Below are 144101 nucleotides of genomic sequence, written 5' to 3' on the forward strand. Positions count from 1 at the left end.
AGCAGGGGATAAATAAGATGGGATTTTCATTTTAGGAAGCAACTGTCGGCCGTAGTGTGGAGAACTGGTGAAAGTCTGGAAGGTTCTAAAGGGAGCTGTCATAATACAGGCCGTATATGGCAAACTCTGGGGTGGTGGAATAGGAGAGTTTGACAGAATCCAGATAGATTAGAAAGGAGAATCAACAAAATCTAGCTGTCAAATAACGTAGGGGATGGAGGCGAGAGGAAGTGTGGGAGGATGACAGGATGAACCCTTGATTTCTAATCTGGTGAACTAAGTAGATGATAATGCCAAAAACTACCTTGAGAAATACAGGAAGAGAAGTAGAGGCAAGTTACTTTCTAAATGAAAAACTATATGACTCAAATCAGACCTCCCAGACAGAAGGACAGATTTAGGACGCTACAGCATTTTTTTTCCACTTCAGTTTAGTAAATAACAGTGAGTGCATACTATACTTGTCGGGGAGGGGGGGATTGCTCATATAGAATCGTCTGGATTCCAGAGATCTATAAATAAGAATCAGGGATTATTTTTGTTAGCAGTAAGTGTTTAACCTGAAGAAATTAAATTCTAAATTCTATTCCTAGTCCATTTTAAAACATATTTCAAATTCTTCTCTATCATTATTTTTTGCCCTATTACTTACAGAGATGCACCTACTATTTTAGAAATTGCTTAGTAGAAGATGTAGTGTTTTCAGAAGTAAAAATGCTATGCAAGTCTGTAAGCGAAAATCTCTGTGTTGTATCAGTTTGCTAGGACTGCCATATGAAGCACGACAAACTGGGTGGCTTAAAACAACAGAAAGTTATTGCTCACAATTCTAGGGGCTAGGAGTCCAAAATAAAAGTAGATTTGTTTGCATTATTTGTTTGCATATAAAAGTGGATAGATGCATTGTTCCAATCCTCTGCCTTTACATGGCCTTCTTCTTATAAGTTGAACAGTCACATTGGATTAGGGGCACACTCTACTCAAGTATGACCTTATCTTAACTGATTATATCTGCAATGACCTCGTTTCCAAATAAGGTCACTCTCTGAGGTACTGGGTGTTAGGACTTCAACATATCATTGTGGGAGTGGGGTGTAGGGTGGGCAGAATTCATCCTGAAACAGTGGTCTAAAGACTCATGATGAACTATGGAAGGGAAAGTTTTCATTTGAAAATTATCTCCTTTAGCATCCTTTCAAAAGCCTTACATTGCTCTTTGGAGAAACTAAAACTTATTTTCTTTTTTTCAAAATGATATTCACAGAATCTTGCTGTCTCCACCAAGGTGAAATAAAGAATAAGAAAGCAACATGACATGCAGATATATTTAATAAGGATGCTTTAAGTACTTATTTGACTATATCTTATGGTACATTTTCCCCAAGCATTTTCCTGAATTTTTTGAAGGAATTAATTATAGTGAAAAACATTCATTCTTTATCACAATAAAACACTTTTGCTAACAAATACCTATTGTTAGAAAGAAACAAGATAATGTATGCAAACCATTTAACAGTTTTTAAGTACTCAATAGCTGTTAGCTACTATTAATATGTATTTAGTATTTTTAGGATTGCAATGATGATTAAAGAGGTTAATATAGGACTTCCCTGGCGGTCCAGTGGTTAAAACTCCGTGCTTCCAATGCAGGGGGCACGGGTTCAATCCCTGGTCTGGGAACTAAGATACCACGTGCCACACGGCACGGCCAAAAAAAAAAAATTAATATACATTAAACACTTATAATAGTGCCTGACACATAGTATGTATGAAATAAATGTCTATCTATTATTGTCAACATCACCATCATTAGATAAGATGGTAAAGTGTCCAAAACTGCCAATGCAACTTCTGATTGGTTTATTAATTGGCTTACACATACACTCAACATTTGCATATAGTTTCATTCGGTGGGGTTTCTTTAAATTTTGTGTAATCTATAGAATTCATTCCTTATTTAGTAGGCAATTGTAAGTTATTTAAATTTGATTTTTTAAAATAAAGGAATTCCTTAATATTTATACCTCCCCAAAGTATTTATTTTATTTACTAGTCACCAGGAACATGACTTGAAAACAAGCTACTGAAATCATACGTGAAGTGTTGTTTGCTGAAAATGTACTTCATTTACAAAGATGGCATTATTATCCACAACCCGTTCTTCCAGCACCAGACCTGATTTGACACTGCCCCATTCACATAATTTTTCACACATCTTTGTGATTAAAGCTTCAGATTTCCCAAACATAGAGATCTGAGGTTCATTCGGTGGTCAAGGAATCAAGTTCCATTTGATGCCATAGCTTTCCCCAAAGTTACTTCCCCAGTTGAGGTCTGGTCATAGACTGAACTTAAATGCAAGTCACTACAAAAGTTAGCATATTTTTTAAAGAATCTTTTCTAGCTGCAGACGCAAATCTACATTCAAAAGCACAAATATAAACTTTAAAAATAAGAAACGTAACCACAATAACAGCCATGTTCTAAAGCAACAGTTCCATAAAGTTTGGGTTTTTGTTTTTTGTTTTTTGGGTTTTTTCCATAGTGGTGAGTAGGAACTGGTGGTTCCTGAGTTTTTGTTTCAAAATGGTTTGTGGACTGAAAAAAAATTTGAGAACCACTGCTCTAACCAACCAGACTAAATTGATAGTTATAAAATGGGAATGTTTATCCTCTGAAGGAGTACTTTATACTGCGATTTTTGGTTAATGTTAAAAGCAGTCGTTTTTAATATCAGTTTGAAAATGAAATTTTAATGTATTATCTCCCTCTTATGAATTAGTGTTTATAAACAAGAACATTTAGTGGGTCTTTTCTGTTCTAGTAGAATGAAAGCTGAAGGAAAACAGTAGCTTATTAAAGCTCCAAGAATGGCTTCTTAGTTCCTTGTCAAGTCTCAAAGCCCCATAATTCTTTCCCTTCTAACAACTCTGAAACAAACTGACACCTCTAAGGATTAAACATTTTGGAAACCAATAAAAGAAAACATTAAAGCATGTCTGACACAGACCTTTCCTCCATACTTCCCTGTTCCTCCAGTCCTCCCTACATAAGTATGAGTCAGGTAATGTTCACTTTGAATCATACATTAGTTAAGTTTCCTTTGAGCATTACGTAAACAAAGTTTTGATCATAGCCTATGAGGCAACTGACCTGTAATCATTTGCATTTCAACATATGCGGCTTGAAAAACAGAACAGGACGTTACCCTACATGCTCTTTTATTTGAATTCCACAGGAAGTTACTCACAGTGTCATTTTTGTGTGTGTGTGATACAAGAGTGCCCTAAAGAAATAGATTATACCATAATGAAATGCTCACACAACAAATGGGAAGAAGTAACTTTTAGGAGTGAAGTGTTTGAACTGCATTATGTATGCAGGAATACTTCCTTTCTGAAGCTCATACCAATAGCTCCATTTATTGAGTGCTCTTTCTATGTGGCAGGCACTGTGCTTTATGCTTCCCAGACATTATTTCCATTTAATCTTCCTCAAAATTCTACAAGGTGGGTGTTATTATCATATTTTCTTTTTTAAATTTATTTTTAAATTTTATTTATTATTTTTGGCTGCATTGGGTCTTCGTTGCTGTGTGTGGGCTTTCCCTAGTTACGGCAAATGGGGCCTACTCTTCGTTGGGGTGCGCGGGCTTCTCGTTGCGATGGCTTCTCTTGTTGCGGAGCACGGGCTCTAGGTGTGCTGGCTTCAGTAGTTGTGGCACACGGGCTCAGTGGTTGTGGCTCGTGGGCTCTAGAGCGCAGGCTCAGTAGTTGTGGCGCACGGGCTTAGTTGCTCCGAGGCATGTGGGATCTTCCCGGACCAGAGCTCGAACCCGTGTTCCCTGCATTGGAAGGCGGATTCTTAACCACTGCACCACCAGGGAAGTCCCTATCCTATTTTCAGATGAGGAAAACAAAGCTTATTTTGCCAGTATCTACTGAGCAACTATTATGTACCAGACCCTGTTTTAGGCCTTTAAGTTGAAGCTTAGAGACATAAAGGAAACTGGAGTTTGGACATAGGCCTAGCTCTGCTCTTATCATGATCCCATACCACCTTACCCGGAAGAATGTTAAACGTTTCAAGTATTTGTATCATAGATTGTCTTCCCCTTAGTTCCTTACAGATTTTATTAGCATCTTTCATCACATGCAACTCCAGAATCATTGAACTTTGTATTTGCAGGAGAATCTAGAGAAGATCTTACATTTTCCAAAATTTGAATTCTCGCAAAAAACATGTTCGAATAGGTGTAGAAGTATTTGTTGTCTCTTAAGATGTGTGTCATTCAGGAAGATATTCTTAATTATTTTTACTTGGGAAATTTCAAAGAAAATATGAAATTCATACACACGAAAAAATATGTCACCACATATTTTGTTTAATTATTGTCTTATGCAAGATAAAATTTGAGCCTAAGTTTTATCTTTCTTTCTCACTGGAAAGAAATAGTTAAATAGTCTCTAGTGATTACTTTTTATTTTTTGTATGAAAAGTAAAAATGCTCAGATAATGTAGAGGGAAAACACTTGTTTCAGAGGGGCACTGATGATTACACTTCGTTTTCTATAGGGACAAACCTATAGCTGTGAGTATTGGATGTATATGAGGTAGAGATTGTGCCATGAGCCATAGTTTAGTCATCTTGTAACTTTTCCAGACTGATGTAACTCCATTTTTTGAACAGATGTTATTTTGTTAAGTAAATGCCCATTTAAACTTGTATACAAAGGTTATAATTATAGCAGGAAATTGTTGGGGACAGAGGAGGTTAAATCTGGCTGTCCTGTCATACAGCAGGAATCATTTCTTGGAAATCTAGTCCAGATTTTCGACTGAGGTTTGCTCTTTCCCTTTGCTGTAGTTTCAAGTAATAACTTTCCAATATTTTGGTTCTGACTGAGAGATTTATGTGTGTGTGTGTTGGGGGAGGGGTATAGAATCAGTAGGTAACTGAATCCACCCTTTCTGCTGATTTTGCACAGAGGAGCCCAAAAAGACAGTGGAATGTGAGGATATCACTTAACATTACAGGACTTGTAGGGATATATAAAAGGCTCAATGTTAAAGGAAAGTTCTAACGCAGCACTGTCCTGTAGAACTATAATGCCAATCTTGACAAGTAAGCCACGTACGGAAGCATACATTTTATAGTAGCCACATTAAAAAAAAAGTGAAAAGAAACAGGAAATTAATTTTAACAAAATATTTTATTTAACTCAATATATTAAAGATACCATTTCAACTCATAGTCATTATAAAATTATTAATGAGATACTTTACATTCTTTTTTTGGTACTAAGTCTTTGAAATCTGGTGTGAACTTTACACTTATAGCACATCTTGGTAGCGACCAGCCAACCTATTTTAAGTGCTCAAGAGCCACGATGTGGCTAGTGGCTCCCATATTACCCTGCACAGGTGCTCTCTAGAGGCAGCTATTCTTTGAATACCTAAGAGTTTTCCTTTCTTAAACACGGAGGGGGGGGGGGCGGAAAGGTAATCCTGCTCAGGGCAATATCACCTTCTATGTTCAAATAAATCTTTTTGTTGCCACCTGCAAGAAAAATCCCCCAGCCTCATTTGATTTTCCCAAATTCTCCCAGCCAGAGTGAGTGGTTGCACCACTCGTGGATTTAATAAATGAAAAAATGAAAAAAAGTTTATTGTTAACCAAAAGGAAAAAAATTGCTTTCTTTTCTTTTTGGGCAAAAGGAAAGAGAATAGTGTTTTCCCAAATCAATTCACATACTTAACAAGTTGATCCTATGTGCGAGACAGCTGTGCTAGTGGTACTTTAGCCCATCATTAAGTTCATTTAATGCTTAACTCCTGCAGTGTGACCGCTGTTCACACTACTTTTACAGATCAATTCGCTGTTTTAAAAGTTATTCCTCTAGTTCTCAAGGTAAAAGGAAATGAATAAAAATTGATACCGAAATCAACTTTTCAGTATACAGTTTGATTTATTTTAAAAAGGTTAGTTCACCCTTTGAGCGGCGTATTTAGCGCTGGACAGTGTTAGACACAGTAACTTTTCAACTATGTATGTTTTTACTAAAGAAAGAATGTTAATTGGAATAATTGATCACCGTTGGGGGGCTAATTTACCTTAAAGTAACCAAATTGACCAACTTCTTTTCGCTGTAAGGAATGGTAACGTGGCTTTGCAATATAAATGAAAGATAAATTAGGCACTTTGTACATAAATGAAAAACAATACACGACTCCTTATCTCCAAACTTCTGCAAGCTGGTTTTACCGTCAGGAGTTACAGAGACGGTGGCTGCCAAAGTAGCTGAGTTTTGGGTCCAGATTGGATTTGCAGCACTTGAATCAGCATGTTGGGGGAGGTGACAAAATCACGAGCTCAGTCCTCCCCACCCCCACCCAACAGACCACGCTGAGCCTGCCCAGATGTTGCTCAACCCTGAGCTGTCCCCCTGAGTCCAAGGCTGCGGGAGAGGGCGCGCAGCGAGTATTTCCGGCCGCCTCCTCAGGCTCCCTGAACAGATGGAGCCTCTTCAGGTGGCCGCGAGGCTCCGGGGCCTCGAGCCTGTGCCCAGGGGCGCGCAGGCGAAGGCAGCAGAAAGAGCCTAACACCTGCCTCTCTCGGCCCAGAGAGAAACCTTGCACCGCCCGCGCAGACCTGGCCGGCTAGGTGTGGGGCTCTAATCTCATCCTCACACCTGCGTTAGGGAGGGAGACCAGGGCTCTCCAGGTGTGCGGGTCCCCGAGGATGAAAGGAAGCTGTTAAAAGGCGTGCACCGGGAGCGCAGCGGGGGTCGCACTGTGGTCGCCCGGCGTGGGAGGGCCGGGACGCCTGGGCCGAGGCCTGAGGGGATAGAGGCGCTGGCCGGCCTAGAGATTTCCCTTTACTTTTTTCCTTCTCCTTGTAGGGTGGTTAGCCGATCGCTGCGGTAGCTTTCCACTCAGCCTGGGGACTTTTACACAATTCTGCCCGGACGCACTGAGCTCGCCGCGGCACCTGGCGCGGGGAACAGGGGGTCGAACCCTCCGCCCCCTCCCCCCAACCCACTCCAGACGCCCAGGCTTCTCTCCTCAAGTTCTCCCCGTCCTCGGCCCTCCGTTGCCTTCTGGGGGTTGGGTTTCCTTAACCTAGGGCTTCCCTATCTCGGGCGGGAGGAGTTAGAAGCCCTCCCTCTCCCCACTCCTCCACCCACCGCCAGCCTGATTTTTAATCTAATCTTTTATTTAAAGTCAACAGAAGAGCAGGAACCCCGGGCTCCTGCCAACAAGATATTTATAAATAATTCCCCAACCTCTGCCGAGAGGGGCAGCCTTAAAGAACCTCCTTGTTTTCTCCTTCGTGAGGGATTTAGGCAGCGGAGAGCCGGGGAGGGGGCGCGCTTGGAGGGTCGGGCCTGAAGCCCCAGGGCTCTGCGGACTTGGGGCGGGGGATCGACTCATGCATGACAAACTAATTCCAAATATTAAAATATAACACAAGAGCGTCAATTTGGAGAGCCTTGACTCAAACCGAGAGCCGAACCCCCAGGCGGCTCCGGGACACATACCCTTCCGTGTCCCCGTCGTGCGGGGTGGAGGGGCAGGTGAATGCCCATCGTGTGACCCTGGGAGAGGGCGGGTCCTGGGCCACTACGGGATGTGCCCATAGACTCGGCGCGCCCACGTGCACCCATGGAAGAATCGCGCCGAAAAGACACCCGACGCCCCCTCCCCGGGTCCTCGGCACTGTACTGCGACCCCGGCGCCTCGCCCATCTCTCTCCCGCGCTGGGCGGGGACCACTCCTCTGCATCCCCGAGGAGCCTTCAACCTGCTCGGACTCGCGGCACTTAGAAACTCCCAGCCTTTCGCACCTCCTCCCTTTTCCCTCTTTCCCCCACCTCCCGCCGACGCCCCCAGATCTCTCCAGCTCGCCCTTCCAGAAAGAAGGCGAGGCCCAGAAGCAGAGGCTGGGGCGAGGAAGGAGGGACTAGCGGAGCGCCGCGGCCAGGGGCGTGTCTTCCCAGGCCCCGCCCCCGGGTGCGCGCGGCGGTGGCGGCGGCGGCCGAGCCTCGCTCTGAGAGACAGGTATCGCTTAGGCGCCATGTTGTGAGCGGAAGTAGCGGAGCGCGCGGGGGCTGCTGTTCTGCTGGGAGCGGGCGCGGGAACCGGCGGGGGGGCGGAGCTGTAGTCCCGGCGGCGGAAGGAGGAGAGGAAGAAAGGGGCGAGACCCGGTGCCCGGCAGCGGCGCGAGGCTCTCGCTCGGCGCGCGGGCGTCTCCAGCCGGGCGCGCGGCGTTCGAGGGTCGGTGTCGGCGCCGAGCCCTCTCCCGGGCAGCCGCCGCTACTGCTGCAGCTGCTGCCGCCACTGCTGCCGTGTGGCTCGGGCGGCGACGGAGCGGGGCCGGCCGCGGGGCGGGCGGGGAGGGAGGAGGCGGTGAAGGCGGCGGGCCGGGGGGAAAGATGCCGCTGGCGCAGCTGGCGGACCCGTGGCAGAAGATGGCTGTGGAGAGCCCGTCCGACAGCGCTGAGGTGAGTGCAGCCGGGCGGCCGGGGCCGGCGCGCCCCCTCCCCGCGCCCCCGCCAGTTCACTCCCCACCCGGGAGCCGACCACTCGGCCCCTTCCTCTGCCGCTCGCGTCTCCCCTCGGTTCGGGATTCCGGTTTGGATAGTTGGGGTTGATCTGTTTGCCCTTCTGTTCCTCCCACCCGCACTCTCCCCTCCCTTCCCTCGCTCGGGGGGCTGTGGTGTGGTGGCGCGTGGGGTTTGGAGTGGGCGCCGGGGCGCTGCAAGAAGCCGATTTTCATCAACTTTGCGTGGGGGGAGCGGGAGGCGGAGCGGGGGCTGGCAAGGAGTTGGGAAGTTTGGCCCTGCCTGGTCGGGGGCTTCCCTGGACGCTGGTGACTTTGGGGGATGCGGGAGGGGTGTGGATTGGGTTCACTGGGGAGAGGGGACTCTCGAGTCCGGCCGGGGGAGAGGGTTGTCCCGGGGAGCCGGGCGCGCGGGGGCAGGAACGGCCCAGGGCAGGGGTGGCGACCTGTGAGGGTTTCGGGTAAGGGGTGCGGGACAGCCAAGGGTTTTTGCCCCCCCCATCTGCCGCAGCGGTTTCTGCTGCTGTAAGGGAGAGAGTGGAAGCCTGAGGTCCTCCATCCCCCCCCCCGCCCCGTTTCTGAGGTCCCTGAGCTCGAGGACCCCGTCCCTGCGAGTTTAACTTGAGTTTCCTGTCCATGGAGGTGAGAGGGTGGTATTCTAGGAGATCATCGGCCGCAGTAAAGGGGTTTCTGGTTTTCCTTGTCCGCGATCTGGTGACCGTCCCTGAGATACCCACCCGAGTGACCCAAACACTATACCTAAACAGGGCAAAACAAAATTCGCCCGACTCTTCGCAGCCGCCCCTGTCCCAGAACCAACTCGGGGTCTGCGAAAATAATCCAGACAAGACCCATTCCAGGGCATCAGCGCTCCTCTCCGGAGCGGAAAATCAATTCCTGATGGTGGCGCGTCTGTGATTCTTCCTTCTTGACTTTTTGCTGTCTTCTATTCCCCACAGCGGACTTTGGGGGATTACAGGATGATAGGCTGCGTGTGTGTAATAGTTACTGAGCGAGTGACCCCATTTCTGGAAAGCATGACTGAAGCGCGGGGGTGGAATGGGGCAGGCTCCGATGAGTGGTGTACTTGGCGGCAGCCGCTGCCCTGCCGGCCTCCGCAGTGTGAGATGTGGATAGGGTTACTGGTTACGTCAGTAAGACCGAGGCTCAGTTTGATCTGAGATGCGGGACACTTGCATTCTCGGGTAGAATGGAGGGGGAGGCGGACGGGGATCAGTTCAAATCACTTTGCACTTTTTCCCTAGTCACCTCCGCTGCTGTATAAAATGTTTACTTGCTCTCTCTTTATCGCAAGCAGAATTGTAATAGTGCTTACGGTTGGTGCTTAGTATTTTGCGACTTGGATCATATTTTTAAAACCTAAACGAAACGCTGCTCTTCAATAGAAAACACATTAATAGATGTTTTCTGAAAAAAAAAATTTTTAAGGAAATCTACGAGAATTTCATTTAAAATTGTTAGCCAGTCTAATACTGTGAATTTTTTGTAAGAAAATCAAATTTAGAATGTTTAATCATCTTTGGAATTGGATAGTATGAAACGTAGTGCTCCCGGGGCTCTTTTCATTCAATTTTTTCCTTCAGAAAAATTTTTGCATTAAGTAATATAGGTAAAAGGTTATATTAAGTAATATAGCTAAAATGTGTTCTCAGAGTGCCGACCTTGTGGAAAGAAATTGAATTTGCTTTGAGCTCGATTTTTAGATGCAAACGTTAACATTTGCAACTCGTAATCAGTCCACAGTTCTGCTTGGCACGCATCAGTGTGTAAAAAAAAAGTCATTTAAAATTCCACCTGATCCTTTTTCTATATAGCATACAATTGGATAAAGAAAGCACAAAGCTATTGTTTATTTAGCACTTACTATATGCCAGATACTGTGCTTACTGTGCTCATGCTATTTCATTTTATCCTTCCTATGACCCAACAGAGTAGGATTATGGTCCCCATTGTTACAGATTAAGAAACTGATCTCAAAAGTTAAGGGCACAAAGATTATAAATAGTAAATGGCAGAGCCATAATTCAGAGCCAGATGCATATAATTCATGTGCTTTGCTTTATGCTAGGGTAGCTGTTTCAAATCTTTTGTGGAAAAAAAATCAGAGTATAAATAAGTAAACCGGTAGTTAGAGGTCAAGTATTTTCAAAAACAATTATGGTATTATAAGATGTCTCATTTGTTAAAGTCTGGTTATTTCAGTTACTGTCATGGCTTCCAGAACCTGGCAGATAGGTTCCCACAATTTGCCATTTTCAAGTAATTTTCTTGATATTCTGGCATAAGGTATGTCAGTCAGAGCCAGTGTTGCCTAGATTTATTAAAATTAGATTTTAACAAATTGCCTTTAGATATTTATTGCCTTTGGTTGTTCAGCTGTTTCAAGTAAATTACTTCTGATGCAAATTTGGAAATACTGAAACCAGTAAGGAAAAGGTTGAAAATTTTCATTTGGAAGTCTGATATTGGACTTAATATTATGCTTAGCATTATGCTATCTCCTCCCCAGTAAGTTCTTATCAGTGAATAGTTGTATTTTACTATTTTTAAAAAATAGTCATTTGAGTAAAAACACCAGATTGTTTCTCTTCAGGCTAAAAGATTTCAGGGTTGATCTCTATAGAAATTTACATTTATGGTCTCTTCCCTAGGAGACAGTGAATTCTTCAAAGCTGAGACTTCTTTTTGTTCTCTGTATCCTCAGCTCTTGACACAGTGCCTGGCGCATACATAGTATAGGCCCCCTAGATGACCGATGAATTAATTATGAAGGTCAGGAATAGGGTAATTTTCAGTTTATCTCTGTTCTTATCATTTTAATCTTACATTGAAATATGAGCAATCTTAAAAGAACTGAGTACCTCACTAAAAGTACAGGCAGTTTCTTCATTCCTTTACATGTCTTCTTGACCTCACATGGGTCTCATGGTGCTCAAAACAAAAAAACCCTTGTGGTTGAACTGAAACATGGGTCAGAACATGATAGGCTAGAACTATGCCAAATGTTTAAAGAAGCAAATTTAGAATAATAAAGGAAGTACTGTGTAAGCAAAGTCAAGGTTGGTACAAGATTAAAAACAAAATAGCTTCCTAAATAGTCCAGGTGAATTCAGAACTCTTTAATGAGTTAAAGATGCTAATGTGTTTTTTATTATTTGACTGTTTAGGAGATGGATATAAAGGGATTGTGGCTATTCTTTTCTACAACTCTTGCCACTGCTGTTAGGGACATTTACTGGATCATAAACCTGACCTAAAGTGACACCTTTTTCTCATTTTTAGTAAAGATAAATTATAGTAAACGTAAATATGAACAATTTTCAAAAATAATAAAATTAAGGAGGTTCTTTCTGCTTTATAGAAATGTGTTATGTAAAAATAGCTATCTCGAATTCCTTTAAATGACAAGTTCCATAGTGCATTGAAAAATATTAACTATATAAATATTTTATTTATAAAAAATGAGACCCTTGTTTTGGAAACCATCTTCAGTGGGTGTGCAACCATTTTTAACCTCAAAGATTTTATTGGATTCTGTAATATTTCCACTGTATTTAGGTTTCTTATGTTTCATCTGTAGGGAAAAACATTCTGTTAAAGTGTGATCTTTGATTTTGAAAAAATAATGTATTATTAAGTTTCTTTTCCTTTTCCTGTTTCATTTTTACCACCTTTCAGGTTTTTTTCTTTCCCCCAAGTGAAGATCTGAGGAGAGGACAGGTATTGTTACATGTCAACTGTCGAGTAACTGTGACACATTATTGAACACTTTGTTGTTTTCAGTGATTATAATATCAGTTTTTGTTAAACTAGAATTTAGGAAGGTTTGCATTATTTTGGCAGCTTGATCCTGTACTGATGGGGTTAATCCAAAATGAGAAACTTCTTTGATACATTTAAATTTTAAGATAAAGAGAGAAACTTATCCAATTAAAGAAACAAGTATAGGCAGACTTTGCCTTTTCATTAGTATGTTTCTGGAAATCACAATGAGTATATCTTATTTTTATATAAGAAGAGTGGCATAATTGGGATGTGCACTCTTGACCAAGGACATGACATTCAGTAAATTATAGAATGATCAAAAATATAGCAGATCATTTATCAGAAGTCTGAATTGCAGAAGAGTTATTCTAAAGATTTTTTTAAAATTTATCATCCACTAAAAAATTTATACCATTGTGATCATTGACAAGATTTGCTCTAGAGTTCCATGTTCAGGGACATGTGATCTTCCAGGCTGTGAATGATGGATGACGTCAAGTGGCCCAGTTTGTCCAGTGCAGACTGGATGCTTTAGACCTAGTGGTTCAGATTACAGTGTACAACAGTGACATCTTGGTGGTCTCTTGGTAATGCATGAGTGTGATAGTGCTCACTTGTTTATGTGTTTTGGTGGATGACAAGTTTTAAAGCATTGGAATGCAATCGAGCAAATGTATATTTTACACATCCCCGTTCCCCATTTCACGTAATAGAAAGGAAAAACAAGCAGTTGCATTTTAATACTTGGCATTAGATTTATCGCACCCCCCCCCCCATCTTTAGGAGTTGATACAGTTTCCTGTGTCTTTCGTTAATCTGGAACAGTTATCAAATCTCAGATACTCTGGTTTTTCAATTTAATACCAAATAGCATAGAAGCAAAGATAAAACAACTGTAAATTTTAATTGTTAAGTAAAATGTGTCAAGTTAACAAAACAAACACAAATATACTATATTCGTTGTATAAAACAGGATAAAATGTATCTGTATAGAACATAACTATCATTTAATACATTTGGCTATTTTAAGCAAATACATTAGTTACTAGCAATTAAATATTTCAGTTTTACTTATTCTACTTTGTGGGATAATTTGGATGTATGGCAAAGTGTTAAAGAACATTAACTTTGGAGCCATGAAGACCTGGGTTTGAGCCCTGTCTCTGCCACTTAATATCTTTGTAATCTTATGCAACTTATTTAATGTCTCTATGCTTCAGCGTCCTAATCTGTAAAACAGGCATGAAAATAATATCTACCTCATGGGGTTGTGGTGAGAATTGAATGATAATATACGTAAAGCACTTGGTTCAGTACATGGTTTGTGTTTAATAAATAATAGTTATAATGAATCATCTCTCAAACAGCACTGTCTTAGGAAGTTCTGTGTTTTTCCTCTAGGGTAATTTTTCCAGAATCAAACAGAACAATTAAAAATGGTTTGTTTGGGGCTTCCCTGGTGGCGCAGTGGTTGAGAGTCCGCCTGCCGATGCAGGGGACACGGGATCGTGCCCCGGTCCGGGAGGATCCCATGTGCCGCGGAGCAGCTGGGCCCGTGAGCCATGGCTGCTGGGCCTGCACGTCCGGAGCCTGTGCTCCGCAACGGGAGAGGCCACAGCAGTGAGAGGCCTGCGTACCGCAAAAAACAAACAAACAAACAAGATGGTTTGATTGATCTGTTTAAAGAGAATCTTTATAATATCTGAATATAACTGTAAGGGTAAGGTGAACAGAAATCTCTTGAATCTTATCCTTTTTTATATTGTTCCCCTCTACAGTATTGTCTTTAGAGGGGGGAAACACATAAAAAACATTTTGAAGAATATGTGTGGAAGAAGGAAGAAAAGAAAGTATGTTCATATTTCAACGTTGCTCAAATTGGAAGCCCTCTCACAGTCCACGGCATGTCGTTGTTTAATCAGCAGTGGCTTTTTTCCCTTAGTGATATATAAGATACTAGTATATCTCACACACGATGGTGTCTTATAATTGTTGAAATATGATATACCCTATATGTCAACCTCTTGAAGGAAGTGTGTCTCTGAAGAAATAAAGTCAATATATAGCATCAATAGGTAGAATTTTAACTTACTTTCTAAAAAGTATCAAAACAAAATGTGCACACCTTTTTGTATTTTAGGATCAGTTCTGTTAATTTCATTTTTTAGGGACAGAAATTAATATGGCACACTTCCCTCCCCATTACTATAAACACATTTATTTTGGTTATTTGAATATGCCATGAGTGACTGGCTTTTCCTGTCTAGAAATTCAATCCTTTGGATTTTGTTCTGTTATGTGATACTGGTACTTAAGGAACTTTCAATAGTACACATGGTATTTTCAACTGAGAAGTCTCTGAAAATTTTCAAAGTGTGTCTGTGCCCCAACAACCGTCTTCTCCCTCCAAAAAAACCAAAGGAGCCTGACATAATCAAATAAATTTGGGGATTGTGGAATTAAATGAGATCTGACCAGTGTCTTTACTGCATAACATCTTAGAACTTTTAAGATGATGATGTACATGCTGAATCTGCAAAAAGGAAATAGCTCACAGCATTTGAGACTTGATGTCAGCACCCCTTTTTCATGAACCATCTATTGAAGTCTCAAAGGACACAAGTGCTTTGCAGAACACAGTTTTGGAAAGTCTGATAACTACAGTAACATGATCCAGTATTGCCTGGAAACAAGCTGTTAATGTTTAATTGACTGTATCAAATCTTTTTTTCTGTAACTGTCAAACAAGAGTTTTTGTTTCATTTTGAATTGGAGTCTTTCTAAATTAATTTGTGTAACAATTTTCCATCTTAATAGTGGACTAAAAATTTAAATGCAGTAGTTTAAATAAAAGTTTTAAATAATTTAAACTTTTAAAATTCAGTGTTTTGAAAGGTAATGGTCATATTCTACCTTAATATCAAGCTAATTGCCCCTACTAAATGGCTCCCTCATGGACTTACTCTGTAATTTATTTTTAATATTCATAGTTTTAAAAAACTCTTATCATTTGCTATTTTATGCTGCTGTCAATCTGTCTACTTCTCCCATTCTTTTTTAATTAATTGCTTCAAACTTGAAGTTACTAGAAAACAGCTAGGGTTAATGACATTTTGATGCAGCTGTTTTTAACTTGGGAACATTGTTACTTCATCTTTAAAAAAAAATTTACACTTACAGCTTACCAATAATGTAAAATGACTTCCTCACCCTTTTTCTGATCTCTGCCCATCATATACACATACCTCTGGAGTCAGGGGTATTCGAGGGGCGTATTACCTACTAACAAACAGTGATTTTATGCTTCAGCATACCATAACGGAATAGCTCAATTACTGGCATTACCTACTCTGAATATTTACCTTCTTGTCTTGAAGGTGTCAGCTAGAAAGGAATGTGAATGAACTAAAGATCAGGAAGCTAGCCTACTGCCCCACCTGGAGTCAGCTCTCCACATTGTCTTTTGGAGGGTATTTTTGTGTTTTGTTTTGTTTTTTCATGAAATAATGCTAGTTTCCTGAATATTAGATAACCCTACATTTATGTGTAAATCCAAAAGCGCTTTTATACTTCCTATCAGTCTTCCCCTCTATTAGTATAAATAGAATTACAGCAGTAGCATAACTTAAATCAGATTTGCCCATCTTAACTAATACTCTATCCATGGTTTCTTACATACCTTAAAAATTAATTGTTTTATCCACCATGTTAATTGATTTTTATAATGTTACATATGATGATGATCTCATCTTCATGTCTGACCTGGTCATCTAGATTTCTGTGAGCTTGCCTCTAATCCTTTGGCCCACAAAACTTGTTATAGGAAACTTGGTTCAGTCATTTGATATGTGTTAGAAGCAGATGGCAAATGATAGCCTGAAACAAAAGTTCATTTTGACATTAATAGATTGAAGTGCACCTCAAGTGCAATGTTTTGGGAGAAATCTTCACTCCAGAAATCTTGTAGAATCTCTACTAAAAACCTCAGTTACCCAGGATGTTATTTCACTTCTTCACATTTAGGAGCAGAGGAGTCTACCTGAAAAGAATATAAAATAATAGGAAAGATTCACTTAAAAAACCCAGCTTCTAGACGGGTACCATTCAGTAGCCACTAGCCAGCCACATGTGTGGCTACTGAGCACTTGAAATGTAGCCAGTATGGCTGAGAAACTGAATTTTTAAATTAACTTTAATTAATTTAAATTTTAATAGTCATCTGTGGCTATTGGCTACCACATTGAACAGCACAGTTCTAGATTATAGAATTAGCACAAACTGAACCCTTTTTTTCTACACCAGTGTTTTTCAACTCTACCTTTTCTTACTTGTAGTTTGAAATTAATAGGCTAAAGCTTTTTCTAAATTAAAAACATATTTAATATGCTTTTTCAAATTATGTTTAATCAGCTTCGTCTTGTCTCTCTTCTACCCTGAAGATTTTGATAAGTCCTCCTAAGTGGTACATGCCCCTCAAATAACCATTCTGCACTTTCTACAACTTTACTAACTTCACAGTGACATTTCTCATTCAAGTGATAACATCGAAGCATTGGGTAAATTTAGCTATCAGAATTGGTGCATTTTGTTCACTATACTGTGCTAATTAATACTGGGAAAGTAGATTGGTTCATCTTGGAGATTAACATATACTGAATGCCCTCTCTAACTAGACTCTTTGTGTATATGAAATTGAATGAGGTAGATGTAATTAACCTCAACTTACAGGTGGGGAAACTGAAGCCTAGAGAGGTTAAGTAACTTGTTCATGGTGGCACAGCTATTAAGTGGAGGAGGCAGGATTCAAACACCAAGTCTCGCGGATTGCAATCCCACTGATTTTCCACTAGACTGCCCTGCTTTGGTTGAAAACAGCATAGAGGTGAGTGACTCGGTCTAGATGACATCTCCTCCTAAGGGCTAAAGGGTCCAGGTGGTTAGTATGGAGCAGATGTTTTCATGGGAACGTATAGGGAGACTTAGAAAAGCAAAATTGATATTACTCTCCAAATACAGCATGGGTAAAATAAGCTTTTGTGAGCTGGCCTGAGAAACAGCATCATATGTGACATCGTATGGGAAATTTTTTTGAGATTTCTAAACAACTATCTTACAAGTGAGAATTTGAAACAAAACTACTGTACTTGAAAAAGGAGGTTTGCCCAGATGTAACTTAACACCTCTCCATACAGAAACCTCTAGGTGTGTGCTTGAGTAACTGTGCTCTGTTTTTTAATTGCAGCTTATTAAATCATTACCTCTTTATATTTGCATCTTCTTTTCAGAAAAATCTATTTGACCTTCCCTCAGAGTGCCAGAAAACAGGATCTGGCACAACCTGAAAAAGTTGCCAATTATCTTGCTACAGTAAAAGAAAAGGAAATTTAAAGAAACGTTGATCATTGGTGACTATTTTCCCCCCTTGGGTTTTTTAATTCTTAGGTTAAATAGCCCTAGTTAATCTTTTTAAAAATTGAGATATGATTTATATACCACAAAATTGTACCCTTGTAAAGTCTGCAATTCAGTGGTCTTTTGTATATTCACAAAGTTGTGCAACCATCACCACTATCTAATGCCAGAACATTTTCATGACTCCCCAAATCCCATACTCATTAGCAGTCACTCCCTATTCCCTCCTTCCCCCAGCCCCTGGCAACTAATAATCTAATTTCTGTCTCTGTAGATTAGCCTATTCTGGACATTTCATGTTAATGGAATCATATGATATGTGGCCTTTGTGTCGACATCATTCACTTAACATAATGTTTTCAGGGTTCATCAATGTTGTAGCATGTGTCAGTGCTTCATTTTTATGGCTGAGTAATGTGTGGTTATAGCAGTTTTGTTTATCGATTTATCTGTTGGTGGACATTTGGATTGTTTCCATTTTGGGGGTATTATAAATAATGCTGCTGTGAACATTTGTATACAAGTTTTTATGTGAACATGTTTTCAGTTCCCTTGGGTGTTTGCCTAGGAGTGGAATTGCTGCGTCATATGGTAAGTCTATATTTAATATTTTGAAGAACTGCCAAATTGTTTTCCAACTTGTTTGTATCATTTTACATTCGCACCAGCAATGCATGAGGGTTTCAGTTTCTCCACATCCTCACCAACACTTGTTATTGTTTTTTTCATTATAACCACCCTAGTGTGTTTGAAAGTGGTATCTCATTGTGGTTTTGATTTACATTTCTCTAATGACTGGGAATGTGAAGGATGTTTTCATGTGCTTATTGTCTACTCGTATCCATAGTTCTTGTGCTTATTTTGCTGCTGATTTAGGGACTTAAACGGAGTTTTGCTCTAATGCTGATATATAAGATCCTTATCGGTGTCGTATTATATACATAGTTCTCAGAAAACTTAGTTTCAGTTTGTACTTTTAAAAGATTTCCTTTATTTTTAGATGTGATAAGTAAAAAGCTTTTTCTAGAACAATGGCTTTCCAGTTGGGTGAATAGAGCCCTATTTCACCTGGGCCACACCTTCTCCCAGCCAGAGCAGAGTTTCTAGACGAACACAGCAAAGAGTTAAAAGATTAATTATTAAAAAAATTATACAAAGAAAGCAAAAATTGAGGCAGTGATATTTTTCCTTACAGTCTCCTCAGTCTTGTTATACTATTCTATAGTTTCTTATTTAAAGCAAGAGTACAGGAATTAATTGAAGGTCAGTCAAAACAAAAAGTCTAGAGTCTCTGAAATTAAATATAAGTCAACAAATAAATGAATTTTCAAGGATCCATCTCTTAAAGTGAGATATACAGATGTTTCATTTAAAGTAGTGAAAATGCAAAGCAAAACCCCTGTTGGCCTTCTTTCCTTCAAGTTCCTGCTGGCTCTTGGTGTAATTCAAGAAGAATAACTATCACAATGGATGTTGATAGCAGTAAGGGGGGTTACTTAAAGAGAGAAATGTCACAGACAAGTTAAAAGTAAGATTTGCCTTGGATTATTAAAAAGAGGAGCTCAAAATGAGTTTTAAAGTGATCTTTTCTCCCTGGCTGTTCTGAATTTATGTGGTATAGTACTAGGTGATAATGAATGAGATAGAATTCTTTCCTTTGGAATATTATAGTGTGAAAGTACTGAGGTGGACAGGCAGTTGAATAACATGAAGCAAGCTAAATTAGCCAGGAATTATATAAACATAATCAGAACTTTAGGGGAAAGTTCTGATCTATGATGTTATAGCAGTTTCCCATAGTGCATTTTTAACCATAATGTGGAAACCTAGAAAATAAATGTCATTACCCCAAACACCCAATAAAGTTTCTTTTAACACACACACACACACACACACAGACACACACAAAATGTTATTTTCAACATAAAAATTAATCACTTGGCAGAGACTTCTGGTTCTGCCAAGATGGAGGAGTCCTTTTCCTCCTAGGTCTTCCTTTACAACTAAAACACCTAAGACATCACAACAAACAAGTACAGGAACACACTGAAAGGTGGAAATTAGAAAGCAGACTGCCTACAGACTTAGGGATTAAAGGAATGACACAAATGTGAGTTCCCTGGGTGTTCTTATTGCCTCCCATATATCCTGGACAGGGTGTTGTAAAAGCCTCCAACCTGGAACCACCAACAGGCGCAGACAAAAAAGGGTTCCAGGGCTTCCCTGGTGGTGCAGTGGTTGAGAGTCCGCCTGCCGATGCAGGGGACACGGGTTCGTGCCCTGGTCCGGGAAGATCCCATATGCCGCGGAGCAGCTAGGCCCGTGAGCCATGGCCGCTGAGCCATGGCTGCTGAGCCTGCGCATCTGGAGCCTGCGCTCTGCAGCGGAGAGGCCACAACAGTGAGAGGCTCATGTACCGCAAAAAAAAAAAAAAAAAAAAAAAAGGTTCCAAGAAAAGCCTGTTCTCTTTAGCCAGATGACTAAAGAAAGGGTGGGCTAACAACAGTAAACCTTTTTGTCAATACCCACCCTACTGTAGCCAAACACCAACAGAAAAACCCCACCCTACTTCTAAGAAGCAAGTGGCAGTGCTTGGATTCCTCTACCCAGTGGTGTTGGCTGGGCAGATCAGGGACCTAATCGCCCCTTCTCCCCTTCACTGCCTAGCAAAAACAAATAGCACTTTGATTCCCCCTGCTCAGTGGCTTTGGCATGTTGTGCAGGGACCTGATATTCCCTCACCACCACCCCTGTCCCACTCCCTACAGAAGGAGGTGGTGTTCTCACTAGGGTAGTGTCAGTGGGGTCCAGCAGCCAATTGAGCCTCCACTCCAACCTGGAAGCAATGAGACATAACAAGGTGGTATGAGGCAGGACTAGTCCCCACTAAGCCTCCCCCTGCCCTGTGTCAGTGAGGTCCACCCTCACCCAGCATCAACAAGGCAGAACAAGATGGTTGGAGGTGGCCTGGTCAACGCTGCTTCCCCCCTCTGCTGATGCAGTAGGGCCCAGATGCCACCCCCATCTGGCATCTACAAGGTGGAACAGAGTGGTGGATGGCAGGGCTGATTGGCACCCCACTTCTCCCTCTTCCCTCTCCTATTGTCAGCTGGGCCTTTCAGGGAGCTGAAGTCTACCTTGAACTCCGCTGAACTCTGCTGAACTCCACGCTACCCTGCAGCAATGAAGCAGTGTGAGTCAGCCCTCCACTTCCCCTCTCCCTATTGTCAGTGGGGTCTGTCAGGGAGCTGAGCTTGCACCCCTACTCAGAGGCAATGAGGTGGTATGGGTTGGTGCCCCACTTTCACTGGGAGCAAGAGTGAAGCTGAACTTCCATCCCACCCATCTGCAAAAAAGCAGTGTGAGTCATTGCTCCACTTTTGCCAGGGTGGTGTTGGCGGAGCCCAGCAGGAAGCTGAACATACACACTCACCCTGCCCTCACACTGCACCTCAACTGGTAGACTGCCTGCTAAAAAAGATTAAATAGGATCCAGAGTCTTAAAATCTCCAAAATGTCCATTATACAGCTGAAGTTCACTTACACTAAGAACCAAGAAAATTGCATCATGAATGAGAAAAAAGGCACCAGATACCAGCACGGAGATGCTTCAGGTATTAGAATTGTCTGACAAGGATTTTAAAACAGCCATCATAAAAATACTTTAGTGAGCAACCACAAACACATTTGAAACAAATGAAAAATTAGTCTCAGAAAAGAAATAAAGCAGAAAATGAACACTTTAGAACCGAAAAATGCAATAACTGAAATAAACTTACTACATGGGCTCAATAGAAGAATGGAGGGACTTCCCTGGTAGTCCAGTGGTTAAGACTGTGTGCTTCCACTGCAGGGGGTTCAGGTTCGATCCCTGGTCAGGGAACTAAGATCCCACATGCGGTGCAGCCAAAAAAAAAAAAAAAAAGGAGGTGACTGGAAAGAATCAATAAAATTGAAGATAGAGTAATAGAAATTACTCAGTCTGAATAGCAGAGTAAAAATAAATGAAGAGTGTCTCAGGGGCCTGGGAACATTAACAGAAGATTTAATATTCATGTCACCACAGTTTCAGAAGCAGAGAAAAAAGGTGGACTTGAAGAAATAATGCCTGAAATTTCCCCAGTTTGGCAAAAGATGTAAACCTACAGATTCAAGAAGCTGATTGAACTCCAAATAAGGTAAACTAAAGTAATCCACACCTAGGCACATAAAAATCAAACCTTCGGAAATGTGAAATTGTTTAATGGGTATAGAATTTTAATTTTGCAAGATGAAAAATTCTGGAGATTGGTCGCACAACAATGTGAATATACTTAACATACTGAACTGTATACTAAAAAATAGTTAAGACAGTAAATTTCGTGTTAGGTGTATTTTACCACAGTTAAAATTTGTTTCTAAATCAAACTAAAAGACAATCTTAAAAGCAGTTAGAACTGAACTATTACCTATAGGGGAATAATAATTCAAATGACAGTAGATCCCACATTAAAAACCATGGAAGCCAGAAGGAAATGGCACACTGTTTTTTAAGTTCTGAAAGAAAAGATCTGGCAACCCAGCATTCTGTACCCAGTGAAAATATCCTTCTAGCATGAAGGTGCAATCAAAGCAGTCTCTGGTGAAGGGAAGCTAAGAGAATGTGTCTGTAACAGACTGTGAAGGAATGACTACAGGTAGTTCTTCAAGCAGAAAAGAAATGATAAAAGAAGGATCTGGAACATCAAGAATAGCATGAATTCTACACATTCTCTTCCAGAAAATAGAAGAGGAAGCATATCACTACTCATTTTTTGAGGCCAGTATCACCCTGATACCAAAACCTAAAGACAGTACAGAAAAGAAGACTCCACATCAGTATCCCTTAAGAATATAGACACAGAATCCTCAACAAAATAGTAGCAAAACAAATCCAGCAACATATAAAAAGAAGTATGCAGCATGACCAAGTGGGTTGTATTCCAGGGGTGTAAGACTGGTTCAGTATTCAAAAAATCAATTGATGTAGTCCACCATATTAAAGTTGAAGAAAAATATTAATAATGTGCAAAACACATGATTAAAGACATACAGATTGGAAAGGAAGAAATAAAAATGTCTCTATTTGCAAGTGGCATGAGCTCTCCAATGAAAATCCCAAGGGATCTACGTAAATCTAGAACTGATGAGTTCAGCAAAGTTGTAAGATACAAGATCAGCGCACAAAAGTAGTGTTTCTATATACTAGCAATGACTGTGTGGAAACCAAAATGAAAAACATAGTTCCATTTGTAATTGCTTAAAAAAATTCTTAGGTATAAATCTAACAAAACATGTATATGGCTTGTGTGCTGAAAACTCAAAAATGTTGTTAAATGAAATCAAAGTTCTAAATAAATGGAGAGGTCTACCATGTTCATACATTAGAAGACACAACATAGTAAAGATGTCAGTTCTCCCCAAATTCTTCTATAGGTTTAACACAACCGTATTCTAAAAGTTATATGCAAAGGTAAAGGAACGAAAATATCCAAAACAGGATAGAAATAAAGTGGGAGGAATCACTTTACCCAACTTTTAGACTTACTAAGTAGTTTCAGTAATCAAAATTCTGTGGTATTGGTGAAGGGATAAATACATAGATCAGGGGAACAGAATGGAGAACCCAGAAATAGACCCAAACAAGTACGGCCAACTGATTTTTTTCAAAGGTGCAAATGCAATTCAATGAAGGAAAAATAGATAGCCTTTTCAACAATGGTGCTTGGAGCAATTACACACCCATAGGTAAAACAGTGAACCTCAACCTAAACCTCACACCTTATACAAAAATTAATCCAAAATGGATTGTGGAAACTCTAAAACATTTAGAACTTAGATATAAGAGAAAATCTTCAGGACTGGGGGCTAAGTGAAGGGTTCATAGACCAGACACCAAAAGCACAATCCATAAAAGAAAAAAATAATAAATTGGACTTGATCAAAATTCAAAATATTCACTCTATGAAAAAGATCCTGTTAAGGGGATGAAAAGACAAGCCACAGATTGGGTGAAAGTATTTGCACACCTATATCTGAGACAGGACTTGTATCTAGAATATATATAAAGAACTCTCAAAACTTAACAGTAACAAAGGCAAATAGTCCAGTTAGAAACTGGACAAAAGAGACAAACAGACATTTCATCAAAGGGGATATATGGATAGCAAATAAGCGTATGAGAAGACGTCAACATGGTTAGCTATCAGAGAAATGAAAATTAAAACCACAATGAGATATCTCTACATGCCTTTTAGGATACCCAAAATGAAAAATAGTGAGAGTACCTAGTATTGGTGAGGATGTGGACAAACTGGATCTTTCATACATTGCTGATGGGAAAGTGAAATGATACAGCCTTTCTGGAAAATAGTTTGGTCATCTCTTTAAAAACTAAACATACACTTATTATATAACCCAGCAGTTGCACTCCTGGGCATTTATCCCAGAGAAATGAAAATGTATGTCCACATAGAAGTCTGTTCACAAATGTTCATAGCAGCTTTATTTGTAATATCCAAAAGTTAGACACCAAATGTCCTTCAACGGGTGAAGAGTTAAACCAGCTGTGGTATGTTCACACCATGGAATACTGGAATACTACTAAACTAAAAGGAATGAATTATTGATACACACAACAACTTGGACGAATCTTCAGGGAATTCGTGCTGAGTGGAAAAAAGTTACATACCATATGATTCCATTTATATAACATTCTTGAAATGACAAAATTGGAGACTAGATTAGTGGTTGCCAGGGGTAGGAAGAAGGGTGGGAGAGAGGTGGATGTAAAGGGGCAACACGCAGGATCCTGATGGCGAAGAACTGGTATCTTTACTCTGGTGGTAGATACAGGAGCCTATACATGTGATAAAATGTGTAACAATGAGCACGCACACGCACACACGCGAGAACCTGTAAAACCAGTGATATCTGAGTAAGGTCTGGGCATTGTACCAGTATAAATTTCCTGGTCTTGGCAGGAAGTTGTGTAAGATGTAACCACTGGGTTAAAGGTATATGGGACCTCTCTATTATTTTTGCAACTTCCTGTGAATATATAATCATTTCTAATTTAAAAGTTAGGAAAAAAGTTGAGAAAGCATTAGATAAAATTCAGTGTCTATTCTCAATTAAAAACAGTAAAATAGGAATAAAAGGGTGTGTCCTTAACATTATTAAAAAATAGTGTCAGACCAGTAGCCACCATCATGCTTGATGGAGACATATTATGGGCAATCATTAAAATTGTGCCTGCTGTTTTCACCTCTATTTTACATTCTAGAAGAGTTTGCTAATGAAGTTAGACAAGAAAATCAAAAAGTATTCAAAAGAAGGATAAAAGAAAACTATTCATAGATGATATAATCATCTATTTAGGTAATCTAAGGAAACCACTAAAAAGGTTTGTGAAAACTAACGATGGTCTAATAAGGTGGTATTAAACAATATATATTTAAAAATTAATACATAGTTTTCCTTGTTAGAAATGATAATGGGAAAAAGATCTCTTTCAAAATAGCAGTAAAAATATTAAATGTCTGGAAATAAACATAAGCAAAGGGCAGGAACTAAATGAAAGAAAATAGTTGTATTAAAGAATAAATAAGTTGAGAGAAAAGCTATGGTTCTTTAAATTACTTTCAGTAGGATTTGAGGTTTGTTATTATCTTGTTTATTTTTTTAAAATTGAGGGTAACTTTTCCTCTGTCTTGAATGGATGTTCCCAGATTTTTAGTTTTTTTCTAATTTCTTTAGGTTTCTTTTATTTTGTAGCTTATCTGGACGGTTAATACTAACAATTTTTAGTAGAGTGCTCTTATTAATAGTGTTTATGCTTAATACATATACAGCTAGAATTCATTATGGAGCTGTAATTATAAACTATATTTCTCATTTTTCCAAAAATAAACCTTGCTGCCTGGTTGTGTTTATGCCTATGGTACTTTTAAATATATATATATGTATATATATTTAATGAGTGAGTAGTTTGGATTGTTTTTTCCTAAGTAAGTTCAGTTCCAAACTTGTCTAGTACACTTTGTGTTAAGGTACAGTTGATATTGCTTGGCTGTTAAGCTCTTTTTTATTGTGTATTTGAGCAAGTCCTATTCTGTCTCATTTCACTTACTGGCAAGCTATTATTGCTGTCGTTTTGTTCTTAAGAATGTTTGTAAGACTGTGTGTATGTTTAATTAAAGTGACTTTTAGTTAACAGTTATGTTATCAGTAACACATGTTGGGTTCAGTTCATCAAACATTTAAGCACCACTTGTTTTGCCGATGAGGAAACAGGTTCAGGTAATTTTGCCACAGTCACATAGCAAATAAAGCTTGGGCTTTGAAGCTCAGCATCATGGTGTATCTGTTTTAGATAGAAGGACTTCACTAAGCCTCTGGAAACCAGAAGAAATTATTAGACTTTTTCCTAAGACTTAAATTAGCCAAACCAAGTAATGTATTAATGAATTATCTAGTACTCAGATTTTTAGCCCTAGAAATGGAAGTGGACCCATTAGGGTAAGGGACTCATCAGAATACTCTCAAGTATTTGCATTTGTCAATTCCTCTGGCAAGATGAGCAGGAGGAAAGAGAAGCTAACACTTACTGGGCACCCAGCATGGCTAAGCGTACTAAACTTTATTACAACCTCCAGCATAACTGGTATTCAAATCTTGTAGATTAGAAAACTGAGACTCATGTTAAGTAGCTTGCCCAAAGTCACACCTATAATAAAGGGCAAAGCCAGGTTCTGAAACTTGGTATGTCAGGCTCCAAAGCCCATGATCTTTTCTCTACACTGTGATTTCCCAGACTTACCTAATCAGAGGAGTCATCTAAGGTGCCTGTTTAAAAAATGAAATACCGAGCCACGGGGCTTCTGGAACTTCTGATTCAGTTTCAGTTTGAGGTAAGGCCAGGTAGTGTATTATTAACAGGAATCTTAGGTGATTCTGATCATCACACAGGTTTGGGAAACACTGCCAACTCCATGTGGTACTAAGAGGTGGGGTTTGAAGGTGTTAGGAAGGCAGAAATAGCATTGGGAGTACACAGAGGAGCTTAAAAAATAAGTTGACACTTTACTAGTAAAATAAGACTAGTAAGATTGGATTGTGGAAATTATAAAATTGCTTTAGGTTCCTTAATCTACACAGAAAAACAATGTTTCATTTATTTTCTCTTTGTTAGTACTTCTCTTTCAGGTGACAGCATTTGTTACAATCCATTCTTTGGTATTATCCTTGTTTACACTTGGATTCAAAGGTACCACTTTTGTATCCAAGTGCAGAAAAGAAAGAAGGAATTTGAGTTAGAAATAACGTACAAAACAGCTTTAAATACAGAATTAGTAATTTCCTCAGGTGTAAAAACCCCACAAAATTTTAAATACTTTTAATCCTTAAAGTTACAGGATTATAACATTTTCAAGCTGGAAGAGCCCTTAGATATCCACATATTTTATGCATGAAGAAACCACAAATCAGAGAGGCTTTAAGGGCTTGCCCACAGTTAGTGGTGGATTCAAATCCGTGCTGGCTAAGATTCCATTGAACTCTTACGGATTGAAGATAAGTACCAGAAAATAGTGACTTTTTAGAAATAAATTTAGTGGCGATCATGTTTACCTTATATTCCCTACTTTATCTGATTTTGTGGTTTCTTCCTTTTTAATTGCCCTCTCGAGAATATGAATATGTTCAAAGGAGTCTCTTTTAGGAGATTATGCAATTTGCAACATTATGTCGGATCAATGATACGTTAGAAAAATGAACCATTACCTTCTTAGTGTAGTGTATTTAACAAACGGACATTTTCAGAACATGTGTTAAGGAAGAGTTGTAGTTTTCTCCACTTTTTATTACAAAATTTTATTTTATAAATAGAGAAAAATGAGCACAGCTAGATGCCTATACTTGAATTCTAACAGTAATACGACATCATTTCTGTGTCGTAGTGTGAGCTTTGGATTCAGACTTGGGTTCAGTTGTCTTATCCGCAAACTTAATACCTCTGTGATCTTGGACAAGTTACTAATTCTCAACCTAAGTTTTTTCTTCTCTATATAATAACATCCCTCATGGTTTATTAATGATTAATTGGGATTAAATGAGAGAATATATGCAACATAGCCAACACTGACTGTACTTTGAACAAAATAAGCATTGCATAAATGATAGCTGTTATTATTTATTTCCTTGAGCCAGTAGTTATTTAGAATAATATTGATTTCTGAATGAGTGCTTTATTTCCTTATTCAGTTTTTTATCATAATCAGAAAATATCTGTACAGTTCCTGCTTTTAAGAATTTTGGATTTACTTCATGGCCTAGAGCATGGTCAGTCTTTTATAACTTTTCATAGATAACTTGAACCCATATTCTTTTTACATTATAAAATTCAGTATCTACCTATTCTAATGTAAGTCACATCAAATGCTTTGTCCTGTTTTATTCATTATGCTAGTTGATGTTAGTGTGCTAAAATTTCCCCTTCCACTTGTGTCCCTTTATTTCATGTTACAGTCCCCAGAAATCTCCTTTTGTGTTTTGTGGTTAGGTTAGTCAGTGATTAAGTGTTCAGTACTATTTTGCATTTATTATTTTTAATGACTTATTTGAAAAAAGTTACTCAGGCTGATTGTAGAAAATCTGACAAACAGAAACATACACAAAAGGAAATAAACATCTTCCCTCTTACTATGAAATATTATGAAAAGATTTAAATGTGATTAAGAGTAGGGGTTTTAGAATCAGAGTTAGGTTTGAATTTAAGCTCTACTTATTTGCTTTAGGCAGGATATTAGACTTTTTCATTTATTCAACAAATATTTATTGAGCACTTACTGTATGCCAGCCAGGCATTTTGCTAGGGGCTGAGGATACAGTGCTTTAAAAGATTGACATACCCATCTTGGCTTAATGTCCTCATTTGTAAATTAGTGATAATGCCTCACAGAGTTCTTAGAAGCATCAAAGATGTACTTGCCTGGTGTGCAGTAATTGCTCAGTAAATGATAGCAATTATTATTACTGTATGTATTAAGTGCTAATTATATTTTTAGTCCAAATCGAATCACCTTTTTATTTAATCAGCTTAAGGTTTTTTGCTTCACATTTTATTTTTGTCCTTAATAATACATACACTTGCTTTCTTCTTTTTCTTTATGCTTTTCTATGCTTACCTGTTTTTGCTTGGCTTTCTCTTTAAAGCAGTAAATACTGGTGTGGATTTTTTAAGCTTCTTAAAAATATAACCTAAGACTATTAAAATTTTTATTATCAAGCATTTCAAACACATACCAGAGTAGAGAGAATAGTATAATGAACCACCATATTTCCATAGACCAGCCTCAAAGATTATCAACTCATGGCCAGTCTTGTTTCATCTGTATTCCCCATCACACACACTACTTTCTCTCTTCCCCTCCCTGGCTCCAGTGGATTATTTTGAAGCTACTCCTAGATACATCAATCCAGACATAAATATTTATGTTTATATTACTTAAAAGATAAAGACTTTTATAAACATCGAACATACCATCATCACTCATAAAAACATCAATAATTCTGTAATAGCATCCGATATCCAGTAAGACACTTTGTTTTAATTAGATACTTTACATTTCTTACATTATTACTTTTGGAATTATTTGTCATCCTATTTTTAAGTTTTTTATTCTTTTCCTTATGGTTTTTTTTCTTCTGCCTTATGGATTTGTTTGTTTGAAGAGGTTATGAAATATTGAAGAAAGAATTATGGAGCTGGAAAGACTTGGCTTTGAATCTTGCCTCTGCCATTCACAAATTAACTTTGCTGAGCCTTGGTTTCCTCATCTGTAAAATAGGGGTAATTATACCTACCTCCGTGCTTAGGGTTGAATGTGATGCCTGCATAAAGTACTATTCACAGTCTGCCAGTTATTATATTCTCCACTGATTTGGACTGCAATAAATAAGTATAATTCTCGGTTGTTGTATGCTTTTTCAAAGCATTCCAAAATTTATATTTATTAGGTAGTTACTAAAAGTAGTGGTTTTAAGATATCTTTTTAGGAAAGACAGAGAATTTAGAATCTTAGTTTCTCCCTTCTTCCACTGCCTCTTTTAATTTGAGTCCACATTAATTTATCCTGAGGTTACAAATCTTACCTTTAACTTTCTAAAGGTTTATATTGTTTATATACTTATATCAGTTATTTATTCTTCATTATTGACCCTTTCTCCTTTATTGGGGTTATTTTATTCAGTTATTTCTAGATATTAAGTTGGTATCAATATACTTCACCAATTCTTTCCTACCTCAGTATTCTTGAGTTCTTATTTTGATTCTCTTTCAATGGTCTAAGACATACCTTTGAACAGTTTATGAAAAAAGGTACTACCAGGATGGTGAAATTTTATAAGACTTTGCAGAGCTAAGAAGAATTTCCTGTGATCTTTGTACATGAAAAAGTAGGACAAGGTATAAAATCCTTAGATCATAACTTTTCCCTTTTAACTCTCTGTAAGTCATTACTTCATTGTCTTCTGGCATTTTATTGTTGCAGAGGAGAAATCTGAGGTCAATCTGATTTTAGTTTCTTTGAAAATAACCTATTTTTTTCTGCTTGTATGCTTGTAGGATTATATCTTTATCCTTGAAATTTAAAAACATTTGCCAGGACATGTCTTGGTGTTGATGATCTCTGTTGAACCTTCTCAGTCTCCAGTCTCAGGTATTTTTTTCCGGAACTGGAAAGTTTTCTTATACTTTTGATTGATTAAACTGCTGGGGTTTTTTCTTTAGGAGCATCTGTTATTCATAGATTATTTCTATGTCTGTCCTCCATCGTTTTTTAATCTTTTCTTTCATTTTTTTTTTCATTTACTCAAGTTTGTCCTCCTTGGCATGGATTCTGTTTTCTGCAGTGTCAGTTCCAATACTTGCTATTCACAATGCAGATTTAATTTTGGCTACCGTGTTTTCGTTTCTTTATTCTTATCTCAACATACTCTTGTTTCATAAGCAGAATTCCCCTTAGGGGTACACTCCAAAAAAATGAGATGGACTCAGGCCTAAAAACGTATCTATTTTCTGAGGCCACAACCACAGGAAACCATCAGAGAGGAAAAAAAAAAAAAGCTTCTGAAAGTTTCCTCTAAAACTTAATAATGTAAATATAACCAGTGGTCATTCCTACCCTAGTCTAGAAAATAGAATAGTCCTGAGTACTAGCAGACCTTTAGTTGCTAGAGGAATAGCAAAGCACATGTAAGGGCACCTTAACTAGAAATAAATGGATTTTTCTAGTTACATTGATTGTTTTTCTCTTTATAAAATAATATATAATAAATGCATATAATTTTGAAAATACAGTACAAAGAAGAAAATCCTATGACCCAGGTAACTACTGATAAGATTTTATATATGTTTTGCCAGTTACATGCACACATGTTGGGAGGGGGGTATGCAAAATTGGGATCATACTATTTAGTTTTGTATCCTTTTTAACTTAATATATTGCAATCATATTTTTGCATCATTGATTTTTCTTTGAGGCCCTGATTTTAATCATTGCATAGTATTCCTACATATGAATAGATGTATTTTGATTTATTTAACCAGTCCCCTGTTGGTCATTTAGATTGTTTTCTATTTTTCAGTATAATGAGTATGATGAATATCACTGTACATAAGTCTTTATGCACATCTCTGATATTTCCTTAGGATAAATGAGGAGCTGATTCTTAATCCTGTCACATTGGTAAGGATTATATACATTCCTTATTAAGAATATAAAATGCTTGTTTCTTATTGTTTCAATGTGATTGCATAGAAGATTCTTTGGATTCTGAACAATTTGATGGTATCTTAACTGAAGTCTTAGAGAGGTTTCTCAAGCCTCATCCTCAGCATCTTCACGGAAGTCCTATGGCATACGCTTTAGACAGGAAAACTAATGATATCAGGGAGTTCGGAAGGCAGATACACTTGTGGAAACTTGAGGACAGTAAAGAAAAAAAGAAAAAGGCATGATTCTTGCTCATATCTACAACCTGGGTCTCCAAATTAGTACACTAGGGCTCTGGCCCCATTCTTTTCCTCCTCCCTTCCTGTTACTTTAAGCTGTTCTCTGTGAGGAATTCTTTTCTCCCAGTGTTTATATATACATTTCATTTCCAGGTAGTAGGATGTCAGTAGATGATATGTCCTACTAAGTTCAAGGTAGCATTTTTGAATCACAGATGATTTTTTTAGTCCTAGTGTACTTATACAAGATGATCTCCTGCTGGACTCAGTGCATTTTTTCAGAGGTATCAAACAGCCAAACAGCCTGGAAATGTGTGTGGTTGTAACATGCCATTATGACAAAACAATCTGTTTAATAGGGTTGCTTAAAATAAAAATTTTTTTAATTAGAAAAATACTCTTATTTTTAACATTTCAAAAATTTCCTTAAAATACTTTGGGATATTCTAGAAGTCCTGAAACCTTCGTTCAGAACTACTGACTTGAATTGTTTATCGCCTTAAGAGCAGGAAAATTATCTTAAGTGATAATTTTACACCACAACATTAGAAGTTAATGTTGAAAACAATACCTGCTGAAACTCAAGCTAACAGTCTCCTTTTTCTGATTTGTTCTGAGGCCCATATTGTACGTTATTCTAATTTTTGACTTTTACACATTTCAGACTACCAGAGTAAAGCTTGATTAGCATTTCCTAACCTTTTCTAGTATTTCACATAATATTTGCATATGTACAGTCTGCCAAGATCTGCGATTTTTTGGCTGGAAGGCATTATGGTGGGATGAGAGAGGATAAATACATTTGCCTCACGTTTAAACTATTCTTTTGCATTTGTACTCACTCTATAGCCACATTGTATAAAAATATATCACACATATGAATGATCTCTTCTACCCTGCTTGGCAGGAAATTGGCTGTAGTAAGTGGTGAAACAGGTATCTCAACACTCTCTTGTACTTCTTTATTGCATTACACTTTGGAAGCTAACTGTAGAAATGTAAATATTACACAGTCAATTGAGGCCAAAGAGGGGACAGGATGTAGCATTTACTGAGCATCTACTGTCCCTTGGTGGGTCCTTTTAATTACAGCATCCCTGTGAAGTAGATATTATATGCATCTTACAAATGAAGAAACTGAGCCTCAAAATGTTAAGTAACTTACCCAAGGTCAGGTAACTACAGTAGTAAGTGATAGAACTGGGGTTTAAACCTGGTACTAGCCAGATTCAGACCACATGTTTTTTTTCTATTTGTTTCTTAAAATTAGAGAAATAAATTTTCTTGTTTAATTGGTATTATTCCTTGAACTTTTGGAACTATAAGTATTACAATATTGAGTCAGACTGCTGGTCCATGTAACCTAATCTCTAGTGAAGTCGAGAGTCCTTTTTCAAAAGTGAAAATTCTTAGCTGCATAGGTAACTTTATACTCATTTCTATTAGATAGCATTTGAATCCCTGTTTTGGCAAAGTGATACAAAAGGTTTGTTGAAATAAAGGTGCTTTTTTGGGTCGGTTTTGGTAAAGCTTCACTGGTATGTAGGATAACATTAGCTTTTATATTTTCCTGCTTTAAAAATTAAATTGTTCAAAATTTTAAATCTTTGGTAAACTCAGAAAGGAAGTAGATGTTTTTGCAAAAAGAGCATAAAATACCTTTAGATCATGTTTCACTTAATTTTTTTTCTTAGATTGTTTTGTTAGTATATCACTATTGATTAGCTGGGTGAAAAGTTCAAAAAAGAAAATACATTGTACAATTTATGGATTACATGGAGCTGAAAATAGTGAAGTAGCTGATTGGCAGATTTGGAATCTAATCTATAGAGGTTGTAGCAATGAATCAGAACTGGAAAAAGATGAATCAAAAATTTAAAGTAAGGTTTTATTCATGAGACTAAGTACAGAATAGAGGACAGAGGGCTTAGTTGCAGTGTAAGTGAAGAAAACAAGGATGTAACAGACAGAAAACAGGAAAAAAAAAAGTAGTATGACCGAGCAATGTGTTGTGGACATTCCAAAAATAATGCGTATGTGAACTGCATTAATATAAGTTTATTATGTAGGACAAGGGAGGTGATATGCCCTTTACTTTACTCTGCATTGGTCATATCAAGGTTGCAATGTTAATTGCACACAATTCTCTTTACTACCCTTTCAGATGAATTGGATGTGTGCTCAGAAAAGAAAGTGGTCTCATCTTCTAAAAGGAGTGTTTGAAGGACCTCGAGTTATCTAGAAAAGAACAGACTTGGGGTAGTTTATAGTCATAGCTGTAGATTTACTTCTGTAACTTTGTAGATAGAGTACAGGCAAGTTAGTCATCATGTATTAGTAATCCTCCTAAAGGGAATTTACATTTGAGGAAAGTTACTGTATGAAGAAGAGCATTATTGAGCAGCCAGTGCTTTTTCTGAGATAGTATAGTAAGCTGCCTGGTGAGATACTTCTTTCTTGTCCTGATAGTGTTCAAATATAGGTGAGAATGGGATAGAAAGAACTTAAGCATATGATATGAGTATATTTGTATATTTGGAACAGAAAACTTTCAAGATCCCTTACCAATTCTAAACTTTTTTTGATTCTAAGATCAAAAGGTCTTTATGCAGTATTATTTTATCCTCATGAAGCTACCTTACCTTAATAATAGTAATTTGCATTGGCACAGCTTCTTACAGTTTATAATGTATTTTCTTATGAGTTATCTCAGTTTTGAGCTTAACAACAACCCTTTGAGTAGACAGGGCAAGTATCCCCATTTTGAACAGATCAAGTAATAGGGTAGGAGAAAGTCTGAATTGCCCCAAATCATAAAGCTTTTAAGTGGCAGACCTAGGACTCTACCCCTGGTCTACCAATTCTGATTTTAGTGCTGTTTCTACCACACCAAAAAGTACGTTATAAGCTGTGATTCTTACTTTGCATTGAAAATTACAAGGAGCAGATGATTCTCAAATTATATTCCCATGGAAAATGTAAATGTAGCTCAAGTTAAACCAAGGGTTCTAAAAGCCAAATAATGGGGAGCCATTGAGTAGATCTGTGTCGATCGGAAGAGAACACTGTGTATAATTAATGAGAAAATCTACTTTGGGCTACTAGATTAATGATGATACCATTTACTAAGAGCAAATGCAGGAGAAGTAGCAGATTGGTGGGCCACAGAGGGAGTGATTGAATTTTGGCTATAATTAAAATAGCTAACTTTGATCGTTTACTATGTGACAGGTCTTATGTCATTATCTCATTTAGTCTTCACAACTCTCTGAAGATAAGACTTTTCAATATCCACTTTCCATATGAAGAAAGTAGAGCTTAGATAGTTTAAATAACTTGTTTAAGGCTTCATAATTAGTGTAAGAGCAGAAATTTGAATCTAGGTGTCTGACTCCAAAACCAATGTTCTTAAGAGCTAGTTTAATGTTTGCCTGGAATGTTTGGATGAAAATGATCAGTGTTCAGTTGAATAAATGGTTGTGGCTTTTAAGAGGATGTATCCTGGAGTTATTTGAGTCCTTACTAAAGAAGTGGGCAATACATAGCCTCTGAAAGTGTCTTTGGAAAATAAAGATTTTATACCTGCCTCCCCCTTTTCTGCATTTTGGCACCATTTCTGTGCTTTGTAATATTGTGTGGGCATTCCCTAACCTAGGAACATACTCTGAGTGTTTGAAAATGAAAGTTGCCCTTTTTAAGAGTCAGTAGACCTGTGAGATCCTGTAAGATGGATCTTTAGGATAGGGGCATGTTTCATTAACCTTTCATCTCCAGCTTGGTGCCTAGAACATAGCATGAATGAAATGAAATGGATGGATGAATGGTTGGGTGAATAAATAGAGATAGGGAGAGTAGAGAGAGGAGTTCAAATTCAGAGCAGCTGTCTCATGTGCAATGTGGGGTAATGGGTGGGCTACCTTTTATTTCCCAGTTGATAATTCTCCAAAGACGGTTAGCTTAGAGCCTTGTACATTTGTTGAATTAACAAGTGGTCAGGGGCATTTACTCCTTTTCCCAGTGAGGGAACTAGAGAAGACATTACGTATAGCTGACTTTTGGTTTTGTTTTGTTTTTAATTACACAAATAATACATATTCATCATAGACATTGTAGACACATTAGAAAATCCAAATAAGCAAAACAAACAATTTAAATTGTCTAAAATTCTACCACTCAGAGATAGCCACTGTTAACATTTTGGTGTATATCCTTCCAGAGTTTTTCCCATACAAATATATACATTAAAACATGTATATATTTATTTAAAATGGGATCATTACAATTCATATTGTTTTGTAAACTGCTTTTTTCACTTATTACATGTGACTGTCTTTCCATGTCAATAAATTTACATCTTTATCATCATTTTTAGTGACTGCATAGTATTCCATTATATGGATGTACCATGATATATTTAACTAGTTCTCTATTGTTAGGAATTTAGGTTTACAATTTGGAGTTCTTTTTGGAAAAAGTTATGGTGAGCATTCTTATATGTACATCTTTGCACACTTGTCCTTGTTTTTTTTTAAAGTTGAAATGATGGGACATTTCAAAGTTTTATGTGTCTCTTTTTGTTTTTTAAATACAGACTTAGATTGCCTTCTTGAAGGGTTGTGCTGATTTACACTTTCTCCAGCAGTATATCCAGAGTGCTCTTTTCCCCGTATCCGTATTAGCACTGGGTGTTATTTTTTTCTGTAAATTGTTAGCAATTTGAAAGGCAAAGCTATCTTTTGGTTAAATGCATTTTTTTGATTAGCATTAAGGCTGAACTCTTTTTTTCCCTTATTGCTCATTTCTGTTGAGGTTCATTGTTTTTTCTTACAGGTTTGTAAAATGAAGTTCTTTATGTATTGAGGATACCAACCCTTTGTCATATGTTGCTTTTATTTTTTTGTAATCAATTTGTCTTTATCTTTTTAATGTCCGGCAGAAGACGTTTTAAACTTTTATGGATTCAAATGTCATTTTTTTTCCTTTATGATTTCTGCCTCCTTAGCTCATAAGTAGTACTCACCTGTATTTTTTTCTAATACTTGTATAATTTTACTTTTTGACATTTAAATGTTTAATCCATCTGGAATCTCTTTGATGCAGAGACCTAGCTTAATTTTCCCCCAAATAATTAATCATTTGCCCTGATTTTCAATGGAGTTGGAATTTAGAATGTGTTTTGACACAGAATGTATTGTAAACAATGTTTGGTGAGGTTTAAATAAGACCACTGTAGTGCATTTAACTATTAAACTCAAGGGCTTACCTGGAAAGGTAACCATCATTTATTATATCATTTCCATGGAAAAAATATTTTTATGGTTCTAAATGATCAATTTACACATTAACTTTTGAAGCACAACCTGTTGCAAATTGGCAACTGCATACTTAAATGGTGGTGTACTTCATTAGAACCCTTTAGGGGTGAAAATATTCCTATACGGTTTTGTTTTATCTGTCTTCATTTGACTTAAACTGATGTGAGATCTGTTTTGGTAACTTTCTACTTGCTATACTTTTCACAGAATGGACAGCAAATTATGGATGAACCTATGGGAGAGGAGGAGATTAATCCACAAACTGTAAGTAAAATATTGTATCATAAGGGATATAGATAAATCAGATACCATAAAATTTAAGTATTCTTATTTTTAAACTGAACAAAGTAATGATTTTACAGTGTTAGAAACTTGTTGATGCTTTCACATTAATTTTACCAAAATATATTCTTGAATATGCCAGTGACATTTTTTTTTTTTTTTTTTTTTTTTGCTGTACGCGGGCCTCTCACTGCTGTGGCCTCTCCCGTTGCGGAGCACAGGCTCCGGACACACAGGCTCCGCGGCCATGGCTCGCGGGCCCAGCCGCTCCGCGGCATGTGGGATCTTCCGGGATCGGGGCACGAACCCGTGTCCCCTGCATCGGCAGGCGGACCCTCAACCACTGCGCCACCAGGGAAGCCCGCCAGTGACATTTTTAAAAACTGTTTGATGAGACTGATTTTAAGAGAAGGACAAGACAAACTACTTTACATTGTTGAAGGTTTTTCATTAAAAAAAAAACTTTAAAAAAAAGCAAACTAACCATAGATTTATTAGTGAAATAAATAGGAAGGTCATTATTTTTTGGAGATATTTAACGTTGAAAATGATTGTTCACCATTTCCTCATCTTGTGTTTTTGGTTCAGTCCTGAATCCCCAGCACTTAGACCAGTGCCTGGCACGTAATAGGCACTCATTAAATATTAAATAAATGAATTAATAAATTGTTTCCTCTTACAAGAAAACCATTGTTAGCAGCTCAGTTATTATCATCATTTTGTTCTGTGTATTAGACAATTATTATTGATATTTACAAAATATATATACTCTGCCACTTGCTTTTTTCACTTAATATGTCTTGAACATCTTTTTATGACAATACATGTAGATCTGCCTCATTTTAAATGGTTGCATAGTATTCTGTTTTGTGCATGTCCTGTACTTAATATAATTTTCCCCCATTTATTTTTGTGAACTTGTGTTTCAGTAGGACATAGTCTTAGAAAAGGATGTGCTGGAACAAAGGATATGAACATTTAAATCTCAATAAGCATTGCCAGATTGCCCTCCAAACCAAAAAGTTGTAAAAACTTCACTATATGTGAGTGTTTGTTTGACCATACCCTATTCAACACTAGATATTATCAGAAATTATTTTTAATTTGAGCCACACTAAATAAATCATACTTTCTCTTTTCAGTTTGCATCTCATTTGATTATTAGTGAAGTGTCCATGCATTATTGGCCTTTGTATTTTTGTATTTGCCCAATTTTCTTTTGGGTTACTTACTGTCTCATTATGGTCCGTATGATCTCTGTATATATTCTGGATGTTAACTCCATGTCTATAATATATCTTGCAAATATTTTCCCCCTACGTTTTTTAACAGTGATTATGTTGTCTTTCATTGTATGTGTACAGAAGTTTTCATTTTTAAATGGTCAGCTCTGGCTTCTGGGTTTCATGTTTTAGTTAGAAAATCCTTCCCTGAATCAAGTTTATAAAAATATCCTCTCACATTTTCATCTACCACTTTTACGGTTTTGTTTTTTGCATTTAGATTTGTGGTCTACTTGGAATTTTAGTACCTGTTATGATGCAGAAATATAACTTTTCTTTCCAAATGGATAGCCTGTTGTCCTAATCTCTACTTATTGAATAAATAAAACCCATTCATTCCCACTCATTTGAGATCCCTCTTTTACCAGATGTAAAATAGCCATATACTCCTAGTATTAGTTTCCTAGAACTGCCCTAACGAAGTACCACAACTGGGTGGCTTAAATAACAGAAATTTATTCTCTCAGTTTGTAAGACTAGAAGTTTGAAATCAAGGTGTCGACAGATCCATGTTCTCTCTGAAAGTTCTGGGGGAGGATCCTTCCTTGCCTGTTCCAGCTTCTGTTGTCTGCTGGCAGTCCTTGGCATTCCTTGGCTTGTAGACACATCACTCCAATCTCTACCTCCATTGTCACATGGCATTCTCCCTGTGGGTCTGTGTCCAAATTTCCCTCTTCTTATAAGGACACCAGTCATTGGATTAGGGCCCACCTTATTCCAGTATGGCTTCATCTTAACCTTATCATACCTGCAAAGACCCTATTTTCAAATAAGCTCACATTCACGGGTACCAGGGATTAGAACTTGAACATACCTTTTTGGAGGACACAATTCAACCCACAACATCCCTGAATGTTTTGACTTTACATACCTTTTCAATTACTGTACTTTTATTATATGTTTTTTATATGTGGCAAGGCAAGCCTTCCTATCTTTTTTACCTTTCAAAATTGTAGTCTTATACATCTACTAGATGAACTTTAGAATCAGTTTATCAAACACTCCTGAAAATTTTATTGAGACTTTTATGCAAATAGCATTAAATTTATAAATTAACATGAGGAAAATTATTTTAATAAATATTGGGTCTTCACTTCCAAGAACATTCATTTATTCTGATATTCTTTTATATCCTTTATCAAAATTTTATGATTTCTTAATATGGTTTTGTACATTTCTTATTAAGATAATTCATAGACATTTTATAGTTTTTGTTCTATTGTAAGTGGGAATTCTTTTCTGCTGTGTCTTCCATCTAGTTATTGCTAGTATGTAAAAAAAATTAGTTGTTTCTATGTGCTTTTTTTTTTTTTTTTTGCGGTATGCGGGCCTCTCACTGTTGTGGCCTCTCCCGCTGTGGAGCACAGGCTCCAGACGCGCAGGCTCAGCAGCCATGGCTCACGGGCCCAGCCGCTCCGCAGCATGTGGGATCTTCCCCGACTGGGGCACGAACCCATGTCCCCTGCATCGACAGGCGGACTCCCAACAACTGCGCCACCAGGGAAGCCCTATACTTCCTTTAAATAAAGTCCAAACTCTGCAGTGTGACAAACCCTGCATAATAAAACCTTTGCACACTTCTACCCTCTACTGAAAGTCCAATCACACGTATGTTTCAGGTTCTCTTTTACTCCTGAGCCTTCATAGGTGATAGTCCCTCTCCCAGAATTCTCTTCCATTACCACTCCCCTCCAATGAAGTCCTGATCATCCTTTAGGTCCAAGTTTTGCTATCACTTCAAATGAGGTGTCTTCCTGACACAGCTACCACTTTCATTTCCACCTTGAATTGAGTATTTTTCCTTTGTGCTGCCCTAGCAACCTATGTGTACGCTACATGACAACACCACACTAGATTCCATTGCTTATTTACTTGTCTGTATTTCCTACTAAACTGTGAGCTACATGAGGCGGTGACCATGTCTGACTTACTCCTTGTTTTACATCCATGTATCTGGCTCCCAGTACCCAGTAGGTATTCCATCAGTGCTTGTTAATTAAAGGAACATGTGAATTAAGTCTTGGCTAGCATGGGGCCTAGTGCCCGAGGCTGCCTTCAGATTTGGTCTAGATTTCTGCATCTCCCAAACCATTTGGGTCATTTTACTTCATTGGTCTATAGTATATATTTATTAGCATTTAAGCAAATGTAAAAACAATCAGTAAGTATTAATATTGATTTTTTTGCCATCAGCCACCTTTTTTCTTTATGCAACAATTCCTTTGGAAGGAAAACCTCTAAATTTTTTATTCTCTGAAGTCTAAAATCAAATAATTTTCCATTGTGGTGTTCTACATACATGGCTCATACTTTCCCTCTGAGTACTCACAGCATTAGCAACATTTACATCTGGAAGTTAACTGCATTCTAGAGGTAGGTTGAAAAGGTGCAGGACTAAGATACTACCAGCAATGTGGGTAAAGTTGTTGAGATCATTCCACATTATAGGAATTGAGTATAAGATAAAAACCTAATATTTAATATTTCTTTAATGGTATTAAATCCAAAAGATTGTCAAATATGTATTAGCCTTATACTTTTAAATTGTATTTGCCTCTAATGTACAGTTAAAAGTTTTTGTCAACTACTGATCATTTAAATAGTGAAAGTTGAGATGTCACAGTAGTTATTTTATGCATAACAAATTACCCCAAGCTTAGTAGCTTAAAACAACATACATTTATTATCTCACAGGTTCTGTGGGCCAGGAATCTGGGCACGGCTTTCTTTGGTTCAGAGTCTCTCACAGACTACAGTCAAGGAGTTTGCCAGGGCTAGAGTCTCATCTGAACCTTGACTGGAGAAGGATCTGCTTCCAAGCTCACATGTTTGTTGGCCCAGATTCCTGGCCCATAGGAATTGTGAGATGCTAACTGTATGTATGGAGGTCGTCGACTGGTAGGCTTTCTTGTAGGTTGATTGACCCCTTTTCTATGGGCTAGAATGCAGAGTGTGATGATTAGCCATTTTTGGCCTCAACAAGACTATAGGGCAGATAGAGAATAACAAGAGAAGAAACCTGGATCCTTAGTGACCTAAGGATCTGGCAACACCTCTTCACTCTAACCTAGCCTTGTGCCTATGGACTGCTCCCAGAGAGAAAAATAGGCATTTACCTCGCTCGAGACTTTGCATTTTGGGGTCTTTTTGTTAGAGCAGCTTAGTCTGTACTCTGACTACATCTAATCATTCATTAACAAAGTAGTTAATGAATGTCTATTTGGTGCCAAGAACTCTGCTAACTTGTTAGAGACACAGAAACACATAAGGGAAACTTGCAGTTTTAAAATGGCAGAATAAAGCTGTTTTTGTCCTCTTCTCCTCTGGGAACTTTTCACCCAAAACAACAAGGACAATAAGAAACGGAAACACGGTCTTTGAAGTTTGAAGACTTCTGTTATTTGAACCACAATATATAAATATGAAAAGCAGATAAAAGAGTCATAACAAGATGAAGTTATAGGACCTAAGTGCTGGTGAGGAGTATATCATCAAGCAAGCCTTATTCAGGGCCCCAAAGCCCCAGAAGAGCTCAAGAATGAGGTCACTAAGTATTGTGGAAAGTGGAGGTATGGCACAGCCTGAAAATAGAGATTGGTTGAATGTCGATATAAAAAGCCTTTACTCTAACCCCTCTCCTACCCCTGGAAGAGACAGAAAGTATTTTATAGAGAAAAATGAACCAGAGAGGCTCCATACATGGGGAACCCCAGGCGTAGTAGGAAGTGGGGTGAGACACTGAGCTGGAAACAGGGAGATCAAGTGAAAGCCTACTCCTCAGTGGTGTTATGATCCCCTTCCCCTCCCCATTTCACCAACCAGGACCATATCCTCCAGACAGGAGAGTGGAGTCGTCTTTCCTGAAGAAACTGAATGATCCCTGATAAAAGACCTTCAGATACTGACATTTGGGAGATCTTCAATGTAAAGGCTGGCTACTTGGCCATTTAACCTACAAGAAAGCCTACCAGTTGACAAGCTCCAGAACATCTGGTCCACTTCGTAGTGCCTCACTTTTAAAAATGAGTTAAAAACCAAATATCACCAGACACTTGAGAAAGGATTCCAACATGAAAGAATAAGATCTTGGGGAAAACGGACAATGCAGGAAAAAGGCAAAAGAAAAAATAAATTAATATCCTTTGAGTGCTAAGAGGTGAAATTGATTTCCTAAAACGAGTAGAATGCTATTTTTTAAATCTACTTTTATTTATTTATTTATTTTTGGCTGCATTGGGTCTTCATTGATGCACGCGGGCTTTCTCTAGTTGCGGCAAGCAGGGGCTACTCCTTGTTGCAGTGCACGGGCTTCTCATTGCGGTGGCTTCTCTTGTTGCAGAGCAGAGGCCTTAGGCTGCAGGCTTCAGTAGTTGTGGCACGTGGGCTCAGTAGTTGTGGCTCTTGGGTTCTAGAGTGCAGGCTCAGTAGTTGTGGTGCATGGGCTTAGTTGCTCCGCGGCATATGGGATCTTCCCGGAACAGGGCCCGAACCCGTATCCCCTGAATTGGAGGCGGATTCTTAACCTCTGTGCCACTGGGGAAGCCCAGAATGCTATTTTTTTAAAAACAGAAAAAGAAGAAACTCTTAGAAATTAAAAATGTGATAGTAATATTTTATATTTTAGTAGAATATTTAGAAGCTAAAATTGAGGAAACTTCCCCCAAAATAGAACAAGACAAATAGAAAGTAGGAGAGAAAAAGAAAGAGAAGCAATTTAACATTTACGTAATAGGAATTCCAGAAAGAGACAGTGGGGAAATGGAGGGGAAGAAATTAGGAAAGAAATAGCATAAGATACATGTTTCCACCGCCACATCTTAATATCTCTGAAATCAAAATGTTTGTTATAATCGAAGGTGTGACACATTTTAATTGGCAGCACTTTCTTTCTTAATGGTACAGTGCTAATTGTGCTCTTAGATTAGGTAGAATACTAAAATACCAAAAAAAAAATTTTTCCCCCAACATGAGGACCCCAAGTCTCCGGATTTTGCCTACTGAAAGCCTGTTAATAATAACCAAAAAAATAAAATAAAAAGAAGAAGAACCACCCTACTCAAGAAGGATTGTTATTATGAAATATCAAAACACCAGGGATAAAGAGAAGATCCTAAAAGTTTTGCTGTGGGCTGGATGTGTTCCCTCAAAATTTGTATGTTGAAGCCCAACCCCCAACGTGATGAAGTTTAAAAGTAGGGCCTTTGGGAGGTGGTTAGGTCAGAAGGTCAGAGCCCTCATAAATGGAATTAGTGCCGTTATAAAATGGACCCCAGAGAGCTCCCTCACCCCTTCTGCCCTGTGAAGACACAGCAAGAAGATGGCTACCTATGAACAAGGAAACAGATCCTCGCCAGACACCGAATCTGCTGGCAACTTGGACTTGCACTTCCCAGGCTATAGAATTGTGAGAAATAAATTTCTGTTTGTTGTAAGCAACTCAGTCTATGGTATTCTGTTATAGCAGCCGAAACAGACTAAGACAAGCTTTTAGAAATTTTTTTATACCATATATAAAGGCCTGGGGGACTTCCCTGGTGGCACAGTGGTTAAGAATACGCCTGCAAATGCAGGACACACAGGTTCGATCCCTGGTCTGGGAAGATACCACATGTCACGGAGCAACTAAGCCCGTGCGCCCCAACTACCGAGCCTGCGCTCTAGAGCCCGCATGCTGCAACTACTGAGCCCTTGTGCAACAACTACTGAAGCCTGCGTGCCTAGAGCCCATGCTCCGCAACAAGAGAAGCCACCGCAATGAGAAGCCCGCGCACCGCAACAAAGAGTAGCCCCCGCTCACTGCAACTAGGGAGTCCAAGCACAGCAACGAAAACCCAACGCAGCCAAAAATTAAAAATAAAGAAATGTATAAAATAAAGGCCTGGGTATAAGAATAATATACGACATTTCAACATTGAAAGTTAAAAGTCAAGGAGCAGTGCCTTTGAAATGCTTGGTGAAAATGATTTTCAACGAAGGTATTTTCAGACATGTACCTATTCTTTGGAAGAAGAATACCTTCTTCTGCCAACAGTAGAAGGTTATTAACTAAAGGAAAGACATGAGATTCAGGCAACAAAAGACCCAACGTGTACAAGCACAATGAAGAAAGTTCCTTCCCGTTATGATGAATAAAGGATGCTTCAGAAGACTAGTTCATTTAGTAGGCTTAGAGAGTACTCAGTCCAGATTGAAGCAGACATGATTCCAGGAGGGCTGTCTTCAGGGGAAAAAAAGAAGTTATGAATTGTCCAGTAGGTTTGAGTATTGAAAATCCACTTGAGAGGCAAAGTGAGAACAATTTGAGATAGGTGCAAAGAAAAGAAAGCAAGTTTTAAAACAAAGCAACTATAAATTTAACAAAAATAGAAACATAGACAAGAAATGTAACTAGAGTATATTACTTCAAGCAGTGAACAGTGGTTACATAGTCATAATATTTGTAAAGACTCAATATTGATTTAACCAAAATGTGTAATATGAGTGTCAAGTCAGCTATAGTAGGATGTCTAAAGGTAATATCTGAAATTGTTGAGTCAGGAGAAAATTGTATAAGGTTATTAGCTATCATATAAATACCAGAGGGAACAATGAATAGAGCTGAAAGGGTATCGAGAACACTGGGTACTGCTACCTTTTTGTTATATAAGCCTTGCGTCATTACTTGACCCTTTAATCTTCAGTCAGACCTTCTTGACATATGTAGCTGCCCCTGTGATTTCTCTTGAACATGTCTCCTGGTTTCTATTTGTGGTAGAGCCATTTCATTCTGTCTGGATTTTTCTCCCTTCTTCACACCTCATGTCTTCCTCTCTTCCCTTTGTTCTTTGCCCTCCGATCTGCCTCCTTCCTATATCGTAGATCTACTTTTCTTTCATCTTCTAGAATTTAATGCTGTTTTCCTTTCTTCTGGCTTTCTGAAGGCTCAATCCTTTCTTGTCTTTATGCACGTGAAGTAAAATTTTTATTTCTTCCACTCATGAAGTATACAAAATGTATCTGATTAAATTGATCCATACCAGAATATAACAGGTAGTCATCACCTTCCACCATCTCCCTCCCCAGGAATGGTTGCGTGTTAATTCATATTTATGTATAATTAGTTGAATTTCTCACCAGTTAACTTGCTCCAGCCAGTGTATTTTGTTTTCTCCCTTCCCTGCTGGAAAGACTTGATTATTTTTATCCGTTATTCCGGTAGGGCTGGGAGAGAGACTGCCTTCATAGCAGAAGGTAGGGTGCTGTATAGCCCCTCAAGCCAAGATACCTTCCTGGACTCCAGAATTTTCTATCCTTTCTCAGCTGGCCAGAGGACTCCGTGCTCTGATGATCCATGAAGAGGAAATAGGGAGTCTGGGCTGTTTAGGTCTCCATAATCATCCAAGAATCATTAAAGCAGTTTCTTGCTTAGTGGGGAAATAATTCTCTTAATGGTTCTTACAGTAGCAGGCAAAGGTTCTTCTGAGGCTTGAGAATTAAAGGAGATAAATAAGTACCTAGCACCAAGGAAGAGCCCAGTAAGTGTTAATTGTCCTGTCCTCTTCCTCCCTTGCTGATCTTGCTCTCTCAGACTATTCACCTAGTTCCTCTTAGGAACTAGGGTGGTATCCAGTAATTTTCTGGCTGACAGTAGGCCTGGCCTCAGACAAAACTGTGAACTGACTTTCTCTTAATTTGGTCCTTTGACCCTTCTGTTCCCCCTATTGTTTATTTCTAATGACCATGCATACATTAATCACTCATAACATTAACTTTGTGAATATTATATTACTACAGTCCTAAATACTATATTTATCAACGCAGTCTTTGTAGCTCTTGTATCAGAGTCACATGCATGATTGTCAAGAATTGGAGAAAACTTGGGCTTCCCTGATGGCACAGTGGTTAAGAATCCGCCTGCAAATGCAGGGGACACGGGTTCAAGCCCTGGTCCGGGAAGATCCCACATGCTTTGGAGCAACTAAGCCCGTGCACCACAGCTACTGAGCCTGTGCCCTAGAGCCCGTGAGCCACAACTACTGAAGCCCACATGCCTAGAGCCTGAGCTCCGCAACAAGAGAAGCCACCACAATGAGAAGCGCGCACACTGCAATGAAGAGTAGCCCCTGCTCGCTGCAACTAGAGAGGGCCGCACGCAGCAACAAAGACCCAGTGTGGCCCAAAAATAAACAATAAATTAATTAATTAAAAAAAAAGAATTGGAGAAAGCTTGTTAAAAGTAGTAGCGGTAAAAATGGTTTAAAAAGATAAAATGGAGATAGCTCGTAGATGACTTTGGATGCCAAGTTAAACAGCAGCACCCCCCTGGGCTTCCCTGGTGGCGCAGTGGTTGAGAGTCCGCCTGCCGATGCAGGGGACACGGGTTCGTGCCCCGGTCTGGGAAGATCCCACATGCCGCGGAGCGACTGGGCCCGTGAGCCATGGCTGCCGAGCCTGCACGTCCGGAGCCTGTGCTCTGCAACGTGAGAGGCCACAACAGTGAGAGGCCCGCGTACCACTAAACAAAACAAAACAAAAAAACAAAGAGCAGCACCCCTATAAAGGTCACAGGCAGGAGTACACCAGCAGTGCCCCATTCTTTTCAGATCTCCTCATGGGCCTTTAGGAGTAGTTTCTTCCAACTTCTACGCATGCCGTAGCTGCTATTCATATAGTAACCCTAAGGCAGCAGTGATTTGTATGACGGCCTTCACAATATCCAGGGAATTTCACCAGTTCCTTGTTCTCTGCTGGTTTCCTCCATTTCTTTGAAGGTTCCCTCAAGCTCCCTTAGAACTTGCATTTGAACATCCAAAATGGCACTCATAGCTGTGAGTCCAGCACACACTTGCATAACTCTTGCAGTCATCATGGGTTAAACACAAAATAAACTACAGAAAGAGAAGCCCTGGACTTCCCTGGTAGCGCACTGGTTAAGAATCCGCCTGCCAATGCAGGGGACACGGGTTTGATCCCTGGTCTTGGAAGATCCCACATGCTGTGGAGCAACTAAGCCCGTGCGCCACAACTACTCAGCCTGCGCTCTAGAGCCCACGTGCTGCAACTACTGAGCCCACATGCTGCAACTCCTGAAGCCCACATGTTCTAGGGCCTGTGTGCCGCAACTACTGAGCCTGTGTGCTCTAACTACTGAAGCCCGCGCACCTAGAGCCTGTGCTCCACAACAAGAGAAGCCACCGCAACGAGAAGCCCGCTCACTGCAACGAAGAGTAGCCCCCGCTCACCACAACTAGAGAAAGCCCGTGTGCAGCAGCAAAGACCCAAGACAGCCAAAAATAAATAAAATTAATAAATAAATTAAAAAAAAGAGAAACCCTAGAGGAGTAGACAATAGACAGCGAAGAACCCACTCAAAACAGGAAAGTACAGTAGGGTGCTTGCTCATTGGCAGGGAACATTTGTGGAGTGTTACATTAATGACACTTACTGACTAATTGTGTAGAGTATTGTCTGTTTTTCTAACTCTCATTAGCTGAGAGTATATTTTAGCACTTAGAGCATGGGGAAGATATGCTCTAGTAGATTTAAGTATATACCACTTAGGACAATATTTCCGAGAATAAATAGCATTATAATTAGCACTGCATGGTCGCATTAAATAGAGTATGTGTATAATAGGCAAAATTTCCAAGCATGTAAGTTTTCCTTTACTACATTTTTGGCCCTCTTTCAGGGCTGTTTTTTATTTCTAGCGTCCCTTTACTCCACCCCTAAGAGCTTTTTAAAAAAATACCCCCTTTTTAAAAAAAATCATGGCTTGCCTAACTCATATGATCCCTCGGATCCAAATTTGCTTCTCATCTGCTCTAGTCTACTTGTCACAATACCCATTTTTTCAATTTGACTGATCTAAACCATAATTGGAAAGAAAGAAAATTCATCTAAGTTCTCTTGAAGTATGAATGGTTTATTGAGTCAACCTGAAATACTGGTGTATTGAAAGTTGTAACTCCTGTACTTAAATGAGTCTCTTAAGTTAACCATTTGAGACAAAAATGACTAAGTAAAAAGAACTCCAGGGCTTCCCTGGTGGCGCAGTGGTTAAGAATCCACCTGCCAGTGCAGGGGACACGGGTTCGAGCCCTGGGCCGGGAAGATCACACATGCTGTGGAGCAACTAAGCCCACGTGCCACAGCTACTGAGCCTGCACTCTAGAGCCCATGAGCCACAACTACTGAAGCCCACGTGCCACAACTACTGAAGCCTGCGTGCCTAGAGCCCGTGGTCCGCAACGAGATGCCACTGCAATGAGAAGCCCGCACACTGCAACGAAGAGTAGCCCCTGCTCGCTGCAACTAGAGAAAGCCTGCATGCAGCAACGAAGACCCAACACAGCCAAAAATAAATAAATAAATATAGAGAAAAAAATTTATTAAAAAAGAAGTCCAGCCTAAGCAGGAAAAAAAAAAATGCGTGAATAGGGTGACAAGCAATACCACCTAGGGTGTATTGCTGCTTACTGCAAGATTCCAGCTGGGACATCGGTGGTGCTGCCCCCTCGCCCTCTCATCATGCTCAGGGGAGATATTGTGAGTGGAATATAGCATGCTTTCCATTGACACAGGGCCTTAGAAGCAACCCCTCTCAGCGCTCTAGGAAGCTACTACCATTTGGTTCAGGTTGATGATCATAAAACTTATTTCCCATCTCTGATTTAAAACCTTAGAACCATAGCACTTTATAACATTATCTACTGATGGATGTGTGCTACAGAATAATTCTCCTATACTTAAATGGAAATTCTTAGATACTAAACCCTTTAGTGTCTGAAAAATTGATTCATACAACAAAACTGTATCTGAAGGAATTGGTTAAGAACATGTTAATTTTAAGTTTTTATTATAGCAGTTTATTTTTCTCCAGCAGGGTTCAGCCATCATGGAGTCATGAAGATGGTTGATAATTGGGTTTGACCAAGGTTTGGGTTTCGCCAGACAAATATAACGTATGATGTAGAAAAAGTGTTCAGAAACTCTGCTATGGACCCTCTATCGAGCTGTCTTCCTTCAGGGTCTTATCAAAAGGTTTAGCACCTCCTGGCTTCTGACCTAACTCAGCCACTGGCCATACATGTACATGCTCCTTCCCCAGATAGAATTGCCTGTCTATGCTCCCACCAACATCACAGCCATTTCCACTTCCAAACTGTGGGAACTTGGGCAGCAGGTTCCTTAACTTCTCTCTAAGCCTTAGTTTCTTCATCTGTAGTGTGGATAATAGTATTTACTTATCTCATTGTGGTGAGAATTAGCTGAAGTAATTTTATGTAAAGCATGGTTCTTAGCATATAGTAGTACCTTATATGATATTGTCAGAATTATACTTGAAAGAAAAAATTATTAATAAGTGAGAATTCAAATAAAGGAACTAAGGATTCAGTGAAAGAAGCTAGAAAAAGAGCTATAAAGTAAATCCATAAAAAGCAAGAGAAAGAATTTAAATTTAAATTCCAAAATCAGTGAATTAGAAAACAAGAAAAATAACAAAAGCAAATGCACAACATTAGGAAAGCAAAACAGTATATAACCACAGATAGGAAGGAGATTAAAACATCATAATAACTGAAATATTTACAGATGAAATGATATAATGTCTAGGATTTGCTTCAAAATAATTATGAGAGTGGGGGGAAGTGAGTATATGAAGCAAGATTGGCCATGAGTTGATAATTGTTATAGTTCATGAGGGTTTGTTATACTATTCAGTCTACTTTTAGATATGCTTGAAATTTTCCTTAAATTTGATTTAAAAAACATAATAGTATACTAAATATATCTCTATACTGATACGGAAGTCTTGCTGAAATATGTGGTTTTCTAAGAAAATCTAAACGATATTTAGGAAGGAATAGAAAAACTATGACTTTACCAATAGCAAGGGAGAAATTTAAGTTATTAAAGAACACGTACCGCCACACACATCCCACCGCTACAGTGCCAGGCCCCAGGCTCCAGTAGGAGAAATCTTGGAAACTTTCAAGAAATAGATTGTTCTAAAGCGTAGGAAAAAATTGTATCGCCTTCTAGTCCGTTTTATAAAGTTAGCATAGCCCTGAAAATGAAAGTTAACACAGAAAAGGAAACTGTGCCACTTAATGAATACAGATAGAAAAATCCTTTTAAACATTTACAAATCAAATACAGACTTATATTAAAACAATGAAATTTTCCTAGGAATACAAGCATATTAGGACATCTGTTGATATAAGTTATCAAATCAGTAGGTCAGAGGAGAGAAACTAAGTTTATATTAATAGATAATAAAAAGACATTTTAAAAATTGAATATTCATTCTTCTTTTAGTAAAGAGGAAACAGTCTGATATTAACATGATTAAAATATGTCTAAAACCAAATATTGATATCATATTTGAATGATTTACTGAATATATTCCCAAGTCAGAATCAAGGTAGCATTTATTAGTGTTTGCTTTGTGTTCCATAGACTATGAGAAATTTGAGTTTTATTCTGGGATGGGAAGCCATTGAAGAATGTGAGGTAGGGGTATGACCAAGCCTGATTTCTGTTTTAAAATTATTCTGGCTGCTGTGAAGAGAAAGGATTGCACAGGAAAAATTTGGAAGGAGGAAAACCAGTTAGATGGCACTAGATGATAATGGTTGGTACTGACAGTGTCAGAGAAAATAGAAATAGACAGATTTGAGATTTATTTCAGAGATAAAATCAGTAGAATTTATTGATGGATTAAATATGAAGGGAAGGAAGTTAGATTAGAAAGGAAAAAGCCCGAAAGGATTTACAGGTTTGGGAGATTGGTATTGATGCCGCTGCCTAAAATGAGTAAGGTTAGCTTCCCATTACACTTGAAATCAAATGCAAATCCAAACTTCTTGGTAGTCTGTAAGGCCCTGCTTAATGTGGCCCGAACCTACTTCCCCATTTCCTTCTCTTTCCTTGGTGTTCACCACATTCTAGCCACCAAGGTCTTTCCTTTGTGCTTTGAATTCATTAAGCCGATTCCTAATCTCAGGGCTTTTGCATTTGCTGCTCATTCTGTTGGAGGACTCAAGACCATGAGTCAGCAAACTTTGTTTATAAAGGGCTGGGTAGTAAATATTTTAGGCTCTGTGGCAACTACTCAAGTCAGCTGTAGCCATTATGTAGGGAAAAAAACAGCAGGAGCTCTTATGTAAATAGACATGGGCATGACCAGATTTAGCCCTTGACTGGCCCTGCCTGGCTGTAGTTTACCCCTGCCTGGTTGTAGTTTACCCCTGCCTGAGGTCTTGGTGTGGTTCTCTCATTATTTTTTAGGTTCTTCCCAGAGGACAACTTGGCAAATACATTAGGATCAAGAAACTTTAAAATGCTGCATACTCTACCTCTAGAAATACAGTGCCACTTCCAGAAATTATTTCTAATAAATTGTGAATGTGCACAAAAGATGGGGACATCCCAGTGATATAGAAGATCAAATACCCAACAATAGGGGATTTATATAGTAGAATGCTCTGCAGTCATTAATAATGCATTGAGGATGATTTAATAATAGAAAATAGGGGTCAGCAAACTATACCTGAGACCTGCCCCCTATTTTTGTAAATGAAGTTTTATTGGAACACAACCTCACCCATTCCTCTTCACGCTGCAGTGGCAGTGTTGACAGAGACCAATATGGCCTGCAAAGTCAAAAACATTTACTTTCTGGCCCTCTACAGAAAAAAAAGTGATAATATGTGTACTATGGTCCATGTGTATATGTGCGTATATACAGAAAAAGACTAGAAAGCACCAACATAGTGGATTTTTTCCCTCTTTTGTTTTCTCCTTTTTATTATTTAAGTTTTCTATACTGGACATGCATAGTTTTTATAATAAAATTACTTTTCAAATAGTAAGGCAAATGATAAAACCAATAAGACACAAAAATGAAAAACTAGCTGAAAATTTAATAAGAGAAATTTAAAGATAGTTAAAAGTTAGAGGCAGGAAAAAGGTTAGAGGCAGGAAAATATCAACAATAATATCTGGTTTCATGTGCACAACCACACAAGTAGTGTCCATTTCAGATTTCAGTATATGATACTTAATTGGGCAGCCATTATTTGAGTTCCTCCTATGTGCTGTTTGCCTGTTCTGAAGCTTAATCTGATAGGGACAATGGGTTGTGCTTAAATACTAATAAATGCCATAAGCAGTGTCCCTTCTGTACTCATACAAAATTGACAAAATATCCAAACATTTCTCATAGACACGGGTTTACTGCCAAAATATTTCTAAGCCTGACAAGACTCCTGGGATACCTCTGATACTTAGACATGGTATGGATATTTGAGCACACACAAAAGGAACACTGAGGCATTTTTCAGTGTTTCAACTGCTTATAATGAGATATGGGTTCGTTCTGGTTCGGAGATAGCTAATACCCAAGTAAAGCAGTTGCTCAGTGATATCTTGTATATAAGGGATTCTAATCGTGTGAGCTAGTCTTTTAACTTTATGGTGCTTTTTGACGTAGAGGAGTTTCTGAATTTTATAATCAAATCTGTATCAATGTTTTCCTTTAAGGCTTGCATTTTCTAAACAGGTAGCCAAATATCCTAACATCTCCCTCAGATGTAAAGTGGCACATTCTTTTCTGTCACTCTGCTTTTATACAGCAGTACCATGCTGTTTTAATTAAGGTATCATTTCAACTGAGGGAGACTTAGTTCAGATTTTGATATCTGAAACATTGCTTCATTTTTTAGGGGTAGTATTAAAAAGCATAACTCACAGTAAAATGTGAATTGTTAACCTGAGCATCACTAGTCATTAAAGCCAATTTAGGCTAATCCTTCAAATTCAGAAAAGGTTATTTGGTTGCTTCTGTTCTTAAGTATTACTTGAGTAAAATTGATGACTTCTCTGTACAGAGACACACCTGTTTTATTTTGTACCCCTTAATTGGTTCTATAGTAACCATGATGTTTGCCTCTTCTTGACAGTCTTTTTTTAAATTATTTGTTTGTTTGTTTATTTATTTATTTATTGGCTGCATTGGGTCTTCGTAGCTGTGTGCAGGCTTTCACTAGTTGCGGCCAGCCGGGGCTACTCTTCCTTGCGGTGTGTGGGCTTCTCATTACGGTGGCTTCTCTTGTTGCGGAGCACGGGCTGTAGGCGCACGGGCTTCCGTAGTTGTGGCACGTCGGCTCAGCATTTGTGGCTCACGGGCTCTAGAGTGCAGGCTCAGTAGTTGTGGTGCACGGGCTTAGTTGCTCCACGGCATGTGGGATCTTCCCGGCCCAGGGCTCGAACCCGTGTCCCCTGCATTGGCAGGCGGATTCTTAACCACTGCACCACCAGGGAAGTCCCAAGCAGGTTTTTTTTTTATTCTTCAACTTGCATTAGGTCATTTATAGAACATTGCCATAAAAATTTGATCTAGCAGGAAGAGCCCTGGCCTTTCAAATGGTACCTGTAGCACCTAATGGACCCTCTAATGTTTGCTCAATACAGGACAGCAGCACTGAGCTCCCATGATAGATAGCTCTGTCATCAAATATGTGCCTGCCTTGATCATAGTTCCTTCAAGCTTGGAGCAAGCTTGGTGATTTTTAGAGGCTCTTCAGGTTTTGAAAATTCAGTGATTTTATTAAATTCGTATAGGTTATGTAGCTTAACATTTGAGGTTTTTGTTGGTTCCACATAGATCGTGTACATTAAATAAAGTATTTTCCCACAGCTCTCGATGCTTCAGTCCTTTGGTTTTGTTTAAATGCCGCTATCTCAGTGATCATGTTCTGAATACTGGCATACTTTCAAAAACATTTCCCAAAGCAAAAATACCTTAGAATAACTTCTGGAAGCTATTAGAGGACGAAATGGAGTAAGGGATTGTCTGGTAGCTTGATCCCTCCTTCTTTTCCAGGTTGACTTCTTCAGTAAATGTTCCTTTTGCTCACTAATAGCCCAGGGAGTGGACTTTTTTTTTAATTTAGATTTTATCAGCTAGGAATGTGAGTTTTAACTGTGGGCCTTGACGTCTTTAACCTGGTTGATAATTGATGTTTATAACCAATGTGAATTTAAATGTAATTCACTTTCATTGAAGACAGGAAGAGTTTGTCCTTACATCACAATCAAAAAGCTTCTTGCATGTGGTCATTTTCTTCCCATAGTTCGGAAACTCTTCCTCATTGACAGGGAACACCCATGACATGTCTATATATAACCTTAAAATAGTCTTGAAACTGTCCTTTGGAGTGTGTGTCTAAACATTGCGAAGGGTAAAATTTCACATGAGAATTGATGACTTGTTATTTTAATTGTGCTGACTAGTTTCAGTTGCTTTTAAAGTCATATAGTTAAGAAATACCAGCATATCTCAGGATTCTGAAATAAAATAATGTTCGTTTCATGGGTTGTGAAAATTGTCTGGATTTCTGGGAACCAGGAGTACGAACATTTCAGCAGGATTTTGCTATCAGCAAATCTGTTTTGGTTTCCTGTTCTGGCCTCTCTACCTATCAGCTACATTAGTGCCCTCGCCATTACGTTTCTCCTTTCTTTTACCACAGGAAAATTGTCAGGCCTCTTTCTCTAGCATTTCAGGACCCGCCTGACAGGAAATTTTCTAATTGCCGGAACAGCTGGTAGGGGAAAACTTTGCAGGGGCTTGGCCTTCCCTTTCTAACTTAAGTTTTACCGTTAGAAATTCTTTATCACCATCATGGTTTCATAGCCATGTTTAAATTTCTGTCTTTTCGTGTTCGCTCTATACAGGTAAGCTTTGTTCAACTTCTTTAAAGACTAAAATGTTTTGGTTAGAGCTAAGTATAATTATACTAATTAAACAATTATTTCACTTTGTATGTTCTTTTAAGAAGCTTTTCAAAATTCAAAACCAGTTCTTATAGAACATTTAAAGAATAATATTTCTATTTACTAAAAGTAAGCCAGCTATTTATATTATATATTTCAACTCTGTGAATTTTGTAAACTTATTTTACATTGCCTTTTTAGTGCTAAAGTAATTTTTAATCTTGTTAGTGTTTGTAATTTTATATAATAAAACAGATGACTGTAACTCTCAGTATTGAACTAGGCGTGAACAAAATTGTGAACCTACTAATATTTAGGAGATTACTATGTAATAATAATGTAAGCAACATTTTGATGAGTAGGGGAATGTGTTATTTTAAACAGTCGAGAACTTAAAAACAGATTTTTGTTGAAATTGGTTCTTTTAAAAATTTGAAGTTTTTAATCAATTATATTTAGCTTTAAGCAAGTAATTTTATCTTACAGTAGGCACAGTTTTCAAAGCATAACTTTGTTAAAATGTGTTTAGTGAATGATAATTTGCATTGTATTTAATCTAAAATCCTGCCGAAATCAACTTGATATTTTGCCATGAGAATTGTGCTATCCTGCTGCTCTTTAAAGAGAATTAAATTTGTTGATCGGGATTCCCAATTGGGAGAAAACTCAGTGCTCTTTCCAGCAGTTATTGAAAATATTAGTCTGGAGAACCAGCAATGCTGTTTTCTCAAACATAGATTCAAGAAGCTGGCCTAGAATACTCTCTTAAAGAATTTGGCTAAATGAAAAATTCTGAACATGTTATTCATTAGCAAATCAAGTAAATTAGATTTGGTCAAATTGTAATCTAGAATAAATTAAAATGTGGTTTCTCACCGCAGCTTGAATAACAAGACTAATTATGTGTCACAGCCAAATAATTTTTATGTATCTTGATCATCAAAAAAAATTAACATATCTTTTTCAAATAAAAAAAAGTATATTATTGAACTATGATTATCTATATAGAAAGCGCTGCTTTATTTACTTTACTTTTGGATTATATTTAAGAGGTAAATAAAATCTTATAATTTCATTTGTCAGGTCTTTTTTTTATGATAGGCCAAAAAATGGTTACATATCCATGAGTAGAAAATACTTATTTATTGGCTTTTACTAAGGAATATTTAAATATTTTATTTCGAGCTTCAACAATATTTTCTGACATTAAAAACAATTTAAAAAATACAAATGCCTTAAGAACACACTTCCTGACTCAAGGGAGGGGAGGAAAAAGGAAATTATGTATACAAGGCAGGGCATAATGCCAAATGTTGAATCATTCTTTAAAATCAATTAATGTCACCCAGTTTGTTTTCTTGATATTTGCATGTTATAGTATTAGGTTTTATATAACTCAGGTAAGCAGTATCTGTTTCAGTTCTTTTTCTTTAATCCTTTTTACAAACATTTTAAGAACAATTTTTTTTTTCCCTTTCAACTTGAAAAGGAAACATTGAGTTAATTTTTTCCCAGTAAGGGGTGAACCTCAAAGACCAGTTAAGATGGAACCTATCGACCTTTTGTTGGTCCTGGGAAACAAATGAGGTGGCTTTCTCTGTGACTGGAGGAACAACGAAAGATCCACCTGTCCATGAATTTTCTTCTGCCATTTTTCTGTGATGTCTAAAATGATACTCTTTACAAATTCCTTAAATTATAGTTGTTTTTTTGTTTCTTAATTTTTGGCTATGTTGGGTCTTCGCTGCTGCACGCGGGCTTTCTGTAGTTGCGACGAGCAGGGGCTACTCTTCGTTGCGGTGCACGGGCTTCTCATTGCGGTGGCTTCTTTTGTTGCGGAGCATGGGCTCTAGGTGCGCGGGCTTCAGTAGTTGTGGCACATGGGCTCAGTAGTTGTGGCTCGCGGGCTCTAGAGCGCAGGCTCAGTAGTTGTGGTGCATGGGCTTAGTTGCTCCGCGGCATGTGGGATCTTCCCGGAGCAGGGATCGAACCCGTGTCCCCTGCATTGGCAGGCGGATTCTTAATCACTGCACCACCAGGGAAGTCCCATAGATATTTTTTTAACTGAACTGACTTTGTTTTATCTATCAGGGTCATATCTCAACAAGTATTTGCCCAATAGTACATCTTTGAAGCCCTAGGTAAATTCCTAGAGAGCAGATACTCTTCTGTATCGTAGTTTTGCTAATACCTAGTGCAGTACCTGGCCCAGAATCTGAATTGCCTTCTAACAAAAAGGGAAGAGCCTAAGAGAATGTCATAGATCAGAAGCACTTCCATCAGGACCAGGTAGTCAGGAAGAAGCAAAAGTACAAGAGCCTTATTATTATTATTATTATTATTATTATTATTATTATTATTATTAGGTCTCTCCCCAAAACAGCAAAGATTTTGGTTTGTTTCATTTATTGTATATCTCAGACAGCTAGAAGAGTGCCTGGCATGTATTAGGTGTTCAATAAATAAATGTTTAAATAGATGAACGAATGAATTCCCATTCATAGCTTGAGAGTATTGAACACCTCTGAGTTTGGCAACTGTGAGTACCAAATGTCTTAAAGTGCTAGGAGTGTAGATGAAGGATACAGGGTTGTGATGTAGACCAGCTGGCAGCCTCACAATTTTGCCTACAGGTGGACCTTTATCTAGCAAATAAACGTAGACTTTGTAAAAATAAAAATATGGAATTTTGTATAACTTTTTAAAATACACAAAGTAAGTTTTTGTGGTAATGACTGGGCAGGTATCCATGTATCAGTTAAAGTACAGTTGTGCCAGAAAATGTAAAAATGTGAGCCTCACAGAGTAATTATAATGGATATAACTTACATCTCTGCTCTACTTCATTGATAAAATTCTTTTTCCATAAAATTACAGTTGCTTCACTGTATACTTACAGGCAAAAACACAACTTTACAAACTATCAAACTGTAGTTCTGTGTTGTCATGTGACAGATTTATTTCAGTAACAGGTGATTTAGTGACCTAAGGTAGGTTTGTCGCATGCAAATATCAATCTGTCCTTGGTTATTAATGTCTTCAGAAATTCGATATCCCTCTCTGCATCCATCTCATTGGATTCCAGGTATGAGCTAGAAGAGCACATTGTTGCTTTCCTATCTGTTGTCCAAGATTGCCCAAGCATTAGTATTATGTCCTAATTGAACCTCAAATTCATTTCTAAAATATTCATGGTCCCATAACTTGGAAAGACTGGTGACATAAAGCACAATTTGGGGATCAAGATAGCAACCAAGGATATTGTGCCTATTATGCTACTGTGACTTCACATATACATAAAAGTAGATAGAAAATGGTTTGCTGATATGATTAGTAAAAATTTCAACTGGGAAGGAGCAGAAAAATGTGTTGAGGATAGTTTTTGCAACTTGGGCCATAAGCATTGATCTTTTCTCTCCACCCCCAAGAACATTTTTTGTATCCTCTGCATCCCAATTTAGAAAAAAGATTTTTAAAAGTCTAGTTACTGTCCTCAAGGAGGTTTGGAATGATTGCATCCATTTTGGGGAGGAAGAGGTAGGGAGTGTAGGAAGGTGCTATTTAAAAAAAGAACGAAATATTGAGAAAAGAAACACTTGAAGATTTATTTTAAAATAAGATTTGCCAGGATAAAAAATTCAGTATGGGGGTGGGAAAATAAAGTCAAGGACGTCTCTCAGAAAAGAAACAGAAAATAGGAGAAAAAAGGATGAAAATTAAATTCCAGATGTACAGTATCCAGCTAATAGAGTTGTTGCAAAAAGAGAAACCCTGAAGCGTGGATGGAAGGAAATTATCAAAGAAATGTCAGAATTTCCCCAGAGGTAAAGAATTCACGTCTTTAGATTATAAAGGTTCACCAAACCTCTAGCATTTTGAAGGAAAGGAGACCATATTTATCTCACTTAGTGTGGAATTTCAGAAATACAAGGACAGAAAATTCTTGAAGCTTCCAGAAAGAAAAACCAGGTCACGTACCAAAAAGTGTATATCAGGCTAGCATCATCCAGCTAATCAGCAGTGCTGACTGCTAGAAGACAGTGGACGAATGGCGCCAACATTCTTGAGCAAGATTATTTTTATTCTAGAATTTGGTAGCAAGCCAAATTATACAAATGTGAAGACAAAATAGAGACATTTTCAGATGTGGAAGATCCAGAAAGTTTTCTTCCACATCACCTTTCTTAGGAAGTTACAAGGGAGTAGTCTAAGAAAGAGAGAGACGTGGGAAACTGAAAATAGTGGATTCAACCAGGAAAGCACTGAAGATATATCCCGAGATAATATCTACGCAGCAAGGCCTAGAGAACAACCCATCCTGATGGAAGGGTAAGAGAGGGCTCTCAGAAGAATGGAAAGTATGGTAAAAATCTAAGATTTAAAGTCCCCTTGGATTATCCCAGAAGTCACTGTTAGGGGCCCATATGAAAGGAAATTTAATATACTTCCTAGCCTGCGTTTGAGCAATATATTGTCATGAAAATGCTGCTGCTTATATAGGCTTTCAGCTTTTAGAATCAAGCTGTAGGGAGAGCATGAAGGATTTGGTTGTGGTTACAGGAGAGAATGTTAGTTTTCTTAATATTAATATCCTTAAATATTAATAAAAATAAGCTATTAGCAGGTGGGGGGAAGTTTGAGGGAACGAATGTATGGGCACTATTACCCTCCTTTTACAAAGTGAAGAGTTAGGATTCTGTCTAAAACTTATAGAAAAAACAAGAGGTTTATGTGAAATTAATATAATTATCAAACAGTGGGGAGGAAGGTGATGGATGGAAGGGGCATAATATAAGTAAGTCCCTCATCTTTCTTATTTTTAAATCAATAGGTATTGTCTTAAAGTTAATAAACTAAGAAATGATCAAAGTAAGTGCAGAAAGAATTAAAATTTTTTTAAAGCTTAGGTATGGGGGTGAGAAGAGACTTGCTTTTCACCATAAGCTATTCTACCACTGTTTGATTTGTTACCCATGTGCATGTATTACTTTGATTTTAAAAACAAAAAATTTAGGGAACAGGAAATAACCCAAGTTGACAGAAGGCTACGTGTAAGGGAATGTTGGGAAATAATACCAGAAAAGCAGGTTGAGACCATATTGCAGAAGGCCTCCAATGCCAACGTAAAGCAGTGCATTTAATTTAGAAAAACTTGGAGGAGTTTTTGAGCAGTCTGGTCATGTAACTGGAGCTGTCTACTTTCAGAAAATGAATTTGTCAGGAGGATGGATTGGAGTGGCAGTGGCAGAAAGGGACATTAGGAGTGACCAAGCTAGTTTCAGTTTCCTACAGGAAAGGTAATGAAGGATTACAGCAGGACGATGTTACTGGAAATAGAATAAAAGCTATTCCCAGAACCATGCTTGATACAGAATAGGTGCTTAAGTGTGTTTATTGAATGAAGGGATCAAAGGGAGACTCTGCATTTTTTAGTAATTTTTTTTTTCTTTTTTTTTGCGGTACGCGGGCCTCTCACTGCTGTGGCCTCTCGCACTGCGGAGCACAGGCTCCGGACGCGCAGGCCCAGCAGCCATGGCTCACAGGCCCAGCCGCTCCGCGGCATGTGGGATCTTCCCAGACTGGGTCACGAACCCGCGTCCCCTGCATCAACAGGCGGACTCTCAACCACTACGCCACCAGGGAAGCCCCCTTTTTAGTAATTTTTTGACATGAAAGGAAGGATAGTCATCAAAGATGAAGTCTTTCTTGAATAGTAACTGCCGTTTATTTTGAGATCCATGGCCTGATGGTAGCTCACACTGTGAGAGTAAGGCTTGATGCTGTATGCCTGTGACAAAATGCAAAACGGTTATAGTTCAGTAGTCCTTCCTTGCCTGTGTTGCATCTTTATTTGTGACAGACAATTGTAGTAGGTATCTGCTATGAAATATAAGATGAAATAATGTTGCAGCCTAATAAATTACATCCCACTTAACCCAAGAAAGAAAAGTCGTAAAATATATAGAACATCACAGGGTATAGTTCTTCACAGCATCATGATATCAGGGCATAAATAGCCGTTAGATTTCAGTTAGGCTCTTGGAACAGTTCGTTTTTCCCACAGGAGGCACACTGGCACATGCTGGAATCCAACCCATGAACTTAGCCTCATGAGTTCAAGTCTGTTATCCATTAGTCTTCAAAGTTTGATGTGACAGCACTTTAGAGTACAAAAAAGAAAGAGGAGAACTTCTTTATAGTTTCATTTCCATGTATAATGTATATAATTTAGTAATACAAAGAGTATATAATTTATAAGTATATATATAATTTAGTAATACAAAAAGTATATATAAGCCAATAAGTATACAAATATTGGGTATATGCTATTTTTTTAAATTAATAATGGTGCACTACCAAAAGTTCAGAGACCACTTCACTAATCAGTTTAGCTAACTGACCTAAGAGATACAGACCAGTTATAAAAACCAGGGGAATAAGTCTGTATGTTCCTGACATTGATCTTGGATGGGGAACCACCAAGAGCCTCTGACAGTCTCAATGTGGTGTAATGCTAAGATCCTTGTTTTAGAAGTTGTTAGAAGTCAGAAAGCCTGGAATTGGGCCCTAAGTCTGCCAGTTACTAGCTTGTGATCTTTACTTGATCTCTTTAAACTTCAGACTGTAGAATATTCAGACCATTTTACCTTTAAAATCTCTAATGGTGAATGGAGGAGTCTGTAGAGAGTTCTGAAATGTTTTTGCTTGCTTTGGGGTATACTCTGTGTTATCATCAGCCCTCTCTAATACTGATATGTAGTCAAAGATTTGCATGAAGCATAAATAGAAAAGGTGAAAAAACACCCAACCCGGGCTTGATACATGTTCGGTGTTTAATAAATATTTCCTGGATTTTAATCTAAATCTTTCTTACTTAATCAATCCCACATATACATTGTTCTTTGAAAGTTTTTTTTTTTTTAAAGAATTTGGTAATTTGCTTCCTTTCTTTCCTAATACGCCTAGGAACAGCTGTCACTCTCAAGCCCTTGTACACATTGGTCTCATTTGGAGAGAAGGGGTGCCTAGGAAGGAGTCAGCTAATGTTTGATTCTACCCTAATGCCTATTGCACAGGATCGTTGTGAGAATTAAATGAGATAATACATATGGAATTACAAAATAAAAGACTAAACCATATTGGGGGATTGTTCTATTATTGTTGCCAAAGTTCCAAGAAAGTCCAAAATGATTAAGCTGCCTTAGTAGTAGAACATTCTACAAACTACAGCTTCTGTCTTACAGAGTAAATTGGTGGGCCTGGATTTTTTTTTTTGTCCTCTTATAGGAGCTTTTTTTCCTTTTACTACTCATTTTCAAAAGCTACCACATTAGGATATCCTTGGTATATCTTTTTGAGAAATCTTTGTAATTCCTTATATTGCTAGCCTTCTGTGAGTGTCTCAGAGAATGTTACTAGAGTTCGAGCATCTATATGGAATAAATGGTAATAAAAATAATGAATTATTTATGTTTGTATAACACATTTAGATTCTACTAATAGTATGTATGCACTAGAAAAACATTATAGGCAAAAAAAAGAAAAGATAGTCTTTGACAGGCTTATGTTTCTTGTTTTGTTGGGTTTTGTTTTATTGTAGTTTTGGGCTGATAAAGTACATGTCTTGATTATTGAATAAATAAGGTGTACTTAATCTGCTGATCTCAGGGTAATTAAGTAATTGAAATTCTATGTATACTTACATGTATTTTCAACCTTTCTCTTCTGACACCTTCTCTCAGGTATAGTAAAGCATCCACCTTCTTTAAGTATCCTTCTCTTAACTCTAAGACCTTCTACTGTTCCATTATGCTGAACATTTTTTTTCTGTCCAATCCTCCATCCAAATGTTAAATCTTTCTTGATTTTGTGTTTTAGAGTTATCCCTTTCTCCCATCTCAGATCTCAGGTAGTCCTAGAAACAGAAAGTAACTTAGATATTTCAAACACAGTAAACTTCAGCAGGCTAATTCAGACAGCCTTGCTGAGGGTAGAAATCTCCACGTTGACCCAGGAATATTTTTCAACCCCTCTCCCCAATAATCAGGTTTTGTTGTGTATAGTGTTGGTTCTACGTAATACAGTCACATATCAGAGCACAGCAGATTACTCTGATCTGTTTTCAGCCTTCTTTACACACTCTGCCCTCACCCCATGAAACTAATCCTTCTGATTATCTCCAATAGGAAGAGTGAAGACTTGAAAATATTCAGAACTAATGTTATGTAGAGGTTAAACTGGCCTATGTGGTTGGCTGGTATTATTCTTTCTCTGACATTTAACTTGAAAGTATATTTGCTTGGCATGTGTTCTCTTTTTACTTGGTGAGTCAGTAAAGGTGGTTTGTGTATGTTAATTTGAGGATTTCTAATATGATACAATAAATTTACATTGCTTGATTTATAGCCAGAGGAAGTAGCTCTAACTCTGTTTTATCCCCTTATATTTGCATCAACAGGAAGAAGGCAGTATCAAAGAAATTGCAATCACACATCATGTAAAGGAAGGACATGAAAAGGCAGATCCTTCCCAATTTGAACTTTTAAAAGTACTAGGGCAGGGATCATTTGGAAAGGTAAGTCATGAATATGTGCTTTTTAAAAAGTTGCTTTTTGAATTCATGTATATTTCATACAAATGGGGAACAGAAATATTTTATGAAATACTACTGATCTCCCTACAATGCAGTATTTTCTGTGTTTTTACAATTCTCATTATCAATAAGTGTGACAAAGTGAATAAAGTCATTCAGAAGTACAATGGGAACTTTCATAACTTGGCAGTGTTCACTTCATATTCATTTTATCTTCAAGACTATATGACCTTTCTAATTGCACTTCTTGAATGATTAAAAAAATCACAAAATGTTCCCATGACACACTGGCCTCTTTTTGAGTCTTCATGTAGAATCGGAAAGTGATCTTACAATACATTATAACAGTGCATCTCAATCTTTCCTCCAGAGTACCCCTAATACCAGCAGAAAGCAAATAGGTACTCCCAAGGAAATAGGGTGGGGGGTTACCACTACACATACGAAATTTGGGGGACTTATAGCTTGTCTTTAAAATGAACTCACAGGCTGCATTCTATTCAATGATATCTGTGTCTGGTTTTTGTTTTTGTTTTTTAGTTTATTTATTTATTTATTTATGGCTGTGTTGGGTCTTCGTTTCCGTGCGAGGACTTTCTCTAGTTGTGGCGAGCGGGGGCCACTCTTCATCATGGTGCGCGGGCCTCTCACTGTCGCAGCCTCCCTTGTTGCGGAGCACAGGCTCCGGACGTGCAGGCTCAGTAGTTGTGGCTCACGGGCCCAGTTGCTCCCTAGCATGTGGGATCCTCCCAGACCAGGGCTCGAACCCGTGTCCCCTGCATTGGCAGACAGATTCTCAACTACTGCGCCACCAGGGAAGCCCCTCTGTGTCTGTTTTTAATATCCAAAAATATTTCTCAACTATTTCCCAAATCCACCAACTAAAATTGCAACATCTTTATCATTTTTCAAGTATTCCTTGTCCCCCTGCTGCATACCTCAGGAGCGCTTCCTGTACTCCATTTTGAGAAGTACAGCATTATAATCACTACTACTTGATCTATCTAGTCCATTTCTCAGCAAGAGGAACGTTCTGAGATTGCATTCAGCTTTCACAGTGCAGTGCTTCCTTGCCACCTCTCTGTGAGGAAGCATTTGAAGATATGCTTTGCAAGCTTCAAAACAACACCCGTTTTGCTCTCTTGTGTATTTTAACGGGACTATTTAGCAATTCTTGGCTAACATAGGTAATCTGTTACAGCTGTTAACCTCTTTCAAGCCCAAAGTGATATTTTTAATCCAGATATAGATTAAGTAGCCAAAAGAAGATAATGGTTGCAAGTTTGAGCTCTAGGTCAGCCAGACGTGGATTCTAGTTTTGTTTTGTTTTTTTCTACTTACTTGCTGTGTGCACTTGAGCAAGTTACTTAACCTCTTGGAGCCCCATTTTCCTCTTCTAGGCAGTCATTAGGTACTGAAGTTCTCAAGGTTCCATTCTAGGCTCCCTTCTCACTCTATACTCCCTACTAATTAATTTCTTTATGCCCACTATCTTAATAAAACCCACATACAGCTGATGTAACAGATTTATATCTCCAATCTAGATTGTGACTCAGCTCTGAACTGTATGTACAGCTACTTATTTTTTTCTCTTTGCATGCCCCAAAGTCAGTTTAAACTCAACATATCTAAGACCAAACTCATGATTTTCCCCTAACCCCCAAACCTCTATTTCATTTTTCTCTATCACTATGAATGACTTCTGGTTAAGCAAGCCAGAAACTTGAGAGGCATTCTTTTTTTTTTTTTTTTTTTTTTTTTTTTGCGGTATGCGGGCCTCCCACCGTTGTGGCCTCCCCCGTTGCGGAGCACAGGCTCCGGACGCACAGGCTCCGGACGCGCAGGCTCAGCGGCCATGGCTCACGGGCCCAGCCGCCCCGCGGCACACGGGATCCTCCCAGACCGGGGCACGAACCCGCATCCCCTGCATCGGCAGGCGGACTCTCAACCACCTGCGCCACCAGGGAGGCCCGAGAGGCATTCTTGACATATCCTCCTAGTCCCCACCCTTCCCTCTCCCCCGACCCCCACCAATCTGATCCGTTCACAAGTTCTGCTGATTTAGTGAAGATTTCTCAAATCATGCCTGTTCTCTCCTTCTCCCTGCCACTTCTCCAGTCTGTGCCACCACCATTTCTCCCTGGCCTATTGAAGGAGGCTCCTACCTTGGGCTTCCCAAATTTATTTTTGCCTCAAGCCATTGTTTATCAATACATGACAGCCAACAAGAGCTAGTCTTACACTCCATCCACTTAACCCTTTAGAGGCCTCCCTTTGCTTTTAGGAGAAAGACAAATTCTTAAGATGGCTGAGGAGCCCCTCAGTCTGCCCCCTAGCTACTTCATCAACATCACTTTATATACTTTTCACTGCCTGTGTTCTGGCCACATTGGCCTTCTTTTTTAATCCATAAGCAGAAGCCTTTTGCACATGCTGTTCCCTCTGCCTGAAAAACACTGCTCCACCCCCATCCCTTCCTCCTCTGGTTGGCTCCTCTCAAGCTTAGGATCTCAAAGAAGTCTTCCCAGCCATCCTGACCTAGGTCGTATTCATCTATTTTTACCCTCTCAGAACATTACATACCTCATCTTCACAGCACTAACCACAACTGCAGTTTTTTTGTTTGTGTAATTATTTGTTTATTGGCTGTCTCCCCCACTAGACTATATGTTCCATGAGTGCAGGGGCCATGAATGCCTTGAACCATGTCTCAGTATGGAACCAGTAGCATGGTACCTAATATATGTTCTAGAAAGAAGTAATGAGTAAATAATAGTCCTGCCCTCATAGGGTAGTAGTAAGAATTAAATGATATAAGGCCAAGCACATAATATCTGCTATGAGATTGTATTATCATGCAATTTATTATGGATAAACCAAAATAGTTGGATTTATTTCTACACATTATATTTTCAGGGAACATAATATTGAAGTTTCCAGGAGTTAGCATGCTTCTCCCTTTATTTCTTTAAAAGTAACTTAAATACCTTACTATAAATAGCAAACATTAAAAATAGGGCGTCTCCTTTCTTACTCATCCTCAAAAGCCAGTCTCAGCCAAGGAAACAGGGATGACCTGTCACAGCCTAGAATAGCTTCATGAGGGATTCAAAAAGTCAGAAATGCTGGTGGGGGAAGATCTGATGGCATCTGGGACTGCTGCTGCTCCTGCTGCGCTTGACTGGTGACCAGCCAGAGGCAACAGATTGAGTGCCCTGAGCAGAAGCACAGAACTGGGTGGCTGGCCCGATTCTTATCCCAGTACCTCCACTGTGACACCTCAAAGCCCTAGCTATAAAATAGGCATTGCTTAGTAGGACTGCCTCCCAAAATTATCGTGATGGTGCATTATAAATGCTTGTGAAGGTCCTTTGCAAAAACTAAGATGTGCTGAAAAGTATCAAGAGGGTACTTTCAAAGTAGGGCGAAGAAAGTTTGAACCCATGAGGAGAATTTTTCTTGTAGAATAGTACGAAGAAGCTTGATTAGGGATCTTAAGAATGAATAATAAATATCAGATAAATCCTAATTATCCCCACCTAGTTAGAATTTATTTCAGTTCAAAAATATTCATAATCTCTGATTGCCTTTAATTTTTAAACATCATTCCATCTTAGGAACAACCCTGATTGAGAATACACTTTTCGCTCCCTAGGTTGGCTCACTGCTAACTGGCTAAAAGGAAGTTTCACTATAGGCCACGGTGAAGGGGGACAATGGGTGTAATTTGGGGAGAGAAACACACCCTGCATCAGGGTTTCTGTGCACATTGTGGCAGTTTTCACTGGACTTGAGGTCACTGACCACTGTCTTTGGCACAGTTTCTCAAAGTGAGGAACTCTGCCTTGCCCTAGAATCAGTTGAATGAATCATTTTTTTATTTTGTGCGAATAGCCTAGTGTGCTAATGCAGGTAATAGAGAGCTGCCCCTAGAGTTAATTCTTGATTGTAATTGAGTCTCTTCTTACCATCTGTGGCAGCTCAGTAGCACTGCTAGGAAAGAATGGGTAGGAGAAAAAAAGTTGAAATTCAGGTCCATTTAGCAAGTCTGTGTAAAGGTTTGCTGGAATCAGATCAGGAAACTAATAGTCCAAATGAGTAGAGGGGATTTATTGATAGTTTTGTATTGTATTAGACAAGTTATAGCATGACCGTGAGTTATTTAGAGCAGACTTTATTCATTTTGCATAAATCCCACACTATATTTTGAAAATAGCCAAAAATATTTGGAAAATCAAGATACTCAGTAACATACCTGGGGATTGCTTGGTTTTGTTTGTTTGTTTGTTTGTTTTTGCCACACCGCACTGCCTGCAGGGTCTTAGTTCCCCAACCAGGGATCGAACCCGCACCCCTCCTGCAGTGGAAGTGCAGTAGCGTCCCACCACTGGACCGCCAGGGAATTCCCCTGGGAATTGTATTCTTAATATTTAGGTATATGTGTATATTTGATTTTTAAAAGATGAGGAGGCAGGGTTCTGACTTAATTTACATTAAACAGTTGTGAGTAAATTTCTTCAATATAAGTGTTTTAAATTGCTTTGCCCAAATCAAAACTACAATGAGGTATCACCTCTCACCAGTCAGAATGACCATCATTAAATAGCCTACAAATAACAAATGCTGGAGAGGGTGTGGAGAAAAGGGAACCCTCCTACACTATTGGTGGGAATGTAATTTGGTGTAGCCACTATGGAAAACAGTATGGAGGTTCCTTAAAAAACTAAAAATAGAGTTGCCATATGATCCAGCAATCTCACTCCTGGGCATATATCTGGAGAAAACTCTAATTCACAAAGATGCATGCACCCCAGTGTTCATAACACTATTTACAATAGCCAAGACATGGAAGCAACCAAAATGTCCATTAAGAGATGAATGGATAGGGCCTCCCTGGTGGCGCAGTGGTTAAGAGTCCGCCTGCCGATGCAGGGGATACGGGTTCGTGCCCCGGTCTGGGAGGATCCCATATGCCGCGGAGCGGCTGGGCCCGTGGGCCATGGCCGCTGGGCCTGCGCATCCGGAGCCTGTGCTCCGCAACGGGAAAGGCCACAGCAGTGAGAGGCCCGCATACCGCAAAAAGAAAAAAAAAAAAAAAAAAAAAAAAAGAGATGAATGGATAAAGAAGGTATGGTGCATATATACAATGGAATACTACTCAGCCATAAAAAAGAATAAAATAATGCCATTTGCAGCAACATGGATGGACCTAGAGATTGTCACACTGAGTGAAGTCAGAAAGACAAATACCTTATGATATCACTTGTATGTGGAATCTAAAATATGACACAAATCAACATACCTACGAAACAGAAACAGACTCAGAGATAGAGAACAGACTTGTGGTTACGAAAGGGGAAAGAGGATGAAGGAGGGATAGATTAGGAGTTTGGGATTAGCAGATACAAACTGCTGTATATAAAATAGATAAACAACAAGGTCCTACTGTATAGGGAACTATATTCAGTATCCTATAATAAACCATAATGAAAAAGAATATATATATATTTATATATATAACTGAACCACTTTGCTGTACACCAGAAACTAACACAGCATTGTAAATCATCTATATACTTCAATTAAAAAATAAAAATAAATTGTTCTGCCCAGCAATGAGAAATTGTGGAGTTTTCATACATAAAGAAGACTATTCGTCAACAGAATTGAATCAACAGAAAATTGTGGTCAAGGGGAACTTCTGTATAACAATTTTTATGGAATCAGAATTTTTGTTTTGTTAGAAGCAGAGCAATCACCACCTGTGTTATACTTTAAACATGTTAGACTTTTCTCTAATTGCTTCATGGTTTAAAGATTTTTGTTTCTGTCTTACATGTTACATGGTCTTTGGGAATTGGTAAACAACAACAAAAAATGTATTTACTTAAATTGACACACAAAGTTATAACCAGTGTTTACAACTCACTGTATTTATAATTGGTAATATTTTAAGGAAAATAGTTAATGTATCAGAATCTTTCTAATAATAAGCTGTATTACAGTAGGGGGTCTTATTTTAGCAATAGTATAGTTTATGATACTTTGTAAGACTTATTTTCTCTTACTTAAATACAGGTTTTCTTAGTCAAAAAAATCTCAGGCTCTGATGCTAGACAGCTTTATGCCATGAAAGTATTGAAGAAGGCCACATTGAAAGGTAAGTGCTACTGCTATTTGTAGTGTTCGCGTAGTATGAGCAAACTGAAAAATCTGAATAGGTCTCATGTGACTCCTAGGCCAGTTACTTAAATTCAGAATCTGTTCCCGTTACTGTCTTTAAATTTAGACTTTCTTTTAGTGGATTTTTCCTACGAGGCTAGGAATCATATGACTAGTGAGAATGGGAGTTGCCATGCTTTAAAAGAAGTATTATAAATTCTTCTTGGGCTTTAGGCAAGTAGAAGTTTAGAATTTTAAAACTAGGTTTGATGCATCTTCAAGTTCATGTTATTATTTTAATGTTTTGAAAACTTACTGATTTATGATGCAAAATAGCTTTTATTCCAAGGACTTTATCGTATTGACTTCTGGTCTCCAAATAAGTTTTTATTCTAAGCCTCTGATTTTGAAAAATCTAATGTCAGATTTGGCTCTTATAGGTAAACAGTCACTTAGAAAAAATTGTACATAGATTTTTAAATACTTAGATCTTCCTTTTTTAAAGTAGTATCAGTTATTTTACCACATAACCTCTAATTATTTTGTGTGTTGATTCCTGACATCTCTTTTTTTTCCTCTTCAACGTACCTGTATTTTCTAAAGGTTTTAAAATATTATGGAAGGAATATCTGTGATGATCACTTATTATTTCTGATGTTATTTTTCCCAATTAGTAACTCGCACTGGATATTATCATCGTTTCAAGAAATTTCACCTTCCTCTATAAACACCATCCTTTGCTTCTGTTCTCTTGCTCCCTTCCTGAATGTATTTTCTTTCCTATCCAGTCTCCACCCCCTGGCATACTACTTACTTGATTCTTGCTAGGGCCAGGAAATTAAATTATATCCTCAGTGCCCTACTCTACATCACTACTTGTATAAGTTTATACTCATGAATTCCATGTTATTAAGCTGCATAGATGGAACTTATTTAAGAGAGTTCATTTACAAAAGCAACAAAAGTAGTTTTTTTCATGTATATAACAGGATTTGTATTGTGCATAGTATATGTAAAGGAAACTATGGACTCTGAGAAACCTAAAAGATATTGGGAAAGGAAATACATGCCCAGTTCCTTTTAGAGAAGGCTGTTAAGACTCCTAGTATTCCTCTCGTCATCCAGTTAGCTCCATATCCTCAAGATTCCTGTTGCATTTTCCTTGAAATATTGAAAATTTTACTTGAAAACATACGCCTCAAAGAGTATTCTAAAAAAGAAGAATGCGAAAGGCAGAAGTTTTATTAGGTTTAAGGCTTATTAAAAGCAGTAATAATTCATTGTGTTTGGGGGGAAAATAATACAGGCATATAAACCAGTGGAACAAAACAGTACAAAAGTATTATAGGGCCTCCCTGGTGGCGCAGTGGTTAAGAGTCCGCCTGCCGATGCAGGGGATACGGGTTCGTGCCCCGGTCTGGGAGGATCCCATATGCCGCGGAGCGGCTGGGCCCGTGAGCCATGGCCGCTGGGCCTGCGCATCCGGAGCCTGTGCTCCGCAACGGGAGAGGCCACAACAGTGAGAGGCCCGCATACCGCAAAAAGAAAAAAAAAAAAAAAAAAAAAAGAAAAAGTATTATATATTAAAGTTTCATATATTTATTACAAAAATATTAAGTGCTGTGCTGTATGACAAAGCAGGTGTCCAGAACAATGGGAAATTAAATACTGATTTTTTAAATTTTGTTTGAAATACTCATGAACAAGTTGCAAAAAAACTAGAGTCTTCTCTTAAACCATATACCATAATAAACAATCTAACTGAATTTTACAACTTAACACATCCTAGGAAACTTGTGAAGAGATATTGAGCAAAGCACAAATTACAAACAAATTGACAGTACAAAAAATTTTGACTTTTTATACAATGAAAAATAGTATAAATAGGAAATCTGGAAATTATTTGCCTCAAATATTACAAAATATTAATATATAAGGAATTTATTAAAAGGCTCCTACTGGCCAAATCTAGGACAGTTTAAACATTGCAATAATTAATGACAGTGATCGATTACAACCCACTGAATAAAGAATCCATGAGTTAATCCATTTTGTGCAAGGGGATAAAATAAATAACATTTGGGGAAATGTCCCAGTTTTCTGATAACTGCATATAAAATAATGAGTTATTTCATATAATGGCAACATAAGTTAGAAAGGGGTTTTGCAATAAGTACAACGAGCCATTATTGCTGCTAAAGTAACCTAAGCAAATAATCTCAAAAAAGGATTTTGTGTACTTGAAAATTTTCATTGCAACATTATTTACAATATCGAGAATTTAGAAATCTTATAAATATTGAATGTTTAGAAAAGTATGGTATACCACTTAATAGAATATTATTTAAATGAAATATTTCAAATATAATCACAAAAATGAATGTAATAAAAATTTGTAAGTGGACATTATAACGAATTTGGCTACCACAAGTATGTAAAATTATGTAGATGTTAGCGATATAAGAGACCATAGAAGAGTGAAGCTACTTGACGTATTGGAATTATAGACTGCTGGTGTGTTCTTAAATTTTATTTTTATTTTTATCAAAGTAATAATGTGTATAGAGCCTTATAAAATAGCAGTGCTTTTCCTACCCTTCTCCCTATCCCAGTTCTTGACCCCCAGAGACAATGACTTCCATCTCTTTAGCTGCTGCTTCTGCCTTTTACCTCCACATTTAATATTCTTATATTGTAATTCTTTGATTGTTTTCATTTGGAGACATAATCTTTTGACTTCCTACCATGGAAGATTAGGATTTAGTTCTCTTACACACAGTTTCCCTTTTCATGTCCTCCTAGTAATGTTTTCATAATGCTTTATACAAATTGTTCCGGTACTGAAGTCACATATCCTTCACATCTTTGCTGTATTAAATCTCTTTTCCTAAATTCTGTACCTACCTTTTTCTCAGTTTAGTTTCTAGTTTTGCTGAAACACATCTTCTAGTAGCTACTTTAGAAAGGCTGAATGGATGGTAAATTTTTTGTAACTACATGTCTGAAAATGCCTTTATTCTGCCCCTCACTTAATTTATAATTTGACTGGATGTAAAATTCTAGATCAGAAATAATTTTCCCTCAGATATTTGAAGGCATTGTTTCCATTGTCTTCCAGTTTCCTGTGTTGCAATTATGAAATTTATTACCGTTATGGTTCCCAGTCCTTTGTGTATAAGCTGCTTTTCCTCCTTAGAAGTCTTTAGAATCAAGCTACTCTTTATCCCTGGTGTTCTGAAATTTGTATAATGGTATTTCTTTAGTGTGGATTTTTAAAATTCATCATACCAGATATGGGGTGGTCTCTTTCAATCTAGAAACTCATTTCTTCAGTTCTGGGAAAGTATTTTGTCATTTCTTCTCCATTTTATAACTGCTACTCTTTGGATATTTTGAACCTCCTGGGTCGTTGCTTAATTTTTATTTTTTTTCATCCTATTTTCCATTTTTGTCCTTTTTTTCTCGTTTCCTAGGAAATTTTATCATCTATCTTCCAACCCTTCTATTCTTGTTTCTACCATTATTTTTAATTTCCAAGATTTTCCTTGTTCTCGAAATATTCCATTTTTTAAAACTTTTTATTATAGAAAGTGTCAAACATCTACAGAAAGAAACAGAAAATATAGAGAAGCCCCATATACTCTTCTTTTTCCTTCAACATTTATCAACTCGTAATCAATCTTTTTTTATCTGTGTTCTGTCCCTTCCCCTCTTTTGATATTTTGAAGCAAATCCCAGACATTGTATAATTTCTTCCATACATAGTTTAGTATGTATCTCTAAAAGATAAAGGCTCTTGAAATAATATAATTCTATGATTATACCTGAAAAATTAATATACAGATATCTGATCAGTGCTCAAGTTTCCAGTTGTCCCTATTGTTATAATTCATTTTTCTTTTTGCAATTTGTTTGAATCAGGATCTATATAAGGTCTATATTTTTCTACTTATTTTGATAGCTATTTTTCATGTTTAGAGTCTTTCCTTAAATTCCTGGGAATTCTTTGCTATCTTTTCCTCATTTAGGAGTGAGGTACCTATATCCATATATATATATATGTATATGTATATGTATATATATAAGTGAATCACTTTGCTGTACATCAGAAATTAACACAACATTGTAAATCAAATATACTTCAATAAAATAAATTTTTTTTTAAAGAAAAAAAAAGTGCGGTACCAAAAAGCTGATTAGAAGGGGTTCTATGGCAAGAATTTGCTTATTTCTCATTGACCTCCTTTCTTTCAGCTTAGATTTTAGCTTTCTCTGATCTGCTGTGTGAGTTACCACTTAGTCACCTTCTGCTACTGCTTCTCTTTTCTGTCCTTGTGAGTTTATGCATAATTTTTCCATTATTGTAATTTCAATAGGGTTTTAGAAGAAAGTAGAAAGTAAAACATCCATGTTTAACCAGAAGTCTCTTTCCATTTTAAAGTTTCTATTAATATAATAAATGGGGTCAAAAAGAAGTCAAAAGTGTTAGGTTGAGTTTTTGGGGACTTTTGTCCTAATAAAGTAGTCTGTGGGCCTAAAAAGTTTTGTAAACTATTGCTTAAAGCATTTTCTTAATACATAATTCTAGAAACATAAACAGCATTTCTTCTTATTCACTCTCATGTTCAAGTCAAGTAGAATTTAAAATGTAATAACTAGTATGTAATAAAAATTATTTCAGCAGAATGTAGTTGCTTTGCCAACATGAGTCAGTATTAACAAATTCTATTTCAGGGGTTTAGAGTTTAACCAATGTAAAACATGCCTTCTTCAGAACCACTAATATCCTAATCAAAATTCCTGATTGTAGGATGATTTATATTTGTCACTAGGTCTTTATATACATAAAAGAAACCAGATTAGGGCTTCCCTGGTGGCGCCGTGGTTGAGAGTCTGCCTGCCGATGCAGGGGACACGGGTTCGTGCCCCGGTCCGGGAAGATCCCACATGCTGCAGAGCAGCTGGACCCGTGAGCCATGGCCGCTGAGCCTGCGCATCCGGAGCCTGTGCTCCACAACGGGAGAGGCCACAACAGTGAGAGGCCCGCGTACCGCAACAAACAAACAAACAAACAAACAAACAAAAGAAACCAGATTAGAACTATATTACACAGTTCTATCTCAGACAGAAGGAACGAATTCTTTAGTGAGTGAATCTTACTGTTCGTTTTGAACTAAACAAGGTCTCATCAGTGTTGCATATAAGGAAACTATCTCACAAGGTAATCATAATAGAAAGAAAAGCATCTGGTTCTAGCCTCTCATTTTATAGAGAAGGAAGCAGGAAGCCCCTGAGCAATGAAAGGATTTGACCAAGGTAACTCATCTAGTTATTAGCATGGCCACTAAACTATAGCTCTTGACTCCCAAGTAATTGTTCTTTTCATAGTGGTACAATAATAGAAGAGGGATATACAGTAAATATACTGATGGATATTTTTGCTGCTTATTAAATAAGCTTTGTATAAGTATTTAAAGAGGTAGAAATTTGGAATCTAGCTTTAAGGTAATAGGAACATAATCCAAGATTGTATGGGTAGCGATGGAAAAAAGGGCAGTTTTGGGCTAGACTAGACCAGAATTGTCAGCAGGCCTAGGTGATGAACCTCATTCACACAAATAATAGAAAGGGCCTGTTGGACATAAGGCACCAGAGTTGTAGTGATAGGACAAGATCACAAAATCAGAGATTGATCCTGAATTTGATACACCCACAAAACAAGTGAATAAAAAGACAGCTGCGTTGATATCAAGAGCAATTGATTCCTTTTCCTGTTTTGCCTATTTTCAGTCACTGGCACCAAAATCTCCCAGTTGGAGTGGAAAACTGGTAGAATGGGAAACGTAGAATTTTTTTAAGTTTATTTGTTTATTTTTCCCAGAGGGCTTAGTTCTGAGTTTTAGATATCAGTGGTCACCTTAAATTGACAAGAAAACTCATCATTCTGTCTGCTCCCGCCCCCCCCACCCCTCCAAAAAAGACGCTCTTTCCATTCTTTCTGTTTAACCTTTGGCAGAACCATTCAGTCTTTCTGGCCTGAAAAATAGAAGTTATGTGTGATTTATCCTTATTATGCAACAGAAAAAAAAACTTTAATGAATGATCATTCTCACCTCTTAAATCCATTGAGCTACCAACAGAGTACTTATCAGATGATTAATCATCAGTTTACTTGTCTGTCATTCCCACCAGATTATTAGCTTCTTAAAGATTATTTTATTTGTATCTCACAGTGCCTGGCATGTAGAGTTTGCTCAGGAAATATTTGGTTGGTAAAAGAGATCTTTGCCTACTGGGTCAAATGTAAATTCATCCTAGCATTCCAAATTGTCATGAATCTGGATCCTTCCTACTTCACCACCCCTCCCACCCCCCAGTCCCACCCCCACCCCCCCAGTTTCCACACTGATTAGGTTCCTTCTTGCTCATCATGCGTGCCTTCATGTCCTTGCTTGCACTGGTACTCGATACCTGGACTTTTCTTCTCTCCATCCAGTCCTTCTTGCCCGTATAAATTCCACTCTAAAAGTCCCTAACCCCACCTCTTTGCTCTAGCCTTCCTATACAAGTAAAACTGATCTTTCCCTTTTCTGAATTCTTGTACTGCTTATTGGTGGTAATACATCATTTTATCCCTTTATCATATTCATGGTGCTATAACTACTATTTAATTGAATACCTCTTATATGCGAGGCTCTCGATGTACAAACCTTATCTCAAATGGTCACATAGCCCCGAAAGATACAGTGGTGTTATCCCCATTTTATAGATGAGAGGTGTAATAGAGGCACAGAGAGTTTAAATAAGTAACTTGCTCAAGATGACACAGATCCGAATCCAGATTTTTCTAACTCCAAAAAGCCTTTGCTCTTTCAGCTGCACCACAGTACTTCCTCTCAGTATCTCTCCTCTCCTGCCTCCCTCAAAATACACCTTTTGGGGTGTATCGGTCCTTCGCCATGTCTGCCCCATATTTTAGATGCTTAATGAATGTTTGTTGAATTGAGTTGATAAGGTTGGTAGGGAGAAGTGTTAAAATCTATTTCATTTTTTGTGTGTGTTTTAACATTTCATTGGAATGCCTTGTTTTTAAAAAGTTGCTCCTTTTTTGGCTATTTTTCATAACTTTGATCAAAATACTTGGAAATCTGATGTTAAAGCCAACATCTAATATGTTCTCTGTATTTTTTTAATGTAAAGCACAGATTTTATAAATATATACAATTTCTTCTGGTGACATAATTTAGTAAAAAATAGTTATTAATTTTGAAAATTCAAGAGTAATGAATAGTTTTATTTATACATATAAGTAATTTTATTTATATGTGAATTCACACTTTTATACATATAAGCAAAATTTTATTTAAAATAGTCACCAAAGAGATTTTCTTTTAAAAATTGTCTCTGGAAGCTATTACAATATAGCCATATGTGTAATATTTTATAGTTCGAGACCGTGTTCGGACAAAAATGGAGCGTGATATCTTGGTAGAAGTTAACCATCCTTTTATTGTCAAGTTGCATTATGGTAAGTTATAAACAACCTCCCATCTCATCCCTTTACCTCATTCTCCTACTCCCTGAGTGCATTCAGATATACTAATGTATATAAATATTTATTTGTGTATATTTGTATATGTCTAGTAGATATATATAGTAAAGTCATGAAAATTAAACCATTACTTCTTAGATAAATTTTAGAAGCTTTTATTGCATTTAGCTTCGTGTTTCTTTTAAACATTATAGTTTCTGAGTGATAGCCATAGGAACAGGTAATAATAATCATTTTTAAATTATAATAATTAATAATAATGTACCAGTATTTTATAGTCTATATGTGTTAGCCTAACTTACAAGCAAGAAAGATCCCTAATATCGACATCCTGATGTTCTTATTCTGTGTAATTAAAGCTAACCAATCCACCTTTTTTTGTAGTTAAGTGACATGGTATTTTGTATTTTGTTTCATGGTTAAGTAAGTCTTTTCTGTTGGGAGTTTTTCTTATTGACCGCATGTTCTAGAACTATTGTATTCCTGAGAGACTGTTGCCTGAATAAAATCTAGCAAATGTTTTAATGGTTCCATAATAAGAAACACTGCATTTAATATTTCTACGTGGAAACTAAGAGGAATCATTGGTTAACTTCTAAATAAAAATCAGTTTAGATCTATGATGTAGTCATTAATTTGCTAAAATAGTATTCATTTGTGAATGAGTTGACCTAATGTAAGCCCCCCCAAATTAAACTATGAATTAAATGGAAATTTTCGTTTCTTCATTCAGCTTTTCAAACTGAAGGGAAGTTGTATCTTATATTGGACTTTCTCAGGGGAGGAGATTTGTTTACACGCTTATCCAAAGAGGTATATAATTAATCTCTGTTTTAAATCTATTTATACGCATCCTTTTTCAACTAAAGCTTTGTTATATTTCAATATTATGCTTGTCGTATTTTGTCAAGCGGCACAAGATTCTTACATTGATGAATCAGAGCCAAAAAGAGTTATTTTCCTAACTTCTGAATTTATTCGGAAAGTAGATTTTAAATTGATAAACTGTCTTTTGCCCTGCTTCTTTTAGTTATAGTTTTTTCAGAAGCAATAATATAACAACAAGATATCCTTAAACAATCAGTCGTGGAAATTCAGCCTGCATTGTAAAGATCATTTTTCATTTCTAAGACGTTACTGTGATGGAGTAACAATGGCACAATCTGAATATAGTTGTTACTTAACAAAATGTAAAATTATTTTCCCCACAGTGCATATTTAGCATTTAGTAAGTCATTAGTTGACTGATTCAGTCATTTTTGCAAATTTCTTTCATAAGTGAATTGTGTAATTAGCATATTTATAATTTTTTGATATTTAAACTGTAGGATGGAACTTTTAAAAAAATAGTAAATGCAAAAAGAAAATAAAGACAGAAAAATTATTATTTTATTTTAGGTCATGTTCACAGAAGAAGATGTCAAATTCTACTTGGCTGAACTTGCGCTTGCTTTAGACCATCTACATAGCCTGGGAATAATCTATAGAGACTTAAAACCAGAAAAGTAAGGAATCATGCTGCTAAGTTGAATACAATGTAATATAATTATTTAGGGGGTAATACAAAATAATATTATTTCATAGAACTACCACAAACATTGGATTAGAATGCCTATGCTTCATATTTCTGCTAACCCTTTATGTTCTCATACTTTTAAATATCTGTTAATCAAAGTATCTGTTAACATTACCTTGTTTTTATTTGCATTCTTTGATTTTTAATGAAGTGGAAATCTATGTTCATAGGTTTATTGGCAGTTGTATTTTTGTGTGATTTTTCTGTTCATGGCCTTTGCTCATTTTTCTTTTGGAGTGTTGTTTTTTTCCCATTGATTTGTAAGAGACCTTTCTATACAAATTAAGAATTTAACTGTTTGACATATGTTGCAAATACACTTTTCTAGTTTATCTTTAAATTTTATCTTTTATCTTTTTATTTTATTATTTATATATGTATGTGTGTATGTAATAGGCCGTGTTGGGTCTTTGTTGCTGCACGCAGGCTTTCCCTAGTTGTGGCAAATGGGAGCTACTCTTCGTTGCGGTGTGCGGGCTTCTCATCGCAGTGGCTTGTCTTTGTTGTGGAGCACAGGCTCTAGGTGTGTGGGCTTCAGTAGTTGTGGCACTCAGGCTCAGTAGTTGTGGCTCACAGGCTCTACAGCGCAGGCTCAGTAGTTGTGGCACATGGACTTAGTTGCTTCGCGGCATGTGGGATCTTCCTGTACCAGGGATCGAACCCATGTCCCCTGCATTGGCAGGCGGATTCTTAACCACTGCGCCACCAGGGAAGTCCCTATCTTTTAATTCTGTGTTATTTTAACCTACACAATTATTTTTCTCTCAGATCTACCAGTCTTTTCTTTTGTGATTTTTTTCTGTGACTTTTATTCTTCAAAGGGCTTTTCCAATTCTCATGATAAGATTTTTTTCTTCTAATTTTATGGTTTCTTTTTTTTTTACTTGTAACTCCATCTAGAAACTTTTTGGTGTGAGGGATGGCATGGAGCTAATTGTTTCCTCCAAATACCATTTATTGAAAATTTTCTTCTCCACATGATTTCAAATTTTTAATGAGAGTTAAGCAAATTTCCCTTTACTTTTATAGTAGTGGTTATCAAAAAACTAATATTATTTAAATTGTACACACTTCTGTGTTTTAATTTGTTGGTGTTTACTATCTACCACTTTGAGAAAGAAAGGTTTTCTTTTCTCTTTTTTAAGGATATAAACAAGAGCCTTGTTCTATCAAGAATTTTTTTAAATAGCTTTTTTGAGATATAGTCCACATACTCCAATGTTCATAGCAGCATTATTTACAATTGCCAAGATATGGAAGCAACCCAGCTGTCCACCAACAGATGAATGGATAAAGATGTGTTATAAATATACAATGGAATATTTCTCAGCCATAAAAAAACAAAATTAGTAGCTGCTGGGGGGTGGGGCGGGAATATAGAGGTGGGGAAGCGGTAAGGTACAAAGTATTGGGTGTAAGATAAGCTCAAGGATGTACTGTACAACACAGGGAATATAGCCAATATTTGGGAAGAACTATAAATGGAAAGTAACCTTTAATTATACTAAAAAAAATTTTTTAATTAAAAAAAAATAGTTCTACCACCTAAGTATGCATTCTTAAACAATATAGGTTTCATTTGTTTTAAACTTTATTAAATAAATACTGTACATAAATCTTTGTGTCCTGATCTTTGGACCTATATGATATATTAAATATCCAGCTATTAAAAATAAAGTATACAAGTTGATGGTTTTTAGTATATTCACAGAGTTGTGTAACTATCATCTTTATCAAGAATTTGGATATTACTTACATTTAAATGTTATATGCAAAATTTAAATTATATATTACAGTAGGAAACAAAGGAAATACTCCTTTGGAATCCTGTTAAATGATCATTTAGAAATTGTTATACTTTCATATTTTACGTTTGTTTTTCAGGTATTTTGTTTTCAGATAAGTTTCATACGGTTCTGATTTTATTCCCCAGATAATGACTGAGTTTTTCTCATCATTTTCCCGATTTCTAACTATCACAACATAAAATATAATTCCTAGTGAGAATGAATATTCAAGCATATAGTCCTTAGAAGAAAAAAATTACTGTGAACATAAGATTAAACATTCATAATAAAAATGTGTTCGTGTTTTATATCATTTAATTGAATGTATTTATTGTAGACCATTGTATTAATGTTGGTTATAAAATTATATATAAAGCATGGATCCTGTCTCAAAGATCAAATAAGATCTAATGTGGGCAAGATTGCTTATAGTGAGATTTTTCTTAAATGTCTAGACTACACTATTAAACTGAAATAACATTTAATTGTTAAATGATCTAAGTGATATCATCATGTAGAGCTTAGGAGAAATTTAAATTTTTAGACCAATTGTTTTATGCACTATAAGGGGTTTTCCAGATCCTTTTAAACTAGAACTCTGTTACAATAAATATGGCTAAAAATAATTATTAATAATTGAAAGGGAACTTTGCTTATTGAGAGTAATACAGTTGACTTTTTCTTTCAAAGATAAAGGACGGGCATGGTTATCTTAGAATGCACTCGCTATAGGAAGTATAAGTAATGCCCTTTGAGCCATATTTTCTTTTTTAATTTTTTCAAAATTGCCAAGAATGATTTGAGGTTTGTTTTGTTTTGTTTTTAGAACTGTCTTCCAGGTATTGATTAGACAGAAGGGAGGATGATTCCCACCATACCTAATAATTCCCTTTATATTCCCTAAATGTGTTGGTCTGCTTTCTAGTCAAGCATAATCAAGATCAGTATTTTTTTCATAACAAGTCCCTTGTAGTGAAAGAGACTTGAACACTGTGTCCCTACTGAATTACCCTCACTGGTAAACATTATTGTAATCATAGTTGAACCGATGATATAGGAAGGTTGGTAGTATTTTTGACATAGTAGAATTTTATTAGAACAAAATTTGGCTTGCACATTTTTTAGTTAATTAAAAGAATTAAAAGTAAGGAAATAAAGTAAGGAATTAAAAGGAATTAAATGTATTAAAAGTAAGGAAATGCCTATATTATGGAATAGTTTTGAATATGAGTGAAATAGTTGACCTTATTACTTGACCTTTCAAGTCAGTATACTAAAATACCCATCCAGAAATGCAGTAACTGGCTTAACAGCTTAGTACTTACTCCTTTCTATAGCTCCTTAATTAACGACCTTACTCTCCACTCAAGTATCTGCTAAAGCCAGAAACTTGAGTGTCTTCTACAGTTGTTGTTCTTTATCATAAGTCATACCTAAGAGCACACTAAATATTCTTTATTTTTCCTTTTAAATTGTTTTCTAAAATTGCAGATCTGATTATCTTTACCTTCCATGCATGTAAACCTTTTATGATCTTCATTGCCCTTAAGAAGAAATCCAGACTCTTTGGAATGCTCTATCAGCCCTTTGTAGACTGGCCCCATTCATGCAATATACATTTCTTATTTATCTGTGCTCTGCCAAACAGTGAGCTACAAGATGAATAAGGTCAAAGTCTCAAGGAGCTCTCAGTTTACTGAAAAAGAGAGAAAACACTGGATAATATATACAATGTAGTGATGGGTCAAAGAACAAGGAGTATGAGGAAGGTGTGTTGAGAAGAGGATTGTATAAGTTGTGTCAGAAAAAAAGCTAGGAGGGAATTCCCTGGCGGTCCAGTGGTTAGGACTCGTGGCTTTCACTGCTGGGGCCTGGGTTCAGTCCCTGGTTGGGGAACTAAGATCCCGCAAACTGCGCAGCACAGCCAAAAAAAAAAAAGAAAAAGAAAAGAAGCTAGTAAAGAATGATTGAGTCAGACGCCTTTAAAATGACAGCTCTGACACTTCTGACTTAACTATCCAGACCTCTGTCTGTGGTGCAAGCACTAGGGAGTTTAGTTAGGCCACCTCTGCAGAAAGGCACTAAGAGCAACTTAGAATATAGGTTTTGGTTCCTTTCCTCATAGTTCTCAAGTGTCCCTGGATCATTAATACAAGTTATAAGGCTTTGCCTTTGGGATTCGTTATATATGTGTGTCCAAAAAAATAATTTTTCTCCTCCTTTACCTTCGCCTTTTTATTCAGAGTCTAAAGCAATATTTTGGAATGAATGTGATGATCTGATACTTAAAAAAGTAATTTCAGTTTTAGCTTCGAAAAATCTCTCTTCAATGGTTTGAAAAGATTTTCTGACTTTGTTTTCTTTCAGCATACTTCTTGATGAAGAAGGTCACATCAAGTTAACAGGTGAAAATCCTCATTTTGTTAAAGTAGTCTCTCCTACTCTATATAATTAATTTCCTTTAAGGTTGATCATGGTATAAATATTAAGTAACACATTGTGTTAAAAACCTGAATTAGAATTTTTAAATAATTAATGTAAATATTGGAACTATTAATGTAAACTTTGGAACTCAAAGTTTAAACTTTACGTGTGCAAATTATTGTAGAATATTTATGAACTTGATATTTATTTTGACAGATTTTGGCCTAAGTAAAGAGTCTATTGACCATGAAAAGAAAGCATATTCTTTTTGTGGAACTGTGGAATACATGGCTCCAGAAGTAGTTAATCGTCGAGGTCATACTCAGAGTGCGGACTGGTGGTCTTTCGGTGTGTTAATGGTAAGGTTTGGGGTGTTTTTCTTTTTCTTTTTCTTTTTTTGTTTTTTTGAAGTTCACTAGTGAATATAATAGAAATATAAATCACTTGTTTTATTATATAGCAATTTTAGAAGATGTGGTTGTAATTAAGATGATGCTTTTTTATCTTCTAACCTTGAGATTTTATACCTACTGACTAATACCTCTGATTATTTTGCCTTTTTATAGTTTGAGATGCTCACTGGTACACTACCTTTCCAAGGAAAAGATCGAAAAGAAACAATGACTATGATTCTTAAGTAAGTACTCCCTAGTGGATGTGTTTTGATGAGATTTAAAAATAAATGCTTCAGAGATTTTTAGAGTGTGAGCTATAGTATAAGAAATAACTAAGAAATTCATTGATATTATGACATCAATATTATGTGGTTTAAATATGAGCAAACCCCATAGATCTAGAATACTCATAATTATCTTCATGTTACTATTGAAAGCTTTACCTTTGAGATTTGGAATATGAAAAAGATGCCCATTATTCTACTTCTGTTTACATTGTCCTGGAGGTACTAGCAAGTACAGTAAGGCATCCAAAAGAAGTGCAGTTTAAGGTTTAAAAAGAAGAAATAAAATTGTCATTATTGGGAATTCCCTGGTGGTCCAGTGGTTAGGACTCCACGCTTCCACTGCCAGGGGCCTGGGTTTGATCCTTGGTCAGGGAACTAAGATCCCGCAAGCCCCATGGTGCGGCCAAAAAAAATTGTCATTATTTAGTTAACATGATTGTGTCCGTAGAAAATCCAAATCTTCATATAAATCCTTGGAATTAATGAGAGCTTGGCAAAGTTGCTGGATAAAGGGTCAGTAAATAAAATCTATTTCATGTCTGTATACTAGCAACAGAAAATGGAATTTTTTTTAAAAAGATACTGTTTACAATAGTAAAACAAAAATCAAACCTAGGGATAAATCTAGCAGAAGTTAATCAAGAACTCTATGCAGAGAACTTAGAAAATGTTAGGAAATTTTAAAAGACCAAAGTAACTTGGAAGGTTGTACCATATTCACATTATGACAGACCCAAGTGTTATAAAGGATGTGTGTTATCCAATAAAAAAAATATAATGTGAACCCATACATAATTTAAAATTTTCTAGTAGCAACATTAAAAAAGTAAAAAGAAACAACTAAAATTAATTGTAATATATTTTATTAACCCAGTATATCCAAGATATTATCATTTCAACGTGTGATCAGCATTAAAAAATGATCGAGATATGATACATTATTTTTTTTTATTTGAAACTCACTGCAGGTTTTACACTTACAGTTTGGGCTAGCCACATTTCAAGTGCTCAGTGGCTGTATGTGACTAGTGGCTACCATATTGGACAGCATAACTGTAGTTTCAATGCAAATCATATTTAAATCCTAATAATATTTTTGTGTGGAACTTAATAAATTGATTCTTATATGATAATACAAAAGACCAAGAATAGCTAAAACACTCCTGAAGAATATCAAGATAGGAGGACTTGCTTTACCAAGTATCAAGCCTTGCTATAACTATAATTAGGACAGTATGGCATTAAAACAAGTATAGAAAATAGACTTGTGCAATGGACTAGAGAGGCTAGTAGCAGACCTATACATATATGGACACTTAATTTACAACCATTGGAAATTGCAGAGCAGTAGGGAAATAGCACTCTTTTTTAGTAAATCATGCTGGAAAAAAATGGTATTCATACAGAAAAAGATAAAACAACTACCTCACACCATACACAAATCATTTCCAAGTATATTACAAATATATATATATATATGTATTTTTTTTACATATATATGGGAAAAGGGGAGAAAGATTCTAGAAGAGAATATAGGAGGAATCTTCATGACCTTGGTGTAGAAAAAGTAGTCTTTCAACACAAAAAGCATGAGCCATAAAGGAAAAGATTGATAAATTATTACTACATTAAAATTAATAACTTCTCATCAAAATATTCCATTGAAAAAATAGAAGAAATTTATAACATATAACCAACAAAGGACTTGTTTCCAGAATATGTCAAGGACTCCAGTCAATCAATAAGAAAAAGACAGCCCAGTAGAAACATGAGGAGACGTAGGGACTTCACAAAAGAGGATATCCTATGGCCAAAAAGCTTATTAAAAGATGCTTGCCCTCATTAATCAGAAAATGCAAATTAAAACCACAGCGAGGGCTTCCCTGGTGGTGCAGTGGTTGGGAATCCGCCTGCCGATGCAGGGGACATGGGTTCGTGCCCCAGTCCGGGAGGATCCCACATGCTGCGGAGCAGCTGGGCCCATGGGCCATGGTCGCTGAGCCTGCGCGTCCGGAGCCTGTGCTCCTTAACGGGAGAGGCCACAATGGTGAGAGGCCCGCATACCGCAAAAAAAAAAAAAAAAAAACAAAAACCACAGCAAGCTACAACTACATACCCACCAGAGTAGCTAAGGGTACAAAAACTGACAATACCAAGTGCTAACGGGCTGTGGAGCAGTGGCAGCTTTCATACATGGCTGGAAGGAATGTAAATACTCATATAACCTCTTTGGAAAGTAGTTTTTGGCATTTCTTCTAAAGTCAAATACATGTATAACCTCATCCAGTAATCCTATTCCTAGGCATGCACCCAGTTTTTATGCATCAAGGTACTTGCATATCAAGAAACAAGTACCCAGATATTTATAGCAGCATTATTTATAATAGCCAAAAGGTAGAAACTAGATTGTTAACGGAAGAATGGACTAACAAATTGTGGTATATTCATACAATGGAATATAGCAGGGGTTGACTATAAATATTTTAGATTTTGTAAGCCACACACAGTCTCTGTCACATATTTGTATTGTTTATTATTTGCTTCTAACACTTTTAAAATGTAAAAACCATTTGTAGCTCAAAAGCCATAGAAAAATAGGCTGAAGCCTTTTGCCCATGGGTGTAGTGTGCTATACAGCAAAGAAAATGAACAAACCACAGTTACATACAATGACTTGGGTAAATCTCACAAGAATGTTGAGCAAAAGTAATTCAGACACAAAAGAATGAATACTACATAGGTGATCCTATTTATAAAGTTTTAAAAGCAGACAAACTAAAGCATAGTTTTTAGGGTCCCTGTTTAGATGGCAGAAGCCTGCGGCAAAATAAGGAAAGTAGTTACATTGGATGAGGGGTTCTGGCAATGTTATATTTCTTGGCCAGATGACTGTTCACTTTGTGGTCAGTCATGGAGCTGTGTACTTTGGTTTTGGGTTTGGGAGGTTTGGTTTTGTTTTTTGCACTTTATGTTATTCTTCACAATAAAAAACATTGAAAAATATTTGCTATACAAATAAATGCTCAGTGAACCTTCACTCCATCTACTCTGGCCCCTTCCTTTCAGCTAATACACACACTTTAGTGTTGAGAAAAACAAACCATTTCTTTGACTTGGCCTATCTTTCAAGTTTCTGCAGCATCTTCCTGCATTCTTTCAACACAAAGCCTCTTTAAAGAGTGGTCTGTGCTTTCTGTTACTTTTTTTTGGCTGCTTTTATCCCATAGCCTGTTTGTCCTTCATTTCTACCGCTCCATTGAAACTTCTCTCACTATGGTCATCAGTAATTTCCTGGTTGCTTAAACTAGTGGCAGATTGTCAGAAAGGTGACTCTTTGTATGATTTGTTCACGCAGTTCATTCAACAGATGATTGAGGTCTTTCTATATGTACTTAGGATGCAATGTGAACAAGACTGACAAGATCTTCTGTGGTCTCACTAAGCTTGCATTCTAGTGGGGGAGACAAGGAATTAATATTTAAACAAATAAATATAATAATTTCCCATAGTAATAGGAGCAGTGGGGATAATAAACCAGGGTACTCTTGAAGTGTGAGGGAAGGGGCAGGGGCAGGAATCATGTTAGATGAGACATTTAAGGAAGGTCTCTGAGGAGTATTTGACACTGCTGGCCACCCCCTCCCCCCTTCATTTTTCCGACTTTCATCTGCTTCTCCCACGTCTCTAACCATTCCTCTTTTGGTCTCTTTTGCTCGACCATTCCTTCTCTGCCTGCTTTTCTCTTTTTAATTATGAAAAATTTCAAGGGTAAATTCGCAAAAATAGAATAATACAGTGAACATACGTATACCAATCACCCACATTCAACAGTCATAAAGATTTTGCCACATTTGCTTTGTCTATTCCTCCTTTCTTTTTTTCTTCTTTACTGAAATAGTTTAAGCATTCCAGACATGTCATTTCTCACCTACTGCAGTTTGCATTGCTAAAATGTATGGATATTTTCTTATGTAAACTGGTAATAGTCATCTAATCCCAATCCTTAACCAGATTTTTCAGGTTTTCTCCAAAACTGTATCCCAAATCAAGTCTGCACATATCTTTTGGTTGTATTTCTTCAGCTTCTGTTCATCTAGAACAGTGTACCCCTGTTGTTCCCCTGCCATTTACTTGTAGAAACCATGTCACTTTTAGAGAATTTCACTTTCTGAATTTATCTTGTTAAAAGATGAGACCACTTCTTAATATCTGAAACAAAAAGCATAAAGGTGATTGTATTGCTTACTATAGTAGGGAAAGCGGTGCTGGTCCAGTAGAATCTCTCCAAGCAGAGTAGACCACTGTTCTTATATAGGGTTTTGGGGAAGGGTGGAGTTCAAGAATTTGCAGGTTTTCAGGGCCTAAAATGAATTGACATTATCTGTAAGTGTGGTTACTTGGGTGGGACTCTTGGCACTCAGGTGTGGTTATTGGCGTCAGTTCATTCTTATTTGGCTAATTTTCACAGATGAAGAGCAGTTACTGATTCGTTGGTTTGCAAAAACAAAAAAACAAAAACTCTGTTCACCTAGGCAAGTTGTCTTTGATCAACTGAATGGTTCTGGCTCCTCTCTTGTTACCATGGTTACATAATAATTAGTCTTTTCCCAGGAGTGTGAAGTTTTTTTATTCTCCTTGTGATATTTTTTCACTTGTTACTTTATCCTGTTTTTGGTTAAACTTTTTTGGCAACATTATTTCATAGCTCATGCTTTTGCACTGTATTGCATCACATCAGGAGGCTACAGCACCATGTTGCCCCACTTTAAGTGATGAATTCCCATGGTTACAGCTGATCCCTCCATTGTAAAGTTCCCTGTCAGGCTTTCATCTAATAGTTTCATCCACTGATAATCACTACTTGAAACAGTTATTTTATTAGAGATTTTAAATTGTGTATTTTCTATTACTGTTATTCCTTCACTTATTAGCTGTTATTTTCCAAAACAATGAGCTTTTCCTCATCAACTAGGGCTATTTAGTTACCTTGAAATAAGGCTCAAACAAGATGAGCCCCAGTGGGGGTGATGTCCAATGAGTTGGGTTTTTATGTTAGTTTTGACATTTCCTTTTCCTTTTTCACTATAACGAAGTCATGGGATTTAATAATCAGTGTGATTCAGCCAATTGCATTCATTATTTTTAATGCCCAAATTGTTCTTTTTCTGACCACCTTTTAAATGTTCTCATTACCCAGTGTTCCATCTCTGATATGCTTTTCTCCCCGCCTGGACTCACTTTCCTGATTGACATCAGTCTTTCCAATAACTATTGAACATTTTAATTACTCCCAAATCACCGTTTCTTACCTTAATTTACCAGGCACCAGACCTTTGTTTCCATTTACTCACCTGCATGTTTCTCACAGAACATATGACATGCGTGACTTAACATTTTTAAACGAAATTTATCTTTGTTCGCTGTTCTGTTCCTCTTCTTGTATTCCCAATTAACGGCATTTCCATGTACCCTATCTCCTAAGCCAGAAACCTAGAAATCATTCTTGATTTCTTCCTCTCTTGCATACAAAGGTATTCACCAAATTCACTCTCAAAAATATTTCACTGTCCCAACATTTCCTCTGCATTGCACTGCTTACAGTTCTCAGATCTCCTACCCATGGTGATCTCCTACCCACCCTATAGGGCCAAGCTTCTAAGTAGATTGCCCACTGCCTACCACCGCTTCCCACTCGATCATTCTATACTTCCCTTGGAGTTCCCTTCTTGAAAATAAATCTAGTCTGTTAGTCCACTGTTTAAAGACCTCTGCTATATTCCTGTTACCAAATACGGCAGTGTTTCCCCTCGTTTCTGTTGTTTAACAGAACACTAATTCTACAAGATGTTAATAGGTATTCTCTGAAGAAGAGGTGCTAAAAACAAATGTTTAGAAAAATACTGATTTCATTACTCTAAATTTATCGGCCTTTTATATGCAACGTATTTTATTTTATGTCTCTAACAAGGGGTATAATAGATAGCATTCCACAAACTCCCTGGATCATGAACTATTTTTTTGTTGTTGCTAAGTGTCTAGAGAAATTAATAGTATTTAATAAAATATTGGGGGACACTGGCCAAACGAATAGATTCTCAACCTTTAAATTGCATTTAAGGCCTTTTACAATTTCCCATGTTAAAATAGATATCCCCTACTGTTCCCTTAGCACTCTTTACATGTGTCCTTCTGAATTTGTCTCTTAATGTACTAGCGTTATCTATATCTGTCTTCCCCACTGATTTTGGGGGGGGCTGTCTTTATCTCCGTATCCTAAGCAGTGTCTAGCACATAGTAGCTTCAATAACAACTCACTGAATAATAAATGGATCTATTTCTGAAATAGAATTTTCTCTGCTAGCCATTTTCTCCAGCTCTGTTATTATTTTCATACTTACAGGATCATTGGTTTCCTTAATTTGTAGGTTGAGAAAAAGAGTAAAATTATATATTAGAACTGAAACAGACCTTCAAGCTCATCCAGGCCAGTGGTTTTCAGACTGTGTGCCACAGACATCTTAGATGTTCCACAGACCCCTTTCCCACCAGCTCCTCTTCCCTGGAGGGCTATTAAAGGGAATGGGGGGGAAAAATAGGTGTATGAAGCACATGTTCTTTTAAATGTTTTAAATGTTGGATTTCTTAAATTCCTGTTGAGAAAGGGTTCCAAGTCTACAGTTTGGCAGCCATTAATCTAACATCCAATCCCCTTGCTCATGAAGAACTGGTAACAGGCTCAGGGGGATTGGCTTTCCCAAGGTCACAAAGTTCTTCGTAACAGACCCAGAACTAAGACTCAGATGATCTTAGTTTTACAGTAGTGCTTTTTACAAAATTCTGAAAGATGAAAAAGTTCATTAGAAGATTTGGAGCTAACATTCTGTGTTCACACAAAAACCTAGACCCAAATGTTCATAGCAGTTTTATTCGTAATAGCCCCAAACTGGACACAGTCCAAATGTCCCTCAACAGATAAATGGATAATCTGTGGAATATCCTTGTCATGGAATACTACTTAGCAATAAGCATGAATGAACTATTGGGACTTCCCTGGTGGTGCAGTGGATAGGACTCCACGCTCCCAATGCAGGGGGCCTGGGTTCAGTCCCTGGTCAGGGAACTAGGTCTCACAAGCATGCCGCAACTAAGAGTTCGTGTGCTGCAACTAAGCAGCCGGCGAGCCACAACTAAGGAGCTTGTGAGCCGCAACTAAGGAGCCCTGGAGCAGCAACTAAAGAGCCCACGTGCTGCAATTAAGACCCGGTGCAACCAAATAAATAATATAATAGATAGATAGATAAATAAATAAACGGAATGAACTATTAATACAACAACTTGGATGAATCTCAAGGGAATTATGCTGCATGAAAAAAGTTACATACTGTATGGTTCCATTTACATGGCATTCTTAAAATGACAAAATTATAGAAATGGAGAATAGATTAGTGGTCGCCAGAGGTTAGGAATTGGGGAGGGAGGGAGGTGGGTGTGGTTATAAAGGAGCCACTTGAGGGATTCTGGTGGTGTTGAACTGTTCAGTACCTTTACTGTGGTGGTGGATACAGGAACTTAGAAATGTAATAAAAAGGCATAGAACTTCACCTCACAGCTGTCAGGATGGCTGTCATCAAAAAGTCTACAAATAGTGGTCGCTTTGGCAGTGCATATACTAAAATTGGAATGATACAGAGAAGATTAGCATGGCTCCTGGGCAAGGATGACATGCAAATTCGTGAAGCATTCCATATTTTTACTTTGTTATACAGCAGAAACTAACACAACATTGTAAGGCAATTATGCTCCAATAAAGATGTTTAAAAAAAAAAGTCTACAAATAACACATGTTGGATGGGAATTCCCTGGCGGTCCAGTGGTTAGGGCTCCGTGCTTTCACTGCAAGGGCCTGGGTTCAATCCCTGGTCGGGGAACTAAGATCCCGCAAGGTGCGCGGTGTGGCCAAAAAAAAAAAAAGCACATGTTGGAGAGTATGTGGAGAAAGGGGAACCCTTGTACACTGTTGGTGGGAAAACACTAATTCAGAAAGATACATGCACCCCAGTGTTCATAGCAGCACAATTTACAATAGCCAAGACATGGAAGCACCCCAGGTGCCCATTAACAGATGATTGGATTAAGGAGATTTGGCATACACACACACACACATACACACACACACACACAATGGAATGTTACTCAGCCATAAAACAGAATGAAATTCTGCCATTTTCAGCAATGTGGAGGGACCTTGAGGGCATTATGCTAAGTGAGATAACTGAGACAGAGAGAGACAAATACTGTATGATACCGTTTACATGTGGAGTCAAAAAATAATACAAATGAATGTATGTGCAAAACAGAAACATTCACAAATACAGAGGACAAACGTATGGTTACCGAAGGGGAGATGGAAGGGGGGTAGGGACAAATTAGGGGCGTGGGATTAACAGATATAAACCACTGTATAAAATCAATAAGCAACAGGATATACAATATAACACAGGGAGTTATGGCCGTTATCTTATAATAACCTAAAATGGAATATAATCTGCAAAAATACTGAATCACTATGCTGTACACCTGAAACTAATGTAATACTGTAAATCAACTATACTTCAATTTAAAAGATGGCATAGAACTAAACACACACACAAATAAGTGCAATGAAAATTGGAGATATCTGAATGAGATCAGTGGATTGTGTCAATGTCAGTATCCTGGTTGTGATATCACACTGTAGTTTTGTAAGATGTTACCACTGGGGGAAACTGGGTAAAGGGTACGTAGGCTCTCTTTGTATTATTTCTGATTTTGAATCCATAATTATCTTTAAATTAAGTTTATTTTAAAAATAAAATACAGATACCTCCAAAACATAAAATATTATATGGATTTATTATTTAGAGCCAAACTTGGGATGCCACAGTTTTTGAGTCCTGAAGCCCAGAGTCTTTTACGAATGCTTTTCAAACGAAATCCTGCAAACAGATTAGGTAAAATTTTTAATTAATTTGTTTCTTTTGTGTGTTTGTTGGTGTTTGTTTTCTAGGGGGGAGATGGATATTTGTGTTTGTTGTGGGATTATGAAATAGTAGGACAAATGTTAAAAGTGAAGACTGAATAAACAATATATATATTTATCCTTGAAATAAAATTACCATTTAATCAAAACTAGTCAATTTTTGATAGGCGCAGGACCAGATGGAGTTGAAGAAATTAAAAGACATTCATTTTTCTCAACAATAGACTGGAATGTAAGTATAGAATGAAAACTTGCTTGAAATTTTTTTTATAATTAACACATGTCTAAGTCTCTTTTTTTCCTCCAGAAACTGTATAGAAGAGAAATTCATCCACCTTTTAAACCTGCAACTGGCAGGCCTGAAGATACTTTCTATTTTGATCCTGAGTTTACTGCGAAAACTCCCAAAGGTAAGGAGAAAACATGAAAACCCAAATATAAGACAATATATATATTTTTCTTGTTCAATCAGAAAATCTTATCTAGTATAACTCTATATACTGTCCTCATTTCTTCCCTTCATACACTACCCCTGCTGCAATAACTAGATCATTAGTAAATCCTTTATAGCATTTTATAGAAGTTAAGGTCCTTGTTAAATCTTTTAGCAAATTATGTTGTACCTTAAACTTTGATACAATTTGTGTGAAAAAATTATTTGGTTGTGCGTTTATTTACCTGTAGCTATGTTCACATGAAATACTACAGCATAAATAGTGCCCTTTAAAATTCTAATATTATATGGTATTCTGGAAGTACTTACAAAGTTCAAATCCCAAACATAACTTAAACTTTATGTGAGGTGTGATAACTTCAAAATGATTCGTATCCTGTGTCAGGCTTTATCCCCAAATTGTACAAACTTTATCCTAAAATTGCACAGTTACTATTATAGAGAAGTGATCTTTGAAATGGTAAGTTGTATTTCATTCATAAGTGTGTGTATTATACATAATGGTGTTTTGCACTCTAATATTCTCTCATTTAGGTGTATCAGATCCCAGGTTTATCATTGACAAGCAAATAAATAGAAAATGTACTTGCGTGTATTTCCCATAGAGTGTATCATTCAAACCTTGCTATAAAGCTTTACAGCCAAAAGTCTAACAATGTATATTAAGCATTGATGGGTGTTTATTTTTATAAGGCAGCCTTAGAAATTTGGATTAACACATGAACAGAATTTTATCAAATGTATAGACAGTGATATGCATAGAACTGATGATATATGGTAATGTTTTACTTTGCTTTCTCAATACAATTTGTCCTGATAGAGGAAAAAAATCTTAGAATAGAGCAGTTCTATATTATATTCTGCCCAGATAGGTTCTCTTAGCAGAAGTCTTCAGTATGATATTAAAAGAGAACTTTATGTGGAGTTGATGTTTAAGTCGATTTACCTGTTTTTTGCTTGCCTTTAGCCTTTATAGTATGTTTATAAATATTAGTATGCCTAATTGTGTGTTTATATTTATGAATAACACATTTATTATACTTTTATTTTATTTTTTATTTTTTTATTTTTTTTGCGGTATGCGGGCCTCTCACTGTTGTGGCCTCCCCCGTCGCGGAGCACAGGCTCCGGACGCGCAGGCTCCGGACGCGCAGGCTCAGCAGCCATGGCTCACGGGCCCAGCCGCTCCGCGGCATATGGGATCCTCCCAGACCAGGGCACGAACCCGTATCCCCTGCATCGGCAGGCGGACTCTCAACCACTTGCGCCACCAGGGAGGCCCTATACTTTTATTATTTCTTTTTATAGTGAGCATTAACTACATTGTAAAAGTATTTTTCTGTTTTTGTTAATGCCAGTAGATTCCACATAAATAATTTGAATAACAATACATGTCATGTCATAAAACATTTTAAGGACTATGTACTGTGATTGTCCTAGTATATATATATATAATAATTTACATATATATATATTTGATCTTTTATGTGTATAATAATTTTTTCTTCAGTTTAGATTTCTATATTCTGACATTATGTATTGAGACCACTGGACTAAATTCCTTTCTCCTAAATTATCTGCAGATCAACCTTGTATCTCCCCCTAACCAGGAGCCATAGCATTGTTAGGTTATTATTTAGGGCTGCACTGTCCAATGTGGTAGCCAATAGCCATATGTGGCTATTTAAATTTAAATTAATTAAAATTAAAAATTTTGTTTCTTAGTCACACTAACCACATCTCGAATTCTCAGTAGCTACATGTGGCTAGGGGCTACTGTATTGGGCAGCACAGATAAAGAAAATTTCCATCACTGCAGGAAATTCTTTGGGACAGTGCTAATTTAGAATAATATTAACCCAGTAATTCATTAATTTAGTATATTCTTCAAATGAATTAGCAATTTTCTGTGCTCTGAGGGACTAGGATGTTAGAGTTTTCATGGCAATAAGCCATCAGGACAGATCTGATACAGTGCCTTACTTAGTTATCCTGGAAACACTGGATGCCTGAGAGTAGAATTCCAGAATAAGTGAGAACGGTCATAATGTTGACAATTCTTCCCTTAATTACCTTTCAAAGCAATTACTTTCTTCGTAATTTATTATTCTTTTCAGATTCACCTGGCATTCCACCTAGTGCTAATGCACATCAGCTTTTTCGGGGGTTTAGTTTTGTTGCTATTACCTCAGATGATGAAAGCCAAGCTATGCAGACAGTTGGTGTGCATTCAATTGTTCAGGTGAGTGAATGTCTTAAGTAATTTTAAATTTGAAATATTGTAAGATACAGTTCATTGTGTGGATAATTATGTTAGATTTGATCTGCTGACCTTAAGTGAGCAGCTTAAAATACATTTTATATCATTGACATTACTCTTAGAAACTCCTTTCATATACCTTTGAAAAGGTTGCATGCGCCAGAATCCTGGATACCTATCTGACTTGAAAGTAGAATTCTAAGAGAGTTGAGATAAGTATCACCATCTTGTTGTCTCTTGTCTCCTGTGCCTCAGAATGTTTATTGGGCCTAATTTGTTTCATCCTCTGTGTCTGTTAGATCAGCTATGGTGAGCTGAGGTCTCCTAGTTCACTGATACTTTAGAACAGGGGTCAGCAGACTTTTTCTTTAAGGACCAGATAATAAATATTTGAGGCTTCTTAGGGTGTATGGATCTCTGTTGCAACTACTCAACTCTGCCATTGTAGCACAAAAGCAGTCATAGATTGTATGTAAATGAATGAACATGGCTGTGTGCCAATAAAACTTTATTTAGAAAAAACTGGTAGTGAACCAGATTTGGCCCACAGGCCATAGTTTGCCAACCCCTGCCATAGAAATATATAAGAAATAAAAATAAACTTAAATTTTAAGTTTTCCAAGTTTTGTGTCCTTGTTCTTTTGGAGCCCCATTGTCATTAGGAAGAAATGGTTATGGGTACTGCCTTAGGGTAACTCCCTCCTTATCCCATCTGTTGATCAGTGGGAGAAAAAGGAGCTACAGAAGCAGGTTTCTGAGTGTGTGTGTTTGTAGCAGGCGACTGCACTGCTAAATTAAATGTTATTAGAGGAACACAAATAGTACAAACCATTAGATTTATTTCTTCCCATCGTAGTATCATGGAAAGATAAATTTAATTCATCTTCTTAATCATAGAGGGAACTAGATATATCTTTTGAAGCATTGTTTTTAGGGTATACTTAGTGCTTGAATTTGCTTGATGATTAAGTTGCTTTTGCGCTAAAGTTTTTTTTCACAAGTCAGTTATCTTGCTTTCCACTTTCTAGAAAACCAATTTAAGCACTGTTTTTTGAACAAAGTTCATGTTGAAATACTCTGTCCCTTTTACTATGACAAGCATGTGATGAATTCTATAGAATGTATGTTTATGATTTCTATGTGGCACATCAGAGAGAAGAATCCAGATGTTCTAATTCTGAATCCTCCTAAATCTTTTCTTCTATGCCAGAGGTTTCAAATGCCTCCCCATTTGCAAAGGTATTTCAAAGACCTGCAGCCGTTTGGGGAGTAGATTGGGACATAACCACTGGCAAGGCTGTCAGCCCCTTATCACGTAGCTCTGTGTTTCTTATTGTACATATTCAGTTTTTTCTTTTCAACATAAGCTTTTTTTAAAGGCATATTTCTTGCTGTGCATTGTATTGTAAACACTTCAGAAATGCACAGTTATAGAAGAATATATGCAGAAAGATTCATTTTTATTTTTACTAAATTCATTTATATTTATAGTTAAGGCCAACAGTGCATGCTGAGTAACATGTTTCCCTATTATGTAATGTACCAAAGTCATTACAGGGCTCTTCATCAATTTATAATTGTGTTTGTAGCAGTTACACAGGAACAGTATTCAGTTTACTGATGGATATGAAGTAAAAGAAGATATTGGGGTTGGCTCCTACTCCGTTTGCAAGAGATGTATACATAAAGCCACAAACATGGAGTTTGCAGTGAAGGTAAGTGTTTTTAGATTTCAAGTGCACCTCTAACAGTTCTTATTCATGCATGCTAGTACCAGTTAAAAATTACACTCTTCTTTGGTAAGTGTGCCTTTTGTTATAAAAAGGTAAGGTAATTTAAATGTCTGGCTAGTGATCTTCGGGGATCTTAATCTGGAACCATAGATCCTCCTATGAGCTCAAAAGGTAAGGCAGCATACATCCAGTTTGCGGAGGGCAGTACCACTTTACACCTGACCTGGTTTTTAGTAGCACCCCGTGTACTCTCAGAAGTCCCCCGTTTATGGTCAAGATGTCAGGGAGTTCCTCGGAATTATATGCCAAATTTTGTATGTTTACATTTTTATGGCAGAAATGTTCATACCATCTTTCACATTTAGAAGGATCTGTGAACCAATAAAAGAATAAGAACCACTGTCATAAAATATATTATCATTAGCTGTTTTAAGTTCGTCAAGCATCCTAAGACAGTAAGGATTTTCTAAACCAAAAACCAAGGCACATACCTCTATGATAAAGTTCGAGTCCAAACCTTTAGTTATAAGTGAACAAATACTATATTCAAGTTTCTGCCTTTTCACTTCTTGAGTTGGATGCCTCTGCTCTCCCATCACAAACAATTCAAGTAATGTCTAAAGCTTTCAACTTAACTTGAGCCTTAGAACTAGTCTATAACTATGGGTAGCTTGTGTTTAGTTAGTGGGGAAAGTGGCATTAATTATTATTACTTCTATCCTTCCACCAATCTATCCATTTATCTAGATCTAGTATGATTTTACTGTGTAAAAATAAAAATAAATGTGCTTTATTTATGCATAGCAAATATCTGGGAGGACACACCCAAAAATTGTTGCTGCTATTTTAAACTTGGATGTAGTTGTTTTAGAAAGTCATCAGTGTCTGTAAGGCATTCTGTCAGTTATAAGGATGAACCATAGAAATACATTTTAATTTGCTCTTCTACTCAGTGAAATGTGGGGTACATAGAAATTTCCAAATTGCACACATGAAAGGAGAGAATGTGAATAATGTACTTGGTAGGCAATTTAAGAATGTATCTTGCCTCCATAAACACATCAGAAAAAAGCAGAAATGTCCTGAGGCCCCCTTCAAATTATAGAAACCAGGAGCAGTATACCAAAACCTTGAGAACATCTTCCAGCTATATGTGGATTCTTGTGACTTAAATTAGATCCCTAAAACCAATCCCAGCACTTGATTCTACTGAAATTACTACATATCTAAGATTCACAAGCAGAGTTATGGATATAATGTAAGCTGGGCTCACGATTAGCCGATCAGAGAGAATGTTGCCAAAAATAAAACCTCCCCAATTCTCTGGTGGTCCAGTGGTTAGGACTCCACGCTTCCACTGCAGGGAGCACGGGTTCAATCCCTGGTCCAGGAACTAAGATCCCACAAGCCATGTGGTGCGGCCAAAAAATAAGTAAATAATAAATTTAAAAAATAAAATAAAACCTCCCAATGTGTTCTGGTTTTCAAAAGACTAACCCCAAATCATCTCCCTTGAGTCAGCATGTCTATTCCATGTACCTTTCCTCTTAATCATCCACTTAACCTGATTCTACACTATCATTTGCAGTTGATCACAGTGGACGCCTGTGTGTTTGACTTCCCTGTTCTCCAAATAAAGAACTGTTTTCACAACTAAATCCATTTCAGATAACAGATTTGGCTCATATTGAGAGTTGCAAGCTCTTTCCTAGGATGCTGAAGCGTTTCGGTATTTGTTGCATACATAATTACTAAGCTGTTTTAAAACTGAAAGTATGAAGGTCACAAAATTTATTTCAGACTACCTTTTGGATGAAATGAAAGCAAAACTTGTTGCCTTTTCTTTTTTTTTTTCCAGCTTTTTTTTTGGCTGCATTGGGTCTTCGTTGCTGCACAGGCTTTCTCTAGTTGCAGCGAGCGGGGGCTACTCTTCGTTGCAGTGTGTGGGCTTCTCAGTGCGGTGGCTTCTCTTGTTGTGGAGCATGGACTCTAGGCGTGCGGGCTTCAGCAGTTGCGGCACATGGGCCCTAGAGCACGCGGGCTTCAGTAGTTGTGGCTTGCAGGCTCTAGAGTGCAGTCTCAGTAGTTGTAGCACACGGGCTTAGTTGCTCTGCGGCTTGTGGGATCTTCCCGGACCAGGGATCGAACCCGTGTCCCCTGCACTGGCAGGCGGACTCTTAACCACTGTGCCACCAGGGAAGTCCTTGTTGCCTTTTTAAAAATATAATGTTACTTTAACAGATTAAAACGTTAAAGGAAGTTTTGTTTGTTTTTTTTTTTTTTTTTTTTTTTTTTTTGCCGTACGCGGGCCTCTCACTGTTGTGGCCTCTCCCGTTGCGGAGCACAGGCTCCGGACGCGAAGGCTCAGCGGCCATGGCTCACGGGTCCAGCCATTCCACGGCATGTGGGATCTTCCCGGACCGGGGCACGAACCCGTGTCCCCTGCATCGGCAGGCGGACTCTCAACCACTGCACCACCAGGGAAGCCAAAGAGAAGTATTTTTAAGAAGCAGGTGACATAAAAGAGTTGGAAAGCTAAATTAGTATTTTAAAGGGCTTTATGGTAATAATTAAACTTCATTCTAACCAAGTAGAATTCTAGGTATGGTATTCTGCTTAGCTTTCTACCTAGCTTCAAAAATAAAGTTTGTGGGCCTCCCTGGTGGCGCAGTGGTTGAGAGTCCGCCTGCCGATGCAGGGGACACGGGTTCGTGCCCCGATCCCGGAGGATCCCACATGCCGCGGAGCGGCTGGGCCCGCGAGCCATGGCCGCGGGGCCTGTGTGTCCGGAGCCTGTGCTCCGCAACGGGAGAGGCCGCGGCAGTGAGAGGCCCGCGTACAGCAAAAAAAAAAATAAAAAAAAAAAAATAAAGTTTGTTCCACTTAACTATTACTTGTTTATAAGTAGCTTACAACTGATGGGATATTCCATTGAAACATTTTATTAAGAAAGTAAATTCAATAAACAAATGCTAATGGTGGTATTATAAATACATCTTGCTCTTAATTATCTGTATTGATAGGGGTTAGAAGTTAACTGAGGGCTTCCCTGGTGGTGCAGTGGTTAAGAATCTGCCTGCCGGGGCTTCCCTGGTGGCGCGGTGGTTGAGAGTCCGCCTGCCGATGCAGGGGACACGGGTTCGTGCCCCGGTCCGGGAGGATCCCACGTGCCGCGAAGCGGCTGGGACCGTGGGCCATGGCCGCTGAGCCTGCGCGTCCGGAGCCCGTGCTCCACAACGGGAGAGGCCACAACAGTGAGAGGCCGCGTAACACACACACACACAAAAAAGAATCCGCCTGCCAATGCAGGGGACACGGGTTTGAGCCCTGGTCCAGGAAGATCCCACGTGCTGCAGAGCAACTAAGCCCGTGTGCCACAACTACTGAGCCTGCGCTCTAGATCCTGTTAGCCACAACTACTGAAGCCCACGTGCCACAACTACTGAAGCCCGTGCTCCGCAACAAGAGAGGCCACCACAATGAGAAGCCTGCGCACCACCATGAAGAGTAGCCCCCGCTCGCCGCACCTAGAGAAAGCCCACGCACAGCAACGAAGACCCAACGCAGCCAAAAATAAATAAATTTTTTTTGTTTTTTTTTGTTTTTAAGTTAACTGAGTTCCCAAAGGTGTAAGACATTGAAGGCTGGAAGAAAGATATGTTAACTGTGTTCTTGGTACCTTTTCTTGAGGCTTTTGAGTTTTTATTAAATCCTAAACTTGCTAAAAATTTAAACTAGACAGACCTGGTTTGAATGTGACTCATGGCATAGAGTTTACTTTGCAGTCTTGCCATCTATATCAAGACTGGCTTTCAAATTTTGATTAGACAGTCTGGCCTGGTACTTGAATAAAAATGGTTGATAAAAGGCTTATAAATACAGTGTTTACACAAAATAACACCTAAGCCTGTAGCTGTAAATATTTAACGTTTATACTGTATAGTTCATGAGATTTTATGATAAATATTTGCCTTTTAGATTATTGATAAAAGCAAGAGAGACCCTACAGAAGAAATTGAAATTCTTCTTCGTTATGGACAACATCCAAACATTATTACTCTAAAGGATGTAAGTAGATTCTTTAACGTAGATCATTTGACTCAGTTGTCTAACTCATATTTGGAATGTTTTCAAATATCATGTGGTAGACAAAGAATTCGATATAGTGAGTAAAAAAAAATAAGAGGCCAACATATATAGCATAATTCCAGTTATAGAGAAAAATGTTTAGTTAATTTTTCTGCCTTTAAGAAGAAAAGTATTACATTATTGCTTTTAATATCAGTATTTACTGGAACACTTGGGTATTAATTATGTTCAGGATTGACAAGTCTCAGGCTCCATAGCCTCCCCAAACTGTCTTCCACAGTACTGCCAGAGGGAGCTGTCCCTTGTATCTAACCATATTACTTCCCTGCCTACAGTTCATGTTCCCCAACACCTCTGGTCCCTGCATTCCTCTGTCTGTAGTAGTTTTGACACTTCCTCACACACCCTATGCTCCAGCCATGCTCAAGTATGTACAAATTTTTCTTAACATGCCTCGTTTTCTTCTGCTGCTCTGTCTTTGAATTTATGATTCACTCAACTGAGAATGCCATTTCCCTTTTTTGCCTGGCTAACTACCACACATCTAAGACTTAGCTAAGGCATTACTTCCTTCAGGAGTCCTGCCCTGCCCATCACCACCCCCCAGACAAGTGAAGTTTCCTTTCCCTGCTACTTATAGCTTTCATCATAACAGAGGTGTTGGCAAAGGGTGCAAACTCCTCAGGCAGCATTAAGCCCTCTCTTGCTCATGCTGCTCACTTAGACTCAAAGGCCGTGTCTGGGTATTGTAGACCAGAAGTGTCATGTAGCCAGCTAAGCCAGAGGACTCCTAAGATACCTTTCACCTCTGAGGGTCTGTGAATTCCAACGTTTATCCTCCCTTCTCCTTCCTAACCGAAACTCTAATTTCCTCAGAATAATTTATCACTGTTCATTGTTAGAGGAGAATGTTAACTTAGTCCCATTAAATGTTTCACTTAAGTGACTCTTTAATTAATATAACCTCCAAGAATCCAACCAAGTAAATTAAAAAGGAAATGTAGAAAACACTTTCTCTCAGCCTTGCGTGGGGAACTCCCTAAGCTGTTGCTATTTTTTTACATCTTTGCTCCTTCCTTCATTTCAAATTCCAAAGTCTCTAAAATTATCCCCACTTTTGTTACAGCATCTCCAACATTTTTTTAAACTCTTATTTCTATGTCTGTTTCTCCCTACTAGAATAAAAACTTTGAGGGCAGGTACCTTGTTTTCTCCATATTTGGGGCCCTAATACATGGTACCTGTTAGGGAGCTACGCAGAGGTGTGCAGTAACTCTATGAGAAGAGGGGAATAAAAGGGCCTGAAGTTTAAGGAGGGGGTTATTTCAGTTCGGGATTGCTTAGAGTACATACCCAAAATTACAGTGAGCTTTCTTTTTCTACATTAGGAGTAAATTGGTATGCTTCTGTGTGGTTGAATGGAATTTCTCTTTGCTACTTAATCTTCCTACTTAATTCTTGCCACAGCTTGTCTTTCGATTTAATCAAAACCAGAATAATTCTTTGTACTGTATGTATAAATACAGAAGTTCTGCAGTTGCAGAAGTGCCAGGAAAATCACAGCAGCATGTCTTTCTACCAGTCCCTCTCATCATTAGTAGGTAGAAAGATCAAGAGGAACACACCCTAAGAACAGAAGTTCAGTGCCCCTTCGGATACCGTACCCATACTTATTTTGATTGCCGTGAGTTAAGGTTCACGGAAGGAAATTAAAGGTTATTTTTCTGACATTCAGTCTCATCAGTTCCTATTTTAATATCTTTATGTGTATAAAATTGTTTGCAAATTTTATATCCTTCGTTGGTTGTGATAAGTAAAATTTTCCTTGTATATAAAGTGAGTTTTAATTTCTCTTTACCATGCCAAACTGTGTGCTGAGCACATGTAAAGCTTCACCTAATTTTTTACATTTTGCTGTTAAATGTTACAGGTATATGATGATGGAAAATATGTGTATGTAGTGACAGAACTTATGAAAGGGGGTGAATTGCTGGATAAAATTCTTAGACAGAAATTTTTCTCTGAACGAGAGGCCAGTGCTGTCCTGTTTACTATAACCAAAACTGTTGAATATCTTCACGCACAAGGGGTGAGTCTTTTTAACGTTTTACATATATACACACACACACATATATACATAATATCTTATAAAATTTGGTATAAAATACCAAATACCCTTTTTCTTACCTTTTCTTTCTTAATGTTTGAGCTGAAATTACAAAGGTAGAAGTTAGTTTATGCCTGTAATGAAAAATATATTAGCTTAATTATCCTGTTCTTCCTCTATGTAGACTTCTCCCATTGAGCTTGAAATTCTTTTTTGTTTCTTTCTTTTTTTAATTTAATTTAATTTAATTTTTTAACTTTTATTTTATATTGGAGTATAGTTGATTAACAATGTTGTGAGAGTTTCAGGTGTACAGCAAAGTGATTCAGTTATACATATAAATGTATCTGTTCTTTTTCAAATTTTTTTCCCATTTAGGTTGTTACATAATACTGAGCAGAGTTCCCTGTGTTATATAGTAGGTCCTTGTTGGTTATCCATTTTAAATATAGCAGTGTGTACATGTTATGAGCTTGAAGTTCTACTTTGAAATTTTAGCTTGTTTATAAACATTAAATTTTTATGCTTCCCAAGAAGTGAGTGAGATTTTGTGACCTGGAAGACGTAGCACCGTTTTTTCTAGGCCACTGTGTACTTTTGAGAACTGGGCCCATTTCGAGTTTAGAAGTGAACCAGAGAGTCATGGGTTGTATTCACTTATAAAAGGAAATCCTTCAAACAGATGAGGCCAAATAACCACCTGGTTTCTGGATGGTGGATGCTCTCATCCTTTTTCCTGCATATAGATTTTTAGTAAGTGGCAAAAAAAAATCATATTTTTAAAAGAAGAGAAGTCTGGGAGGGAAGGGGAAGAAAGGAGAGATGAGGGGAGGAAGGAAAGGAGAACAGCAGAGGAGTGAAGAGGAATGGGAAGCAAGAAAAGAATAAGAGATCTCTTCTTAAGGAGTTTATTTTCAATACATTATTCTCGTTTTCTTTGCCCCTAGAAGCTAACAAATGAAATGTGTTAATTTAATTCTAGAGCTTCTTGACTTGTAGCTGCTCAAGATTTGCCTAGTACTGGGACTGGAAATTGGTAGAACTCAGTTTTCACTGAAGAATTTGTGAGTTTGCAGTCATCTAACTCTGTTATGTTCTTTTCTCAGTGCCTCAGCAGTAATTAGTTATTAAAATGGTCTGGAGAAGTAGTGTTCCGGATGTTAGGACCTAAAACTGAGGTTATTGATTAGAACATAGACTCAGAATTTGGTGATGGAGGAAACACATAAGTCTAATAAGGAGTGTCAGAGAGGCTTATGATAAAAGAAGTATTCAAGTAGGTGATTAAAGGGGGAAAGTAATACAAACTTTAAAGGAATGGTATCTTTTTGTGTTTGTGACATTGTTACTTGGATAGCAAGTAGGCAGTACTTACGTAAATCTGGGAGTTTTTTTTCCTTTTTACTCCTAAAACCCATGCCTGTTCCATTGAGCCTGTCTGTACATGTTTGTTGTGTTCATCCATTGTACACGCCATTCCCTCTACTTAGAATGACTACCCCCACTCTTCTGGCTTGTTCATTCTGTTCTTCAGATGTTGGATCAGTTGTTACCTCCTCTAGAGACCCTTCCTGACCTGCCCGAGTTATGCCCCATCTCTCACCTATTTATTCTCTGCCTCCCTTACTACTAAGTTCCTAGCATATAAAGGCAAGGATCTTACAAGTCTTGTTCACCAAAGTATCTGCAGCTCCTTGTATAATACCCTAGTACATGATACACATTCCATAAATATTTGTTGAACGATGAATAACCTGGAGACAGATATTACTGCTATTTGCATTTTTCCTTAATCCGCTTACTTAATTGGACAAAGAGGGGGAAGGTAAGTACTGTTCTTTCTTCCTCCTCTCCTTGCCCCAGTTCTGTGTTGCAGTTATATTACACTGTCAGCATTTTATAATGTTGGGATAATGTAAAGGTTGGTACCCATCATCTTGTTAAGTGCATTGCTTGACAGTTTGTGAATAAATAATTTTCCATAATGGAAATGTATTGTTAATGCACCTCTTTAATTTGTATTTCAATTAGGTGGTTCACAGAGACTTGAAACCTAGCAACATTCTTTATGTGGATGAATCTGGCAATCCAGAATCTATTCGAATTTGTGATTTTGGCTTTGCCAAACAGCTAAGAGCAGAAAATGGTCTTCTCATGACTCCTTGTTATACTGCAAATTTTGTTGCACCAGAGGTAATTGCGAAAGAGTTTGCTTGCAATATTTCAGTATATTTAAAAACTCATTTACTGTGTTTAATATAGAATAGTTAATAGTTGTTTAATTGAAGAGTTACTGAGCAAATAATTAGAATAAAATATCAGCCCTTTTTCTTCTGTTGGTAGTTCATCCTGTCATCAATCCAGTACTACCTATAACGCTTTTCCTGCTCTGACTTCTGTCTTTCTGCATAATCACACATCTGTAGCTAACTACTATCACTGACACTTTCGTGCTTGTCAGTGCATGGAGTTAAATGGAAACTAGCTTATTCTTCCCCTTTCCTAACACCCTTCAAATTTCCTGGTTTTGTCACCATCTTCCTTGTATTTCTAAGGCTAAAACATCATGGGCTCTTCTTGTCTTTCGCTGTATAACCAGTTACCATCTCTTTTATCCCCTGCAACCGGTTCAGGGCTCTTCTGTTCACAGAACTGCCATCCTAGCCCCTGCTTCCCTCACCACACCCCCAGATGACTGCCGCAGCCTAGGTGCGTGTTGCTTCCTTTTGTCATTCTGTGATCAGTCCACAAAGAAGCTACAAAGCTGCTGAAGTCTTCTTCAAGCACTGCTTTGATCAGGTTGCTTCTTTTCCTAAGAAATTGCAGTTCCCCACTGTAGCAACTCTAAAATCCACTGCTTTGCCCTCAAAATATCTTGCCTTTTGATTATCACTGTGTAAAAAATTGTAACTATAATAGTTAATCCTAATATAGGGCTTATGTGCCAGGCACATATATTAACGGATTTCATCCTCAGAGATATAATTTATATATAATAATTCATTCTCATTATAACTTAGGTGAGTACTTGTATTTGCATTTTATAGGAAACCAGGTGCACAGTGAGGGGGTGATGTCATTTGCCTGCGGTCAGATCTAGATCTGAGCCCAAGCAACCTGGCCGCAAAGTCTATGCTTTTACCATGTGCTAGATATTTCACAAAAATTGTAATAGTTGATAATGTTAAGATAGTTGGATTCCCCCCCTCTGTTTTCCAAACTTTTTGTAATTGTGTTACTTTTTAGATAGAAAAATATTTTTTAAAGATTATTTGAGTCTGTTCTCCCAGAGATACTAGAACTGATGAGGGACAGATTTTTTTCTTCTTTGTCCACATATCCACAGCCTCTGACACACATTGGTGTCCAAGCATGGCCCCCTAATCCAGCCATCTAATTTTTTCTCATGATTGTTTCCTGCTTCATATAAGCAGTCTGCTTCTTGAAATCACCATGTAGCTTTTATGCCTTGGCACACTGGAATGTTTTTTTTTTGGAATGTTTTTTGCTTTAGACCCTGCCTCTAAATTCTCCTTCAGGAAATCTTCAGTGATCAAACTGTCCCTAGACTGACCTCAACTCTTTGTCTCCTCTTTACTGTTTAGTCATCTGGGTTAAAACTTTAAAGTCCTCCTGAAATCTTCCTTCTCTGTTATTTCTCCACATTTAGTCTGTTGCCAAATCCTTTCCGTTCTGATTCCTAAATATTGTAGACCCCTTTTCCCTTACCCCATACATCCAATCTTTTTTTTTTTAATTTTATTTTGCCATATAACATACACTAATATATATTTTTTAATGCTTTTCTTTTTTAAAAAATTTATTTTATTTACTTATTTTTGGCTGCATTGGGCCTTCATTGCTGTGCACGGGCTTTCTCTAGTTGCGGAGAGTGGGGGCTACTCTTCATTGCGGTGCTCGAGCTTCTCATTGCAGTGGCTCCTCTTGTTGCGGAGCATGGGCTCTAGAGTGCAGGCTTAGTAGTTGTGGCACGTGGGCTCAGTAGTTGTGGCTCACGGGCTCTAGAACACAGGCTCGGTAGTTGTGGCACATGGGCTTAGTTGCTCCGTGGCATGTGGGATCTTCCTGGACCAGGGCTCGAACCTGTGTCCCCTGCATTGGCAGGCAGATTCTTAACCACTGCGCCACCAGGGAAGCCCTATACATCCAATCTTTACTAAGTCCTTCCCATTTTATCTTTATGTCTTTTCCCCTTCATGTCCTGCCTTACAAATTGCCTCCTATGAGGTGGCCTGTCTCCATTCTCTCTTCTTGCCAGCATTTCCGCCCGCTATGCCTTGAGTTATCTTTCTGGTATACACATCCACTTATTTTATTTTCCTCTTTAATGCTTCAATAACATCTGATTGCCTGCAGGGAAAAAAATCTAGATTACTTAACAAGTTTTTTATAAAAAGCTCTTCAGTGAACTCCCTAGTGATCCAGTGGTTAGGACTCAGCACTTTCACTACTGGGGCCCAGGTTTGATCCCTGTTCGGGGAACTAAGATCCCGCAAGCTGTGTGGCATGGCCAAATAAATAAATAATTTTAAAAGCCTTTTTAAAAGCCCTTCAGTCTCTCTAGTATCTCCTGTCTGGAAATCTGGCCACACTGAACTTGCCTGGCGCTAAGCAGGCTCTGCTCTCTTGCCTCTGCCCTTTGAGTGTCCTCTGCCCTCCTCCACCTCTTCACTTTGCCTCCTGAATTCTTACTTATAGGCCCAATACAAGTAGGCTGCTCCTAGCTTTCCCTCTCTCCCCATATCAAGAATGAATTGCTTCCTCATCTTTGTACTCATATCCTTTAGACATATAGTTTTGTTAGAATACTTATCATGTTGAATTGTTAACTATGTATATGTTTATTTCCTTTGCCAGATTCTGATTTTCTTAAGGAAAACAGTTGTTTTGTATTTGTCACAGTTTTTTTTTTCCTTATTGGAGTATAATTGCTTTACCATGGTATGTCAGTTTCTGCTTTATAACAAAGTGAATCAGCTATACGTGTACATATATCCCCATATCTCCTCCCTCTTGCGTCTCCCTCTCACCCTCCCTGTCCCCCCCTCTAGGTGGTCACAATGTATTTGTCACAGTTTATGCCTGATAATAGTTGGTGATTATTAAATGCTTGAGTAAGTCAAATTATATATATATAGAAGAGCAGTTTTGCCCTATACCATTTATACTTAGTTATGTTTTCTTATATGTTAATCGTTTCTGCAGCCCCATACAAAATATAAATACATTTAAATAAGAAATTTACCTTCAGTTTATTTTTATAGTCCACTGTGTCCCACAGCAGCATTCAGTAAATTAATTTGAATATCAAAATTTAAATTTATACAATTCTCACCTATGAACGTGTCTGACATAGGTCCATGGCCAGAGTCCCAAGCAGTTGTTAGTTCACCAAGAAAGAAATAAAGTTATAAGCTTTAAAATGCTGGGGGCTTCCCTGGTGGCACAGTGGTTAGGAATTCGCCTGCCAATGCAGGGGACATGGGTTCAAGCCCTGGTCCGGGAAGATCCCACATGCCGTGGAGCAACTAAGCTTGTGCGCCACAACTACTGAGCCTGCACTCTAGAGCCCACGAGCCACAACTACTGAGTCCGTGTGCCACAACTAGTGAAGCCCGTGTGCCTAGAGCCTGTGCTCCCAACAAGAGAAACCACCACAATGAGAAGCCTGCACACCACAACAAAGAGTAGCCCCCGCTCACCGCAACCAGAGAAAAGCCCGCTTGCAGCAACGAAGACCCAATGCAGCCAAAAATAAAATAAATAAAATAAAATAAATTTTATAAAAAGATTTAAAATGCCAAAAAAATTTTAAATTTATGTATATAGGAATTATTAGTAGTAGAAGGTTCTAGAATAGGATTACTATATTGCCTTGTTAATCATGTTCTGTTTTTCTTGTATGCATTGATTTAGGAGATATAATTCAGTTCACAGCCTATCCAAATCTATATAATAAACAGCAGTGTGTTAATACTAATTTTTACTTTTTCTAGGTTTTAAAACGACAAGGCTATGATGCGGCTTGTGATATATGGAGTCTTGGTGTCCTCCTCTATACAATGCTCACTGGGTGAGTATGTACCATATGTTGTAAGCATTTATTTATCAATAATTTGTTTAAATTATCTAGGTTTATTTTTTTAATCTCTATGTTGTAATATCTTTCCTTCCATATTTTCTCATCTTGTTTAATAATACAATCCTCTCTCTCTCTCTCTCTCTCTCTCTCTCTCTCTGTCTCTCTCTCACATTTATAGCTGTATCATTACTATTTTCTATAGTGTACTGTTATTAATGTCTTGAGGTCATAAGTTGATTTTTTTCCATATCTTTTTTGTAGTCTAGTTATGCCATAACATATACTGTTTTAAATATTTTATTCTATAATGTGTCATATCTTATTTATATTATTGTATATTAAATCTAAATTAATATTTCATAACTTATATCTTGACCTGGTACTTTATGAAGCTTCATGTTGTTATTTTTTTACTTTAGTAGGTTTTAATAAAGTATTACATTAAATGAACTACTTAGAGTACTTTTGGATACTGCAAGTAAATATAAAAATTACCAACTAAAAAAGAAGTTTTATTCATTAGCATTTTAATTCTATTATAAATTAGTTACACTCCATTTGCAAATGGCCCTGATGATACACCAGAGGAAATACTGGCACGGATAGGAAGTGGAAAATTCTCACTCAGTGGTGGCTACTGGAATTCTGTTTCAGACACAGCAAAGGTAAGTATGGCTTCCTATTAAAAGCTTTTGAGAAAATAATTTTTCATAATCCCTAGTGAGAAAAAATAATATCAGTTAGAAACTTGTTTATAAAGTTGTATTGAAATGATGCTACCAAATAACTCGAACTCAAAAATTGACCACTAATTTTGTTTCTTTCCCAGAATATATTGGTTTGGCTCTATTATCTATATATCTCAAGCTACTTCTTACTGATGAACATGATGAATAATAATGGTGGTGGTCTTCATGATTTGTGTGTCTCCTCTGTGCCTCACACTGCACTTTACATAAATTATCCCATTTAATCCTCTTAGCAACCCTGTAAAATAGGTGGTAGTATCACCATTTCACAGTAGGAAACCAAGGCCCAGAATTTTAGTGTGAACTTATCCTCAGTTATACACCAGGCACATGTGGATGCTCCAAAATAAATAGCTGATTCCAAAGCCCTTGTTCCCTAGAATAACTACACCATTTTCTATTTTTGGCCCATATTATGAAGAAAGGGGTCAATCTTTTTCACAGTAGACAGTAATTTAGTTTTATATGTCTGCTTGAAATCTATTTGGAAAGCCTTTCTCGCTGGAAGACCTGCCATCCCCTGAATAATGCTGATTTGCTTTCTAACCCTGCTCTAGTTTCACTTTTTTTTTTAGTTTCACTTTATTTAGAGAAAATTCTTTTTTAAAAAGAAGAGCAAAGTTTTTCATTTCAAAATAAGGGAAACATAGAGGAGATGAGGAAGATACATATTGGTAAAAAGTGCTTATTTTTCTTAGAGGTGGATGCTTGAGTTGATATGATTGCATTAGTAAATAGGGTATGTCAGAAATTTTTATAGATACTTTTGGCATAAAGATGAAGCCTCAGTTGACCAGCTTAATGTCTGTGTAGATAATATTTAGTTTTGTAACTATATTTAAAATGATATGTTAGCCTTTCCCCTTGTTTAACAATAAAATTTTTTAAACCAGATAATTCATTTTTCTGGGTACTTGTTTACTTTTTTTTTTTTTTTTTTTTTTTGCGGTACGCGGGCCTCTCACTGTTGTGGCCTCTCCTGTTGTGGAGCACAGGCTCCGGACGCGCAGGCTCAGCGGCCATGGCTCACGAGCCCAGCTGCTCTGCAGCATGTGGGATCTTCCTGGACCGGGGCACGAACCCGTGTCCCCTGCATCGGCAGGCGGACTCTTAACCACTGCGCCACCAGGGAAGCCCCTTGTTTACTTTTTAATTCATGTATTGAGCACCTACAATGTGCTTAATAAGTGAAGGCTCTAGGGATAAAAGATGTGACTCAGATGGAATTCCTGATCTCAGAGAGCTCACAGTCTAGTTGGGAGATAGCCAAAAATATACAGTACAGTGTCACATGTCCTGTTACAATGCTGTGTTTTGTATGCTAAAGAAGTTCACAGATGATGCTTGATCAGGAAGATTTCAGGGAAAGCTTTCCAGAAGCAATGAAGGGATTCGCCAGGCAGCTTTGGGAAGCAGAAGGATGTAGTCCATCCCAGGCTGAGGGATCAGCCCATGCGTGGTCCTGATGGAATGGGAATGGCAGAATGCCTCCAGGGCAGTGCAAGGAGTTTGGTATGACTAGTACCAGGTACACGTGAGAGGGTAGCTGATGAACCCCAATTATGGAAGGCTTTGTCGATCATGCTCAAGATTTGGGGTTTACTCTAAGTATTGGGGAACTGTTGAAAAATACTAAGCATTGTCGTGATCAGATTTTCCTTTTTCAAGGTCACTCTGTGAGGTAGTAGTTCTTATCCATTGGAGTCCACCACAAACTTTGTCACGATCGGTTGTTAAGCATATCAAGTAATGTTACCGTAGAAAGTATCAGAGTTTACATACTGCCTGCTTTTTTTAATAAGTTAAAGCAAGTCGAGGTTATCTCTATAATTTTTGTAATTTGGTTCTCATTCACTTGCATTTTATTATGCTTTTTTGAGTGCAAGGCAGGTGAGGATGAGATACAAATAGAGCACAAAAAATTGCATCCAACTCATAGTCTATCTTATGAATGCCATGTGATTACTAATAACTTTTGCTAATTTGTCCAGTTAAGACCTGTGATTACAAGTATAATGTAATACGGTGAATACCCACAAAATTGGGAAGTAGAAAAAAAAATTAAAATAACTCTGTAATCTTTGAGGGGAGCATTTAGAGCCCTCCAGTTAATTCCTGTTATTGGACAGTTATGTACTGCTTTTCAGCATTACCAATAGCACAAAAAAGTCTTAAGTAGCTGAAAATTACTTAGAAATAAACCCACAAAAATGTAGAAAACTCAGAATATCTGAGGGAAGAAAGAGCCAAAGTCCTTAAAGATACATAAAATGTGGTAAATTTACCCTTTGTAATACACCAAAATTACTGTTACTCAGGTAGGAGAAAACAAAGACCTAAGTTTTAGCTTTTTTTTAAACAAATTGTCATATTGACCAAATTACTTTGCACCCAAAGGTCTGCTAGTGGGAAAAAATAGTGTCATAGAAGCCAAGGAAGAATACTCAACAGTATCAGGTGCTAGAGAAAAACAAAGGTTTAAGTTTATTTTATTATCCTTTTTCCCATTATAGGACCTGGTGTCAAAGATGCTTCATGTGGACCCTCATCAGAGACTGACTGCTGCCCTTGTGCTCAGACATCCTTGGATCGTCCACTGGGACCAACTGCCGCAATACCAACTAAACAGACAGGACGCACCGCATCTAGTCAAGGTGAGCGGCCCATTTGGGCACTGCATGCCACGTGTCCTCCAGGAGAGACTATGAGACGCCCTCTCCGTACCACAGCACCTTGCCCTTTCACTTTGTCTCTCAACCTGCATCCAGTTCTTGCGTGGGATTCTCTTACAGTGGGTGATTTGGAAAAGAAAAAGTCAAGGCATGCCAAAATAGCATAATAAAACCAGTTTAGGAATGATTTCTGAATTTATCAATCAGATAAACTTTATGGATTTCCTAACTTTTCTTTGTACTTGTCTTTCTTACGCACAACCCAAAGCAGGCTCTTGGGGGTTGTCAGCAGTGGCAAAATACAAATTCTAAAACAGCATGCCTTGCTGACTCTCATGGTAAAGGGTTGCAAAGGAAAAACAAATTTAATAGTCCTGAGAAAAGTAAGGACTGCTTGTTATGAACCCACCCCTGTCCTCTCTCATCGATAATTTCAACCTCCCACATTGGCCTCTTCAGTTTTAGTTAAATCAGAGGATTTGACCTGTGTGGTTATTTTCATTATGAGCCTAATAAAATCTATATAAATTTGCATATGAAGAAAATATCTGGGAAAAAATCATTTCATATTCTGTGTACAGGTGACTGACTACCCATTGTCATTATTTGTGACCTTTCTTTCCTGTTTTCAGGGTGCCATGGCAGCTACATACTCTGCTTTAAACCGTAATCAGTCACCAGTTTTGGAACCAGTAGGCCGCTCTACTCTTGCTCAGCGGAGAGGTATTAAAAAAATCACCTCTACAGCCCTGTGAAGTGACCTCAGTGAGATATTTGGTACCATGGTGTAAGCTGATAGCACAAGTTCTGGCGACAGGTAGCACATATCTGAGAGACACCTGCAGGCACACACTGTCCCAGCTGGTACCCATAATGCTGCTGCTCCTGCTGCTCTCCCGCTTTCGTCTCTTCTTGCTTTAAATGATTGTTAGCAGGTTAGATTTTCCTGGAGCTTCGGATGAATTGAAAATGGAAACATGATGAAGATATATTCACTGAATCAACAAGAATAATAATGAACATATGAATACCACCTAAAAATACACTGAATAAAGTACTCTACACCACATAGCATTATTTTTATAGGAGATATTTCATGTCCCTTAAATATTCTTTGTTAGTTATAGGGATGGACAGTTTATGTTAAGCACTTAGCTTAAACAATCCGTTTATATTAGCACTGTATCCCTTGTGCCATCCAACATTTTGTATGTTTTTGTAAACAGTTCATATACAGTACATTTCTGTACTGCTTTCTTTAATGTATACATGCCTTGTTTAACTTGGAATCTATTATTAATCAATTGACTATTAAATCTGGTTAAATAGTTCACCTGGATTAACAGTATTGTTGGACAGCCCTAAAAATGGCCAGATTGTAGAACAGCTGTTGAATGTAATACTTCCAAAATGTACATATCTTTCCCCATGTCTGTTTCACTGGTTCGTTCATTTGTTTCTTAAAGTCAGGTGCTCTGTCAGGCTAACCTAGAGAGCTGTTACGGTAAAGAAAGTTATCATATGTGTGTGGTATGACATCAAGAGTACACCTGTGAAGTTAGTCCATATACTTTGCAACTCCTTAAGGTCTTTTTTCCTTAATTAAGGAAGTAGTCCTTGCACTTTTCATCTTAAATAGTATCCATTCTTAGTAGTTGACATAAATTTGGGATTTTTCCCAATATACATCAAAGGCCTTTAAGAGGCATGGTGAAGAGACTGGCGAAGGAAAATTTAGCAACAGGTCATTGAAGTCCCATTGAATATTTCATGTATAAATAGATCAAATTGCAGAATTTAGCATATGAATAACAGGATACCTGTTCTTGTATACCTGCAGGAAAAGTATGCTTTTTTGTAGGAAAAAAGTAAATCATAATTCTGTCCCATTAAGATGCTCTATATTAAACACTAATTTGAATGTAATAAAGGCCACAGGCCTCTCTATGAAATTGGACTTAAACTTTCTTATTCTAGGGAATAAAACATTCTTGATCAAACAATCATAGCCGAGGTAGGCTAAGTGAATGTTCAGCATTGAGTGTTTTCTGAATTCCTCCTGATGATTTATAGCCATATAATGCTTTCTTTTCTTTTTTAAAAAAATTTTTATTGGAGTATAGTTGATTTACAGTGTTGTGTTAGTTTCATATAATGCTTTCTTTAACTTCAGAAATGATCAGTTTTCATAATGGTCACTGGATCTGCTTAGATTAGAGTATTCATTATCTACATCTAATTTGTTAGTTTCCACAATATCATTAAAGAAACTTCTGCATCCATTATTACCTGTATCTTTGCCAAGCTACCTAGCATACATCAATATGTAATATGAAAAACATATGAGCAAGGAAAAGGTGATTTAACTTATCTCATCAAGAATGTGCCTGAACATATCTTTCCTAGTCATGAACTAAGCCATTTACATCAGAAATCTTTTTTCCTGCCAGAAGCTTTAAATCTTCCCCTGAGAGTACAAAGCCAGGGAAGCATGGTTTATCTAAATATCTTGGAAGCCACTTGTTATTCCTTAATTTCTCCTCTGTGCAATTAAAGGGAAAGAGAAAATCTATCATGCCTTTTGCCCAAGTGACACAAAATGATTATTGCATAGAAAGCAAATATAAGTTTATCTTCTAAATAAAAAATGTATAGGAGGAGGGATTTCAGAAGATCTAGATGGAGAAAGTTTTAAAATATTCTTGAGTATATGGATGCTAACTATTAACAGCTGCTTTCCAATGGCTGGAAAGAAAGCTTTGTTTTTCTTTCTCCTCTATTAAGTGTTCCCAACCATGGTCATCCCAAATTCTTGTCACTTTTTAAATGTTAATGTGACTCTAGGCAGAAAAAAGATAACATTTTCAGATTTTTGACACTAACACTATTCTAAGAATAAGTGCTTAGGTGTATTGCCCATCATCGTCTTTTAGAACCAGAAGTAAATGTGTAAATGCTTTTAAATTATCTAGTCCAACTTTCTCATATTGCAGGTAAAGAACCTGAGACCCAAAGCAAAGACTAGAATCCTTAACTTCCCTTTCAGTTTTTTTCCCTCATAACACCGTGCTGCCTTCCCCTCATATTATCACTCGACCACAAACTGAGCTGTTCAAAAACTATATATTTCTTGGGGCAGTCCTCTACTGGTATATGAATGCCTTCTTTGCCTAGTACAGCTGCCAGTTTTATTGGAGAAAAGCAAGTTATATGTTCACAAAACTGAAGGCTTTCTGCCTAAAAAGCAGTTCATGAGTATAATTTATTTCATCTGTGATTCTGGTGTTCCTATTGCCTTTGACAGAGCAGACAAACTTGGCCAACAATGTGCTCTAAATGTAATGCTTGTGCTGGGATAACCTTTCCATTAATTTCTCCAAGTCCAGTTCCTCCTGGCCCCTATAGTTGTGGTAGTGAGGCCCTTTCCCAGTTAGTGCCTCTGGTTACCTGGGCTTCTCCCAAGAGGTTTTATTTCAATCTGAAAGATATTTCAATATGAAAGAAGGAACTAAACTATCAGGCCACTTTTACAAACCTCCTGTTAGCTTATAATCCAAAATAATATCCAGAATGGTAGACTTAACATTACCAAGCACATACTGGAAAATATGGATTACACTACCATGTGTTTTGTATCTTCCCTTTCAAGTGATGATGCTAAATTAAGGTAAGTTTTTTGTCCTTTTAACCTGTCGTATAAGTAAGTCATTTCAGCTCCTAATTTATAGATATGTCTTCTTTCTAAGTACAGTAGACCCTTCACCTTAACAGATTTGATATGGATTCATTTATTCATAAGCAACCCCAAAAGTCCAAAAATATAATAATTTTGACGGCACAGAATCAAGATGCTGTGAGGCTGGAGACTGACATGTGGGAAAAGTCACTTAGTATCTGGAGAGGGTGTGGTGTGTATGCAGTAGAGATTCTACATTTCACACACAGTGGGCTGCAAAGAGCAGGTTTGGGCCAACCATTTCCCATCTATTTTTAAGAAGTGGTTGCTGTTGGGACCAGGGGACATCATGGGAGGTGGGGCTAGCCTGTTAGCTGTGCCCTGTACCCTCAGCCCAGGAAAGGTTTCATGAATGGGCAGCATGGGTTCGGTAAGAAAGAGGCTGGGTTACATCCAGCCTCAGGTGAGAGCAGAAAAGTGTTCAAGATCTGGGGGCTTGGTATAGATGTGCATCACCATGAAAGTCAGCAATACACATTTCAACGTGGCTTTGATTTTCTCTACTTCCTGACCTTTATAAATGAGCTAAAACTTTTCAGACTTCTTTACTATTGAGAATTCTCTCTTATGGTGGTATCCAGCATTTGAGATTTATGAAGGCATTAGGACAGATATCTCAGGAATGTAAATGGTCAGAAAAGGCCTGCTTTCTGTGACTAACAAATATGATGGGTTCCATGGCTGACCTTGGTGCTTAAACCAGGAGGTTTCAATCTAGTCCTAGAGTTCTGTCCCTCCGAAAGGTCCAACTCCATGTGACTAACAAACTGGATGTATACTTTGAGCCTTATTTAATTCACAGATAAGTTGACTTAACTCAGCATTTTTATTTCAATTAATGAAAATAGTCCTCTTTTCACCTCCAGATTGCTTACATTTTGCTGGTCTCCCCAAGTGACCATTGGTGGAGACCAGTTAATGAAGGAATGAAACTCGCTTTCTTGGGAGTGTGGCATTCTGCAGAGCCACGCTTAACCACTTTTTCTAGTGAAGAATCTACAGAATGATAATAACTAAATATGGATGGCCAAGAAGAATTTGTATCTACAGTGCGCTTTATGTATTTTTGACACTGCTGTATTCTGTGTGATCGAGTGACTTGTAACTGGTTCCAATGTGACTGAATGTTTTCAAAGAATTCTAGTAACTAAGTTGACTTAATTTTCTTAAGCCTTGTATTACTATCAGTCTCACATTTACCACTTTGATTCCAGTCTTTTAACTGTTCATACCAGGGCATACCAAGGGTTGGGATGAGAGCCTACTTCCTACCTCTTAAGGCACTTTCCTCATTATTTTGCCATATAACCTTGAAGTGCATGATAAGCTGTTTAAATGTCCATGACTTCTCCCAGAGCAACTAGCAAAGTATATGACATTGAATAGAGATTAGTGGAAAGGAAAATTTAGAGACTAAGTTCAGAGGTGCAAACCTCAAGAAAACCTCTTTAGAGCACATACCATTTGAGTACAATGTATGTAAACGTATGTGAGAAGAGAGTTGCTATAATAGTCCTCTCTAAGTAGATTAGTTCAATATCTAATGGAAGTGAAAATCTTTACTCCTATTATCACTATAGTACTGAGTGAACTGTATACTGAGTTTTTCAAACAAGTACTTAAAATAGAACTTAAATACAAAGCAAGGGCTTAAGGATAAAGGTTTTGGTTTGCGTTTCTCTAAGTGTAGTTTACCATCTAAGGCTTTGTTTTTTAATTTTTAAAAAAAGCTTCAAGGTATTGCCATTCCTTAGCATCCTTAATGATTATGGGTGATGAGTTTTTAACTCTTAAAATTATATACCTGTATTATGTTTATCTTAACTCTTACCCTAAGCAAAAGGGAAGGTATACACCTAAGGGATGTAATTATTTTGCATTTTTGGCCATGGGTGGGAAAGGGATGGGTATCTACTTAAACAGTTTTTAAAAAAGAAAAAAATCACAAATATTTTTCTACTATTATATATGATTTTACTTTATACTAGTTTCTCTCTAGTAAGGCATGCCAGAAGCCCAAGGCACCATATCATGAGTTCATATGTATTGTACCTTTTATTGGTGGTTAAATCGCATCAGATGCTTGGCCCTGCTGCCATAATTATGAAATGCTTGTAAAGGATTAAATATCACTGAATACTTTAAATTGTTTTACTTAAGAGTCTAATCTGGGAAGTTTTCAAATCATACTATTAATGTGTAATCAAAGCTCTTTCAGATGTATCCATGAATAATCCTGGAACAATACTGCTTGTATTCCTGTCACAGAACAGGTTTTGTAATCTTTAAAAGAAATGAAAATTTATATAATAAAGTTTCAAATTCATGTATGTCCCTTTATGAGATTATTTCAATTATGACTGTTAATCCTTCATATTATCAAATTATTCTATCTAAAGTATACATTTATCAAATTGGATTGATAGAGCTTAAAACAGGAATGTTTCTGAGTTAATAAGAAGTGCAAAATAATTTTTCTATGCAAAGTCTTGGTTAACCCAAAGAGTTTGTCAAATCAGACTCATATCAGTCATAGATCTTAGCCAATACCAAATTTGATTAATGATTTAAAGGATACAGGGCGAACACTAGGCACAGGTGAAACAGTCTTTTCTTGGAGAAGTCCAACATTACCAGGCTTAGCTCCACAATGCCCTTTTTCTCCCTCATTACGGTGCATTTTGAATTCAAAATTAAAGGACAGTTTCCTTCTGGGCAGTGTTTTCAGAGACATTGTATAAACAAAGGGAGTCATTTGGTTTTGCAACATCCTCTTTTTATACCTCATTAATTACACAATTTAAATGATGAGCCCCATTCTCCAGCCAACCATGCCTCATAAATTCATAAATTCCAGGTTTTACAATAAGCCATCTCTATAGACCAAGTGCGTCTTGCTACAAGCTTTTGAGAGAGAAGAATTTTTCGTTTTCTTTCCGCTAGTAAATATTATTAGCACTTTTAAAATGGAAATTTGGGGAATTCTCTGGAGGTCCAGTGGTTAGGACTCCAAGCTTCCACTGCAGGGGACCCGTTTTTGATCCCTGGTCAGGGAACTAAGATCCCTGTAAGCTGCGTGGCACAGCCAAAATAAATAAAATGAAAATTTGATTGAAGTCTTGATTCCTGAAAAAAACTGAGCATTATAAATAGGTAAAGAGTAACTTGTCCAGGGCTTCCCTGGTGGCACAGTGGCTAGGAGTCCGCCTGCTGATGCAGGGGACGCGGGTTCGTGCCCCGGTCTGGGAAGATCGCCTGTGCCGCGGAGCGGCTGGGCCCGTGAGCCATGGCCGCTGAGCCTGCGCGTCTGGAGCCTGTGCTCCGCAACGGGAGAGGCCACAGCAGTGAGAGGCCCGCGTACCGCAAAAAAAAAGAGTAACTTGTCCAAGATCATACAGTAATAAGTTGCTGCAGAGCTGAATTTGAACCGGGTCTCTCTAACTCCAAAGCCCAAGTTCACAATTATTTGGCCTGGAAGTAAAATTTAAATAAATTTTATAGATATCCTTTCATCCTCAATCGTGTAAACTGCAAATGAAAAGAGAAACCCGGATCTTTCCATTTCCTCTAAGAAGTGCATCTGTCATGGGTTTGTCATCCTCAACTCTTAATAATGTTTTGGGCTGTATAATGCTTTGTTTAGGGGTGACGGGCCTGTACTGTGCACTGTAGGATGTTTAGCAGCACCCCTGGCCTCTGCCCACGAGATGCCAGCAACACGGCCTTCCTTCCCCAGATGTGACAACCAGAAGTGTCTCCAGACACTGTCAAATGTCCGTGGTAGAGAACCACTTTGTTTGACAATTGTACTTCATTTCTCTGTCACTTAGGTATGTCCACCTCCTTAGAAAATGTTGAAATGCTAATGTTTTCAGAAAGGTGATTTATTTAAAATAAGCTTACTTAAAGATAAAAATAAGCTTACTTAAAAATAAAGCTATCGGGCTTCCCTGGTGGCGCAGTGGTTGAGAGTCCGCCTGCCGATGCAGGGGACACGGGTTCGTGCCCCGGTCCAGGAAGATCCCACATGCTGCAGAGCAGCTGGGCCCGTGAGTCATGGCCGCTGAGCCTGTGCGTCCGGAGCCTGTGCTCCGCAACGGGAGAGGCCACAGCAGTGAGAGGCCCACGTACCGCAAAATAAATAAATAAATAAATAAATAAAAATAAAGCTATTCATCCTGCATAGTCAGCTGTATTAGTTTGCTGAAGTTACCATAAACAAAGTACCACAGTCTGGGTGGCTTAAACAACAAAAATTTATTTTCTCACAGTTCTGAAGGCTACCAGTCTGAGAGCAAGGTGTCCGCAGTGTTAGTCTCTTTTGAGGTCTCTCTCCTGGGCTTCTAGGATGGCCGCCTTCTTACTCATGCGATGCTCCCCTCTGTGATGTGTGCTAATCTCTGCTTACTTATAAAGACACCAGTTATATTGGATCAGGGCCCACCTTAATGATCTCATTTCAATTTAATTACCTCTTTAAAGATCCTATCTCCAAAGTCACATCCTGAGGTATTGGGGGTTATGAATTCAACATACGAATTTTGGGAGGATACAATGCAGCCCTTAGTTTGTCTTCTCCCCTCCCTTCCCGTGTGTTGAGCACTTACTATGTGCCAGACATTCTGCTAAATGCTGGTAATAGTAAGCAAGAGATGTGATCTCTGCCAAATAAGGTTTACAGTGAGGTAGGAAACACAGATATTTATAAAGTAATAACAGGTGTCATGCAAATATTACGCTTTGGGCCAAGTTAAGACTGAGCTATTGAGATTAGAGTTAATGAGCCCGCAGCTCAAACCTTGAGACGCCAGTCTGCCACAAAGCAGCCAGCAGCGGGCGCTACCAGAACCTGCCTTTATTGTGGTGCCTGGGCCCCGCCCACTCCCTCCCGGATTCCGCCTTCTCCCTGCTCACCGCCCAGTCCCCCAAGGGGTTTGGCACTGCGGTAAACGCTCCGGAACCGCGTCTCCCTCCGCTCTAACAATAGGCGTCAGTCGGCCACGCCTGCGCCGTAGGGCCGGGAGGGGGGGCGGGCCCTGCTGGCGTTGGGAGGCGGGGAAAAGTGACGTAACAATCGCGACGCCATTTGTCGCGGCTCTGCGTGGGCGCAGGCAAATCTCGGAAAAGCTCGGTCGTTAGACTCTCTCGCGCACGCGCGGGAAGGCTCGGCCGTTAGACTCTCTCGCGCCCGCGACCCGCTCTCCCTCGCCTGCTTCGTGTCACGCTGTCCCACTCGTCGCCCCTCGGAGGAGTCGCCGCCGCCACCCACACACACCACACACCGCCAGGAGTCGGAGACGCAGCGAGGCCGTCGTCACCGCCATGCCTAAGAATAAAGGTAATGCCGCCTGCCCCCCGGGACCACGACTCCGCTCGGCCCGGTCTCCCCGGCTCTGCATGCGACCTCCGGATCTCCTAGGCGGCAGTAACCTTCCTCTCCGCCCTGCCTGCACGCAGCTGGGCGATCCGGACGCGATTCTGGGCTCGGGAGAGGAGCTGGGAAGTTACTGCTGTCTTCCAGTTTGGTCACAGTGGGGTGGAGCCGACGCCATTTTTGTAGGGCCTCCTGCGGGAAAACGTGTGCTTCTCCAGATTCGCGCCAGACTGACCCCGGCACTATAGGGACCTGTGGGGAGACCTCCCCCGTGGCCGCCTGGGCTTCGCAAATGGGCGTCTTTGGCCTTCCCGGCAGTTCTTAACTTTCAAAGGGTGATGCCTGTTTTAAGTGGCCATCAGGTACTCCTGCGTGGAATTCTTTATGGGCAGTTGTTGGGTATTGTTGAGACTACTCCCTCTCTGTTTTGTAAATAGTGGACAAAACCTTGATGCATTAAGGTTCCTCTCTAGAGACTTACTCTTACCCATCCTTTTACGGGGTTTTCTTTTTCCCAGAACACCTGTTCCATATTTAGCCAAGTTTTCTACTTTTGCTCCAGATCGGTATATATTGTGATGGGAGTAAAGACCTTTAAGTTCCTTCCATTCTTAGGCCATATATTCACAAACTATCAGATTTGAGGATAATTTTATTTGGAATTTGCAAAATGGAAGGCCTAATCTAGGTAAAAGCAGAACAGTCCTAAAGAAATTCTCCTTTTTTAAGACTTAACGGTGTTTCTGTCTTCAGTATTCTTACAGTTTCTCAAAGGAAATTGTGGAAGTCGAAACAGGGAAAAGGTATTTTCCTACAGGAGAGGCATGTATTTCACAACCCACAAGTTTCCTTTGATTAGTCATCTTTGAGACCCCTGCCCTGACCCAGGCCTACTCTGTTCTCTTTTTTACTTCACAGCTGGCTCCAGGCATTCTACCTCATTTCCTCTTTGTAGCTGTCACTACTCTTTTTATTCCTTGGTGTATTTGGTTGCAGTTCTGTGCGAGATTTGGTGCAGCTCTCTCAGGGCACTCCACCTCACTGCCCTCTTCCTTGCAGTTCCTTTTTGTAGCAAGTATATTACTGCTAATTATTCTGGTAAAGACGGGGTGACAAAATAGGGTTTTCAAAGTCATGGTTTTCTTGTAACCTACATAATCTTTTATCCCCTCTGAGATGGTAACTGGATCCATTCATTAGGTATCTTATTTTCACCTTTATTTCTGGCGATGAGATTCCCGATTTCCTCACTAGACTGTAAGTTCTGAAGGGCAATAGTAGTATCTATTGGAGAAGACACAAACTAGATACTTCTGTTGGAGAAGTAGTATCTAGTTTGGAGAAGATTGGCATCTTTAGGGATATTTGTCTCCCCATGCATGAATGTAGTATATCTTTCCTTTATTTAGGTGTTGTTTAATATCTCCTTACATTTCATGTGCATCTTTTGTCAGGTTTATTCCTAGCTACCTTGTATTTTTTGGTTGCTAATTAAAATGGTAAAATGAAAATATTAGAATGAAAGATTTCAGACCTACAATAAGCTATAAAGCAAATATAATGAATAACTGTCTGCAGTTGATGCATCAGTCATGTCCTGTCAAAAGATAGCAATTAAAGTTATTTTCACAGACAAAATTTAATATAAAGAATAGGGGACTTCCCTGGTGGTCCAGTGGTTAAGACTTCGCCTTCCAATGCAGGGCATGCGGGTTCGATCCCTGGTTGGGGAGCTGAGATCCCACATGCCTTACGGCCAAAACACCAAAACATAAAACAGGCAATAATATTGTAACAAATTCAATAAAGACTTTAAAAATGGTCCACATCAAAAAAAAATCATTATAATATAAAGGTTGGTTAACCCATGTATTGGAGAGCTGAAAAGGCAAAAAGGGAACCACCCCAAGGTAGCAATCGCTAGAAACAGCTATGGCTCCTAGAACTGGAGGGAAAAAAGAGAGGTTGTTATTATTAAGACTGACAAGAACAACAGGGATTTACTGTAGAGCACAGGGAACTATATTCAATATTTTGAATTCATGGTAATAAACCATAATGGAAAAGAATCGGAAAAAAGAATTTAGATATATACATATGTATGTATAACCGAATCACTTTGCTGTACACCTGAAACGTAACACAATACTGTAAATCAGCTATACTCCAATTAAAGAAAAACAAGTAAACAAACCTGACAAAACTTGAAGGAGGGGCCCAGACCTCTAAAGAGGGGGCGCTGTCGATAGCAGGGTCTTTGAGGACTCTGTGAGGTTGGTTCTGGGGCAAAGCAAAAGGGAATCATCTGCAACCACTGAAAGCAGTCACAGCCAGGAGAAGACTGCTGCTGAGTTTATGCCAGTAAAACCCAGAAGCAAATCCCCTTTTCTGCTCCAGCCTGCCCTCTGCAGCCTCCCAGCGGCAGGGCCTAACAGGCAGCAGCAGGCCAAGGAGAAGGGTGGGGGTGGGGAAGCTCTGAGAGGAAAGCTGCAGGACCAGCACAGGTGCTCAACTTCTGGCTGGATGGGGTTCCCGGAGGCCCACAGCTCAGGGCGGGCTTTTGCGGTGTCAGTGGCCCAAATGGCAGAGGGACATATTTATAGTTGCATTATCAGTGCTAAATTTCTAACAATAATTTCTTAACATCATCCAACATCCAGTCCATTTTCAAATTTACCCTATTGTCTCAAGGGTGTCTAAATGTACGTATATAATATACCTAATATCGCATACTATATTTTTTAATTTATTGAGGTGAAAGTCATATCACATAAAGTTAGCCACTTTAAAGTGAGCGAGCGATTCGGACTTCCTTGTTGGTGTAGTGGTAAAGAATCCGCCTGCCAATGCAGGAGACACGGGTTCGAGCCCTGGTTCTGGGAAGATCCCACATGCCGCGGAGCAGCTCAGCCCGCGAGCCACAACTACTGGGTCCACATGCCACAACTACTGAAACCTGCGCACCTAGAGCCCATGCTCTGCAACAAGAGAAGCCACTGCAATGAGAAGCCACATTGGGTTGCTAGCACTTGACACTTAGTAGATGCTCAGTAAATAATGGTTGGATTAAGTCACCTCCCTTCTGTTGACTCCACCCTTAGGTGAATAATAGGCTCTCCTTTGGTTCCAACGGGACTGAACTACATTAAAACACATCTAGTTCACAAACCTCCTTTAAAGTTCATTTCATTACATGGCAATAAAATAGGGAAGGGGATGATCAGGGAATGGTTAATTATGGTAAATTGACAAGCAATGAATCATTCTTTTATAAATAACACATGAGGCATACAAAAATTTAAAATAATGCAGTGAACGCCTGGGAATCAACCCATTGCTCTGAACTTGAGAATTACAACACAGATTCAGTTAAAGCCCTGTGTGTTCGTTCCCCTCCCCAATCCCCTTCGCCTCCCTCTCTTCATCTCTTCCAGGAGGTAGCCACCATTCTGAATTTGGTGTTTAGCATTCCTATAGTTGTAAAACCCATCTGTTATCTTTAGTTGTTATCTTAGAGGAACAGTACTTTTCAAGACTCCCGAGTTTTATGAGATGAGGTTTACTAATGTGAAATAAATTCATGATTATTTTTCTGTTTTTATTCATTGGAAAAGCCAAAGCCTGTGAATATAATCTTAGTGATGTTTACACATGTAAGGGTATAAGTTGCCACTAACTGTGTGTTGAATGACTTGATTTGGACTGATTCTTAGCAGCTTATTTCCTCTAGAATGCTCTAGATTCTATCAGTTTATTACCTCAGGGAAAAAAGGTAGCCTTGGGCCCACTTATGAAGAGCAGTTGGGGTAAGGTGCTCCCACACTTTAAAGAAGTTACTACTTTTAGTTTTAAAATCACCAGTCCTTAGGAATGTATGGATTACTCTTGAGTGATTGATTCAAAGAATTTTCCAACTAAGTATGTAACTCAGTAAACAAAGTAGGTGTGATACTTGCACTAATGCCCACTCTGCTTTGAAGATTTGGCATTGTTGGTGGCTTGAAGCAGAGGATACTTTTCTCTTTCTAGGAAATGATCTCTGAGGGCTCTGGGTGGGTCAGGACATTGTGGAGGCCTGCCGAACATAGCACAGAGCATTGTGAGACTGCCCCCTGCCCCCGGGACAGAGTAAGCGCACATGACTCAAGAAGTTAAGAGTCTGTCTTTGCAGTGGCCAGGTGCACGTTCTTTATTCTGTTTGGGCTGTGAGCCTGTTTTTGCTGCTTCCAGGCTCCTCCCGTGAGTCCCTTAGTATCGCTACCACTTAACACCTTTCTTCCGTCTTTTGGAATGTCTGCCAATGTGGTTTAGGTTCTAGAATGGGAACAAAATGCTGTGGAGAGATACCCTACTGTGGGGGCCAGGAGCCACTATAGATAGTCCATAGTTTACATTAAGGTTCATTCTTTGTGTTGTACGTTTTATGGATTTTTGACAAATATATAGTGACATGTATCCACCATTACAGTACCATACTGCGTTAAAAATCCCGTGTTGTTCACCTATTCACCTGTCCTTCCTTCCCCGCTCCCCAGCTGGCAACTACTGATCTTTTTACTCTATAGTTTTGCCTTTTTAAAAATGTTATATGGTTGGAATCATACTATTCAGCCTTTACAGATTGGCTTCCTTCCCTTAGTAATATACATTTAAGGTTTCTCCATGTCTTTTGGGGGCTTGATAGCTCATTTCTTTTTATTGCTGAATAGTATTCCATTGTATGGAAGTACCACAGTTTATGCTTTCACCTACTGAAGGACATCTTGGTTACTTCCAAGTTCAGGCAGTTAGTACCTTGCTTTTTTTTTTTTTTTTTTTTTACATCTTTCTTAGAGTATAATTGCTTTACAATGGTGTGTTAGTTTCTGCTTTATAACAAAGTGAATCAGTTACACATATGTCCCCATATCTCTTCCCTCTTGCGTGTCCCTCCCACCCTCCCTATCCCACCCCTCTAGGTGGTCACAAACCACCTAGCTGATCACCCTGTGCTATGCGGCTGCTTCCCACTAGCTATCTATTTTACGATTGGTAGTGTATATATGTCAGGGCTACTCTCTCACTTTGTCCCAGCTTACCCTTCCCCCTCCCCATATCCTCAAGTCCATGCTCTAATAGGTCCGTGTCTTTATTCCCACCTTACCCCTAGGTTCTTCATGACCTTTTTTTTTCTTAGATTCCATATATATGTGTTAGCATACGGTATTTGTTTTTCTCTTTCTGACTTACTTCACTCTGCATGACAGTCTCTAGGTCCATCCACCTCATTACAAATAGCTCAGTTTCGTTTCTTTCTATGGCTGAGTAATAGTCCATTGTACATATGTGCCACATCTTCTTTAGCCATTCATCCGATGATGGACAATTAGGTTACTTCCATGTCCTGGCTATTGTAAATAGTGCTGCAATGAACATTTTGGTACATGACTCTTTTGGAATTATGGTTTTCTCGGGGTATATGCCCAGTAGTGGGATTGCTGGGTCGTATGGTAGTTCTATTTGTAGTGTTTTAAGGAACCTCCATACTGTTCTCCATAGTGGCTGTATCAATTTACATTTCCACCAACAGTGCAAGAGGGTTCCCTTTTCTTTACACCCTGTCCAGCATTTATTGTTTGTAGATTTTTTGATGATGGCCATTCTGACCGGTGTGAGATCATATCTCATTGTAGTTTTGATTTGCATTTCTCTAATGATTAATGATGTTGAGCATTCTTTCATGTGTTTGTTGGCAATCTGTGTATCTTCCTTGGAGAAATGTCTATTTAGGTCTTCTGCCCATTTATGGATTGGGTTGTTTGTTTTTTTGTTATTGACCTGCAATGAGCTGCTTGTAAATTTTGGAGATTAATCCTTTGTCAGCTGCTTCATTTGCAAATATTTTCTCCCATTCTGAGGGTTGTCTTTTCGCCTTGTTTATGGTTTCATTTGCTGTGCAAAAGCTTTTAAGTTTCATTAGGTCCCATTTGTTTATCTTTGTTTTTATTTCCATATCTCTAGGAGGTGGGTCCAAAATGATCTTGCTGTGATTTATGTCATAGAGTGTTCTGCCTGTTTTCCTCTAAGAGTTTGATAGTGTCTGGCTTTACATTTAGGTCTTTAATCCATTTTGAGTTTATTTTTGTGGATGGTGTTAGGAAGTGTTCTAATGTCATACTTTTACATGTACCTGTCCAGTTTTCCCAGCACCACTTACTGAAGAGGCTGTCTTTTCTCTACTGTACATTCTTGCCTCCATTATCAAAGATAAGGTGACCGTATGTGCGTGGGTTTATCTCTGGGCTTTCTATCCTGTTCCATTGATCTATATTTCTGTTTTTGTGCCAGTACCATACTGTCTTGATTACTGTAGCTTTGTATTGTAGTCTGAAGTCAGGGAGCCTGATTCCTCCAGCTCTGTTTTTCGTTTTCAAGATTGCTTTGGCTATTCGGGGTCTTTTGTGTTTCCATACAAATCTGAAATTCTTTGTTCTAGTTCTGTGAAAAATGCCAGTGGTAGTTTGATAGGGATTGCATTGAATCTGTAGATTGCTTTGGGTAGTAGAGTCATTTTCACAATGTTGATTCTTCCAATCCAAGAACATGGTATATCTCTCCGTCTCTTTGTATCATCTTTAATTTCTTTCATCAGTGTCTTATAATTTTCTGCATACAGGTCTTTTGTCTCCTTAGGTAGGTTTATTCCTAGATATTTTATTCTTTTTGTTGCAGTGGTAAATGGGAGTGTTTTCTTAATTTCACTTTCAGATTTTTCATCATTAGTGTATAAGAATGCCAGCGATTTCTGTGCATTCGTTTTGTATCTTGCTACTTTACCAAATTCATTGATTAGTTCTAGTAGTTTTCTGGTAGCATCTTTAGAATTCTCTATATATAGTATCGTGTCATCTGCAAACAGTGACAGCTTTACTTCTTCTTTTCCAATTTGGATTCCTTTTATTTCCTTTTCTTCTCTGATGGCTGTGGCTAAAACTTCCAAAACTATGTTGAATAAGAGTGGTGAGAGTGGGCAACCTTGTCTTGTTCCTGATCTTAGTGGAAATGGTTTCAGTTTTTCACCATTGAGGACGATGTTGGCTGTGGGTTTGTCATATATGGCCTTTATTATGTTGAGGAAAGTTCCCTATATGCCTACTTTCTGCAGGGTTTTTGTCATAAATGGATGTTGAATTTTGTTGAAAGCTTTCTCTGCATCTATTGAGATGATCATATGGTTTTTCTCCTTCAATTTGTTAATATGGTGTATCACGTTGATTGATTTGCGTATATTGAAGAATCCTTGCATTCCTGGAATAAACCCCACTTGATCATGGTGTGTGATCCTTTTAATGTGCTGTTGGATTCTGTTTGCTAGTGTTTTGTTGAGGATTTTTGCATCTATGTTCATCAGTGATATTGGTCTGTAGTTTTCTTTCTTTGTGACATCTTTGTCTGGTTTTGGTATCAGGGTGATGGTGGCCTCGTAGAATGAGTTTGGGAGTGTTCCTCCCTCTGCTGTATTTTGGAAGAGTTTGAGAAGTATAAGTGTTAGCTCTTCTCTAAATGTTTGATAGAATTCGCCTGTGAAGCCATCTCGTCCTGGGCTTTTGTTTGTTGGAAGATTTTTTATCACAGTTTCAATTTCAGTGCTTGTGATTGGTCTGTTTATATCTTCAATTTCTTCCTGATTCAGTCTCAGCAGGTTGTGCATTCCTAAGAATTTGTCCATTTCTTCCAGGTTGTCCATTTTATTGGCATAGAGTTGCTTGTAGTAATCTCTCATGATCTTTTGTATTTCTGCAGTGTCAGTTGTTACTTCTCCTTTTTCATTTCTAATTCTATTGATTTGAGTCTTCTCCCTTTGTTTATTGATGAGTCTGGCTAATGGTTTATCAATTTTGTTTATCTTCTCAAAGAACCAGCTTTTAGTTTTATTGATGTTTGCTATCGTTTCCTTCATTTATTTTTGATCTGATCCTTATGATTTCTTTCCTTCTGCTAACTTTGGGGGTTTTTTGTTCTTCTTTCTCTAATTGCTTTAGGTGCAAGGTTAGGTTGTTTATTTGAGATGTTTCCTGTTTCTTAAGGTAGGATTGTATTGCTATAAACTTCCCTCTTAGAACTGCTTTTGCTGCATCCCGCAAGTTTTGTGTCGTCATGTCTCCATTGTCATTTGTTTCTAAGTACCTTGCTTTTTAACTTGCTTGATGTATCCTACAGCTATAGGACAAAATGTAAACTCTCAGGGTTGCCAGACTTGTTGCTCTCCCTCTACTGCCAGAAAATCAGTGTCCCTTTCCAGTTGATAAAACTTTACCCCCCCCACCCCCCGCCCTGGCCCAATTATCTTCTTTTTGCACATAGACCTTTCATTTGGGGAAACAGGTACAAGAGAGACCCCATTTTATAAAATTTATCGTGATCCATTATATATCCCTCCTTGGTCCTTGTGGGCCACTGTAGGAGGAGTTCACTGAGCAGAGTACTCAACCAAGTAGTCGTTATGTTTATGATACCTCCTTTTGGTTTGTTTGTATTTTATGTCAGCAGTATCCCAAAAGGGATTTCCAGGAAGGGTAGGGAAGTGACAATATGTGTATGTTTAATATGATTGGAGTTACATGACCAAATTAGGTGAATTTTTTAATTTTTCTTTTTTTTTTCAGGTTTTTGTTGTTTGTTTGAAGTATGGTTTACAACATTATATTAGTTTCAGGTGTACGTCATAGTGATTCAGTATTTTTGTAGATTAGACTCTGTTTAAAGTTATTATAAAATATGATATTCCCTGTGCTGTACAATATATTCGTGTAGCTTATTTATTTTACACATAGTAGGTTGTACTTCTTATAATTTAAGTTGCTTTTAAAGAACATTTTGTAAGCCCTAGTTTAGTTTCTTTTTCTGTTTTGCAGATAATTAATGTCTTTTTCTTTAAAACCATTAGGTAAAGGAGGTAAAAATAGGCGCAGAGGTAAGAATGAGAATGAATCTGAAAAAAGAGAGCTGGTGTTCAAAGAAGATGGGCAAGGTAAGCATTTTCGTAAGTTAGGTTTCTTTCAGTAATAGTTTTCTTTCTTAAGTAAGGTTTTCAATTTCTCAACATAAAAGAGATACTGTTCATAATCCTGAGCAAACAGTCGCATGTCCCCTTTTGCTCTTCTCCATTTCTCATCCCCCACACTTCTCCAGAGCCTTTCTTCTGGTAGTTATTTCTTGGTGTACTCGGCGTGCGCTGAGGATTGATGGCATTTCTGTTAATGTGTATGTTTCACTGTTTTATGTGAGCACTCATGTTACAACTAGGAATGAATTGAACAGTTCAGAGGGAATTAAGCCTCAAAAGCTATGGTTGACAATTCCATGACTTAGTAGACTTTTTTTGATAGCGAATGGTACTACATAGTATGTTCAGTAGACTATGGGTATTTGAGGAATGCATCTGAGGCATGTAAATTACATGTAATTTCATAAAATATAATAAAATGAAACTGAACCGTTGACCTTTTCAAACTGATTAAGATTTTTGTTAAGTGCCAGATACATAACACTAGTTTCCCATGTTTTGTTTTGTTTTGGTTTGGTTTTGGTTTTGGTTTTTGAGAGTTATGGTTTTTTGGGTTTGGGGGGTGGTGGTTAACATCTTTATTAGAGTATAATTGCTTTACAATGGTGTGTTAGTTTCTGCTGTATAACAAAGTGAATCGCCTATACGTATATATATATCCCCATTTCCCATGTTTTTATTTTGAGTAATTTCAAACTTTCAGAAAAGTTGCAGTGTAAGTACCATGAATTCCTTTAGCCCCTTCATCTTTGTGTGCGTGTGTGTGTGTTTTTTTCCTGAACCATTTGGAAGTTAGTTGAAGACATGATACTTTTCCCTTACTACTTACTTCATCATGTGTCTCCTAAGAACAAGTATATTCTCTCACATAACTGCAGTAGGATTATCACACTCAGGTATTTTAATGTGAATATATTATTTATCTAGTATATAGTCCATATTTAAATTTTTCTAGTTATCCCAGTAATTTCCAGCAGTTTTTAAGAAAGAACTTTTTCTAATTATCTTTTTATAGAACTTGGTAGATTTGTTCATGCCGTGAGTATATAAGCCACTAAAGGTGAAACATGTTATTTGGCTAAAAGACCCTTTTATTTCTTACCCTTGATTCTCGCCTCCTTTAGCAGTTGATTTTATTTTGACTGCCATTACTTTTCCTTTTTCATGTTTTCCCCCCACTTTGGAAGAGAGGCTGCCTTTAAATCGACCAACCATGTTGAGGCCCTAGGTGGGTGCTAGGTTCACTGTAGTCTGAGTAACTCACTTCCACTTGTCAACACCACAGTTGAGCCTTTGAAAGTTTTGTTTCAGTGTATTTACAGATTGGTGGATGTCCTCTTTGGGGATCAGTCTTGCATACAACTTGAGTAAACTAAAGGTTCTGAAGCGACTCCCCCCCCCCCCCACCTCCGGTCTTTTGTCATTTAATGACAGAAGAGACGGCCCGTGTGCAAGCCACTGCTCATAATCTCAGTTTTTCAAGTGGCAGTGAAGTAGTGTGGCTTCCTGGGTACCCTTTTAGAAAGATTTTTGATTAAAAGTTTGGCATTTTGTCTGGGAACATCTTTCCAGCTTTACAAAAACTTTAGAATAATCACTAAGATATTCTAATTTAACAAAGACATTAATAACATATAAGCTGCTTTCTATTTGCCAGTGTACCAAAAATTGTGTTGCAGTTAGCCTCTTCTGAGGGAAAGGAGACCAAAATTGGGCGAGGATCCAAAGTGAGAGATTGATGAGATACATTTTAGTGTACATTTTGGGACAGGCCACCTTGATCTCCAGAAGTAGAGCATACAGTCATGAAGACAGTGGACAGTCCACTTAACTCAAAATGAGTAGGTAATTAAAATATTTCTGGTAGCAGGGACAGCTTGTCATAGAAATGGCATTACACAGTCTTGGTTCTGGCTCTGCCATTAACTAGCTTGGTGTTTTATCACTCCCTTGTACTCATTTTACTGCATATACTTATTCCTAACCAACACACCTGTATGCCCTAATCAATTGTATTTGGACTTTATTTATTTATTTATTTATTTTGGTCCGCGGACCTCTCACTGCCGCGGCCTCTCCTGCTGCAGAGCACAGGCTCCGGACATGCAGGCTCAGCTGCCATAGCTCACTGGCCCAGCCACTCCGTGGCATGCAGGATCCTCCCGGACTGGGGCACGAACCCGTGTCCCCTGCATCGGCAGGTGGACTCCCAAACACTGCGCCACTAGGGAAGCCCCAGTATGTGGACTTTTAAGTTGCTTTTATCAAAAATTCAGCAATATCCTATACCCTTTACCTTTCCCTCCTCCAGAGTATGCTCAAGTAATCAAAATGTTGGGAAATGGACGATTAGAAGCGATGTGTTTTGATGGTGTAAAGAGGTTATGTCACATCAGAGGGAAACTGAGAAAGAAGGTAAGTGTGGAGACTTGTTTTACTTTAATATAAAATTATGGTTAAGGGGAAAAAATGGCTCTAAGGTTTTTATGGGCCAAGGACCTCATTTTTGTAAGTTCCCAAAAGATTTCAGTAGAACAGTCATTTACCTCTAAGTCAAAACAGCAAGATCTTTGGTGGTAATTTTACACAGGTATCTGTCTAAAGACTCATTTATATCACCTATGTTGTATTCCTGCCCCAAAATGATTAACCTGAATCTAATCATGAGGAAACAATTAAGTCCAAATTGAGGGACACACTGCAAAACAAATGGCCTGACTGCTAATATATATAATGTTAATGTCATGAATGGAAAAAAAACAGCAGGGCGGTCTGTTTCAATGTAAAGGAGATTAAAGAGACGCAATGGTTAAATGCAGTAGGTGGCCCTTGTTTGGGTTCTGGTTTGAGGGTGGGGGAAATAGCTGTGAGGAGTGTTAAGAAAATTTGAATATGAATTACAGTAAGTAAGTGTTGTATTAATATTAAATTTCCTGAATTGAGATCATGAATGGGCTGCCTTGGAAAGTAGTGATTCATTTCTCATCAGGGTAGGTGTTCAGGCAGATTTATTGATCAGGTTGGTTAAAAGTCGCTCCATCCCTGGCTTTATGATTTTTTAAAAATTTGTCTTGTTAATGCTCATGTTACCAAACTAAAGGAGTTCTGTTTCCTGTGTGTATTTGGGTGGGTTTAAGGGAGGAAGGGAGGGAGATAAAACCACATTCCTAATTTACTATTCACATACGTTGTAATGGATAACTAACCACTTAGAGGGGTTCAGTATTAAGAATCCCTTAATATCTAAACTAATCATTAGTCCTCTGGAATTATTAAACTGTCAAGTAGTTAAATAAGATTGTTATTTTTCTAATATCCCAAATTATAGAAAATCTGAAAGTGGCTCAGCTGTTTACTGTAGTTTTTTTTCCTCATTCTAAATACAGGTACTTTACCCACAGTTGGCTGAATAATATGTGTATTTTATTGGAAGACTGACTCAACATTGCTCTTGATTGATTATTTTTATTTTAAATGTAACCTCCTGTTACTTTTATAGGTCTGGATAAATACCTCAGACATCATATTGGTTGGTCTACGGGACTACCAGGTAAAAACAAAATTAAAATTTTCATTGTTTACTTGCTTGAATTTTATGAGCAATTAATGTTTAGAACATAAGTCATAACCGTATTTGACCAGTTCCAGGCCAGTATGATATTCACCATTGTGTCAACAAACATTTCTTAAGGGCCAGTTCTGTCTTAGGCATTGTGCTAGGTACCCCAGGGATCATGTTTCCCAAATGCCAGTCTGTAGAGTCTGCATTTTCACTATAGAAGAATCACAGACAGTATGAATTTTTCATGAAGCTAAATAGTCCTTTTTCCCTTTTTGATATTTAAAAAGTTCCCTTTTTTGGAATGAGGGATACTATATTGTGGTGGTTTTGTTGGTGTTCTTAGTTGGCAAGATAAAAATAATTTTATGTTGGAATGCCTGCCCCCATTTTTTTTTTTTTTTAACTTATACATCTTGAAATCAAAATCTGGAAACCATTACTCTAGGGGATACAACTAAATGAGTCAAGCTGTCATCTCACAAAATGCTTATGGCCTGGTAGTGGAGAGGGTAAGACAGGCACACAAGTAATTGCAGTACAAACCATGATAAAAGTATGTGCTCTAAATTTAGATGAGCACTTAGGAAGAAAGTGGTAGTTGCCCTTCATGATCTCAACCTGGAGACTCTACTCATGGTAGGGCTATGAAATCCATTTGGTTTCCACCTATTGGAACTCATCACCATGTATTTATATTTTGAGTGATCGTGTTTCTATTTTTATAACTTTGATCGTACTTCGATTTTTTTAAATATATGTTCTAGAATAAAGAATTAAAATCTTTACCTTAAATCAATGGTTCTCAACCGTGGGTGATTATTTTCCTCCAGGGGACATTTGGCAGTGTCTGGAGACATTTCAGGTTTTCACACCTGGGGGTAGGGGTCAGGGCTGGTCATCTAGTTGATAGAGACCGGGGGGATGCTAAACATCCTACAATGCACAGGACAGTCCCTACAACAAAGAATTATGTGGCCCAAAATATCAACTGTGCTGAGGTTGAGATAGCCTGCTTTAAACTCATACCATTTTAATGTCCATTTTCTTCTTTTGATCCTAAAGATAACCCCAGAAGTAGGAAGAATTAGTTAGTTCCCTGTTTGACAGATAAGGAAATCAAGGTTCTGAAAGGTGTAACATTCATACTATAAAATGACAGCCACATTAAGTTTTCCAATTCTTAATCTCCCATGATCCTTCTTTTATGCCCCTGCCACTTAAAGGGTGGTACAGGGACCAGTAGCATCGCTAGCTTTTGGCAACTTGTTAGAAACGCAGATTCTTGGACCTCACCCCAGGCCTCCTAAATCAGAATGTGCGTTTTAACCAGAATCCCCTTGGGCTTCTGTACACATTACCGTTTTAATAAGTGCTGGTCTGAATCACACCATTCTTGGATCACTGTGATCGCTTACGTTGCCTTTAAGAATTTTTGAAGTTGAAACAATCAGCTTCAACCCTTTTTTTCTTCCTTAACTGAGTCCGATTCCTTTCGGATGGGGAAGTGTGAACATTCTGAAGCATTAGTTTTCAGTGGGACACTTGCATCAGAAATACCCATATCTTTTACAAATACACATTCATGGGCTTCACTCCACATCTCCTAATTTATCTGTCTTTAGGAGGTGTAAAAGCTCCATAGGAGATTCTGATGGATTTGTACCCTAAGAACCACTGATACGTGGAAAGGTATAATAATTTCCTTGGGTCATTATACCGGTCTCAATTTTTGAATTAGAGTATTTAATCACCTGTAAATTATGGCCCCAGGGAACTTTTGTATTTCAAAAGACTTCTAATCAAAGGGTAACTATAAATAATCCAAAAGATTGGGTCTGTACAGTTCTGCTCTTATTGAAGTGAAATCTATAACTGTCTTCCCTAAGCTTGTTGATCATTATTCATTTATGCATGCAAGCTTCTTTATACTGGGTTAAACCCAAGGATGTTTTTCAGAGGGTAGGAGAAAACTTCAAATTTTTAGAAAAAGGAGAGGAGTTTATAACACAACAGTGAAATTTAATTTTCTGTCCAGTTTGAAATTATGAAATAACGGATAATATTTTGGCATAATCATTTGTAAATCTTATTTGTCTCTTTTTTAAGGATAATAAAGCTGATGTAATTTTAAAGTACAATGCAGATGAGGCTAGAAGTCTGAAGGCATATGGCGAACTTCCAGAACATGGTAATGTCTGAGATATTACATTAACCTGTTATATGGTGTTAGTATCTGGTGGTATTTAGATGAAGGAATTTTGGTAGAATTTTGTGGATTTTGCATGTTTAGTTTTGAGTTTACGTGATTCATTCCAAGTATGCCTGCCTGTACTTCATAATACTAGACACCTTAAGAGAAAAGTAACTGGGATTCTGTTCCTAATAAATATACTTTTGGTGAGGAATTATCCTTTATAAGCCCTAAACTTCTGTGTAATGCCAGTCAACGGAATAAATTTATTATAGTATTTATTTGAAAGTTCCTTTCTAAAGAGACTGTCATTATTCATCTACTTTAAATGTGAAGCAAGGATAACAATTAGGTACTGTTGTCGATTTTTATTAAAAAGTCAGTTTTCAGTTCATCTTATCCTAGTGTCATAGTATCCGTAGGATTTTGTTAAATCAACGTTTTTTGTTTCTCCCCTGCAGTACAAAAGTTATGCGTTCTTAACGCATAAAACTTAAATAAAAATAAGTTTCTCATGACCTCATCAAAGGGGAAGTGACTTTACATACTATTTTGTAAGGCTACATTTTTCGCTTGGAAGTTATTTTTTGGTTCTGTTGCATATTATCAGGAAAACTATAATTTTACTTGAGCATGAAAATCCTGCTGAAATTATTTACTTGGCATTTCCAATCTAGGAAATGCTAATATATCTGGGAAGAGGACTAGCACTTCCTGGTTCATTTTTGTTATTTAGGGATAAGCATGATTTGACCAAATTTTTCTGATTGATGAGTTTATCTGATGATTTGTGGCTTGTTAGCATGTGCTCAGACGTTTTTTGAAGTGTAGCTGGAAGTTGTAATAGCTTTAGAATTTGTGTAATTAGAGCCCGCCTCACTAAAAATACCTTTGTGAGCAAAAGAAAATTGTTTCCATTTTGACTTAGAGATTTTGTTGTGTAAAGTACTGTTCTATATACTAGGGTTGTTAGGTAGAAGTTAAGAGGATCTTTTTGGTAATGAAACTTAAATTAAAAGTTTGGGGCCTCCCTGGTGGCGCAGTGGTTAAGAGTCCGCCTGCCGATGCAGGGGATACGGGTTCGTGCCCCGGTCTGGGAGGATCCCATATGCCGCGGAGCGGCTGGGCCCGTGAGCCATGGCCGCTGGGCCTGCGCATCCGGAGCCTGTGCTCCGCAACGGGAGAGGCCACAACAGTGAGAGGCCTGCGTACTGCAAAAAAAAAAAAAAAAAAAAAGTTTGACTTGTAAGAGTCTCCTTTATACTTCAACATTTGATATCCAACCACTTCTTTTAGTGGGCAATTTATTCATTTTACTAACATCTTGGTTATATTATATGAGTATATTTGTTATTGTTTCTTTAGCTAAAATCAATGAAACCGATACATTTGGTCCTGGAGATGATGATGAAATCCAGTTTGATGACATTGGAGATGATGATGAAGACATTGATGATGTAAGTAGTGTTTTTCACCTTGAGTTTTTCAACTTTTGTTTGTGCTAGTCAAACTGTTTATGCTTTGAGAATTTTATCATCTTTTTCAGTATTTCTTCCTAAAAAGGTCAATATTTGCTTTGGCAATATGAATGCTAGGCATTGGAATCTCAACTTGCTTAAGTTAAGGGTGTCTAGAGAGATAACTATTAAGAAATTTAGCAGACAATTATGAGAAATACAAGATTTTATCAAAGAAACAGGCCTTTTTTATTGAGATATAGTTGATGTACAATATTATATAAGTTACAAGTGTACTGTAAGGTGATTCACAATTTTTTTAAAAATATTTATTTATTTTATTTATTTTGGCTGTGCCCGGTCTTAGTTGTGGCCCACGGGATCTTTAGTTGAGACATGTGGGATTTTTTTTTTTTTCGTTGTGGCATGCGGACTTCTTAGTTGTGGCATGCATCTGGGATCTAGCTCCCCGGCCAGGGGTCGAACCCGGGCCCCCTGCATTTGGAGCACGGAATTTTACCACTGGACCACCATGGAAGTTCACAGTGATTCACAATTTTTAAAGGTTATACCCTATTTATAGTTACTGTAATTGGCTATATTCCCTGTGTTATACAAACGTGCCTTCTCTTAATTGAAACACTAGTATGTTAGAAGAATAATCTTGTTTGAACCAGTTTCATATGAAGTGTTGGAATTACAACATTAACATTAAAAGCCCTGTTAAAGGGAATTCCCTGATGGTCCAGTGGTTAGAACTCGGTGCTTTTACTGTGGTGGCCGGGGTTCAATTCCTGGTCAGGGAAATAAGATCCCACAAGCTGTGCTGCATGGCCACCAAAAAAAAAAAAAAAAAAAGCGCCCTCTTAAAATTGAGGCCTTTTGCCAGTTATATTATTTTATCTGTTGGATATGCCCTATTGACAAACTCTTGGTTTGGAGTTGGTGTGTTAATTTTGAGGAAAATGTGTTGTTTTTTCTCACAGTAAAACAGTAATGCTCACAAGAATAAGTGCCTCATTGCCCTTCTGCTGTTAAAATATTTAAATGAAGTTCAAACTTAGTTTCTGGCAATATAAATCTATTTAATAACTGGGGTGATATTATAAGTTACTCTTAAATCTGGGTTGGGCTCTTCTTTTTAAACCCTTTTAAATAAAAATGTAGTTCAGAAACACCTGTGTATATAAATCTAAAAATAATAGTACTAATGTTTGATTTTATTCAAAGATGAAATTTTAGTATACCTAGAGTAGTTGCTCCTGACCGGGATTGTTTGTGCAACAGAATTACCAGAGCTTTTCAAAAATACAAAGGCTGGGAATTCCCCGGCGGTCCAGTAGTTAGGACTCTGCACTTTTACTGCCAAGGGCCTGGGCTCGATCCCTGGTCAGGGAACTAAGATCCCACAAGCCACATGGTGCGGCCAAAAAAACCAAAAAAAACCAAAAAACCCAACCGAAAAAAAAACAAAGGCTGGTCTCGGGGAAGTCTGAATTAAGTGATACCTACCACTGAGATTCTATAATTAACATTTCTGTACTTGGTTTATCACATATCTGTCTATACCTTTATTCATCCTTCAGTCCATCTTACATTTTGATGCATCTCCAAACCATTTTAGAATACATGATGAATTAAAGAGAATTTGAGTACATATCTCCAGTGTGTATTTGCATTTATGAATTTTTAAACATACAGTACTGTATTTCAGAGCATACCCTAAAATAGAAAAATGAAAAGGGATAAGAAATAAATCCATCATTCTATTTTTTTTAACATCTTTATTGGAATATAATTGCTTTACAATGGTGTGTTTCTTCTGTTTAGCAAAGTGAATCAGCTGTACATATACATACATCCCCATATCTCCTCCCTCTTGGGTCTCCCTCCCACCCTCCCTATCCCACCCCTCTAGGTGGTCACAAAGCACTGAGCTGATCTCCCTGTGCTCTGCGGCTGCTTCCCCACTAGCTATCTATTTTACGTTTGGTAGTGTATATATGTCCATGCCACTCTCTCACTTTGTCCCAGCTTACCCTTCCCCCTCCCCATATCCTCGAGTCCATTCTCTAGTAGGTCTGTGTCTTTATTCCTGTCCTGCCCGTAGGTTCTTCAGAACCATATCATTCAGTTTTTTATGTTATCTCCCTTTGGAAATCCCTGAGCCAGAGGATTCTTGTGACTAAGCTGTTAATGACACTTGGACAGTAGATTTATCGATGATACTCTGTGACAAGAACCTGACATGGAACTACTACTGTGTTAATAGGTTAAGGGGTGATCCCAAAATTTTGACAGCTTAGCTGGGGTAGAAGACCTTTTTAAGGAAATAAAGAACCTAGTCAGAGTACATACCTCAGTATGAAGCCACATACACAGAGGTGATAGGGTGAGGATCTAGATAGGGTTAAGCTTTTCTAAGAAAAGTATTTCTCAGTTTGTGCCAGTGCTTCTTCAGCACTGAGGCTGGTAGTAAGGGATAGTGAAGATAGTAGTTATCAAAGGAATTTGAGTTATCTTGGACATTTCGTAAGGGTCGCTTTGTTTATCACCTGAGAATCTTACTTCTTCCCTAAGGTGTTTCTCCAAATGGTTTATATGTGTTCTAGGCTTCACTCCTATAACCAGGTTGACTGGGAGGAGAATTTGGTATGTCACTTTTCCGTTTCTCAAGGAAGTAACACTCCCTGTGTCTGTCCCCACCCCCAAAATAAATTTCTAATCAGTAGCGCAAAAGGGAGATAGTAAACTTTATTGAGAATATTCTGCATAACGTATAGCATTCTGAAGGATGTTGTAAAGGTTCAATGACAGCAGACCAGAATTGAGAAAGACCTAGTGTTCAGAATTTCCTCTTCAAACTGGATTTGTTTCCCAGATAGCCTAAGGGGGTGCATGTGTCCCTTACATGTGATAGACTGTTGGAATATAAAAATTCTTCTTTTGGTTGATCTGATGTTCTTTTTCCTTCCAGATCTAAGTCGAACTCAACCTTTCACATTCCACTTTCTTTGAGGATTATTCAACAATTTGGATTTTGGCTGTGACCCGTTAAAGAATAAATTTTCATTAGCATGAGTGCAGTTTGTTAAAGCAGAATGATTTGTTTCTAAGGTATTTCTTTAAAAACTGGTAATGCTGAATACTCTTAAATGTTAAACCCACTTTGTTCTTTTGATGTGACGGAGCTTGTGGGTAAAAGACCACATCTGCTCTTCTAAAAGAGAAAAAAAATGCATTACTGCCTTTCCCACTTTGACCACTTCCAGTAAGTAAATGGATGTTTTGAATAAATCATTTGCCGTACACGCATTATGATTTATAATTAAGCCCTAGTTTTGACTAGCCTGTTTACTGTACAATGAGTTTTTGTATGTTCCAGTTACTTAGATGAATGTCCCGTTGAGATTTTGGTACAGTTTAATGGAGGCAGAAATCTGCATTTGAAGTCAAAAATGATTGGTCTGGTTTTCATATTTAAGTAGCATGTGACTATTTTTATACTAATTTTGATATTGTATACATTGTTTTCATGATCTTATTTTGCCACTATAAACATCAACAAAAAAGGCGGTTTTTAGAACCTGAGTTTTAATAGCAGTTTTGAATTTGTAAAGTTGGTAGTTGCAGAAATCAAACACTAGATGGCACCAAGTTATCTTAACATTGGAGATACTGATACAGTTGTCAACTTTTTTTTTTTAACTTACTGTGCATAGGAAATTTCCCAAACAACAAAAGATTGTTTTGATCATATGCATGTATGTAGAATATTTTTGCAGAACAAAAAGGTTATGTTCAAAGTGTCGTTTTATTTTCAGAAGTCATATACGTGTGAGCTACAATTTTGAGTGCTTTATAAACACTTAAGTTATGTGTAAATGAAAATTTAATTTCATAACAGTTTGTACAAATTAAGCCTTTGGGAAAGTATCCCTAAGCTGGGGAAAGAAGAAGGAATAACAACTTAATGAAAAGATGGTCTCTAATTTCTGAATGGAAGAACTACATACAGTGGAGAAATATAATAAAGACAGTCTCATGCTGCAGAGTATATTATACCCTTACTTTGTGTTTAGGATGTATTTTATTGTGTGTACAGGTGTTTTTTGCTTGTATTTTATTGGGAATTTAGATTTACCCTTTGTTCGTTTTTCATTATCAACTCTAGTAAGATGAAATTAAGGGCAGGGCTAGTTAGAGCTAACAAGCCACATTGAAGTGGTATGCAACTGTAAAAGAAATCCTTCATGTAGCTTGTGAAACTTTTATTCTACTGGTCTCCAGAGAACGCTTCAGTGTTGAAAAGTAATACACAGAGGATTAAACCTTCACATGGCTTCAGAAAATAAGCACATCTTTTTTTTTTTTTTAATAAGCACATCTTTGATCCCATGCTTAGTATAATTTCCTTTCCTAAGTGTGCAAACTCTGGAATAAAAATCTGAGGTACTATAAAACATTAAATCAAAAAACAGAAACTAAGAGTGGACAATTGCAGTTGATGTTTCTTACTCTATGGAGTCCCTGAACACTTAAGCTAGGTGGGATGCGTCTGAGACCGTGGACTGGTTTTTAGTACTCGTACGGAACCAGCCTTGAAGAATTGACTTAGTGATCATCTTTGTCGGTAATCTAAACCTCCTGAGATATTTAGGCTTCTGTACATAAAAGTGTTTTGGTAAATTTGTGGTATATGTAGATCTTTCCTCCACATTGTTTTACCAAGAATGTTTTGACTCTGCATCTGTGCTACAGTTCATGGTAGGGGTGGTGCAACTCAAACATTAGTTTTTCTATTTAACCTCCTCTAACAATATGGTTTGTCTAAAGATTCTTACCCCAATTCATGTGTTTGCAGGTGACATTTTTCTTTTCTTGCCTAGGTAGTAACAGCCCAATCTAGTGCTGTTGTACCCTAGAAAATCTCAAATCATAATGATTAAAATAGTTGGGGTAAACTTGTAGTTCATATGCAACACTACTTGGAGGAATTATTTTACTAACTTGTCTTTAATGTGGAAATTAGTTTCATTGATTTGATTATATTTCAAAGGAGGAATGGAAGTGGTCCTCAAGAAAAAAAAACATTTTTTGTTGTTATACTGTTTGATTCCTATAAATACAGTGCTATAAAGTATGCCCTGAAAGAAAATAAAGTCTTTGAAATCCAAGAATAATGATTCTTACTGCTAAGAGAGTGTAATAGTTATTACTAATGAGTTTGATAGGTGTGCATTTTTCATGCAGTGCTTATTCCACTTCCAATTAGAGTATATAAATAAGTTGTGTTACTAAGTTGGCTAAATAACCAGACCAAGTCTTTGTGTAAAAAAA

General features: G+C 37.9%; 2 protein-coding genes and 1 non-coding gene across 5 annotated transcripts; all 3 read left to right on the plus strand.

Moving 5' to 3' along the window:
• Window positions 1-8143: 8143 nt before the first annotated feature.
• RPS6KA3 (ribosomal protein S6 kinase A3) lies at window positions 8144-119415 on the plus strand. 3 transcript variants are annotated; one of them, XM_060086279.1, is made up of 24 exons: window positions 8419-8503; window positions 30404-30497; window positions 31490-31526; window positions 37315-37371; window positions 63892-64008; window positions 70105-70186; window positions 77636-77716; window positions 78474-78553; window positions 79139-79245; window positions 83471-83508; window positions 83744-83886; window positions 84094-84164; window positions 93111-93199; window positions 93396-93460; window positions 93536-93638; window positions 95800-95924; window positions 97532-97657; window positions 101654-101743; window positions 103695-103853; window positions 105903-106064; window positions 109889-109965; window positions 110522-110639; window positions 113237-113377; window positions 114028-119415. In XM_060086279.1, exons 4-24 carry the CDS (start codon window positions 37330-37332, stop codon window positions 114148-114150), a joined length of 2139 nt encoding a protein of 712 aa, XP_059942262.1. In that variant the 5' UTR covers window positions 8419-8503; window positions 30404-30497; window positions 31490-31526; window positions 37315-37329; the 3' UTR covers window positions 114151-119415. The 3 variants fall into 3 exon arrangements, with proteins under 3 accessions (XP_059942264.1, XP_059942265.1, XP_059942262.1); XM_060086282.1 differs by lacking the exon at window positions 30404-30497 and having other exon boundaries at window positions 8398-8503; XM_060086281.1 differs by lacking the exons at window positions 30404-30497; window positions 31490-31526 and having other exon boundaries at window positions 8144-8503.
• Window positions 91859-91961, plus strand: LOC132482836 (U6 spliceosomal RNA). Its single transcript, XR_009530999.1, has one exon. It is a non-coding gene; the product is annotated as a U6 spliceosomal RNA (small nuclear RNA).
• A 2815-nt stretch (window positions 119416-122230) lies between the features above and the next one.
• On the plus strand, window positions 122231-143944 carry EIF1AX (eukaryotic translation initiation factor 1A X-linked). Its single transcript, XM_060087419.1, has 7 exons — window positions 122231-122469; window positions 131432-131515; window positions 133863-133966; window positions 135051-135101; window positions 137220-137301; window positions 138670-138761; window positions 141739-143944. Exons 1-7 carry the CDS (start codon window positions 122454-122456, stop codon window positions 141742-141744), a joined length of 435 nt encoding a protein of 144 aa, XP_059943402.1. The 5' UTR covers window positions 122231-122453; the 3' UTR covers window positions 141745-143944.
• The last annotated feature ends 157 nt before the right edge of the window (window positions 143945-144101 follow it).

Source organism: Mesoplodon densirostris, chromosome X, assembly GCF_025265405.1.
Source record: "Mesoplodon densirostris isolate mMesDen1 chromosome X, mMesDen1 primary haplotype, whole genome shotgun sequence".
NCBI lineage: Eukaryota > Metazoa > Chordata > Mammalia > Artiodactyla > Ziphiidae > Mesoplodon > Mesoplodon densirostris.

What these genes read in the sequence shown, in the direction of transcription:
- RPS6KA3 (XM_060086281.1), top strand. Translation starts at nt 8,435, where the DNA reads ATGCCGCTGGCGCAGCTGGCGGACCCGTGGCAGAAGATGGCTGTGGAG. An exon ending in GAAGAAGGCCACATTGAAAG is followed by an intron (nt 70,187 to 77,635) that starts GTAAGTGCTACT and finishes AATATTTTATAG; the next exon opens with TTCGAGACCGTGTTCGGACA. An exon ending in ACAATGACTATGATTCTTAA is followed by an intron (nt 84,165 to 93,110) that starts GTAAGTACTCCC and finishes TTTATTATTTAG; the next exon opens with AGCCAAACTTGGGATGCCAC.
- EIF1AX (XM_060087419.1), top strand. An exon ending in TTGGTCTACGGGACTACCAG is followed by an intron (nt 135,102 to 137,219) that starts GTAAAAACAAAA and finishes CTCTTTTTTAAG; the next exon opens with GATAATAAAGCTGATGTAAT. An exon ending in TGGCGAACTTCCAGAACATG is followed by an intron (nt 137,302 to 138,669) that starts GTAATGTCTGAG and finishes TTGTTTCTTTAG; the next exon opens with CTAAAATCAATGAAACCGAT.